Below are 144,179 nucleotides of genomic sequence, written 5' to 3'. Positions count from 1 at the left end.
GTATCATACGCTTGGTGCGCCTACTCGTAATGAGCGCGCATTTCACGTGTACCTGATTTACGGCGTGTAGTGCATAAGCACTTAACACAGCGTTCAGTTTAGTTATGCCCATGTTGTGTTACCCAGTACATATATTAAACGCTCAAAATGCAGACTCCTGGGCGCCATGTTAGTGCGTGGGGGAGGGGTACAGCATTGAGACTGGAGCACAAGTGTTGCTATCCCCAACAGTCCTGGTTCAGTCTCCAGCTTCTTATTGAACTTTGATCATATTAATAGTTTGATACGTGGTCATTCCTTTCTCTGTTTCATGAATGTGCCACTGTTTTGCGATAAAGATGTTTATGGATTGTCATTTCGACCCCTATGCACCTAGATACACTGTAATGGCCAATTAGGCGGGTTATTGGGAGTACTTCAATGCACGGTATACACAGGGCTTTGCGCAAGGATGGATATGCAAAACACTTAACGGATAAACCTCCGGATCACTGATATGACTAGGATTTTTTTCACATGTCCGTCGCGCCACTTTCAAGTGATTCACAGTATCTCTTCAGCATTTAGCTTCCACCCAGATGTTGCAAATGTAATGTGGGGGAGTCAGAAGTTTTGTATGAAAATAAAAATGATAGATAATTGAGTCAAAGTTAAAATATTTCCAAGCAGAAAGGCTGAGAGCTTCATACATGTGCTTTGTGATGCTGTGTGGATCAAATTCTTAAATCACTACTCTTATGATTTAACTTCATGTGAAATTACATAACACATTAGGCTACAGTTTGAGGTTTTGAGGGGGGAAAGGTTAAGAGTTACAGCTTCTAATAGTAGTGTAAACAAAACCTCTGGAGGCCACAATACAGGTCATAATAGTCTTAACTGATATGTGAAGTCGGATGTACTCATTGCTAAGGTAATGGCCACTTAAAGCAGTGCAAAACTTTTATAAGCTTAATTAACAGATGATACTTCTATTATAATTTCATTTGTCTTAACAAACGTACAACATTCATTTGTCATATGTGAGGATGTTTTCTCTGGCTCACGCTTATTTATATATTTATACATTTATACAGACAAGTATTTTTCACTATACTGTGGCATCTTATAAAACTGTTATTAACCAAATATGATTAATTCTACTTAATAATGAGAATCAGTGATTCTGGCCTTGAAGTGAAGTTGCTGACATTCTCTTTGTGTCTCCTTTATGTTTGCAGAACCCTGTGCACATCTGCCTCTCCACTGCATATCCACTTTTTGGATATGTAGGCATCCTGATTCATTCTGTGAATAAAAGCTGCATGACCAGTATGAAGTCACTCTAGTGTCAAAGTGCTTACAGTGCAGGTAGTCTTCATAAAATCTACTGCAGTGAAGGCACTTTCAGCACTATTCTGATTATGTTGACTAAAGGATCTGGCTTATTTGCAGGCATGACCTGTTTTTATGCCAGTCCTGGACAGACTGAATCCAAATACACATCTGGCAGGTCCTCCTGCTGTGAGCTTCGGCGCCCTGCTGATTCTGAGTGAAGCAACCGTGTCTGGAGCAGGTCCCCTCTTACAAAACATGCTTGACATTTGTGAGGCGTCATGCAACTTGTTACTATGAATAATGGTATTCAGTATTCAGCAATGTATGACATCTGTAAAACCTACTGTGTTCGTGTAGTTTTGTAGTTTGTAGTAGTACCACCATGCAGACCAAATTATGTATAGTAATATTTTGCCATCACTGAAATCCTCTCTTGTGGCAATTTTTAAAATTTGTTTTCAGGTAAACTTGTTTGTTCCTCTAGTTCTTATGCTAAGGTGCATCTAGTGCAGATAGTGAAGTAGACTAGCACCTACTGCCCTAAGTGCTCCTTCTGGCATAAGGTGCTGGAACTCTCATCTGCTGTGTGTGTTTGGGGGATCTTTATCTGTGTACGTATCTACACATTTTTAATTGTAGCAGTTCTCTGTTAGTTTTGCATAGTTGCGCTGCAAGAAGAAATAAGTTGTGCAAATCTATGCAAAACTGATGGTGACCTGTGTTTCCATCTGGGATCTTTTTTTTCCCCTCCATGGAGGTTTCCACGACTGCTCTAAATGAAAGTAAAGACAGGTTTCAGTAGTATTAAAGTGCTTATAGTGCAGGTAGTTTTATGAAATTCTACTGCAGTGTGAGCACTTAAAGTACTTCTAGACACGTGTCTCTTCTTGGGGAAAGTTCCTGCGGTATCTCTTGCACATGGGTCTCTGGTTAGTTTTGCTGGTTTGCTTTCAGCTTTTCATTGGACTGCTGTGCAAATCCATGCAAAACTGACCATAGAACTGAAATGAATCTATCAGAAGTGATCCCTTTCTGTGCAGGTTGGGAGAGGTAGCAATGCTCTGCACTTGTGCGGTATTGCACTTGTCCCGGCCTGTTGAGGACATTGGGAATTGATCTGCACCATTCTCCAGTTGAAGGATACCTTTTATATTGGACCTTTTGTCACCCTGTTGTCGTCACCATCTCAATCTTGTTTGGTTTGCAGATATCTTTACTGTATGTAGGATGCTTGATCTTTGCTATAGTGAAGGCATTTCACTATCTGACAGCTGAATATAACAAATGTTTTCTTTAATGTGACAACAGTGTATAAATTGTTCATGGTTCTATTTGATTATTATTTTTGAAAATAAAATATTCCCATTGCCTCACTGAAGTACTTTTTGTTTTCTCACTAGATACATAACCAAACGATTACCAGGTTAAAGGTTGAAGAACACTTACCAAAAACACTTACCAAATGTGCTTTACTATGAAGAAGTGTATTGAATGGTATTCACTCTTAGTGTATGTTTGTTTCTTGATATTTAAAAAAAAGTTTGAAATTGGATGTAAAACCACACACTGAAGTTTACACCATTAGTTCACTTACCCACAATTTCATCTTCAAATTATAATCTCAAAATCACAATTTAATATGATTATTTTGTAGCCATATTCTCTTGTCATTCTATGCCACACCTCATTACTACTATGTTAATCGAGGGCTCAAGTTGGCATTTAAAAGCCTTTTAAACATTTTGTAGAGTGCATGGTTGGTTGAGCTGAAATGCATGGTGGCAGAAATTATGGAAACACCTGTCAGTACATCTTTTGTCACAGCCCTCATTTGCATACATTGAGATAATTTTTACATTGTCCTTGAAGGAAAACGTTTTTGGAATCAAGTCAGCACAGATGCCCTACATAATTTATAAAGGTCCTAAACTTCAAAACACAAGTGAACATAATGTTACAAGCTGTGTAAGAGTAAAATGTAGTTTTCAAACTGAAAGAAATATAGCAAGAATAAGAATTTCTTGGTCTAACATTTGTTCAACACTAATCCACACTAATAATGAACATTTAAGTTAATGAACAACTTTAGGAGCTACAAGAGACAGAGATGTAGCTATAAGTTGGTGTTACACTTTGTTTTACTATAAGACTTATAGTGTCTTGAGTTATGACAAGCTCCAATGGTATGTTTTTACATTTTGGTAGTGTGGACACATTTCCAGTTCATGAGAATTATTTCTTTAAAGTGCCGATCCACAGTCTCTCCAGCAGAGGGAGGTATCTGTATACTTAATAAAGTGTCTACTTATTTCAGGTTAAGTGGCCAATTTACTGTGTTGGGGATGAAATATTAGTAGTACAAATTGAATGAAGCAACGTGCAATTTTAACTAGTCCACCTTAAGACTCAATGTCATATCAAGGATGTTAGCTTTCTGCTTTGAGTATGTGACTGTACGAGATTTTTCAAATTTTGTAACCTTTCATCAGGACAATATTCTCAGTGGATGGTTTTTTTTAATATAATTTTTTATATAATTGTAAACCTATGTTAATTGGAAGGATGGTTTCTATTAGGCTACTCTTCACCTAAATGCCACCATCACAAACAGGCAGTATGTGTGTTACAGATATTAAAAAATTGATTGCTTCACCCATCCAATGCATTCCACACGCATGCACACAAACATACCTCTGCAGTGAGCAGAGTTTTCATTATTTGCCATTGTATGGTAGGCTGCCAGAGAGAGCCATTCACTCGAGTGTTCACCTTTCATTATCATGTCCCCTTTACTTGACAGACATGATAAATGGGAAGCATCCAGAGAGGACATGAACTCAAAGATGCATTTCTGCTTGTCGGCCCATGCTGATTGCTCTAGCAACCTCTATTTACTTTGATGCCTTGAAAATCTTATGCCTTTATTAGACATTGAATGCTGCACGATTGGGGGTTGTCAGGTAGATGGCAGCTGGTGTTTTCAAGTTGTTGCGCCAATGTGGCCTAAACTGTGTCAGGGATCACCTACTACTGCAGTCTAGTTAGTTTCAAATTTAGAATATTTAAATAAAAAAGCTGAACAGACCACTAATAGTAGACACTTTTAATTCATTTTGAAAATAAATGTAAAAAACTAAACTAGTTTATATGCTAGGAGGAAGCTCCGGGGATGGAAATATCAGCCTTTCTGACAACTGTCAGATGGCCATGTCTTTGTTCCAGACTGAATTCTAATAACGGCTAAATGTTTTTCACACAAGCATTATTCCTTCCCAGAAGATGAATCCTAATGACTTTGTTGATCTCCTGACTTCTCTTTTATTGTTTGTCTAGAATAGATGACGCCAATGGCATCCCCATCAGCAGTGGCTGTAGGCTACTTGATGTGCAGTGTTAATTAGCCAGAGAGTTAGTGCCATGTGAGCATGCTAACACGCTAAAACAAGATGGTGAACATTATGTCCCTGCTCAACTTCAGCATGTTAGCACTGTCACTGTAAGCATGACATCATGTTCACACTCCACTGTGCAGCCTCTGCTACTTGCATGGTTGTAGAATGTCAGTCTTGTTCCATCGAGTACAGTTTAATAAAAGAAATGTTCTATAAAAAAATAATTAACTGCAGTCATTTCAATAAATACACAGTGAATTGTAAAACTGTCCAATATTAGTGACAAACGGTCTTATTTAATTATCTTTGTCAGCCATATTAGAGTAGAAATCAAGAGCAAGTGCTGCACAAAAAGTGAATTATTCTGAACAGATGAAAACGACACACTGAGGATATTAAATATTTCAACATGTTGTTTAGGACATATCATCATATTAAGTTTGCGATGAGATGGTGAGAGGAGAATATCTGTTGCTGAGCTATTAGTTGTAGCCATGGGAAATGAACGCCTGTCTTTGCAGATGCAAATTGTCTAAAGTCGTTCAAAGGCGGTCTCTAATTAAGACGCAATCCTCTCAGCAAGAAAGTGCTCTTCACTAGATGTGTTGGGCTTTCTACCTTTCTGCTTGATTATGTTGTTCATCTCATGGACCCAGTCTTTCCTAATTTGTATTCAGAGTTCAATCTCCCTCTCTCTCCCCATCCTTGGATAGAAATAATTTTACCAGCCCCTTAACCTGTTACTTAAGGCTTATGCAAAACTGACTCTTTTTTTTAAAATTATTATTATTGTGAACAGTTATTGCCCTCAGTCACTGTTCCTCGGTTTAGTGGAGATCATGGGACATAACAAAAGACTGTTAATTCATTATTTGGATGCATTATACACTATTTTCCATAGCAAACCAAAATCAAACATGAAAAAAAAAAATCAATATGCCAGGTTCCCTGAGGATCCCACTGATGGGAGTCTGTTTGTGCATGCTTAAATTAGTTGAGATCCGTGGTGCAATTATTGTTGTGAATTTGTCAAGGATTACAGGGAAAGAGAGTGTATGAGGATGAGTCATTCTTCTTGGAGGTTGGCTGTTGTTGGTTTCATCAACATTTAATAGCGCCCAATTGTCTGCAGATGGCCTCAGACACTTAATCAACACAAGTCCTTAACACAGACTCTTGTCCTGATGGTAATTACCCAAACCCCAATTGGGTCTGTCGATACCTACAGAGTAATATGTGACACTCACGATGGTAATATAAATTTCTTCTTAAGAGTATTAAGCCAAGAGACCTCTGTACTTTTAACATCAGGCTGAGACTGAAGTCAGAGAAACCTGGTTTGCTCCTCTCTGTGCTTGTAAGGCTAATTGAATATTCAGATGGGACCTTGTGTGTGTTGATGTTATGTCTTAGGGGATTGTTTAATTCTGCTAACAGACACAAAAAAGCCCGTGTCAGCCGTGCTGCTGAGGCTGCAGTTCACTGCTGGCATTCGCTCTGATGGGGGTCTGTTCCTTCAGCTGACCTCTGTGAGTTAACCTTGGCTCTGTCTCCGGGATCCTGCCCGACCGGTGAATGAACTCTAGCTTTAGGTATGCATATGGCACACCGCAGCTGTCAATTTATGCTGATGCACTTTTGAATTAGCCATGAAAAACAATTAATTTTCTGAGCAGGTTGATCAGGAGTTTTCACAAGGAGCTTAATCACAATCTTTTGTGGAGGAGCACTTGCTGACTGTGTGGCTTGTGAAGCGATACATGGGCAGAATTCAAAGAATGTCCACTTGAGATTAGGAAACAATCTCTTGCCTGCTTGATATACTGTACACACACTTTATCTGTCAGCTAGTAATAATTCTATCAGTAGCTCTAACTTCCTAACTCTTGCCAGTAGAGATTTACACATCCTTCAAAATAAGAGCTTTTATGAATTGCACTAGACAAGGTTGAGATCATTAGCGACAGCAGCGTCACATATCACACATACTAAACAGTTCTAACTGCTTTTAGATATTTCATGAGCTCAGGCAATATGCATGGTTTAATGTATATTAAGATTTACAAACCAGACAAATGTTTTCATGAATGCCACCATTATGTTTGATACACGATTCATGTTTTGGACAAGAAATACAGTGTCATTTCTCTTAGCACATGAATGTGTGATTAAAGAGTCGCTTGTAACATACGGATAGATATTCAAAAAACGTCCTTGTAAAATATAGGCCAGTTTGGGAATGACAGTGAAAAGCTGCAGTCTCGAGTACAGAGCCCCAAAGGCACTGTGTGCAAGACAGAGTACTGCTGTGGTTATATATTGGGCTACTAAATCACAGAAAATGTCTTTAACCACACTACCTCACAGCTACCAATCTGTGTCCTATTTTTCACTAACCCTCTCTGTCACCTGTCTCTCATTCCCTGTCCAAAGGGAGTCAAAGTTCCCCTTGGCTTGGAAACCTCTCCAATCTTTTTTCATCTGCTCAACTAATTTCCAGTGGGCCGGTCAGTACAGACAGAGGACTCAGCAGTGCAGATGTTGAAGCATCGGCTGTTCTGCAGTTTTTTAGGCCTTGCAGCCTTAGAGACAATTTCAGGGTTGTTAACTGAAGAGGTAGTGGTATCTACTCTCTACAGTGTTTTACTATATTTGTGATTGTGTAGCTTTCTTATGCAGTATTTTGTCATCCACATCCAGTGATACTGTTAAGGATATTCCTGTACCATAGCTGTTTCTTCTGAGGCTTTTCTATCAAAACTACAGCAAATATGTTTCAAGATATATTTTTAAAGTTTAGAGTTGTTGGGTGGTAATTAAATTGACTATTATCTCCACACAGAACAAATGGTGGTGAAACATCTGTGAGTATTCAATCAGCATTATGTGGTGTGAACAATCCAAAACATACCATCTGGGCCTGGGACTGTGGCACTACGATACTGACTTCCCACATTTGTATTTTTCCAATGATTTTTGTAGAATATCTCAGCAAAACCATAGTCTGAGTTTCTCTGTTCATTGTTTTGCTACCTGTGCCTGTATGTGTCAAAGTCAAATGTAACTATGCTGCTAAATCAATAAAAGATCATGACATTATTTTAGTTTTATTGTCCCAAATGGGCAATGGTCATGTGTTTGAAAGGCAATGACAAATATTCAACACATTGTGACTATGGAAGACTTGTTGGATTCAACTTGTTCAAATTTTGACTTTGATATGAAACCAACATTAGAATATACTCCATAGCTGGTTTGTCAACAGTCCCAGGTTCCACAGCCATTTATGTGATATTGAGTTGTACAAAAAAGGCCTTGCTCCCTCACTCTCAGAGTGTTAACCTGCAGTGCGTGGAACTAACGTCAGAAATGGTCACACAACATGTTTACACTATTCTTCCAACAGACTGGGTTTTGTGGATTACTAGGCAACACAAAACAGGAAGTGGGCTGTTTCCAGAACAAATACAGCAAATGCTTTCAGAAGGTTTCTAAATGGCAGATGGTGGATCAAGCGAAAGCTAATGCAAAAATCTTCCCGGTGTATTTCCTCCTGAAAAAAAAGAATGATTACTTGGAGGTTAAGATCCAAAACTGAAAGTAAATAGATTTGGTAAATGTAGTCTTGAATTTGATAAACTAGCACGACAATGAGATGGAGGCATTCTTCCTCCTCCATCACTGTCTCACATTTATAGCTGAAACTTAAGCTTTGTTAAAGCAGTTTCTTTTTTCTGTTTACTGAAAAGCATATTCACTCTTACAAGAATAGTAGAGGTTAACACATCCTCAAACACAGTGTCTCACTGTTCCTCTGCTCTTTGTCCTCAGTCACACCCCAAGCAATGGCCAACAATATTAAAACGGTGGATGAATTACAAAATATGTGCTGCTGTGGCATTGTCTGCAACACAAAAAGCAAGCTTTAAGAGGAAATGTGTGTTTATTTCTCAGCAGACAGATTGCAGCTAAGTCATTTCAGCCCACTCTTATGTTTAGTAATGGCAACATGAAACATAGGCTTAGCCTTATCTCACTTAAGGCATTTCACTCCTAGAGTTATGTTCAGTCGAGGAGAGGCAAAGCTTTCTTTTCTGTTCTGAGAATAACTCATATCCCTCAAAAGACCCATTCTTCCTTTATATGTCCTCCTCTTGAGGAAAAACTTGCTTGGAATTAAATCTTTTTAAGTTTTGCATTCACTAATGATAATCATGTTAACATTATAGGAATGTAAACCGGTCAACTCTCTGAATGCCCCACTGATTTTGCTGCCTGTGGTGATAATTAAATTGGGAAAATTTTAGCTGCTCTTAGAGGTCAGTATGCTGAGCACTGCACAATGAGGACTTGGGAGAGAGTTGTGAAGGCAGGTCATCCGAGGCAACACTCATTAACATAAGTTTTTGTCATGCCATTGTCAGTCTGGGGAACTTGTGATTGGTTGCCTAAGCAACTTACAGGTTTCACACCATGCATCATGAATGTTACTTCCACACCATCAAGGACATACTTAAAAAAAAAAAAAGCGTGTTATTCCTAAGCATAATAATAAATACTTGAGAGCTTTTGGACGCATGTGCCCTGATCTTAAAACCATCTGCGCACAGATGTTATCTCATCACCTCACACTTTCCTTTGCCTGCACACAACAGACATTCGCCGAAAATGAGACCTTGTGACAGGGAGTTTATTGACAGCTCAAATTACACATTGATTACCTCTGAGGAACCCAACCGAGAGGAGAGAGATACAAGCCTCTTAGCAGCATCTCATTAATTAATAAATTGTCTCAAAGGGGAAAAGAAGAGGTCTTGTAACACTGCATCTACAGTTGTGGGCTGTGTGGGTGAGAAACAGAACACTTACCACAGCCCTCAGCCTGTTTGTCAGTTGCAATTAGGTAACATTTTTATAATAGGATATTACTGAACCCATTTTTAGACTTCTGCTGCACTGCTTATAAATGTAAATTCATGCATCTCATGTAGTGAAAGGCAATAATTGACACCATTTTCGTGTACTTTGCCTCTTGAAATAAACTAAAATTGTCACTCATGTGGAGGCACACAGCGGTTCAGTCGTTAAGCACTGACACCTTCGAGCAAGTATAGGATCGGATGTGGATGTCATATTCTCTGTCTGTATTTACTTCGGTTTCTTCCCACAAAGGCATACATCGTGATAGACTAGTGACCCCCTTCCCCCGTAACTTCTACATACAGAGACATTTTTTCAATGATCCCCCTGTTTGACTTGCAGTGAAAAGGCTACATTTACAGTCCCACTGTGGCCAATGAATCATATAATTTTGTAATCACAGAGTGATTCTCCTCTGAGCTGCTATTAGATTACTATGTCTCCTAATTACTCAGTCTGAATTTGCATAATATTTCAGCTCTATCCTCTGAAAGTTTGCAACGTAAAGCTGAAAGCAATTATCTGTCACCGACTTCAGTCAGGAGAATTGATGGTCTGACCCCACTTGTCTGAAAATCACGCTTGACACTCGTACTCCTGCAGGCAATGTCAAACGAGACAGCTGGGGCTAATTCTGGATGACACACGTCAGCGAGTGCTGCTAAAGATGTACCATTTGTCAGAAATAAACTAATATTTCCTCTCAGCAACAGCTCTCTGTTTCTCTGTGTTTCATAATTGCTGCGAGGCAGCTCTGAATGTATACTAGACTCGGAAGATCTCCTGTGGTACACACACACAAAGCTGTGATACTGACATGCCCTTTGTCAACTATGGAGGCAGTTTTTCTCTTAATATGCCCTTAAAAGTTCTCAAAAAGTCTGTTTGGGATTTACCAGTACTTTAGTTAAATTCTGTAAGGACTTGAGTGACTTGCCCACCTGAGCGACAGTCATCATCACAGTACATTGAAGACTACAGTAGAGCTTGTCATAGCATGCCTCAACACCACAGTCCTGCACTCCTGCTTTTCTTTTAAAAAATATGGTATACCCTCAAGTGGAGTCCACCCCTTAATTGCACATTAGTGTAGACATTTGAACTGCTTTGTGCATGCATTCCATTACAAAAGAAGAGGGGATGTCAAAGAAGAATTTCAACTATAGAGATGTGTGGGATTACATGAAAACAAGAGGCTTGAGAATTTATTGATAAATTAGTGGGTGGTTTGCACTCCAGGAATATCTAAACCTGCGTAAGTGCATCTATAGCATTTCGTTTCAGGGTGACTGGGTTTCTCATTTGAAAACAAATATTTCATTACATCAAAGGAGTTTTTTTCACCTGAAGTTAATAGCTGCTCATTCAACAGATGAAGATCATTTTAGTGTAAATTCAGCTATTTTTAAAAGCTGTACACAATAATGCAATCCATCTGAAGGTTATAACATCTCTTAGGAGTCCTATCTGTTCTTCCGCAAATGAGGATCTTAACCTCCATCGTCCCAGTACGCGTAATACTGGCGTTGAATTAATGAGGTGTGACAGTGTCATCTCAGTATTGGAGCGTGGACTGAGCAAGTTCACATCATCTCCCTGTAGCTGAGCAAAGGGCTCAGAGAAACCAGGTTAGTTTGCAAATGAACACAGAGGTATGCTTTTAGCTTTGGATGGATAAATGTTGTGTTAGCTGTGTAACTGCCCCCTCTGGTTACACACAAGCCTTGGGTTGAGCATGCTGGTTCATTAGTCAGGGTTGTTACAGTTATGAACACATTGTTGGATTGTTCAGTCTCAGTCAAAGGGATTCATTCACAGCTGCCCAGCATCTGTATTTTGATTGGTTGGTCTGCAGACATATTCTTTTTGTTTGGCTTTTAGCTGTATTCAGATTTGTTGATGCAAATATCTACAAATCAACAAAATAGAACAATGTTAGACCAATCAATACAAACATAGTTCCAAATCAAACAATGGGAAAACAATTATGATACAGCGGTAAGAACCAACCAATCAAGCAGCTGGGGAACCAATTAATCGGAATATGCCAACAAATCAACCAATCAGAAAAAAGCAAGAAGTCCACAAACCAGAATTCCCCAACTCACCAGAATGAGGATGCCAACCAACTATTCAGAAAATGTCTACAAAGCAACTAACTAATAATAGCACAGCTACAAACCCAGCGGATCCATTCTCATGAACACAATATCCCACTGTGATGGGATTTCTTCAAAAACTGGACTAGTTATAATATCTTATTTATCTTATATTAATTAGCTGAAATGCCATGTTTGGAATACAATATCCAATTTCTGTAAGCCAAGGCTTATTTAAAGTTTGAAGATTTTTTTGGTAATTTGCTTTTAATTAAACAACAATGTTCCTGCTTTTAATATATTAAATATAAGCACTTTATTCAATTTAATACGTATGTTCATCTTAGTATTAAGTATTCACAAAGGATCCTCTGTGAAATGTGTACATGTTTTAGTGAGAGTGGAAAAATATATAATTATATAAACTTAAAACATTTCTCTCAGTGGCCACTGTGCCAACCAAACACTGCAGTGCTGAGCTTTTATGTTCTCACCAATGGGCAGTGTTTGCAGGTGAAGCAATAAGACCATAGGGAGCTTGGCTTTCAGCTCTGTCACAAAACTACATATTATGCTGAAAAATCACATATTTTCTTATCAGCCACTCAACAAGCTTTCTTCACAACCTCAGGTTAAGGATATGATAGGTAAGGTTGTCCATGCCCTTGCCACCACCTCATCACCTTTAATAGATGCTGATAAACCTCAAACTCTACAATGGGCATGATATTGGTAGAAATTTCCATCAAGATGTACATGGCTTCTTCATTAGATGTCTGCTCTGATCCATTGATTCTCTTCTTCAATTAGCTGGTTTACTGGCTGTCTTATTTATTTCAATTACAGGCCACTGTAAAGTGCCAGAAATCTGTCGATTGCTGATGCAATATCTTGGCTACAGACAGTCAATTAATGTACCATTTACTTTTTAATTCCATTATCTTCTTGCCCTTGAGTCACATCATTTTCGTCTTTGATTGTGCCAGCATTGATTTCACCTGCAGTGTGGAATGATTCAGCCCTTTTCCCTGCCAGTTGTGTCCATTTACAACTAAATTACAAAGGCGTGGTTGCAAATGGATGAGACAAAACTGCCCTTGACTTTTTTAAATGAGTAATACCACAGTAACTTGACCAAGTGGTTTAGTTGCCTAACCTACTGACTTTGTACATAGTCATAGGCCATTAGTGTTGCTGATCATTTCTGCTGTGCATTTGCTCTGAACAACATAACATTGCTGCCAACACTTGCAAGAACTTTTTAAACGCCTCTTTCCAATTATTGTTGGGCTCAGCCTGGTGTATGCTCTAACTTATATAATCATTAAGCCTACACTGTATTTACAGAAACTCACATTTTAGCTGGCATGAGTTCAAAATGTAGAGATGTGTTGACAATGAACAATGTGCAAATATGTTGGGGATGAAAAAATCTGATTAACAACTTGCTGCTCCGTGTCGCAGCCTGAGCAAGTTTGGGACTTTCAAATAAAGAATCATCCTATTAAATTCACTTTCTATGAAGACAAAGAAATATTTCTTGCACTTACAGTCTAATTAAAGTTTTGGGCGATACATAAGCTCAGAACATCAAGGCTGATAACGTTTCAAACTTGTCAAATGTATCAAGGATTCCTTTAGGTTTTCCCCCCACATCCAACATTCAGTCATTCAAAGGGTTTTTCATTTTCGTTGCAAGCAGTTTGATGTTTGAAATTGAATGTATTCCTGATGAGGGAAGCTGGGAATTGGCTGGCTGTCAGATCAGCACTATTATCTGCCTTTTAGGTTTGAAGCAAATTAGACTCAGGGTCCCCAAGGTGCCTGGACCCTTGCATACTGGTGGTGTTGAATTCTCAGAGCGTGTCACTTCCTTGATGGAAATTCACTTTAATCAGAAGAAGATTCACATCCCCTGTGGACTTGTTCACAGCTTCTGATTTGTTTTCAGGGCGTGTCAGATAACACATTTTTACCCATAACCACGAAATGTTCAAGTGTTAATTGCCCTATGACATTTTTGGCCATGATGCAGGTGCACATGAAATCAATTATTATTTAGCTGATACGCCCTACCTCATCATATGATAGGCCCATGAGTGATGCTTTGATGTTCCAACATGTACCAAGATTATAAGATTATGTCTGCGAAGTAAAAAAAAAAAAAAAAAGATTTAAAAAAAAATCATGTAAAGTAAAGGTAATTGATAACAGTCTGGGTTTGACTGCATTTGAAAATAATTGAGCACAATTATTGGTCTACAGTAAAACTAATTTAACGTGAGGAACACCATAGACAGTTAATTCAATCCAAACTGATTAGTGGAATAATGAGCATTGAAACAGTTTTCTTTCTTTCTCTTTGTGCTTATTGAGAGGTATACCAAAACAGTTTGGTGCAGCCTAAGTGGCCATTGTTAAGGTCCATAAAGGGAGATATATTTCTGATATTTCTTCCAGAGGATCGAGAGAGGCTGTTGGCACAGTGAGGCCCTAGTGGGAGGGCTTTGAAAATGTAAACACATTTTATAAGTCAAATTTACTCTGGTACTGAAGCATATGCTTTAATTTGATGTGATAATGAAATCAGACTTGGCCATGCAGTCATGCTTGTACTACGCACAAAGGTATTTTGAGCTTGATGCTAATGACAGCATTTCAACCACATCCATGAAGCTATCACGCTCGCAGTGATAATGCTAAAATGTTAATGTTGAGCAGATGTTCTCCTTACCATGATCACATCTCAGGTGAGCATCTTAGCATGCAAACTAACTAAACACAAAGCAGACCTAAGCTGAGGCTGATGGGAATTACATTGTTTTGCAAGTAGTCATGAACTTAAATATTGAACAAACTGACAGACAAACTTAACAAGCTGTCGAAATATTTCACTCAAATTGTCAGTCCTGCAGTGGTGCCAGAAGTGAAGCCAGGGAATCGCCAGATGCAGCCGGACTTGCCCTCTGGTTATCATGTTAGTGCCTCAGCTAGCTGTTGAGATATTTAAGTCCAGACCAAAGTTGTGGTCCAGCTGACCTACCAACATGACCACCCCAAGAGCAATGCCACTAGCTTAAATATAAAAACTATACAACATTGTCAAAAGAAGAAAAAAACAACAACTTTGGAATGTGTTTGTTCAGATGATTTAGTTTCAATTTCAGGAGTTGTGGAGTCTCCCCAGGGGGTTGAGTATTGTTCTGAAAGAAGTAGCTGGTTCAATTTCCTACAATGCCTGTGGGAGGCTGACCTTGGTTGTTGCACTGCCTTAGTGTAAAATTCCCTAATTTAAGTGGAGTTAAGTGATTTTTGTTTTGAAATCTGTCTCTTGGACTTTGGTGGCAACAATGAACCCCAATCCCTTTAGCACACTCAAACACACACCCACGTGACAACATGCATAAATACATCTTTTCTCTTTTGCAAAAACATGCATGTGCACACAACGTGTTGGACATTTCCATAACAGCACAATTTGGATCTAGGTGCTTCTTCTATGCTCCCATTCATCTTGTCTTATCTGTGGTTATAAGCCATCAGGTGTGTTGTGTCTCACTGATTCCCACAGGTAATTTGACTTGCAATATATTTTCGGAGCATCTTCCAGGCGCCCGAATAGTCCAAATCATTATGGCTTCTGGCAGATACAGAGCTAGCAAAGGATTAAAGCAGAGAGGAGCCAAGGAGTGTCAGGATTTGGTTTGTTTGTCCCAGCTGTGTTGTTTACAACCCCCCGTGCTATAGTCAGCTCAGCCTGACACAACAGACCGCAGACAGCAGAGAGGCGTCGAACTCCAGGAGCTTTATCTCCCCTCAAACTCATCTGTAGGCGCCGTGTGTCCACCACTGGAGAGTGATTGACCACTAACGTTAGATTGAAATTGATTGCATAAGGGCTATAACAATGAAAGGCTGTTGATATGCTGGCAGGGGCATTGGAGGAGTGTCAAAGGATGGGATACTGCTGTCACTAGAACAACTGGGTTCTATATTAACGCATTGTCTCATAGTCAGATTTCTAAGAACCGAGTAGGCCTTTGATCCAAGAGATACTGTGTCTCTAATTGGGTTCTATTGATCCATCCTGCTCCTGTTCATGATGGCAAAGTCTTGATGAATGTCAGTCTGCTGCATTGAATGAAATGCTGAAGTAACCAGCCAAATGTTGCTTCAAACCCTGTCGGGTTGTACCACGTTCTAGAAGTTTAGAGAGAGACTGAGTGGAAGAAAAGACATCCATACCAATCTGCTTTAAAATTTAGATGCAAGTTTTTAGATCATTTTAAACCAGTTTAAGATTCAATGTTGTCGCATCTAAACCCCAATGACCGGGAAATATTATTATTATTAGCTAATTGCACTGGATGTAAAGTTAAATTGAATTTAAAGTGAATATTTAAAAAAAGGCTGTATATACACAAACATTTACCCAGACTGTATTTTATTGATCTGCCCATATTGATCACCAAAAACACTGTTATACTGATATCAGTGAGCAAATTCTGCTGTGGTGGCTTGTTGTTTAAGGTCTTTTAAAGCCCATACATTTTGGGGGGGATGCCACAACGGCTAATAACAATGTTAAACTGTTTTATGCAAGTATGCATAAATACAATAGCACAACCAAAATCATAACTTTTATCTGCACTTCGAGAGTATTTTTCCTTTAACAGATACAGTTCTTACCATTCTAAGTATGAATGAGGGATAAACCAAATTTTGCCCCGAAGCCTATAGAGTTGATGTTGCATTGATCATTTTGACATTCGTATGCGTTACATAACCATCACTTTAGATATGTTACATGGCATTCATTCCAGTTGCTCTGAGCGACTGACATTAACTAATTTGTCAGCTCGGTGCATTCTTTAAAAATTCATCTGACATTTTGAACAAGCATTGCAGCAGTGTACAAATGCATTGCATGTTTTGGATCATTTATGAAAGTTTCCTGGATCCATTCCATTGACGTTGACACAGGCTTTATCTAAGAGTATCTGCCACTGATTCATTACGCTGCATTAGCTGCCCTGGGAGGAGGAAAGGGACAAAGCTTGAAGGATTGTGCTGCATATTAAATCCGTCTTGCATCAGCAGAATGGGGGAAAAAACATGAAGATCCAAATGCAGATATAAAATAGCAACTCGCTGCTTGAAAACAAATTTAACTCACATGCAATCCCAGGAAATGGAGTGTGGCATAAATTGCAGGAGGCAATATGGAAGTTAAGAAAAAAAAATAGGTTAATGTAATGCCAGTCACTGTATGAATAGGTGATTTCATTGATGGATTTGTGTTGCTCTGTTGTCTCCAGTATTTGGAAACACCTGCTTGTGTCCTTCTGCAGTCTCTGGATGATTCAAAGCATAATCCAAAGTAAAGTATGACAAAGATAATTAGAGTAATTAAGGATAATTTAGTTATTTACATCATCATTCAATCTAATTGTGGATTTAGTGGGCAGTCTTCTGATATTTGCAAAACCTACAGCATCATAATTGACACTTTTCGATTATAGCCAGCTAAGTATTTGTACTTGTATCAAACCGCAGCCCGTAAACTCCACCACCATAAAAGAGTCCAGACTAGAGTGGAGCTGCCAAGGCCGTCAGATTAAATATACATCATCCAAATGGTCAGGTTTAATGATACCACACTTATCTTTATGTGCTAATCTACCCAGCTTTATTGCTTTACCCGGGCTGTTTGCTGGTGTTTGCAGGTTGTGTCAGATGGAATTCCTCCCCTCATGATAGTCCACAACTGCAATCCAATGTTACCAAAATGCTAATTAATTTTCAGTGGACTCATAGGAAGAAAAGAGTTTGGGCTTTACTTTGTTCAAGACTACTCTGTAAATGGAATTGCGTAAGTATGCTGTTCTCAAATGGTTTCACTTTTGCTTTGACATTTGACAACTATTGCATATTTGGGTTTGGTTTGATGGTCAAAAAAGGATTATGCAAATAGATGAAATGGAGCAAACTCATATAGCATCCTGATAAATAGAAAATAATCAAATGTTAAAACATAGTATATAGCACATGTTCACACAACCAAATAGACACATATATGCGCTATAAATACACACAACACAACAAACCAAATATAGAAACAACCTTCAAATAGCACACACAACGACTAAAGTGTTTTCAGGGGACACAAGGTAGTACTGAACCCACCTGGGACACGATTGATATCCAGTGCATTGGGACCTTTTAAATTAGTGAGGTTGGGTACCATTGAAAATTACCATCATGAGCCTATAGCCGTAGCCTTTTGCTTATCATTAGCCATCTTATTCAAATATGTCTAACTTCTAACAACACTGACAAGTAGCTGACTATAGAAGGTGCTAAATAGTGAGTGTGTTCCAGGCAGGTTCACTGTTTTTTTGTTTTTTTTGTTCCCTGGAGACACATCCCCACATTTTCTGTGTGTATTTCAGCACATGTGCTGTCAAACTGATGAAGATGCTTAATTTGCTTTTTCTATTTGCATGTGTTTCATAATTTGCTTTATATTGACTTTTCTCGGCCACTGTAGTTTGAATGGTGCGGGATAACGCTCCAGTTGACTGTAGCAGAAATGGGATTTATCATGGAGAAAATTTGTTTTGTTGTTTGCTGTATTTGCATACTTTAACTGTTGATCATTCTTCATTATGTAATGGATTCATTTCTCATAGTCAGTCCAAGACGTGCCCCAAAGACATGTTTGTTTCGAGTGCAATGAACAATTGCTGAGATGATGAAGAATGAGTAATGAAAATATATTCAGTCTTCCCTTGCCCCAGGCTTGTGTAGAATGTGTGGGACCTCTCTGGCCATACTTTACAAAAGCTTCATGGTGAACCACATGGAGAGAGCAGTGCTAATACTGTCAGAGACACAGATTTTTTATCACACAGTGCCTTTTATCATACCTGCCTTTGTACCATTTGTACCTGAAAGATGTTATATTCACAAATGTGACATTTAATTAATGTCATGAGGAGTCTGAATATAACTGACTCCATGAGAAGAAATCAAACAGTGCACAACTGCCATGTATCTGCATATATAACTAATTCTGTATGCCCTTCCTTATATCTTTACATAACAAATACTTCTAAAGTATTGTGTGATTGGAATGTTAATATAGAACTATTGCAAGCTCTTGGAAAGCAGTTTGATTCCAGTCATGAAAGTAATGATGAGATATAGAAAAGATGGATGAATCTTCATGGCTAATTAAATCATATATCTTTATGGTATTGGTTATAACTGCTTAGGATGTTTCTTTCAGTAAGTATTTGATAATCCATAAATGAGAACTGGCGCTTTCATGAGTGATGATGACATTGGGTGATTTCATTAGCAGTGTGTGCACAATGCTAATAGCATTGTGCACACACATAATCATGCTTTACACTAATTCCTGGGCTCTTTAGGTGCTGGGCTGTGTAGGTTTTGTGCCTTTTTTCTTTACTTTCCTTACATAATTATGATTAAAGGTTCATATTAACCATCAATGAAGACTGGCTCCCATAATTAGTGTACTTGTAAAGAGCAGAGGTAATAAGTTTCATCTTTGTACAGCCTGTCTGTAAAATATCTATATAATATAATATTATACACATTGGGGGAAGTATGTGTGCCAATACAACAATATGCCTTATTTTCATATTAGTATTTTTAACAGTTTCACTATTTAAAAATTTTAACAGAATGACATGATGATTTTTCTCCCCAAAAACAGATGTGTGTGTTATTGTGTTATTGAGAATAATGATTACATGTTTGTTCCATGTTGATCTTTTAACTGTTTAAACTCATTTTATTCATTTGACATTTAGAACTGCAACTGCGGTTTTATTATGACAGTGGGATTTGTGAGCCATGCTTTCTTAAGCTTCAAGTGCATGCAACTCAAGGTGGAATGGTCTCAGGTGGAGGTCCACACAAAAGCAATTAACAAAAGCTCTGCAAGTGATTTAATAAAACCTAGTGAACCTCGCCTGGAGTGCAGGCTCTGGGGTGGTGCACGAAGTCAAGGGTTTGGTCACCCCATATAGCTAAAGAAGTGACTGATTATTTGTATTGCTAACTCAGCACCAGAGAAGCCCATGTTTGTTTATTCTTCTCCCGATGGTTCTTCTGCCGCCCAGCTTGTTTCACTGGCAGTGGATTAAGAGTCGCTGTCCCTCTGAGCATCTGTTCAATGCAGCAGGAAATGTTATGTCTCCCCACAGCTGCAGACTACTCATGCAAACCTGTGGGGTTTCACATCTCAGAGAAATGTGAATGAGGACACAGTTACTGTATATATACATACATATACGCATTGATGCAGACTATTCCTCTAAGGCTGGATTTCAATATTAGAATGCCACAAAAAAACACACCTAAAAAATAGATATCAAATAGACTGGAGGATTTTTTAAGAGTCCAATAGAAAAAAAAAAGACAAAGAGTGAAACTTTTTTATATGCACTTATTTCCCACTTTCTAAGCGTTCAAATACTCCCAGTGAGGGGTGAAGTGGTTTGGCTGTTTGAGATGTTCACTGCATAAAATAGTTGAAAGAAAAATGATTTGGTATCTGACTGTTTAGGGGCTCTAAGTCTGAAATAGGTTGGTTTGTGATGGGTTCCTTCCACTTGAGGTGCTTCATAGTAGAAAAAAAAAGTAGACACTTATTTAAAAATCATATTTTAATATTTCTGTTAAAAAGAATTATTATGTTTAGTTATTAATAATTATTGTTTATGAATACAGATGTTCATGGCTTAGTTTTCGCTTTTATCACTTATAAATTGTCCCTGTGACGTGGAATATCTCCAGAGATACATTATCTCTTTATCTTAAAGGACAATTCCAGGCGAATTCAACTCAGGGGTGTATTTTCCTATCATTTTAGGTCTAAAAGAAGGAATCTGAAGATTTTCAGTTTAATCGCTCCTGTTTTGTGGTAGTTGCGTCTGTCCCCGCATCGCCACGGCAGCAATGAATGGGAGTGGATGTAAGTTCCGCTGTTTAGGCTGTTTACAGCCCTCAAAGCCGCAATTTTTTTTCCACAGACAGCGTCAGATGGCTACTCAAACATGCACCGAGAAGTTTATTTACTTCAAGCAAGCCGACATGTTTGTAAAACTAGATCTAATTCAAAGTCTCCCGGAGTCTCGCGCGAGCCCGAAGTTGCAGTGTTGGTGTATTCAGGCGCAGTCGGAGCTACCGTTTGTGTCATAAACACAGGAATATCAACTCTTGACTTGCTTGAAGTGTACATTTTTTTCCACAGACAGCGTCAGGTGGCTACTCAAACGTGCGCCGAGAAGTTTTTTTTACTTGAAGCAAGTAAAGAGTTGATATTCCTGTGTTTATGACAAACGGTAGCTTTTCCCACTGCTCCTGAACACACCGAGCACGGCAACTGGGTCTCGCGCGAGACTCCGGGAGACTCCGGGAGACTTTGAATTAGATCGACTTTTACAAACATGTCGGCTTGCTTGAAGTAAATGAACTTCTCGGTGCATGTTTGAGTAGCCATCTGACGCTATTTGTATTGCGGCTTTGAGGGCTGTAAACAGCCTAAACAGCGGAACTTACATCCACTCCCATTCATTGCTGCCGTGGCGATGCGGGGACAGACGCAACTACCGCAAAACAGGAGCGATTAAACTGAAAATCTTCAGATTCCTTCTTTTAGACCTAAAATGATAGGAAAATACACCCCTGAGTTGAATTCTCCTGGAATTGTCCTTTAAGAGAGACCTTGCAAGAAAGGAACTATTTTCCAATTTAAAAACTAACCTATTTTTCATGAAACACTTCTGACAGAGGTGTTAGTATGGATTTCAGGAGTATATTTTGATAACTATTCCAAAGCAGTTTTCCAAAAGGCAGTTTTGTTGAGTTCTGAACTGACACTGGAGTGGACACTGAAGTTATCTACTCATATGATCAAGTAATACAACTGGCTGCACAGTAGAAATAGGAAAAAGCATTTCACAGAGAGTGACTCTGAAGATGAGGTTTGTCCTTCATTTCTTGCTGAGGACAATTTAAATTACAGTGATGAGCACTACATGATTTCACATCCAAAATAAAAAAGTAGCTGATTGAATAAATGGTAGATAGGACCGACCCTGAATAATAGTCAGGCTATCACCAAAATGAACAATAGATGTCTATTCAAGTGAATGCCAGTGCAATACAGTGATAAACTGACAAATGTCTGGACATACTTAAGTAGACTAATGCTGTATTACAAACTAATCACAACAAACCATGTGTTTTTCCTCTACGAAACCATCACTGCACATGTTCTGTTCTTCCTTGAATAGCTGGAACACATCATCTTCAAGTTTACGTAAAAATAATAAGTAATTGCCACAGGATTAAAGCCCAGTAGCACCATGAAGTGAAGATTACATGAAATTAAAAATTGAAACAGAAAGCCTGACATTGAAATGTAATGTGAAGTGGAAGCCTTTAGCCATTCATCACACAATGCACAAACTAGAATAACCCACTCACGGTTTTATGACTCCGCCATTCAAACTAGTTCCAGATGTTTATCCAGTGTGGAAATTGTTTCAATGAGAAGTCTTGGCCACAAAGGGTCTTGTGAGGTCACACCGATTTGACCACCACTGTCCACCGAAATCTAATAAGTCAAGTCCAAGTGAACGTTTGTTCCAAGTTTGAAGAAACCCGAGGTCTTCAGAAGGCCATAGCCACATTTGTAAGGTCAATGTAACCCTCAGTCCAAGTCGACATTTGTGCCAAATTCTAAGGGACTCCCTTGTGGTTCCCAGGATTTTATGTTCACATGGCCAAAATCATGTTTTGTGAAACCGTGAGAGTACTGACCTTTGACTTTTAGCCACTAGAATCCATTCTGTCAGTTTGTTGAGTGCAAGTAAAATCTTTTCTTTTTCATTCTTTTTTTTTTTTTACCAGATTTGATGAGGATCCTTCAAGGCGTTATACACCCACCCACTACCCTACCCAGGCAGCCCTTAACTTTGACCACACTAAATCTAGCCTTGAATCGAGGTCAATGTTGGTGTCAGATTTGAAGTAGTTCTGAAACATATCATTTATATAATTAATAAATAATTGATCTCAAATCGTGTTTAAATGTTGTGTCCATAGACAGACGAATCCAGGACAATATGCCTCTGTCTCTGGCTGTCACTGGTACAGACACATAAGTTTACTAATTAGACTTTCCCATTAGTAAACATCTTCATTGGACTAATACTTTGATCTGATTACTGCTGCTGATAATTTATGTTATTATCTGTACTTCTCGCTCTGGTGGGAAATGGTTGTTTACTTCCATCATGACCATCAATCAAACTATGTCTGTAATTCTGAATAGCAATGGCAAAGATTACACATGGGGAAAAACCTGCAAAGGCAAATTAGAGGAATTGTAAGAGTCATATTAAGATGTGTTTAGTGAGCAAACATGTTGAGGCACTCCTTTAGTTTTTACGTTTTATGTACTGTAACAACTTTCAGTCAGAGTTAATCATTTGATGGAAGTTGCTTCTTTGTTCTGAGTAAGCATTTTCATTTGTTTTACCCTCTTATTTTATTCTATTTTATTTTATTTTACATTGGAGTTATCTTACATACGTTGTTTGATGTAAATGACAATCCGATTGTGCAGATTTAATGTAAGTTTTTGTTGACTTGTCTTGTCTTTTTCATGTTGTGATTATAGATGTATGTTTAAATGTACTGGTTTTAAATGTGGACCCCAGGAAGACTAGCGGTGCTCTAGAGCGCAGCTAATGGAGATCCGAACAAATAAAACCATGCCATGACACTTACTGTAACAGTAGTTGTAATGTGGATTACCAGACAGAGAGGGTTGCCACTATAGGACTCTGTAATACATGAAGTCTCTGTAGTTGAGATATGAAAAGGCTTAATCCACCAGGGAGAGAAACACTGTGACTGACAGTGGCTAAATTGAAAGTAGAAAACAGACACAATATGGCTTGTCTCCTTGGAATACTGCTTTACCTGCACACAGTAATAATTAGATTAGAGTGTCAGTATCAGTGACAAGATAGCCTACATATTATAAGCAATCACAACCAATAAGAATTTAAAAAAATCTTTGTAAATATTACAAATTTGACCCACTGACCAAACACAAATATATACGGAGAGCATGTAGTGCCAGCTACACATCGAGAACCTTACAACAACTGGGACACTTACATTAGATGTGCTCGTGAAGGTGGTTGCTTTGTTATCTGAGTCACGGAAAACAAACACCAACTGTCCACACTGTACACGGTGCCAGATCAATGTAGGATGTGTGTCAGTTATCTGTTTTGTGTTTTATTAAATCAGATCTGAGAGCATATTTATTAGACCTTCTGGCCGGCAGGGGAAACTGAGCCGTCATTTGCTCTGATGATGAGACTGACGCTGTCTTCAAAGGAATAAAATAAAGCAATTAAATGTTTCTTCTTTTCTTTTAACACAACTTTAACAAAGCCTACTGTAGTTTGAAACTGCAGGGGATTTCTATATGACACAATAGGACACAGAATACTGACAATAATACACATTTTAGGGTTGTAAAATGACTCTTTGAGACAATACCCTGAACAGACACTACACTGTCTTGTGCCACAGGTGCATTAAAGGAGATTCATGCTGCTGCTTGAACCTTAGATTCAAGAGTAATATCAGATTGTGGAGTAGGGTTCACTGCTTCACTCCAACAAAGATAATTAAAGGATCACAGGGATGTACCGCCTTCTACAGTACATGTGTTGAGGATTTGCTGAAAATATACTGTGCATGTCTATTGAGGCAGGAGCCATGAGTAAACTACTCCCCAAGCACAATGGCAGAGATATCAGGTCAGACACGTTCTGCACTTGCCACAGGTATAACATGAGTTACGTACAAGCCTATGCTTCACATTCTTTCTTGTTTATTATATTCACGGACACAGTGTCAAACCACAATAGGACTTTTGAGTTGCTCTGTTATGCGAAGATGACTCTGGTTTCATTAGATCACAGCATCAGCTCTGGGTCCAATTCTGACACCTTGCTCGCTGCTTAGAATAAACATGAATCTTCTCATCCATATGAGGGGTGCACAGCTGCCCCAAGAACAGACATTCAGTATATAGGGGTGAAATCTAAGCCCATTAGGATGCCAGTCAGGGACAACATGACTCATATTCAAATATTTAGTTGTTTCCTTGTTTCTGTTTTCATGAAGGGCAGAAATGAGGTCATCTGGGTTTGACAGGTTATCAGCATTCTCTATATCAAAAGTCATTTTTCTACCCCAAAATAGAAAAAGCCTCTGAGATTTTCTGAGAAGAGACCCCTCATCTGTTTCTCCACTTCAGACTTCCATCAACACTTCACTTAGCTGTCCGTCCTCTTAGCTGACATACATTATTTTACTCTTCTCGTCTAGCATGCACTAAACATGAACATTATCTACACAGTATGGTCAAAACTAACTGAGTGGGCTAATGATAAACAGAACACACTAAGTCAGTTCACAGACCTGTAGAATAACAAAATAACTGAACTCAACTATTCACAATCTATTTAGCATTTGACAGGTTGAAACAGACACTGCATAAAATATAATCAAATGTATCCATGTCAAAATCTCCCACACAAGCTCACATAAAACAAGGTACATGCAAACAAGGTTTAAGGATTTGATCTCTGAAAGACTGATAATCAGCTGACTCCTGAGCATCAAACAGTTCGCTGTCTCAGCTTAAGTACAAGTTGGACTGTGTGAAGACAGTCACACCACCACTCGTTTTAACTAGATCACTACGAAAACAAGCATGTGGCTGATGGCCAAAACGACGATATTCCAAACACGAGCAGCCAAAGTGAAAGTCTCAGAGGTGCTTGGTTTCCCTCTGAGATATAGTGAATTTTTCACTTGTCTCAGGGGATCTCAGTGCTGTGCTACTGCCTTTCCACATTAGAGGAAACCAGATGAGGTGATTCGTGTACCTGGTAGAAGGATGTGGAGCTCTCCAGGGTGCTGATCGCATTGCTGTCAATGGCAAATGAACTGTCTCCGCCGGCACTCAGTCCGGTTTTTACCAGGGGTAATGGCACCATGCCAGCAGGAAGTTACAAGGCAACGGCCACGCTGCTGGTTCATCAGTGAACTGGCCGGTTGATGTGGTTGTGTGTGTTCTGTCTCCTGATTTGAGCTGTTCTCCTATTAGTGTAGGCTATGCACCTGGTAATGTGTTCATTGCGAGTACAGTTAGTGTGACAGCTCAGCTCAACTCATTTTCTGTCCAAGCTATGTGTGTTGCCTTCTGCACTGTTAGTGAGACAGTTTCCAAAGTTATAGCTTAGTCACCTTGATGGTGACAGTGTTTACCGTTTTCCCAAGTAGCATTTGTGGTTTTGCCAAGATAATAAAACTCGTTTTTTTTACCACATCCGCAGTCTCCCGCCTTTTAACTGCACTTGAGTTTGTGGCCGACTATTTTTCACACCTTTAGAGGAGTACTGGATAGGACCAGCTGGAAGGAGACCCCAAGATAAACTGAGAACACACAGGAGGGACTACACATCGAGCTGGTCTGGATGTGCCAGGGAATTCCAAAAGAGCTGCAGTAAATTGCTTGAGAAAAGAAAAGGAGAATATTGCTTTACAAGTGGCACACAGGCAACAATAAGGACAGCTCATATTCCTGCACACACATACACATACATAAAGACACCAACCCTGCAGTACTTTATAGTCTAGTTAGGTAACTTAACAGCTATCTTTGCTGAGAATTCCCCATGAAATTAATTTTTCATTGTATTAAAATTTTCCATTTGGATGAAATGAAACTGTCCCCTGAGTTTCAAAGTTGGATACATTAATTAAGTGTGACATGTCCAGGTCAAAAAGTCTCACTACAAAAGTGAGCAGAGAATCCGTGAAGGGAGCTGCTGAGGCCATCATCTTTTAATTCAATGGTATATTTCAGAGACTGCATTTGAACTCCAGGTTATATTAACAATAAAGTTTGAGCTGTTTAGTGATTTTTTGTGTGTGTGCACCATGCACATGTGAGGTTTAACTTGGTATAAGATTCATGTTTTCTCAGTCTCTTGACATCACTATTGCACACCAATGGCTGACAAGTTGTTACCACCAATGATGGACACAGAACCTGTCAGAGAAACCTTGAACCTACATGAACATAATACATTCATAATGGACTAATTACTTTTTTTTCCAAGGTAATCCAGTGTGACCTCATTAAAGGAGATTCTTTCACCACACAAAAAGGAGAGCCTGCCCCCGCTCCCCCTCTCTAAACCTGAACGACATCTAATCCACAATCTTCCGCTGCAGCACCACCCTCTAAAGCAAGCCAATGTCACTTTAAAGCACCTTTCAAAATGTGGTATCCCATACCAATAGGGTTCTTGCACAGTGATGGCAGCCATGTTAATCCACTGTTGATCTACCCAAGGATCAAGCTGTTCCAAAATCAATAAAGCCATGAAAGCTTGCCTTCTGGTCTTCGTCACATCCTTTAACATCCTCTAGTTAAAATAATCTGATATTGTTCTACTGGTGTTTCACTCAATACACTATCTGAAGGCTGTAAAATCAACATCACATCATCATATGGCCCAAATATCAAAGATTGGAAGGTATTTTAACCACTTTTCACATTAGACAAACATCCTCTGAAAACAACTGGAATACAACCACAATAAGTATTTTACTGTAACAAGGACATTGACATGCATTAAAGACAACATCCTCAGCATGGCCTGTTGCCACCAACATGAGGCAGATATGGCTGAACTGAACGCCAAAACCAATAGGCTGAGAAAGTCAATTCTGCACAGCGCTGTGAGGTTTTACACTTAGGCTGTCTAAACATAATCTGGTTTTTATTTATTTATTTTTTGTATAGCCTGCTGTAGGCTACTGATTGATTGCTAGTTGCCTTGCCCGCTGTTGAAATTTCTTGAAACAGTAAAGTGTAAAATTCTCTAAATTTCTTTAGTTAGTAGTCTTTATTATTAGTAGGGTTAGTTATTATTAGTCTTTATTATATAGTCTTTATCATTAGTAGGCCTAGTAGTCTTTAGTCTTTATTAGGCTACTGCAAGCATGAATTATTAAATAAAATAAAATCCAATCAAAAATCCCCAGTATATTCAAAGAAACTAACTACCAGTATGTACAGAATGTTTAAGATGTGTACCAATTGAGCAGTTTGAGCTTTGCAAAAAAAAAATTCACACTCCCATATTGATATAATAGATTTTCTGTGACTCACTTACCTCCATTTCATTTCCGGTGATAGGTGCCGACCCGTCCGACCCCCACACCCCCCACCACCACCGCGGAAATGGATGAGGCTGGATTCCACTCCATATTTTGTGTTCCGCTTTGCCTTGCCAGTGCATCTGATCTGAACACAGCGCGCTCCCCTCCACACAGCATTTCCACTCCAACACAGCGACCGGGGGCTTCGTCTGCTCTGCGAAGTTGAGTCAACACGCCGGGGAGAACGCGCTGCCTGGATTCATGAGGCACCTCCATACTCGCAGTCCTCTTTTCTGCGGGCGCCGGGGGACTTTTCACCATTCTCGGCTGCACCAGAGCCCCGTTTAGCTTTGGGAAATGTGTTGGTAGACACTAAGAGTTTAGTTGCAACCATTAAACACCCACTCACTAAGTAGCCTACCTGCGGACCTGCTGCAGGGGGAGTTTTGCCAGCAAGCGGGATATCTAGCCTGCTGCAGAGAACCTCAAACAATAAAGGATCTAAACAGAAGTGAACAATGCTCAGACTAGAGACCATCATTTGCACTTTTTCCGTGCTGTCGGTCGCAGCAAGAGCAGATTTTAAAGCGCGGAACTGCAGCGAGGTGAGGGAAGCTTGTATCGGGAGAGGCTTCAGCTTCGCACATGTTCCTCTTCAGGAGATCCCAGGTAAGGTTGGACACGGAGCGACCTGTCTGTGTGTGTGTCTGTCTGTCTGTTAGGCTCACCCTACATTGTTAAACACAGCACCATTTCAATTAACAAAAGCATTTGATAGTTAGCTAATGTTTAAATCCGGATTTTAAAGTTGGAAAAAAAAATCTCAGACACATCACACTGCATCTCATTTAGGCTATGATGCAAAGTAGACGAGATCTGCAGGGAATCCTGCAGGGAAATGCATGCCACTATAAAACAGCACTTCAACCACCTGTCACTCACTAAGTTCCTGCAAGTCTCACTGAACAAAGTTGTTTTTGTTTTTTTTAGTAGGACTACCACAAGCTATCCAAAATAATCCTAATTGACCAAATATAGGCAGGTGAGCAACAGCTGGAACAGCCTCGTGCACTCTGCAGCCTGCACCAGTGAAAAGTGACAGCTAGGCCTCCCTGCGATTTAAAACCCCTTGAACACACAGCACTAAGACTTAACGCGAGGTTTTAATGATTGTATATTCGTGCTGAGATAACAGTATCCTGTAACATCAGCCAGCATCACTACTAATTATGAAAAGAAAAAGAGCCCCCCCAGACAGCTGTGGTTAGATGTGTCCAGTAGAGGTCTCCCACAGTGTTAACCAAGCAGAGATAATGAATGGTCAACTCTGCAGATTAACTCAGATTCCTGCGGAAATGAGGTGATGAGGTGATGTGGAACTGCTGCCTCTTGTACTGCTTCAGTACTTGTGTAGTCCATTACCACCAGTCACTCATTCTGCATAATTTCAGCCACTACCAGAGACGTTCTATCCAGGCAATTACCCCATGGAGTGAATGACACATTTAGACCTGTTTGCATTTGGGTCCTGTGACAGTAAAAATGGACAGATAATGCAATACATGTTTAAAACCTATTGATTCCCACAACTTAGAAACTTAAAAGCACCAGTTTTTATTTTTCATAAATATACTTTTCTAAATCTATTTTATACATAATTGATTGATTTCTTGCTGTTCATATTCATATATAAAAATAATTCCTAAAAATGCCCGTTAATTAGGCTATACCAATGAACAAATTCTCTAAAGGGTACATCTGAATACAGTAAGTCTGCTTCCGAAAAGAAGAAATTATGGATAGGTGTCTTTCTTTCTTTCTTTCTTTCTTTCTTTCTTTCTTTCTTTCTTTTCTTTTCTTTTCTTTTTTTTTTGCCCCACATTCTCCCAGCTGAGTTATCTCTGCAGGTTGTCATTGTTATGCTCCGGGGCCGGTGATTTTTTCTATAAGGCAGAAAATCTGGCGCAATTAAAAGACTGCATATTTGATAACTGGCAGCGATGAGTTGAATAACAAACTGATTAAATCCTTTGGATCCAGGTCCCTGACATCACAACTAATCTCCCAAATGAGTGAAAAATTCAATCTCTCTCATCTCCGATTGATGTCACCCTGAATAAACGCCTTTTGATCTGGCCTTTGAATGAGTCATAACCTTACATGTCTGCTGAAGAGACAACGCATTATCAACACCTCAGCAAATTCAGACAGTGATGGGCACGTCCTTCCTGCTTCCGACTTGTTCCCTTTCACTCCCTTTCACTTTTCCAGCTAAACCAAAGCTTGACTTAAATAAGAAGGGAAATTCCTGTTTTATGTAAGGATTGAAACAGGTATCAAATGTTTTTCAAGAACAGAAATACAGTAGCTGACCTGTTCTTTACGTCGTTCATCTTCTCTGTGGTTAATTGTCATATAATTTGACTGGTGACACTTTAGCTGACTTGAGTTCATTGTAATTGCTTGTTTTTTTTTCCATAAATCAGACAATTATACTCTGTATAAAGTACACCGAAGTACACAACTGTAGAAGAATGTCTGTTTGGTTAAAGGCTCTTTAGAGGAAACATGAATACCAAGCATTGCAGTGCTTTGAGATGTGAGGCTTTTACCTAACAACATAAAAAACGCATGCACACATTTGTGTGACTCAATAATTGTGTTTTTCATGTCGCAAAGTTGTAATATTAGCTGTTTTTTTGTGGCATTGACACCCTGGGGAGTGTGCTCTGTGACGGTGTTAGTTTGGAGTTAATATTCCAGCACTTGTGCATTAGTTTGGTCATTGTGGGACTCTGACTGTGGAGCAGCTCTTAAAGCTTCCCCTATACCCTATTCTGTTTGTTTTATACTCTATTAACTCACAGACGACTTGAGAGAAATACCAACCTTCATTTTGCCAGTACACCTATATAAATGGTGCCTTCACTGCCTCTCTATACCGTACACTTATGTTAAATGACAGCTCTTTGCTGTCAGATCTCTTGAAATCAGTGTTATGTGATAGACGGAGCCTTTTACATCAAATTGCATATTGACAGATGGATGCGTGAGCTCATGTTAATGATAGGTTGCCATTACAAGCCATGTTATGCATCAAAGTAGAGAGAAAATGAAACATTTCATATATCATACTGTACATGTGCCACTTTTTTAACCTCACATTAGACTCTGGATATATTTTTTGTCACACCGATGTTAATGAAAACTATTCGTTTTCATTGTGCATTAGTTTGGTCAAACTATTAGTTTTCATTTAGAAGCTTTTTGGAAATGATGTACTCATATTAGCCAAATGTATTATATTTGTAATGACTGGACCAGTACAAATAAAGACACAAGAGAAGCCATTTGCAGCTGTATGTTTTTATAGAGTTAAAATGAAAATCCTAAACTCAGAAAAAAATGTTTTTATATATACTATAGGCTATATATTTTCACTGTTGTGTTTGGTCAAACAGAAGGAAGCAGGTCAGGTGGAATGACAAGTGGAGTCCAAGTGTTATTGACAGAAATGCTGTTATGATCCAGAGCCTAAAGGCTCAGTTGGTGCAGTAATTTCACAAGACCTAGGCGATGCTGAGTAGGCTGGAGGCCGTCAGCAGCAACATGGTGGGGGCATTTTAAACCATGGGTGCATGAACTTTCAGATTGCTCTAAAGGTCTTTCAAGTGTTTACACGTCTAAAAAGAATGCCCAGAGCATCTCCCTCTCCTCAGCATATTTGATTTTCTGTTTAATTTGACTGTTAACAAATAACAAGTACATGACTTTAGTTGTAAAAAAACAATTTTCAGATTGTCCTCTTTATTCTTCTTTGCTCTGATTAAAGATCAAACCTGCTTTGAGTCTTGAACATACTGTCTCAGTTTCCCCTTCACCCAACGTGTGAGACGCAGTGGGAAGATATGGAAAGTGAGTCATCCAGCATACTGCTGGATTCAATGGAACTTCTTAGCATGTCATATTCTGTCATGCGGTCATTTGACAACCAGCTCTGTTTACTCCCAGCCAGGAGATGGAGATGGGACAGAAATAACGCTGCTGATATTTTATGTGATCCTTGGCTGCCTGCACAACGAGGCAAATGAGCTCTGCTGAAGCGTGTAATGTGCACAGGTTCTCTACTGTCATGTAATGGGATGGAGAGGATTAAAAAGGGGCTAAATGGGAGTGCCTGCAGAGGGAATGGCCAGGTGACTTTGTTAGCCCCTGCAGCATCCGTCAGTATTGCTGTGATGTATTGTCAGATTAATGTGACCTTCCTGTCAGTCACGCATATAGAGCCAGATCTGGGTGTGAAGTCCTGAGAAGGACCACAGTGTTTTGGTGGAGTTTATGGTGTTTTTGCAGGGTTTCTTTTTTTAATTTCACCCTGCTAACATCATTATATTTATGATGGAATTTGCAGATAATTGGACTTTTGGTTTTGGCAGTTGTTGTGCGAGCTTGTATATAGCACCAGCATTTGAGGCTGCGTTCTGCTATATAATGCATTGTGAAAGTGTCCTACTGAGAAGCAGAGGGGGATGCTATCAGGGAAGAAGAATCCAAACAATCATCATTTTTCCCACAGCAGAGGGGATTTCTCAAATGCTGCCTCCATCCCTGTGTCATCAATCATGCTCATGAATGCCAAAATGGCCTCATGATGGCCTCTCTCTGCGGGTGTTCCCTTCCGAGAGCTGCAGGAAACATTTTGTCCTGCAAGTGTCTCAGGGTTGGAGAGCGTTGGAAGCAGAACAACACAACTCTCAAAGCATGTCAAAAAGCTGTAGGGGAATGTTTGATCATTTTCCTTATTGTGTTTTTCTTTTCTATTTTTCTATTTTTATTTACGGGTTTCAATTGAAATTGATTTGATACAACTGGCTTTACCTCTGAATAAAGGTATTTTTGACACTGCAGCAGCAGCAGCAGAGTATCAAGTACAGTAAACCTGTACGATTTGATTCAACCATACACAATGGCCCTTTGAATTAGCTGAATGGAGACAGCGTAAACCTCTGACAAGCAATATGAATATCACAGTATCTGAAAATCTTACAGACTAATTTGAAATTGTTTGCTGGTGTTTCATTGAAATCTTATCAAACCACATCCACATAGTCCTGATGAGGCAGATTAGCTGAGCTTTTTTTTTTTGGTGTAAAGTGGAGAATTATCTCTCTTAACTTTGATTATCGCTTAATTAGTCATGAATATTTAATGATACAAAGAAATATGAAACCAAGTGTTCAGGGGCTTTATGCTAGAGCTGAACGATTAGTTGTTTAATTGATTGGCCAATTTTGATAAATCCTTTAATTTTTTCAGTCATTTTTTTGTACAAAAATTGTGAGACCAAAGACTTTTTGATAAATCAAAACTAGGAAAAATAATTTAATTATTCTCAACCCCATTTCAAAGTCATTTTAAGTTTTAGATGTGTGCTTTTTGTTGCCTGCAGTTTTTGTGGCTGTGTTACAGTTGAACTCTTCATACCCAATGGGACATGTGTACTGATATAAATAATCTTCAAGTTACTCTGTTTTATGTACATGCAGTTTCTATACTTTACTTAGGTGTTGCATCAGTAGCTGCTGTGTCTGTCACAGTTAGAGAGACAATATTTCCCCAGTACAGTTTAATTTGTGCATTTGCAGTACTGACATTGAACGCCCCCATGTTTGTCTCCATACAGCCACGCAACATTTCTGGCTAAATTATTTTATTCTACAACTCTGGAACTTGCAGTTTATGTAACAATGCTCCTCTGCAGCTCCCCAAAGGAAGATATCCTCAGCTGTGAATTTTGATGTGTTTGAGTTTGTTTAGGAAAGGAGGGAAAGTCATGTCTTCAGGGTTACTGTTTTTTTTTTGTTTTTTTTAACACCAAAAAGTACTTTCTGGATAATATTTCCAAACCCTAATCCTGTCTGTGACCCAAGCCTTCTGTTTATTTTGTTTGTGGCCTTCAGCAGGGTTTATGTCCAACTTTCTGTTGCTCATAACTCTGGTTGCTGAAATTTTAATACGGCCTACACATTTTTAAACCAGGAGGGATTTTAGTTGGCGGTTGGGCAGTTGATAACAATTCTCCATTTTTGTGTATCTAACTTATAGTTCAAATTATGTGAAATCATTACTCAGATATTTTCAGTTGCGTTTTACTTGTACCAACAAAGCTTATTTCTTTTTTTTCTGCAAACAGTAATTTCTGAATACATTGAGAATGGAGACAGAAACACATGAAAGAAACGCTGGGTTATTGAAGCTTGGCCAAATACTATCAGGCTGAAGTGCCATGTTTATCTCTTGATAAGCAGCAGTTGTCACATAGGTTTCTGGAGGAATAGTGGTGCGAACACAGCCATGGAGAATTAATGCTTGTCATTTGAGATAAATCTAGTGTGAAAATCAAGCAAATGGATTGAAGTTGTTCTCCTGAGACGGTGTGGCAATAGCTGTTTAATGGTTTAAGAATCATTTGAAATGTGAGGGATTGTGCGCTTCTGTTGTCAACAAGAGATTGAATGGATGCTATTTTGATCTATTACTTCCTGTCAACAACTGCCCAATTAAACTCTAACCTGGAGCCACTGAGAATTTAAAAAGTTGGCATAAACACATTTAAACCAAGCATTGATCCTATACACTGGAGACAGCTGAGGCCGTCGGTTGTTTTTGAGATCGTCTGTCCTTAATATCTCCACAATGCCTCGAGGGAATTTCTTCAAATTTTAAAGGAAAAAGGGGTCTTCAAATTTTAAATAAACACTTTATCTCGGGGGATGAACTTATTAGAATTTGGTGGTCAAAGGTCATTTTGACCTCACCAAACATGTTTTCACACACTAATAAGGACAACAGTTGGCATCAGTGTCGATTGGGATAAAATGATGAGGTGATGACAGTTTATACCCAAGAGGTAAAAGTCATCCTCATTGTGACATCATTTTGTTCTGTAAAAAGCACTAATTCAACCATGACTGTGACCACATTTCACAATTGGTAGGATATTGAGTCTGTGACCCTGATCTTCATACCCACACTGCAATACTGGTGGTTTTATTGTTCCTTTGTGTTACTGGCAGTGAGGTTGTGTGTGTGAAGCATCCACCTTTTCACTCTATACTATATGTGTCTGGACAGGCTTGGATGGAAACTGCAACTTGACTGGTTGCCAGAGGCAACAAGAGACAACCATGAGGAGATAGTTGAAGTCCTTTATTTCCTGATTTATTATAAACGTATAGAAGCTTGTTCTTCAAATTGTTTTAGATCTTATCATATAGTAATCTCTCTTAATTTAATTCCATTGATATGATGAAGTTCTCTTTTCATACAATGAAGTCTAGAATTAAAGGGACAATGAGGAGTTTTGGAAAAGCAAAGTGTTTTCACACTACATTTATGAGCCTCCGCACGCACCGTAAAATTCTTTGACCGGCGCAAGACAGACTCATGTTTTCATTCATCAAGAATTAAAGTCAGAGGTTCAAAGAGGTTCAGATACCGTCGTAGTCCCGACCATAAACAGCGATTCGGCGGTGTTATTCTCATGACTCGCCGGGCAGCGTCCGCGAAACCGAAAGTAAGGAAACGCTGGTCGGCTCGAGCAGCATTTCCGCCACCACTAATAATAACAAAATAACGATAGAGACAAAACGATATATTTATCAAAAATGGGCCCATTAACAAGTGTGAGTAACGTAGATTCATCCACATTAATATGAGACTTTTGTATTGTCGCAGAATCTTTCGTTCTGCCGATGGAGAAGCTCCTCGTTGTCCCTTTAAATGTTTCTCAAACTGAAATGGAAGGAAGATGTATGTGTAAGATTATGATAACGATGAAGTTCCTGTTGAGACATTTTTGGTACATGTGTCTCATGTGATTCATGACTATCTCATCTGATGTGTTTTTTTTAAGAATTGTTTACAGTTTCCGGTAAGATGACAAAATTTTGCTGTCTATTTTGAAGCTGTCCGCGGTAACCACCCTCTGGATCAATGTGTTGTTTTATCATTGACATGAGAATCAAATTCTGGCTTTTGGCTGTGACGTATAGCTGGTACTTTTCCCCCAACACCTCATCTGCCTGTCAAAACCTAGCCATCATGAAATACAGCCCCTTCGAATGCCTCGTTGCTGTCGTTGGATCTATCTTTAGCCACGCGTCTGCCACTCCTGTCTTGTTGACGTCTGACTAGACCTGATGTGCAACTGGAGAGGATGTTTGCCTTTACACTGCTCCTGAGGACGGTTCAGTGCGGTGCGTCGTGCCGTGGGGAGCGCCACGCTGTGTAGTCGAGTTGTGTCCTCCTCTTCGTGGTCAGGCAGACTAGAGGCCATTTGCTCTATAACAAGCCATCAGAGCTAATAATGGCAGGGGTTTGGTAAACTAAGCTGTAAATGCTGACTGAAAGGTAATGATCAGTGCGGCTCTCAGGCTCCTGTAGGTCTCCAAACAGCCACCAGCTGTTACCTGTGGTGTAGTCCTCTGCCATGCTCCACTTAGCAAGGTGAAGCAGAAGAGAGTGGCTTGCCTGCTCAGGTCTAATTCTCAGGGGCTTGTAGGCATGCTGCCCACGTGGATCGAATATCCACACTGGTCTTCTTGTGCCTACACTAGGCTTTTTAGTACATACTTCTCAATAAATATCAAAGGCAGACATACAGTGCTGCATATGCTGATTATGCTGTGCCTGACATTCCTAAATGTGCTGCACATGGTGTTACGGAAATCCATGCATTAATCTTTGCCGTAATGATATTGGTGCACCTTGCAGAAGCACATGAATATTCCATAGCTATTACCCTCGAGGTCAAACATATTGTACTTTTTGGTTGTATATTTATCTTCTTGACAAATATTTATACAAGAATAAATCTAGTATTTGTGTGTATTTGCTGCATGTTCATAGGATGTAATACACAGTCGAAAGAGAGATATTTTCTTTTCAATGATTCATGTGAAGTTTTGAGAAGATAGGCTCTGGCAAATTGTGACATGCATTTTTTCTCCTAAGGTGACATATTAAAATCATGTGCTGTATCTGTCCAAAACTAAAACTAAATCGGTTCACAATCGTTTATATAGTGAAGAAAAGGGGCAGATCCTCACACTGGACAATCTGTAGGTGGGTAATAAAAACACTCTGATCTGTTACTAAAATTGGAAATAATTAATCTATCCAGCCCAAGAGGATTGCAAACACTTTTAACTTGCATGGTCATCATCTCATCCAGAATTTTTGCCTTTGAACCAAGCAGATTAGGCATCGGCTGCAGCCTCAGAGACAGATCTGTGTGTAAATGTCACAGTCAAGCCCAGTATTGGGAATGATCAGCATGAAAAGTAAATATATTGTCTAGCAAACCTATTTCTCCACAACAATTTCTTCAAAGCCTCTTGAAAATGGTTCTTCTGCAGTGACAGAGGGCAGTTATGCATTTATATTTTTCATTTAACGAGTTTTTTATATAGTACACTTAAAATATTCCAATATGAAACACCATACAGTTGAGTCAACACTTGGCTGTTTTATCGCGCACACAGCCTTGCACATGGCATGTTGCAGTGGAATATCTTGACATATTCAAAAAAAAAAAAAAATACTGATACATTTGCTAGGAGTATAAAACTGTTCCAACATCTTTATTCCTGTCCTTTTTCCCTTCACGCTGACTCTCCTGAGGATGAAGAATACCATCATACCATTGTACTGCGCTGCTTTTATTGTAGACTGTTTTATGTCAGTGAGATTTCATTTCCTCTTGAACCTGTCCTCATTCACCCAAGGACATACACTCCTCTCTATCAGCATCATTTAAAACATGAGCAAGCCTTTCATTATGACTTCTGACATGACCCAAAATGTGATAGGAATAATGTCATTCAGTTTTGATTGATGCAAGTTCTAACTTGAGTGAGAAACTTGGCGATTCTGTACACAAAACCCTCTTGAGACATTATTAAAAGTGCAAAGGAAAGACTGTGTGGAATACTGGTGATTTATAAATCTATGCTAATGCTCATATGCATTGAATTTCATTCTCGTGTACTATCGTTTCTGGGGATATGATCAGACTTTTATCAGAGTCTGATTATCCACCAGTGAGGGGGCAGGTGTTTAAGTGTGCTCAGCCTCAGTCTATGTGCATTAAATATCTTGCATGTCTGAAAGCATTTGACATGAAGCGAATGTGATCAGCTGTGGATAGACCTGCAAGTTACAGCAACCCCTGGCTAACCTCTTGATTTATTATTGACAAGAAAGTGGAACAAGTGAGCGAACTTAGTTCGTATAGGTCAGCTATAATGAGCCCCTATCATGTGGAGACGTGATGCTCATGGATCCAGAAAATAACATTTATATCCATCCACTTAGCTGACTAATGCATGAAGTGATATATAAATGTATTTGTTCCCTTAGTTAAAGTTAGCCTGTTGATGTCAGAGACATAAAAATTAGCCAGGACTACTGTTAGGCATGCAGGAGTGTATGCAGCTTTGTGTTAAAATCCCCGTATTCATTCATGTGGTGTGGCTACAACAACCTCAGTTAACCTCAGCTTAAATCAAATTAGCTCAGATGTGGAAACAGCAAAATTGAATTAAACTGCTGAACTCCACTTGTCTCCATGTGGGTTTACCTGTTCTGAGAACGTTCTTCGATCAAGTGAGTCCTTGCTGGATCCTTGGCCTTGCATGATACATCCTAAATCATGCAGATGATTGAAGACAATGACAGTTATATAATGACATGCATGTTTGCAAATGATTGTCTGAATCCCCAGTAAATAAGGACATTTTCAGAGTTTGGCTGCTCTTAGAAGATGGCAAATAAAACTGAAGAGAAAAGAACGGACTGATACTTAAATCCACTATATTTAGAATATTCTCTAAAGAGAGAATGAGTGTGTTACTGAATTGGGATGCGAGCTCTGTTTAAACCCAGACTAAAATTTGTTTGATTGATTATTAATGACTAAAATAATGTTGCACTGCCCAGAGTTTTTGTACACTAAGAACCAAAAATATGACAGAATTGGAAAAAATCCAAATAAAACATGTAGGCTCTCAATCTCGGAGCCAACAGCTTCTTACAAGCCATCAAAATAAAGACTACTTTACATCTGTCTTTTAAGGATGAAGTGTGACAAGGAAAAAGGAGACTTCACTGGCGTTGGGAGCGTTGATCTCATTAGGACAGAGTGCAGCTTCAAGTGTGAATGCATAAAAAGTTTGTCAGTGGGAGCCACGGGACGCAGCAGATGGCAGAGCACATATGCTGTGGGTCTCTTTGGCCAGGTACACTGATGAATGCTTCTGAGAGTTGGCCTACCTTCGCTGCTATACACGGGAACTCGGACACTTTATTCTCTAAGCTGTCTCGCTCATTAAGTTGCGGCCCATTACTCTGCAAACACCATACATATTTTTATATAAACTCAAATAAATAATAGAAAAAAACCTTGTCCTTGAGTGAGCACGGACCATCCCTTTTAAAAGAGACATCAAAGAGTTGACTATTTGGCAATTTCATCTTCCCTATAGTCATCAATTTGTCTCATTTCACTTTATACCTTTACATCAATGGTAGATAGTGTACACAGTTGAATTGTGGGACTTGTAGCGGTTAAGCTGATCTGTAAGAGTACAGTCATGTGTAAAAAAATGAAATTTTAACAAATGTGCTAATCAAGCTGAAGTACAAGGCAAGTACCAAAATCTGTGCTTCTTAAACCATCTGCTTAAAGCTTTGTCTAAAAGTTAGTCAATCCTGAGAATGCCCAACTTTACAGCAGAAATGAAAAGTTTACAGTCTGATGTGTAAATGTAAAACTGTTCTCTCTACAGCTGATATCCTCCTTTACTGAGAACTGTATAGACGGTGAATATTTATATAGTTCACTTGTTTAAAATTCTGCACAATTGAGGGCATGCTGTTACAAGTGACAGGTGTGTGAATGTAAGCCTGCCACAAGCCGACACGCCCCTTGATTTTGTCGGTTTTTGTATTGGTTTGACTAATTGGAGAGAGTAAGATTTCAACAGCAGTGCTTCAAACCGCACTCAAGAATTCTATTTGTCATCATGGAGGTTACATTAGTCTTTATACAGTCTGGTGTTCAAATGAAAGGACTTAATGATGCTTAAAGACAGGGAAGGGGTACCAATGCTTAGAAATAAAGGGCACCATAAACATCTCATGTATTTGCAGTTCAAGGCACGCTGAATGTAAGTATATCTCAGCAAGAACACGGTTGCACAGAGCTGCTAATGTAAGAGCTCCATTAGCAGAGATAATAACCTGGTTGATCTGATTGGCACTTCATTTGATTACAAACATGAAGTAATTGCAATTTATTAGTATATACAGTATATTTATAGGTAGGAATAAATTACTGAGTGCATGCATGAACCTGTCATTAAAAGTCAACGTTTCAACATTTTCCTCTGAGTTGGAGCAGGGTTAATGGTAGCAGCATAACAATTGTGTGTATTGAATATGAATTGCTGCTATTTGTTGTTGTTGTTATATTAATGTGTTAATGTGAGTAATATCTGCTGCCTTTTGTGCATGTTAAACATGATCTGGGGCTCAACACAAAGTGTTATTATGTACCATCCTGTTGAAGATATCAGCCCTGCACAAATGGAGGACAAGGACCAGGAGAGAACAATGAGGTTAGGTTGGGACAAGTCCCTTTGTCTCACCCTCACAGTCCTGTTAATACTGAATGACTCAGCGTAAGCCTTGCTTTGATATGAGGCTATTAGTGAGAAATAATTCCCCGTCAGCTCCTAAAGTGTGGCTTTCTCAGGATCACAGACAGCTTGAGGTGGAAATCATACTTAGTACCATACCAAACCAAAAGCAAACAAAAACCCCATCTGCATAAGACTTGGCTCAGTGCAGGCCCAGAGAAACAAGGAGGACTATCCCAAAGCTGCACTGAGACGTTTACTTGAAGAAGACTTTTGTTTTCGCAAGTGTTTCCAAAAAACCCTCTGCAAGTCTCGTGGGTCTCTGCACTCACATTGTTGTGTTTTTTTTTTGTCAGAAAGACGGGACGTGGGGTTGATAGAAAAGCTGACGAGTGCTTGAAATGGTGGTAAACTTCATCATGGTGAAGTACTGTGATATTGTGGGGGGAAAATGTGGATGAGGAGATGTGATGGATCTCTGCATGCCTTTGTGTGTGTGTGAATGTGCCACAGGGACAGACAAACATCACTTAGACAATGCCAACAAACGCTACAATGTCTCACCTATGCGTAAAGGTGTAGCTATAACAGTAGAATAGGTGTTGTAATTGAATACTTAGCAAATACAGTGCCAATCTGCAGTTTATTTTGGGAAACTTGCTGAGTTCCATAGAAATGATAAAAATGGAGCTGTATTCAGCCAATAATGTCTGGCTGCAGACTTGAGGTCACCACCAACTCCCATCTCCAACTGCTCGCAGCACCGCAGAATTTTTTTATCCCCTTCCTAAAGCTGTGAACCAGCAGCACAAATGTACATTGTTTTCATTATAGAAGAACAGAGTTAGTGCTCAAAGGTGTGACCTATGACTTGTAGCTACTTTTTTTTATTGATAGGAACAACCTGGGCACATGAATCAATGGCAGAGAACTGGGTTATGCTGCAGATCAGGTCTGTGAACTACCTGATCTGTTATATTCTTTGATTCGTTTGGGGTGATATACCTAGATAATTGCAGTGAGAAGGAAAAAAAGATCATTAAATGAGTCACTGTGGGAGATCAACTGTTAGAGAAACAACAGGGTGGTGAACTGTGGTGCTGGAAAAGTGAAGAAGCAGCAGAAGTATCCAACAGTTCCTCCATTTTATACCACCATACAGGGTCGCTTGTCCCTATCCTCGGCCACGCCATGTCGTCTTGGTAGCAGTAACAAAAACACATGGTTAAGGTTGTGGAATGGTCACGGCTTGGTTTAGTTTAGGCACAAAAACAACTTGGTTATGTTTTATGGTTTGGGTTGAAATAAGTACTCAAGTTTTGAAGATCTTTGTCGTTATGGTTACAACAATACACATGTGGTTCAGGCTGTGGGATGGTCATAGATAGAGTCGCGGTGTCTTCTGTCATGTCATGTGTTTTTTTTTGAGCTGCCAACCACCTCGGCCGCCGTCTAACAGGGATTTGTTGCTACATCACCTGACTTCCTACAACTCCTACGCCCGTTAGAGGTCGCCCAACAATAAAACATAACTATGGGTTGTAAAGGCTGCACCACAGACGACCTACGGTTAACCTGCCTTTATTTTTTATTTTTTTTCTACAGACACTCTCAAAGTAGCATAAACAGTAAAAAGCATAAGATCAAAGAAATGAGAAGTGACAATTAGTTAAAGTGAATGTGATGATAGGAGCTGAGGTTTCAAATGTGTATAAATTGTATGCACTTTGAGAAAGTGAAGTGAAAGTGTAACTGGTATAAAGAGTTGAAGTAGCATATTATGCATTTTTGGCATAGTGAATGACCCAGGTTGCTTCTTGTGTGATGTACTGTACACTGGTCAAAATTTTTTCTTTACTATAAGAAGTTGACCCATTCTATCCAAATACATACGGCATCTATAGAAAATGTTTTATTATTATTTTATAGGAGCAGTATGCAACATCAGGCGATGACTGTAGCAAATGAAAAACTAACAAACTCTGTGTTTTTCTTTACTGTAGAATAATGATCTGGTCCACACTCTCTCACTGTCTGTTGCTCATGTGTGTCCTGTAGTCTCCAGTCGAGAGGTTATATCTATGAGCGTGCAGTCCTGTTTTAACCTTGGTTAGAAAGGTCGTGGCACTTTGCTGAGTGGTGAAGTCCCTTGAAAGCTCCTTCTCATACGTTGATGTACAACAGGCTTATTTTTAAGTGATGTTTTGCTCTGTTGAGACTGCTGGAGCACACAGTAGGGTCGTCGTGTCAAGATGGATTTTTTTTTCTCTTCTTGACATTTGATGAAAAGGCGTGCACTCAAAATTTGTAGCCTCGGGGACTTCCCAGCAACATGTCTCATACTCAGGCCACTTAAGTTTTGTTTTTGAATAAATATCTCACCTGCTTTTAAGTTGGGATAAGCCTGAAGAGTGATGCTGGGATTGTGAGCATCATGTGACATATTTAACAAAACATTTGTCCACCTGAATGCTCCAGTGACATATTTAAACAGAAATCCCCTTTCCCTAGATGATCAAAGCTTATTTTGAGCAGAGATTATACTGTGACTAGCTACATGTTTATCATATTTTCACAGCGTCTGTTCCGTCCTCCTATTTTCTCACAATGTTCTTGATTCATCAAAACCATGAAAGTACAATTTTCTTGGGAAATAAATAAATATATAATATTATAAATACATTGAAAATACATTTAAAGATTTAGCAGTGTGACCATGATTAGGTCTCGGAAAGCTGTTTATGCATGTGTAATATGTGCAGTGTCTATTAAATAGATTTTGCCATCAGGAGGTTCAGGGCTACTAACACCCATTTTATTGAAAAAAGCAAACAAACAAAAAAAAACAAAGCAGTTGTAGTATTTATCTTAAACAAACTCACACAGTGAAAATGCAGAATCCTTTCAAATTACACATTTAAATTCTATGTAAATATAATAAGTTATTTTGATGGAAAATAAGCACCCACAGTGAAAATAATGAAACATTTCAAAATGCCCTACCTTGTACAGATGATGTGTTGTTGGAATAGAGCTTTCTTTACCACCCTTTGCATACAAACACAGGCAAAGATGTTCCCTCACCACAAGCCATTTTTATAGAGTTCATCTGTCTGTTGAAAAGTAAGATTTATGTTCGGTTTAAGGAGAGAAATAGATTTTAACTGCACAGTTTTTGTTTTACACACCCCTCTGTTGCTTTGTAGCCAGCAAATAAAGCCTCGTTTACCATGCATACATGCATCGCTATACTCTCAGAACACCACATGAAATTATGGGCACTGTGCACAGTTTTTCTACTGTGTTTTGTCAGCCAATATTAAGCTTAATAAAGTGCCAGTATAAATCAGCTAGTCCTGATTTATATTGAAAAAATGTCCTGCTAAATAAAGAGTTTGAAGATAAAACTTCATTTCCAATGAAATACAATAACAGCTCAATACAATGTTATCTTTAATATGGAAGTTCATTCTAAATCTGGGGAGTGTGTGACTCATAATCTCAAGTCAAAGTTCATTTTCGGTGCTTTCAGCCATCAGCGATTGGAAGTGGCTCAGGTATTACAGCAACTTGCTATCACATGGCCTACTTAACTTCCATTTGCTGACACTAACAGCTCTGGAAGTTTTGAATGTGTTTAGTTGATATTACTTGTCACACACTGTAGTCACCACTCTGCTGTGTCACCTGATCCGCTTTCATCTTCAAGCACCAGGTAACACGTTCTTCTTTTTTTTTTTTAAGTCGTCAACAGAGCAACAGACTGCAGTTGTGAATTTGGAATCTCTTAATAGGTGAGAGCATAGTCATAACAAATGCATTTAATATGCATGCCAGCCTCATTAAACAAGCACATATGTGTAAAGCACTTTTCACATTATTATATCTGTAATGAAACTGACAATTTTACCTCACCAACGTGTGTAATTTTGCAGTATCCATGGGCAGCCGTAATTGGTGAAAATTACTCAATCAGAAATAGAAAGAACGCAATTTCCCCCTGTCTCTTCCTGTAGACCACTATTCAGTGGAAAGTTGGTCTGGATGTAAACCTGAAGTTTGTTTATGACCTATACATTAAATTCTAAATGTTGAAGTCTCATTCCTTGTCTATAGCCTACCTCATGATGTCTTTTTTTTCTTCTTTACACCAATGTGCAAAAATGCTCATATCATGTTGTTGCTCACTCTATGGTGCTCACTTAGTAAAATCCATTTCTTCTATTGCTGTGCAATCTGCTGCAGCATGCAGTGAGACTTTTACAGCTCCCATCTGCATGCAGCTGCTTTCCTGATTGAAAGCTCTTGGCCACTGTGGATAATGTAGATACAAACCTGCATTTTTTAAAAAGTTTTTTATTTACTGAAATCTTACTTGATTATGCTTTGTGGAGAAAGACAGAAATCACTGGCAGTGAAAATCAGTGAATCCATTTACTGTATGATGGAGTTTACTTAGAGGCAATGCACTAATGCTAGTTGTAAAGGTAACTTCAACTCAGTGCATAGCTGACTTACATTTGAAGTCTTCACTATGAGTCGACAGTCATCATGATGTGGCAGTCATTATAACCACGCCATTGTGTTTCCATTTCATTTCCTGTTGCTCTCACCCTCCCACAGTGATATTAGGTTTTAGACTGTGAAATGAGTCTGCATTATGTGGGAACAATGGAAAGACACAGATGTACTGTAGAACTTGTCATTCTAAAATTCATGACACTTTCCCAGTCATGAATTACGTAATGTGCAGAAGAATATTTTAAAGGAATGTGTCTCCTGTTTCCTTATGAATTAGATAGCACCTTGCCCAAGCCATTCCCGCTCTGTCAAATTCTGAAATTAGGAATTTATTTCTGTAGAAAACTGCTGTGAAAGTGCACAGCTGGTTCCACGTGGGTTAATGGCCATTGACAAGGCTTTCAGTTTGGGCTCCTGACACATGTTATTGGATTTGTGAGCAAAAGTTATGACAAAGCAAGGGTAACTATAATTAATTGGCATGGGTTTTTGTGCACTGCAACTCTATCTCTAAAAATAGGTACCATTGACACCCTGATGTAGCTCAAATATCACATTGCTGTTGATCATCATTACCGGCTCTTTTTTCGTGCCAATTTACAATTTTCGACAGTTTGAGATCAAAACTCTCTAAAAACTGCAATATGTCTATGATAACAAAATGCAAAATGCAAAAGCATAAATGTAAAAATTGATTAATTAACGCATTAATGTCTGATTAGCTTTCTTAAGTCCATTTGGCTGGAGTGAGCAATACAACCAAACGCTACACTGAGGCAGTGCAGCCATGGCAGTTGGTAAATTGGCTGGGAGGTCTTCTCAGCAATGGTTTAATATGAGCAGTCTTAAAGACTTCACATCCACAGGAGAGAAATCTATTCATGACGGAGAGCAGAGAAGAACAGACCAAATCTAAGCTATTTTTATTGGGATAATATCAAGGGGAGGGTGTTGCAAGTGACACAGTTTTCCATGGTGGTATTGGCCTGAAACAATTCAACAAAACCAAAGAGGGTCAAGAGAGGTCTACTGCAGAGATGGGAGAAGTGATATTTGCCCAAGCAGTTTTTTTTCACAAGTCACTGCAGCATGGGGAGGATGAGATAAAGGTGCGGGAGTGTATTGATTGTGGGTGCTGACTGAGTATATAAGTATTTGTGTGACCTGTAGCTAACCCAAAATCATGCAGTTTGGTATGCTAGCTATGCTAGCCCTTGCATATAATGCTGGGTTAAACAATTGATGGGTTTTGGGACATATTACCTGTCACCTTAACACCTCGTCCTCGTTCCATAGCTATGCAGATGATACAGCAAAGCGCTCCATTAGACTGCATTTTTCAAGACCATCTGTTATTCATGATCAGTTGAAAACTACACATGTTTTTGACATGATTCAATTATCAAATTCTATAAATGTATCACATACAGTACTGATGCTCATATATTGATACAGTTCATTGATTTCTGTACTGTTCAGCTTTGTTAGTTTTTTTTCTCTGACCAATTAGAGGAAATCACCCAGTGTGTATTTTCTGTATATGGCCAAATAACCATTTAGTTCAACTTGGATTTTGGTTTTGCTTTGTTTTTCCAATGTTCTCCAGCCTGCAGCCATCCCTGGCTCCCTACACTCCTCACATAACTGGATGAATGGATGTGGCTTGAAAATGTCATAACATGTAAAGAAAGTTGGCCAGTTGGGTTTTATCAACTATACTGAGTATTTCCAAAGTGGATCAGTTTTTTTCTTTTAGAAACACAGAGAAAGAGATACATGCTTTTATATCGTCTCGCCTCTATCATTGCCTTTTTTGCTTGTCTTAACAGTCGCGCTATGAAGCTGCTCCAGATTGTTCAAAATTCAGCAGCTAGACTGTTGACCAAAACAAAGCATTTGTCTTTCCACACATCACACCAAAGTTGGCTCCATTGCACTGACATTGAGTTTCCTTGCAAATTCATTAAAAAAAAAAAACTAAATCCCACGACACCACAGTATATAAATAGCAAATAACCAAAAACCTTATTGGGTGGCCTTCCTGTTTGGGTTTTGGCAAATAGTCCCACAATTCAAGTGAAAAACAAAGGTCCTCTGCTCTTTTATCTTTAATTTGTATTTGATTTTCTGATGCAGAAGTCTAAATCTGGATTATTATGTTTTCATTATATCACTGAGTAAGTTTAAGCATCATTTTTGGCATATTTTTGGAAATGTTATTATTTTATACTGATGTGGTGTGAACACACAACCTTTTTTACTTTTCTTATTTTCAGGTGAACATCTTCGTGTATGTCCTCAGGGAAACACGTGTTGCACGCAGGAAATGGAGGACAAATTTGGTCAACAGAGTAAACAGGACTTTGAGAATCTTGTTGATGAAGTGAGTCATGAATTGCGAAGCACCTTTGTTTCCAGACATCAAAGATTTGATGGTAAGTTTTAAGTCTTTTTTTCCATAACTTGAGCTCTGTGCCGATCAATGCTCATACTTTGCTTCCCTTTTTTATTCTATTGTGTTACTGGCCAGTCACAGCAGAGCAAATTTCTACAAAAAGGAAAATCAAAGAATGTGTAAATTTGAAAAGATTTGCTGTTTGTGAGTTTGTACCTGGCTTCCCTCAAGAGGAGATGAGATGTGAATTTCTCATTAATATGCCTTGAAGTGGACAAGCCTCTTGTTGGATTAGACAAACATGGCCTCTTGCACAGCAGTTTGACAGATTGAACAGCAGTTCAGAGCCAAACTCTGCATTATTAAGGTTGTTTGGTGGTCTTGTGCTGTGTGTGTGATCTTGTCCTGGACCCATAGTGACTGTCTTGCTATGGGAGCGGATGCACTCATTACTGAACCAGGCTCACTCCACCTCTCTGTTTCTCCCTCTTGGTATCCTTTCTCTGTGGAGTCAGCTCCTTGTAGTTACAGTTTAATGAGAAATAATAATCCCTCTAGCTCTTGAGATTAGACTGTGTGGGGAGCAGCAGTTTATCAGTGTGGGACAATGGTGAAGGGTGGTGGAGGTGAAAATTGTCAAGCACAGTCACCTGTCAGTATTGTCAACCAGTTTATTAGGAATGCAGGATATAACCCTTTAATGAGTTATCACTCAAAAACCTTTTAAAGATGACTGTTTGAATTCTCTTTGTCTCCAGGTGAATGGCAGGGCAGAACTGAACTCTTCACCATAGTGGTTTCTTTTCTAAAATTCATTTGCATAATTTAAGGCTTAAAGTATCTTACTAATGACACACATATTACAAAATGCTAATTATTATTGTTACGACTATTATCCCATCCTATTCTGTATGTACAACACACATATAACAATCATGTTTTATATAACAAACACTTTTCTTATTTCAGAGAGTAATTGTGAAGAAAAAGCAAAGCTGTCTGCAACCATCAAACTTCAGCAACCTTTGCTAAAATAATCGGTAATACATCAGTGCCAGAATAAGCAAACATTATTTATTAATGCACTGCAGAACAGTAACAAGGTTTCTTGTGGGAAAAAGAAATGAGACATGTTTTGAAACCACAAAATATTAAGTTATGAAATTTAGAAAAAGCTGAAGGAAACAAGAGAGTTAAATGTTTAAAGAGCTTTTAAAAAGTGTGCTGAGACGTTTGCTTGAAGCTGAAGAGCAATAACTGAAAAAAGCTAAATCACAATAAGATGATACTGTATGCTCAACATGCTGCTATCTACAAGTACTGTAGCATATTGGCTGATGCAAGTTTGTATTTGATAACAAAAACTGAGGAAGCTAGTTTAGTCCACATTATATTGATCTCATTCAGCATGATTGTTGCCTGTGGCATGATTCGTATTCAGTAGCCCTCAAACAAGCCTCTTGTTTTAATGTAGGAACATGTGTACAAAAACAACACATAACCAAGTGAATTTTGAGTGTTATTAGCAAATCAAACATCTTCCAACTGCACTTTTGTCACCATGTCTCTGCTCTTTGCTGTAAATCTGTTTGCCACCTCCGTTATTTATGGTACTGAAATTGCAAAACAACAATCTCTGAAAACGGAGGAGTCTAGGGCGATGAATCTTCAATTGTCTCTGAATTCAAAATTGATATTGAGTTGTAATTGCGCCACCAGTGCAGAGCTGAGGCGACTGAACCGATGGCACTCAACAGCTGCCTGTGTTCAGGGCAATCACATGTGCTCAAACAACAGAAGGTAATCAGACAAGAAAAAAACAAAAGTGCCAATATTGATATTATGCAACACAGTTAACATGTTTTTACAGATGTCTCACTTCAATCAAGGGTCACTGTTTTTTCCTTCTTGAGTGGCTGTAGTTCAACAGTGAACCTCACTATCTTTGATTTCATGGTCTTCTATTTTAATGTTTATCATATGCGATAGTCAAGTGTGTCTCCCTATGGCTCCACCCCATTTATGTTCAGTTTTTTGGAGATGTTTCCATTCAGTAGGTTGCCAGTGTTAATAATGCGTGTTAAGATGTGTTTATGGCTTGGCAGCCGGATCTGCCAGCGACTCTTACACCTTTTCATCATTTAGTACTTGTTGTATGATCTGTTAACATCATAGATAAATTAGAATATAATATGTCAGCATGAATTTTACTTCTCCCCATGGATCTCAGGATTGAACAATAATACTGGCTGGTTGATTATTTATTTAACCTTAGTCCAAAAGTAGGAGGTCAGAGCTTAGATTTTCATATTGGGCTATCTAAATACATCCTCTGTTACACCTAAATAATGTTTGAGTGATTAATAGCACAATTTAATACCCAGCAGTCAATGTCTTGCCTTTCCGTGCTTGTGCTTTTCAAACTATTCAACATATTATATGAAACAAATGCTATTGAGTTACAGTATGCAACTCTCGGATGATTGCACATTGCCCAGAAACTCAATGTCACGATGCCTGCGTGATGTCTGTCTGATTTTTTCCAGGAATATAGACTTCTTTAGCCTGCATGTGATTCCTGGAAGCGTGCATAAATAAATAAGTGTTATTTTGATCAGCTGCTGTCAGGATAGTGAATGTCATAAGGGAGGACTCCAGTGAGGGAGGAAATGAGGTTTGTCCAGCAGCACTTAGATGCATGACTCCAGGCTCCCCGGTTCCTCTTGGGGTTTGCTGCCACTCTCCATAATTTCATCAGGGTCAAAGCAGAAGCTATATGCAGGTTTCAGCTCCACACAACCTCTGCCTTCTGGAGACTGTGTGTCTGCCGAGGGTGTTGACTGACCACCCGCTCTGGAAATATGACATATCGATTGCTAGATTTGAATTTCACCCTTATCTTTATTTGTCACTAATTGAATTTGAGTGTTTGAGCTTGTGTGGTTGTTTAGTGAGCTGAGAATTAACAAACCACAGCCATGAGGAAAGTGTGCATTCTAGTTCTTAGGTATTATTTAATTCATTTAATCTGTATTTTTTCTTTTACTTTTTCATATCCCAATTTACCAAAAATAATTGCATTGGTCTTAATACAGAGCCAGAACACATAGCTAAACATCCAAACAATACAGTGCTGTTAGTTCATTTAGATGCTCTTTACTGTCTATTTAGCACCTGGCTCTGTTGTCCCACCTACACACAGTCAGTGTATGTGTATATTTTCTTCTCTTTATGCAGAGTTTGTGATGAGTGTTACTGTAGCTGACAGTATCTGGCCAGCCCACGCATACCTGACACCACAGCCTATGTGTCACAGTGAGAGGGCACAGTCTCGACTATGCCAAGACCATGTGAGCAAGAAATACAAGAATATCCACAACAGCCGAGCTCCAGAGTACAGCTGTATAAATCCAAGACAGAAACAGCATCATCTGCTAAATCAATGCCAAACATGCTGCCACGTTTGCTGTAATTTAAATGTGCAGATTTACATCAATGGCAACTCTGAATATTGTCATTGTTTTCACATGTCAAACCACAGACAATGGTGTTTTGTAACATTTAGACAACACACTGGTTGGCACAGAGAATTATTTTCTATCTTGCTTATTAAAGACTGAATCAGGAATCTTAATTGCTAATCAATGACTGGCCCTTCTGACCGTGAACACCATGTTGCTGGGTGGCCATACAGAATATTAATGTGGTCCACCCTCGACAATTGATCTTTATTTCAAGGCTTGCACACTGTTGTAATTGTTGGAAGGTTGTAGAATACTTTCTTGCACATTTAGTACAAGAATATAAAAGGTGAATTATCTCCTCCCTCATCAGCCATTGTTCGAGGTGCCCTTGAGCACTGCACTTAACCCAGAATTACCACAAGGAAGCTGCCAACCGTAGATGGCTGTACCACGCTGGCCAGCTACCAGGTGTGGATGTGTTGTGTAGATGAATGTGAGGCTGCACGGTGCTGAAAAGGGCATGCTTGTTCAGCAAAACCATTACATTACCATTACATTCTTTAGTTAAGAAGTCCGATCAAACCATCCAGTTAGAGTGTGTACGGTTCAGGTAGAAATTCCACAGTATGCATCTCTGCGTGCTGTAGGGACTTCTTCGCAGCAAGGTTTCTGACCGACAAGCTCTGATTTTGGATATACAGAAGATTTCACTAAATTTTTCAAACTCTGTCTTAAGTTTTGGAAACTTGGCAGGATTTTGTTCGAGGACAGAATGTCAAGTCTCAGTTAACACTTAGGATATTCCTGTAGGAAACAGACCTTTATTAAAACCAGCCCTTCTAATTTCCAATTCCCTCTATTGGCATAATTGGTCATGTTTTGAGGATAAACTCAAGAGGCCTCATGTTGATCTGCTCCCATTTGCCCCATTAAAGTTGCTGCATTAATATTTTTATACAAATTCAACTTTAATGCCCTCAAGCGCTTCTTTGCTGAGGAACCCTCCATTTCTTATTGTGAACCACATTGCAACAACAGGGGACAGAGCAAAGTGGATCAGAAAAAGAAAGAATCAAACACAGTACTTTTATATGAGTCATCCAGGACTAATAATTATACCTACCTGCGATATACGTCATAAGATACCTTGTATATAATTTCTTGAAACTTTGAATTGACTACCTGGTTCTGAATTCTATTTGGGGAAATACATTAATTAGTTAATGATACAATTAGTTGTATATTGTTGCAACACAGCTTGTGGTTTGAGGAAATGGAAATCAACAATAAAGCCAGCTAGTAGTAGTAGCGAGAAGGATAAGTAAATGAAGGTACAATTAATCACCATTGTTAAAAGCAAATAAATAAATACATGAAAACACACAGAAAACACAGGAAGCAGCACCACTGTCACTAATGAGCCTACCAGACATGTGAATTGCAAGTCAGCAGGCCAAGTTCCCAATAAAGGAAGCAAGTACCTGACAAATGAAGTTACAGTCTTCACAATGAAGATAAGGACTGAAAACTGTATGATGGAAAGTTGTAACTCTGACTGTCTTACTGGGCCTTTAAAACTCAGTTTCCAGAGTGGCCACAGCTGCGGACTGGCAGGAACATCAGCCATGGCAATAAGTGACTCCTCCCATCAGGTCCAACCAATCCCAAAGCAGGGCCCACGCAGCCTGTTTGGCATACAAACAACAGGGTTAAGCACACGTTGGGGTGCCGACTGTGGCTGTAACAATATCTATATCTGGACTCACCAACAACCATATCCTTTTTAGCTGTAATTTTACATTGAAAGCCTCTGCTTTTAACTGTCACTTTGTGACTCACAATAGGCAAGTCACAGCAATTAACACCAGTAATGGAAAAGTCAGCATGTCATATATTTTACAGCTGAAGAGCACTCAAAGTAGCCCTCTATAAACTAGCACTTGAGATTGTCAGTGACAATCAGAGACACAACTGATGACACACATACATGTGGAATTCAAAATGTTCCTTTTGGCAGCAAAATGGCCAGTTTCATGCAGAGACATGAGACGTCAAAGAGACTGCAAACCTTCCCACTGCACTTTATATTATGCTGTTACAATAATCACAAAGTGAGACATTGGCGCTCTCTTTGACTGGCTGTGGTCCTGTAGGAGAAGACACTGACTGCTGGAGACGAGGCTGTTTACTCTGCTGCACAAATCATGTCACAGTTGCAGTTGACACAGGGTACCTGCACTAATGAATTACGCATAGATCCGACGATGTGTGGCTTGCAGGGATGTGTTTTACAAAGGAGACATCTGAGAAATTACCAGATTTCATTAACTCTCTTTCGTGTATTTGGCTCTTTTCACACCTTTCATTTGTGTGTCGCCCTGAAATCAAATGCTGCACATCAAGGGATATTGATATAGTGAAATTCCTGTCTTGTCCTGGTTTTATATAAGGATTAATACATATAAACCAGTTCCATTCAACTTTGAGTTGTTTCACAATATTTCAGCAAGAAGTGCTCACAAATTTTTCCCAACTGTTTGTGGGTTTTCTGTATAAAATTATTCAATTCTGTGCGAATTTTACAACCCAAGGTGAAACACATTCTCTTCTCCACCCCAGCAATACTTTCACTCAACAATCTGTAGTGGTCCACAAGCACTTTCTGGGCCAGAGTTTACCTCCAGATTGTGGATTGCCCCCATGAAGTTTCACCAAATGATCTCCACTTGCCTTTTTTCATCGTCTAAAGCTAAAGATTTAAAGTAGGAGCAGTTTGTTTAAAGGTTGCTGAAATAGAGATTGCTGACATCTCTGACATCCAGGAGAGCATCCATCAGTGGGTTTCTGTGAGAGCAAGCAGCTGTGGAAGCAGAGAGACACAGGCTTTCTCCTCATCATGGAGAGAAGGGCACTGTGTAACCCTCCCTCACACAGCAATGTGTGGAAGGTGAGGAATAGGAGCCAAACTGAGCTTTATCGGCTAAATGTAATGAACTCTCTGCAAGTAGGATGCATTAGAATCACTCCTGTCCAGCGTTTCAGCATTGTTAGGCTCTGTTTGCAGCTCTTGCAGTCTTTTGACACACATCTTAATTACTAAAGGTTTAATGTTAAGCTTGCCTGTTCATTCTTAGCCTCTGACATTTCACTAAATTTACCATTGTAGAATATGATCCCTTTCATGAATTTTTAATAATAAGATTAAGATGTTTTTTGAACAAAATATTGTAGTCACTGAGGTCATCCATATTGTAATGATTAATTATAATCATTCCAGCTTGAAACTCCATCAACCATACTGTCTGTATTAGCAATACCTTTTGCCATTGGTTATATCTGATTAATATCTTATGGACAGCTCGCCCTTTTTTTAAAAACAAAATCTGCCTTTTTAAATTAAATTAGTTTTAAAGCTTTCATTAATCAGTGTGCATATCACTCAACACCACTGACTATTTTCACCACCAAAAATTAATCACTGAAGCACAAATCATGCTCTGAACTTTGAATATTTAAGTAACTTCACTCTGTAGTCTTTCATTCACCGCGTAGTCTAGAGAATGCTCAGAAATAACCATACCTTGGCCAACACCACAAGTCCACAAGTGAGCACTAATGACCACTTCAAATCCATTACAGTTTTGTCAGGGCCATTCTGATGAGTGCATGTAATGTGCATGGCTCAGTGGTGCCAGATGAATGTCTCTCAGTAGATATAGTATATCATGTGACCTATGTGCCGTGTATGAACTGCTTCACAGCTGCTTTACACATGGTAATTCTGACAGCCGTGGTAATTATGAAAGGATCAAAGGAGGAAATTGGGTGGTGAGTGAAAAGCCGAGGGATGGATGGATGGATGGATATTTGTTTCCTACAGTGAAAACAATAGTCAGTGTTGTCTCTTTTATCTGTGACTCTTCTTTAATGTTGGCTGTTGTGATTGTAACAACAACAACCCCCAAACCTTAAGGAAGTATTTATTTTAACCAAAGTCAAACCAACGCTTACCTAACCATGTAGCTTATTGGTTTATATGCTTAGACCCAACCACACAATGGCGGTCCACCTTATCATTGTCATCGTGACAATAAACATCAGGCACACTTGCTAGTAGTGGTACATATTGGTATTGGTTGTTTCTGTTATTTGGTTTAGGACTGGTTGTTCATATTGTAGGCTGCAGTTATTGTAAAACAAAGATCTGCATTGTCTCTATAGTCCACAACTGTAATGTCCAAGAAAGAAAAAAAAACAGTAGTAATAAGTAATGTGGTTTGGTGTATTAATAACTAACATGGTTTTACAGGGTCCCACCCACACAGCTCATTATTTTTAATTATCCCTACCTTTTTAATGTCTTATCGCTAGCTTTGTCCACAACAGTCTCTTCATTCCCCACTATCCCATACCACAAAGGAACTAAAGACTTTAATAGTGCATTGATCAATATTTTTTTTCATACCATAAATGAATGAAAAGACCGTGTAGCGTAAAAGGTGTCGCTCTTGGTGACTAATCCACAGGGATTTATCTAAAAGAACCAGATTTACCATCAGGAGTTTGCATAGACCAAACCATAACTAAATGGTATTTAAAAGCAAATATTGGGTGAATGGTCAAATATTAACCAGATGCATGAGATTATATGAATGTTGTGTTTACAGGTCTTTCCAAGACCTTGAGGTGGCCAAAACATCAATTAATCCTGCTGCAAAGCTGTGGTTTGGGTTTACAGTATAAACCACAATCATTTAGGAATATAGAAGACTTTCTAAAATCTCCACTGTCCTGTATAAGATTGGAGTTTTCTCTGACTAGTCTTGAAATATTTTACTTTGCAGTTTTGAAGCCTATTTAAATTTTAATCTCGGTCCCTGAAAGCCAGCACTATCATTGTGAATAGCAGATGGTCAGAAATGTTATCATCTCATTTTCTGGTGAGCCATAGAAGTCATGAGGCAAACACAGTGCCTAAAAGGAGAAAGCTGCAAACCCTACAGACAAACTATTGTGGAATCATCATAATACTGAAGGATAATTTATTACACTTCATCTGACAGCCTTATGTTTCCAGCATATGGAGCAACACTGCAGTCAGAATCTGTATAAAGGAAATGATTCACCAGAATATATCAAGGTACATTCATGTATTTTGGGGTTTCAAGGTAAGATATGGACAATACAGACCCCATGCACTGCAAACAGAGGACTTATTGCTTTCAAAAAAATATGAGGATGGCTCCGACTGCAGTGTGAAAAGTCTTTTAGTGCAGATTTGACAAAAAGCTGTATCTTCAAAATGAAGTCAACATCAGACGCTCTAATGGATTCGCTATTTTTGTAAATTTGGATTGTTGTTACATTTGTTGTGTCAATTGCAATCAAGAGGACTAGATGCATTGAATGTAATTGTGCTGTATTTCTATTTCAATCAAATCAATTGAAGGGGGGTGGGCTCCTATTGCATCTTATTAAGGCACATGTATGTATTCCACCTACAGAATTATCTACGTATGTTATCTGTATGTACCTACTGTATGTGAAAATCAGACCATGAGTAACACTTCTTCATTTCTTCTTTACCCAGAGTTCTTCCTGGAGCTGCTGGAGAACACCGAGCGGTCTCTGAATGAGATGTTTGTGAGGACTTACGGCAAGCCTTACATGCAGAACTCGGAGGTCTTTGAGAATCTGTTTGCCGAGCTGAAGCGCTATTACACAGGAGGGAATGTTAACCTGGAGGAAATGCTTAATGACTTTTGGTCGCGGCTACTGGAGCGCATGTTCACGCTGCTCAACTCGCAGTATGTCATCACTGAGGACTATCTGGAGTGTATCAGTAAGTACACTGACCAACTCAAGCCCTTTGGAGACGTGCCCAGGAAGCTCAAGGCTCAGGTTACCCGGGCATTCATCGCTGCACGCACATTCGTCCAAGGACTCTCTGTTGGCCGGGAGGTGGCCCAAAGAGTGTCTAAGGTAAAAGTTCAACTGCATTATATAAAACACCCGTTCAACTGCTTGTTTCTCTCAGTTGCAAACCTACAAGTGTATTTTTATTTCACTGATGGGAAAATAACAGTGCTTGACTTCAGCTGAAATTAAGACTTACTCTGTATCCTACATATACTTTAACAGGCCTAAGGTCTTTTCTGGTCTTTCTGCTGAGAGCACACAGATTCCCCCCTGTTTTTTTTCTCACACGAACAAATTCCTGCCAGATACCTCTCTGACTAATGTGGGGCTCTCTTGCTGTATGTCTTCGGGAAGTTTAAGCTCAAGGCTGCTTGTTGAGATGCTGTCGAGAAATGCCCAGACAATGAAAAAGGAAGAATGAAATCTCCATCACTGTTTATTTCTCTCTTGCCTAATATTTGCTCACCTGGTATATAGAAGCCATTATTAATGTTGTAGCCTTAGTAATAAGTTTGTTGCGATGTAACATTAACACAGCTTCTGCAGTATATCATGCTGTTCTGGGAGTGGGTGTAGTTTTGATCATACACACACTAAGATTTAAGAGAAGCAAATGGCTAAGGCTTAAATTTAGTCACACTCAACAACTGGCCTTCTTGAGAAGCCTTGAGAAGCTCTACACTGAAAATGAAAAAAAAGAAAAAAAAATTCCTTTACTACTGTATTGATATCAGTTAGATTGGATAATCAACACTATTCTACATATTTATGGGCCTGCTCTTAAGTGTAGACACAGACGCCAGTGAAAATATAGTAACTCTCAGTCATCAGAGACAAAGCGCTAAGGTGTAAGTCCCAGTGCACTTGTTGAACTTTAAACACGTTCCTGTGACAGCCTGCATCAGCTCCCCCCTCACCAGTAGTAAGTGAGGCTCATTTAGAAGCAGCCGCAGAGGATGTGTTGTTAGTATGCGTTTACTGAGTTACACTCCGCGTTTATTACAAGCAGGCATGTCCCAGCTTCACCCCTTGACATTTCGGGGGGACCTGAGATCCAGGTCATGTGTCTGGGACTGCAGCCCTTTGATCCCCAGGGTATAAACTCATCATGAGGGATTGGGTGTAAGCATAATGGAATAAGACACCCTGCTAGAGGTGTCTCTTGCACAGTGCCTTCAAGATGTGTCGTCCAAGCTTATTGCTCCTCGGATATATTGAATTAAAGCAGATGATGCAGTACTTTATTTCTTTTCATGGCTTAAGAGACAAAACACAAAACCCAGCGGAGCTTTGAGGGAGCGGAAACTCGTGTCTGAAGCGTGCGTGGCACAAACACGGCTCAAACTCTTTCCAGATCATTACCCAAACAGTGCATCTGCCTCTGTTTATCTGAAGTGATTAAAGTCTTCTAATTATTGGTTTGGTTGTTGACACATTTAAACATTTAAATCCTCATATGGGTAACATAAAAAATAATACATCTATTAATCAATGTGAACTCACTATAATAATATACCAATAAGTAGGCAATATGTCAAATTAATGCAAAGAGATGAGTTAATATGTACATACACTTATGTGTTTCTACTGGTTAATAGCATTTGATATTACGAGAGTGTGGAGGTTTGACATGACTATCATTATTATTCTAAAATTCCAAAATATTGCTACTGGTGTGATGATTGTTGTCATATATTTGTTTTTTACAAATTAGATGAATATTACAAAACTACTCACAATCTATTTGTCTAAGGTGGGTTTTTGTAATTGTCATCTCATACTTACTCAATTCATTTTCAGTTAGATCATTTCTGCTGTTGTTCTTTCTCCTGCAAATAAGTTTCTAAAGAAACCTTGTTTTCACATAATTTTAGTATTAACTTTAAAAACTAGATTTCTGGTGGTGAAGCTGAAGATCTGTGATTTTCAGCTTCATTAAAATTGACATAATCCATAATCAGCTACTTGTTGTGCGACACATGGCGCCGCTTTACCGCAGTGACAGTATATTTGGCAGTAGATAAATCGTATGAACTTATCTAGGCAGCACAGACAATACTGCAGATGGCATGGTCATGTGACCACAGGCAGAGATTCCCAGGTTGAAGAATAGTCATGTCTCACCAGAAAAACTACACATTTCCTGTCAGTACACTGTACCACAAAACTCGACTGCTCTGTTCTTGGGGCTGCTGAGTATTCCAGGTCCCTGATGGTCCCGGCGTGTCAGCGCCCTCTACTTTTAACATGGAGGGGGCCACGACACCCAATAGCCCCTGTGGATTAACATCTTTGCCAGGCCGTCTAATACAGAGTTATGTCTAGGAAAGGGCCCAAAGTTTTGTTGCAGACAATGCAGCCCCTGAGCCAAGTTCTACAGACATCACAGAGCCACCAAGGAAACCTCAGAGCCTGATTCTGCCGCCACTACTGTAGCTGTGAAGCCGCGGCCAAGACAGAAGACGCAGCGGAGTCAAACTCTCTTAGACCTGGGGTGCTTTTTTCAAAATTTTCTCATCGTCTTTCAGATTGTAGACCATAGCTTTAATATGCAAAAAAATGTAACCAAATTTAAATTGAAAAAAATATAGTAGCATAAAAACAGTATACGGTAGTAACCACAGCTTAATTACAAGATTCTGAAATCTGTAACAATTGTGATTGAACAGACTTTTGCTATTTAAGCCTAGCTCTTATTTTGGCAACTGTAACCCTGACAATCTGTGAACAATACTTGTGTAACCAGGCCGTATTTATTATTTTCAGTCTCGGTCTATAACCTCCATGCCACCTGTGTCCCCCCCTCAGGAATTGTTCTTGAGTTTATTCATTTGTTTTTCGTCTTGTGCCTCCCCCATAGTGGAATAAAATCCCAACACATGCAGATGTCATGTCTACAGAGGAGATGCAGAACAACTAAAGCCTGATTAAATAATGTTCAGAGAGAGTTAATTATCAACTTTGATTGCTTAGCAACAGTGCTACAACAAAGCTGTTGTTCTGCTTTGGTACATACAGTAACTAGACTGTAACTCTAGATTTTTTTCAACACTGCTGAGTACTGTATATAAGGGTTAATATATAATACAAGTTTTCTGATTTTAAATTAAGAGTGAACTTGTATTAATTCAGTGGTATAATTATATTGATCATAAAATTATTCTGATCATGTCAGTGTTTTTAATCATTTGCTAGTAGGTAAAGCCCTTGTTGCAGAACATAACTAAGCTTTTGGGAATGGTTTAATGGCACTTATTTCACATCGACTGTGTTACTAGTACATATCCTGTACTGTATATACATGCAGCTGAGATGAGAGGCAAAGGTAAAGGAGCTGTCTCAAAGGCAAAGAGAAGAAATGACTTCATCACTCCAAAAAGTCAGCGGTTACAAAAAGATTTCCAAGACATTTCAAGTTGCAAGAAATATGGTTGGCAGAATCACACACAAGTTTAAAACCTCATGGTACAGCAAGATGTGGAAGAAAGAGTCACATTTTTCAAGAGAGAATCAGACAGTTGAACAACAGCTAAGAAAAGAAGTCCAATTACTGCCAAAGACTTGCAGGAGGACATGATGAAGGCAATAGCAAAAGTAGTCCGTCAGTATCAGACTCTATGAGGAAGACAAACAAGTACTTCATACCCAGAAACTTGTCTTGTTGCATTCTTGACCAAAAAGCACATAAAAGCTCCACTTGAATACGGAAGAAAAAGAGAGATCCAAGAGTCTGTTTTTATGGAGTGATGAGGCGAAACTGTAGCTGTGTGGACCCATGGGTCAGTAGTACATCTGGAATCAAAAGGCAAACGGCAAAAAGAACATCTCAACAGTCAAGCACAGACGGCGGTGCGACCTGTTGATTTTTCTACTGCAGGAACTTGTTAACCTGACTATGAAGAAGGATGTGCTGCCTTTGTCTATTATATAATTGAAGCTTGACGTACAGTAGGCCATGTCTAAGATGCAAAATTTGGATCAGGGATAGTTTCTCGAAAGTCCTTGACTGGCCATCTCAGTCTCTTCCTTGAAATCCCATAAAAAATATTTGGTGGGAAGAAAGTGACAGCACAGGAACCTGGGAATATGAGTGAACCAGTTTAAAGCTTTTGCACATGGGCTAAAATCCTTAAAGAGAGGTGTCAGGAGTTTGTGAGAAATTATCAGAGACATTTATGGGATGTCATGAAGGTCGAGGGACACTCAACAAAGTATTCTAATAACAATAATTTTGCTAATGGGCCTTTTTTGGAGACTGTCCTCTGTCTAAAAAGGACAGCCCCACAGGTCATCTGTGCAAGTCACATATTATGACCCACAGTTAATGTATTATTATTAGGCAACCTCTATTATGTCTGGCGCAAGGAAGGAAATCTGATGGAGTTTATAGGGCATTAAGTTCTGTTACTTTAAATCCTCTAACAGGAGACCACAGTTGTCAATGTTGTTTGGCAATTATCACTGTAACCATGTTGATGGAAGGTCTTCTAACATTGACAAAGTACTTATTTAAAAGCACACCACATTTTTTCTGTCAAATAAAGACAAATCCTTTACTCCCTTAAATGTCATTTTCAAGCATCTAGGCAACTGCCCTGTCTGGAGGACTTGTTGCAAAATCAAATTTACCATTTGTACTATTAGTAAGCTGAACATTGCATTCGCTAAAATCACTCAAATGCATTATTAAAATATCCTTGACAGTTTCACAAGGTCTTAGTTGCTATGTTTTTATAAAATTTATATCACTAGAATGTCTTGCAGGTCAAGGGGGAGGAATAACTTTGATTCAGACTGTACAGTAACACAGCTTTCGTCTGGAAGACTAAAAAATACTTTCCTCACCCTGCAGTTACAACAAGACTTGATTTTTTTTTCAAACCCCATCAGTGTATCTTAATTTTTTGTCTAGCTTATCGTGTGCAAGATATAAGGAAATAAAATATGTTAGGAATTCCTCCTCCTGACAGTCGTAATATTGCTTTTATTTAGCACAGCCTCTTGTCTAAGTCCACTCATCCTCAATACTTGCTATTAGAAATCATCAGTACAACAGTTACTTAAAATGTTTTTTTGTTTTTTTTTAAGGAAATTAGACATTAATAAGTGCCTCCATGGCATGTCTAAGTGTAGTATTAGGACGATTTAAAGCATGAAAGATGCTTAATAAGATGCTTGTTGGTGCTTCGTGGAACACAGAAAAAAAATCCATTAGCTGTGACCCAGGAGCTTTCATTTCAAACATCTTGACAGGGCATCAGAGTGCAAGCATTTGAGTGCAGGGAGTAAGAATGTTGAGTGCTGCGTGCTCTTCAGAAATCATGTAATAAAATCAGTTTTAGTAGGTCATGCAGTCAAGTTTGTATTTGCTATCTCAAATACCACTATACTAGCTTACACAAGGCAAAACACTGATAAGATTCTGCACCTTGGATATAATACAGCAGAACAGCTGATGCAGCGAGTGGTCAGGTTTGTCCAGTAGTCTGTTCTGTGGGTACTTTTTCAGTGCCTCCTGAATTAAGGCGTAAAAATAAATACTGTTTATTAAAGTGGCCAACAATCTACTCAAGTCACACCAGATGTCACTTTTATTAACAGTAAACAAGCTAAAATCACAATTATGTCTAAAAGACTTTTTCATCTTCCAACACTGATTCATCCACTATAACTGAGTTTTTTTTTTCAAGCAAAGAACCCGAATAAACTGGATACTAATTAGCACCCTTCATTTGAGTGTGCCACAGTGGTTCCCATTAGGCTGCAAATCCTAATTCAAAAAGGCAAAACTATATCTACACATTGTACATTAGTCTCCCACTCCCTAAAATGAGTCTGTCTCTGTAGAAAAATACTGAAAAGCATCATGTTCGGCAAATTAAGAGCCAGCTTTTGGATTAAGAAAAACACCACTGAAACAATCAATTAATGCTACAGTTGATTGCCGAACTTAATAATTATGCACTGTAATTGTTTTTCACCCCTTTCAAATGCATTATGAATTTAATTGTGGATAATGGATTAATTTAACTTCCACCCACTAAGATAATCTTCAAGTGGCTCTGACCTGCAAAAAAAAAGGGAAAAAAGAACAACATTTAGATATGCCTCCAGTTGTATTTATGATTTTATGTGAACTGAGATACTGTAATGAGATGGAGATATCTAAAGATATCTTGAGATGCCAGTCTTAATTAATTCAGAATCAGAATCATTTTCTGGCCATTTACTGTATACAGTCACACCTGTAATTATGTGCTTTGAATGCCTGTGATGGGTGTTTTAGATTTTTTTTTCTTTTTAAACAGTCTCTGTTTTAAAGGGATAGTTCACCCTAGAATGATATTTCGCTCATTATCTACTCACCCTCATGTTGACTAAGGGCTGGAAGAATTCTCAGAGTCCACCGTCCCTTCTCTGAGTTACAGGGGGTCTTGGCGTAGCAGTGCATGTCCATATAACGGTTGCAAAGGGACACCAGAGCTCTTCGTAAAAAAACACACACAAAAAAACATCCAAATACCTCCATGATGCTCGTATGTAATGTCCGTCTTGTGCTGAAGCCCCAAATTGCGTAATTGTCCCGAAAAAAATTAAATAAGTCCACATTCCAAGCATGTTTGTAGCGGAAGCTTCTCGAAGCTCCTCTTCCTGGTCCGTCCAAATCTCGCGTGATTTGCGCCGGCGTCAGTGCGGTCACTGCGAATCACGCGAGATTTGGACGGACCAGGAAGAGGAGCTTCGAGAAGCTTCCGCTACAAACAAGCTTAAAATATAGACTTATTTAATTTTTTTCGGGACAATTACGCAATTTGGGGCTTCAGCACAAGACGGACATTACATACGAGCATCATGGAGGTATTTGGATGTTTTTTTGTGTGTGTTTTTTTACGAAGAGCTCTGGTGTCCCTTTGCAACCGTTATATGGACATGCACTGCTACGCCAAGACCCCCTGTAACTCAGAGAAGGGACGGTGGACTCTGAGAATTCTTCCAGCCCTTAGTCAACATGAGGGTGAGTAGATAATGAGCGAAATATCATTCTAGGGTGAACTATCCCTTTAAGTTTTGAGATTTAAGTGGTCAGCAAATTTAGAACCCAAAGTTGGTATGAGGAGAAGGTGAACAAAGCTGCCTCTTACAGCTCCCTTCTGCTCCACTACCATTAAGAGACAACAATGAAATTATATATCCATACCAATAGATTCAGTGTGCAGCTATTGAAGGCCTATTGTCTGCAACTGATAGCCTATTAGTTATACTATGCACTCTGTCATACCAGTCTTGGTTGGGGGGGGGGGGGGTTAGCCATGAAAACACATATTTGTGCTGTTCTATTCTACTGCAAGCAGTTGCTTTTTAGTTGATATCTCAATGACTACAGGTTCCGTTATCTGCCATCTTCACATCTCCATCCATTTTGTTTGTGAAATTGGGTTAAGATGCTCATCAGCCAATTTTGTCTGAAGAGTCGGCGAATAAATGTTTGTTCTGTTTAATGTTGGCAATTCAATGCAGGACAAGTGATCTGGCAAACACACACACACACACACTCTCTTCTCTCTGAATTTGCACGCTAACCAAAGTTCTTTTTTCTTACCAAATAACACAGTGACTGTAATCTGCTAAAACTTTACTAGGGTGCATTTAGGCAAAGTAAGATGAATAAAACAGAAGTTAAATACAAGTGACAGAATATGATTATAATAATCATGGCTTTCATGGGTGCTGTCCAGATGCTAATGTCATACTCCCTGTGTCCCTGCAGGTAAGCAGCACTCCAGCATGCATGCGAGCATTGACAAAGATGATGTACTGCCCTTTTTGTCAGGGCATGCCTGCAGTTAAACCCTGTAAGAACTACTGCCTGAATGTCATGAAGGGCTGCCTGGCCAATCAAGCTGACCTGGATCCAGAGTGGAACCAGTACATTGGTAAGTCTTCTATATGTTTTTTTCTCTTTATATCTATGACTGTGTGTTTGCTTCTCATGAATGTGATGGGTAAGGAACACAGTAGGTTACATCACATTAACACTCACAACAATTAGACACTTACATTCAGTTTTTTTTTCACCTTCAGCATAACCTTACCAATTCTTTTATCTATGGCTTTACACTTGCTTGCTGCAGACTGTGTTGGTGTTGGATGGTGTTGATTTGGTGTGATTGGTAATAGCTACAAGACTTAGTAAACATTTGGGTGCTAATGTTTTATGGACGTAAAGACAGGCCATGATTTTGATTTTTTATATTTAATGTTTCAAATACACGTTCTGAATTTATGTGGTTTGAAATTTCCTCCCTGTAATTTCCATAAATTCAAAATTAAGTATTTTTAATACATTTTATTTATTGTCAGATTATTTTGGCCTTTTCTGCTTCCACAGTGTTTAGTGTTTCCTCTGGCCTACACAAGTTGTAACTCTTTTTTTTTCCAAACTTCAACTTAAAGCTGCCCTGTGGAGTTCTGCTCATTACGAGCCATCAACCGTGTTTTTTTTCGAGTAGGCTACTGCAACAGTCAGCCTGCGCCGTTCGATGACGTTAACCCCCCCCCCTTCCCTCCCTCCCTCCCCGAACGGTAAGTGCAGGTAACCAGGCAACCAGGTGACTGGCGAAGTAGGAAGAGAAAAAAAGGTTGTGGTCATTCAGCTTTGGCATTTATTTAGGGGTGTGACCTTATACATGTGTAAACGTTTACACGGAATTAAACTGTAAACGTTTAGTAAAAAAAAAAAAAAAAATCCCTAAACGATATCTAGGCCTACACGCAATTTATTTTCATATTTTTATACATAGGCCTACATTTTGGGGGGGGGGGGCTGGGTGAAAAGTAGTCCCGCACACTGTCTTAATTTAGAGAAAACTATGATTTAATAAAAATGATGCTGTGACGCGCTTCCCTCCTCCAAAATGTGTGTAAGTGCATTTTTTCTTTCTAAGCAAATATAGCCTCCCTAAACACAAACAAATAACCTTAAACGGATTGAAAGGGGTGTCTCGGGACATTGAAGACGGCCGAGGACTGACGAGACGCCTCTGTATTGCTCCTGCCCGGTCTGTCCTCCTCTCATCCGCACTTCAGCACCTGTCCTGGGCTGCACCGTGTCGGCTCGGTTCGGCTCGGCTCGGTCCTCGTTTTAAATGACTTTACTCCTTTTAAAAGTAGTGTAAACAATTTACTGTTCTGATCACTCATACGCGTGTATAGTTAGGCTATACGGTGCATTATTACTAGTTATAGCTACTTCAAAAGTAAAGGAGGGTGGAGCGAGCCAAGCTGTAGCCCAGGACAGGTGCTGAAGTGTGGGAGAGGAGGGAGAGACTGGGCTCCGCGGGGCTCTTGCAACTTGCGGCGGATCAGAGAGGGTGGAGGACCGACATGACAGGGGGTCTTGGTCTCCTGGTACCTGTGCGGTCCAGGACCGCGGAGGTCAGCGAGAGGGGGGGTACGGTGGTCGACTCTGAACGCGCTCACCGGGCGGATCTCTCCAGTTACGGTGCGGTGCGTGTCGGGGGGGAGGGGGGCGGGACGAATCCGCCGTCGGGTCTCCTCCGCTCCGGTGGCTGCAGTGTGCTTCCACCGGCTGCATATCAGACTAGACAAAAATAAGATAACATGTTCTTCTTCTCTTATGTTTACCAGCGCTCTAAACCCTACGTCAAATCCGAACGTGTTGCGTTGCATGCGTAATTCCCTGTGCGACAGCGCGGGAAAGTCGCTCCTCAGAGGCAATTGCGCTCCTGGGTAAACCAGGGACTGTTGTGTGGTGGAGATGCGTTCAATGATCATCCTAATACGTCGTTTGGCAGTGGCTGCAATGTAACGGACATTGTTTTATATGTATAAACTCCACAGGCCAGCTTTAAGTGTTAGCTAATGTCAAAATGTTACCTTTTTTACTATGCAGGATAATATAATTTTTTTTTGTTTTTTTAAGAATATTTTTTGGGGCATTTTCACCTTTATTGGATAGTTTAGTATAGAGAGACAGGAAATGGGAAGGCAGAGAGAGGGGGAATGACATGCAGTAAAGGGCCGCCCATTGCGGGATTCGAACTGGGGCCAACTGCAGCGAGGAATGTAGCCTCTGTATATGGGGCGCCTGCTCTACCAACTTTGCCACACGACGCCCCTGGGTAACATAAATTTGTGTCTTTCATTTGACTTTCTATTTTAAGAGAGGTTACAACTCAGGTTGTGTTGTCACATTTTTACAAAATCAGTTTCATTGACACATGTTGGGCCCCCAGATAAGAAGGTGCTTTATTTGTTGTTGCTCCATCAACATTTTCCTGCATGAAAAGGTTTTATTCATGGGATTCTAGTCTCCTGCTGGGCTAAATGGGGAGTCCTAATAGGGCAGAAGTGCACAGCGGGGAGCGTCAAGTTTTGTGAAGCAAAGTTCAATGGGAACTTGTTCAGCTCAGAGACAAAGAATACAAACATGAATGTAATATTTATATATTTATGTAATGTTTCATCGAATGCGTTACACAGATGATTCCTGCTGTCAGTTAGATAGGCTCATCGTGTAGGACTGAACTAGAGCAGTGACAGTGAAAATGTGATGGGGCTGCTGTTAGAAATAGAAGAAGGAGCTGTAGCTGTTCAAAGCTTTGTGGCATTTTTATATTTCAAATTGCCTTCTTTTCTCTTCCCGTAAAGGACTGAAATATTTGTGATGACTAATTTTGCACTCTGAGGTGTATTTACAAATGTAACCAGTCAAATGTGTAGCATTTCATTATGGGGCTGTGTTTGAATGATGTCATGTTTCTGCTTTTCAAGCTTTTTATGTGTCATTTAATGGAGTTTAGGGTTAGGGGTTAGTCAGTTTACAAATAAGGTGCACACAAATGACACACGAAAAGCAAAAAAACAAACAAACAAAATTACAAAAACAAGGATAACATGCTAAATGACTTGGAAAAAATTGCCGTTATATTCATCCTCCATTTGGTGGGACCTGGCTGAAATATGATAAGGGGCAGCCAGCTAACTCCACCCATCGTATAAATCCAGAGCTGACCGTTAACATGAGTAATTTCAGGGTCATGAGGTTTGCATTTTCTATTTAAATTTGTATTCTCAACAATGCTGGTGAGATTTCTCCAGATTGTTGCTCTCAAGTCAACACGTCTTCAATCCTTACCACAAGTACCTGTTTACACTGGCAGCTCATTGAGTGCAACATACAGTATGCGACACGTTGCCCTTGTCTTGCCTCAAAGTCTTTCCTATATTCAACTCCCTTTTTAGCTCCCATTGGGCCTGCTTGATGTTCAGCCCTTCTCATAAGTCCCTTGTCGTCATTGGCACTTGTCCATTTTATGCTGGGCATGTAGTGTACATCAGGCTTGTGTAAGCTTGACCTTGATAGAGCTGCGCAAAGTTTTGTGCCAGTCTTTGTTAGAACCACTGGGAGTATATGGACCAGCGAACCAAAACAATGAGCAGCTCAAAGAAGGTGAAAGCTGCAAAGAGCTTCAGGGTGGAGTGTTGATTCTCAGTGGGATCTGCAGCACTACCAACGCTTTTTTTTACACTTTTAGTTTTTTGATTCATTGTTTTCAGCAAAACTATCTTTTTATGGGGCTTTAAAGATACAATTGATTAACGTAGACAATAGTACTAAGAACTTTTATCAGCAGTGGTCTCAACAGAGATGTGTGTATATAAAAAAAGAGCTGCATACTGGAAAATAGGGGGTTTACTGTATTGTACACATACGAAATCCTTCTGTGAGTGGTTTGTTAATAATTTAATGGTGAGGGGTAGTGTTGCTTATTTAGCAAAACAATAGAAAACAACCAGTTACGGGATATAAGGATACATGCTGTTGAACCAAAGCATTATTCATGGTGGCCTGAACGGCTCTATGTGTTCAACAGGAGCAGGGCAGAGCAGCTGCAGTGCGGCAGGAGAAACGACAAGACTGACAGATGCGGGCTTGTGTCATGTCAGGGGAACTTTTCCCTAAAAGCCAGAGTGTAGTGCAGTGTAAACCCACATTACTGAACTCAACAAACCCTTACAATCTGAAAGACCTCATATGCAAATTCCAGTATGCTCTCTTGTATTTATTTATTTTATTTTTTAAAACTCTTTTGTATACTCTGGGGTCAGTCGATCTGTCTTCCAGTGCATCATGGTATTCTCAGACAAAGTAAAGCACCACACACAAGTGGAAATAAAAGCAAAACACTATCTCTGAGCTGAACACAGCAAAAGCATTGACTGCTGCAGATCCCAAGGGACGCACAAGACATCTGTGGTCCGGATGGACATCTGATAGCATTTAAGCATGCTCTGGAAGTTTGGTAAATGTACTTTGTGGTTAGACATCCCTGCAGTTTAAACCTAACTGACACTACGCACAAAGGAAGGACCAGCTGCTTGATTCAGGTTTAGCTTTACAGCCAACTCTATATCCCTCAACGTTTTATGAAATAATAACTTTGATTTATGAGGAGGATGTAAGTGACAAATTAAGTCATTTGTACAACCTCATCACAAAACATTACATTCGTATTATTCCTCGAGTCGCTTCATCTTTCCTGACACCAAAGGGCACGTTGGAAATTTGTGTTGTTATTTGTCGCCTCACAGTATGGGATGCCTGATAGTTGTTTATTATATTAATTATGTTAAGTCAAACTAATTCAGCCAGAAAATGATAAAACTGCATGTTAGTTACAGTCCTGCCTCTGATGAAAGTTAAAGGGCCCATATTATGAAAAATCCACTTTATACAGGTTTTGTAGCAGTTATATGTGTTCCTGTGGCCTTTCTATGACGCCTGAAGGTGAAAAAAGTATGTCCGCTTCTTTAATTGATTGCTTCACTTTTTTGAGATCATGTGACCAAATGAGTGTGACAGAAATGCTTCTGATCCTGACGTCCAGAGCAGCTAACTCCACCTCGCGATACTTCCTTATACTCCCCCTGGGCCAGTCCCAAAAAAATGTGAGCTCTCGCTGAGATTTTTCCGGAAACAGCGACAGTCAAGCAGCCCATGTGTGATGTCTTCTCCGGTCGCACCTCAGTTTCACTTGTTTTTTATTTATTCACACAGAACTTCCTGATGGCTGTAGGAGTCTCTCCATGTTTCTCCTGCGCCAGTAAAAAGCGAACATTTACGTCTTTTCAGACAAGACGATAGTCTCATAAACTACGCTATTCGATTTTTTTTTAATTGCATTGTTTTTTTTGCCGTTATAAAACACACACACGGTGCTACAGCTGAGCAGCATTGGCAGCTAGATCTTCCAATGTTGAACCATTTTTTATACAAAGTGGCTGAAGAGAGAGGAACATCAGAGGCTCCTCTGAGCAGGTGAACCGGCTGGAGACCGCAGCAACGTACAGTACTTTTTTTTGTGCGGTGCGCGATGCGAGGTCGACTTAAAACCAAGAAAAAAAACCTATGCAGTTGTGCTATTGCTGTAGCCTCTGATGTTTCTAAAACCCACTAATGTTCAAAATTGGTTGCTAAGAAACACCTGTCAGCACGTACATTGAGCAGTCAACAAAGTAAGGACTGTAACCAAGCTGTAACAGCATGTCTGTTAATTACATTTTCAACAGGCTGAGCAGCATATTAATCTTACCAGTCTGCAAGTTTGTCTGTATATATTGCAATATTAATTTCCATCCATCTGTTTTCAAAGCCACTTGTCCTATGCAAGCATGAGTCCCCATTTCTTTCTTTGGACTGCATGAGAAAACCCACGCAGCAAACTGAAACACTGTCTGTCTCTGCTAATGCATTACAATACATTGTATTGTCTGCTTGCTGATTTAGCCCAGCCCCTTGTCTTTCAGTCAACATGTCCCTCATTAACACAGAATCAAATTTTGGACATGACTTCACTTAAATTTAATAATTTAACATTTCTGCCATTAATCCTGGAGCAATGTTCATTCTGTCTTTATCAGAATTCTTGTCAATAGGATTATTGTTCTTGGGTGTAGATTAAATGCCAGTTCTATATCTTTTGGCGCTGACATTTCATGCTCATTATAGGATGAAAGATTTTCAATTAGCTTAAGGTCTAACCACGAATAGGTATTGACTTTGCTCTTTGTGTTAAATTGTCAGCGACTGCTCTTTTATGTTACGGACAGACAGACAGATTAGCGTAATGTGGAATGTCATATGCATGAGCAGTATAATATAATATAAATCATACGGTATAAATTGATTGTTCTATCTCCGATGTGGTAGGCAGTCATCTTGCCTTTATTCGCATATAACGGTCAAATAAACCGCTTCATACCAGCCCTCTGAGAAGGATAAGATTTGCCCTGAGACACACTGGGGGAAAAAAGAGTCCCTCAGAGCCGACACAGACTCGGGGCTAAGATATTCATCTTGATTCCTGTGGCATCCATTCAGACCAGCATCATATACCTGCTCCACTGACCAGAGGAGACAAGATATTGGGGAGGGGGAAAACTAATCCAACCAAAGAGCAAGAAATCCTTTAAACCTGGAAGCTGTGCCCCCGATAGCAATGATTTTTCCCTACAACACCTTCTCTCTGCACGGCTCCACTTGGAGGAAATAACACCCTCTGATTAAATAGATTCCAACTTGTGACAGAACTTGAACTAAAAAAAAAGAAAAATCACGCACCAGTTCACTTTAACCAAGTCCTCACCTTCATTTATCCATTATATAAGTGTGAAACGAAAAGGGACTGTCAGACTGCTGTGGCAGTGCCAGAGGCAAACTGAAACAGATGTGTGTATACTGTATGAAGAGCAGCTGTACTGCTATATATTCCCCAGAAATGTGAAACATTTCAAAATGTCTCTGGATTTATTTGCCAGTTGTCTATTTTCTGTTCTGAACTTCCACAGTAGAAAAATAATAATGGTTTAAGAATCTCATTTTTTCTTGGTTGTTTTTTTCTGTTGTTCCACTTTCTCAGCAATTAATTATTTGTTGTCGAAGCCAGTGTACAATAAATGATGGAAAAACTGCCATCCTTAATCGCATCACTCCTCTGCATTTATATTCATATGGTATGCATATGCATCTCACAGAGGAGATCATGTAAGTTTGCCTTACCAACAACCTCAGATCAAAAGGCATTGTCCGCATTCTAGACAAGCAAATATACTATGACCATTATTTGGGAAGGTTCTGTTCATAGTAATAGCTTTAGTGTTACAAGTTGTTTTAGTACAAATATGTTCATGTAGCTGCTATAATGAGCATAACATGAACATCAGCTATAATCTGTATTTCTTCCGTAATGTTAGACTGAAACAAATCCAAAATAAATCATACACTAGATTAAATGGGCTCTGTTGAATAGCCAGTCTCTAATCCATTCTCTCCCACTGGAGAACAAATCCTTACTGACCTCTCCCTGTTCTGCTCCAAATCACAAGACTTGCCCAGCGCATTAATGCTGGAAACAGATTCTAACTATATAAATGGGACCACTTTATAATAGGTACACACTATTAAGCATTAGTTGAGCATTAAATACTGAATTCATCATTTATAACACATGAATACTCATTAGTATGTAGTTTATTAAAGCCCCTGTATGGAGCTTTTAACTAGATACGCAAAAGTCTCTGGTTTCTGCTGATGTGTCTCTGTTACCTACAACAGCAAATGAGCCCATCAATGTGAAGATACGCTATTTCTAAGTAGTCTAATTCTATACCTCTGGAAGGCATGGTCGGGTCGGACTACTGACGGAATGATACGAACAGATACATTACGCTGCTAAAAAAAAAAAAAAAAAAAAAGCAAGTCCCGTCTTCTTTCCGACGTTTCCAAAACAAATCTACACGCGCCGGCCTGACAAACGTCTTCATGACAGTGGGAAATGCAGTCTTCATTCTGCCGCTTTCGTCCACAGGGGCCGCCAAAATCAACACTAAATGAAAAGTCTGTACAGGGGCTTTTACACAGTTAATACTCATCATTGATAAGGACCAACTGTATTTATAAACTACATACTAATGAGTATTCATGCATTATAAATGAAGAATTCAGTATTAATTAATGCTTAACTAATTCTTAATAGTGTGTACTTATGAATATGTATAATATGGATCTTGAAGGCAATTTGGTACAATAAGAATTGCATTTTGATTTTTTTTTTTCCTACACTGCACATCCTTTAAAAAACGCATTATAAAATGCCATGTGCAATTTGATCACTTTAAGAGCGGGATTTCTGCTGATGAACAGCTGTCAGTTTGTTCACTGCACCTGAGAACTCCACACTGAACACAATCAAGGACCCACACGTCAAATCCTCTGGGATATATGGAGCATTACGCTCTCCGCATAAATCACCGGGTATCTGTTTAAAGATGATCACTCTGACAGTGTTTACTTGTCTTCGCGTTGTTTAAAAACAACTCCTCTGGTTGGTTGTTCTTTTTGTTGAGGAATGTTCTGAAGCAGGCTGTTTTTAACCATTTTTGATGTTATTTATCAAGCTGTCTGCATAAATTGATGTCTTCCTCCTCTCAGGTCATTTGAATATCAGTCACATGCTGTGGTGATGAATATTGTCCTCTGCAGTTTGCACCCCATATCTCATTATCATTATTTCTTTGTGTTGACATGTTGACACCTGTGATGGAACTTCTTCCTCCTGCACTTCCACTGTATTCACACTGAGACTTTGCCACTTGCGTAAAGTACCGGTAGTTTTTAAAAGTGAACTCGTTGAGTGTGCCGCAGTTTTCTTGCAATCTTGTTGGGTTGGTGTTTACAGGCTGTTACTGTTCTCTCTGGAGAGATGTGCCACCGCACTGGAAGTGATCTGCATCGATTCTATCTGCTCATTTCTTTTTAATTAGGTGATTTGTTTCACTTGGTAATTGGAGCCAGCCACAACCTCACTGTTTATGAAAATTCAAGCCAGCAACATATCATTTCCTTTGTGAAAAATCCCTCATGAATAAAATATTGACTGGAGATTTTTTTTCCCTCACATGGTGTGAGTGGACAAGCCATGGCTGAAAGTCAGACCACACAAAGACCAAAATACATTCTGCTAATACAGATGCTTTGAGTTTTGAATTTTGTGTTTTTCAGCATGGATTCATACATTAGCTTAGCTCACTCACATTTTATGTTTTATCATAATTAAAGCCATGTAAAATTCCTTTTATACCCCGACAGGGTGATGTAGGTTAACATGCGCTCAGCAGCCTGTCTGAATGGGCCAGAACAAATCATCCAGCCTCATCAAGAAGAGAGTCAAATGTCATTCAGAAAATACTTCAGTCGAGAGGCGTTTCTATTAAGGATACAGTAGGAGTTTAAGTCAGTGTTATTAATGTTTAAAATAGATTTAATCGACTCTGCAGCTGATCTGACAAAGGAAGAGAGAGACAGAGAGCACATGAGTGGGCGAGTGAAGGAGAGCGAGTGTATCGGAAGAGAACCAGCGTATCTCTATTTGGCACTTATGTAATGTAATTGCGTATGGAACTGCAGTTGCAGACTTCAGTCGCTGTGAAAGGTGAGAGCTGCAGATTAACCTGTGACAGCAGTCGCCTATGAGGTAATCAGTTCTGGAGGAAGTAGTCTGATCCTTTACTTAAGTAAAATCGGCTATAAGTGAAAGTCCTGTATATTATAGGATTAGATAATTACGTATTACAAATATCCCAACTGGAAGTAGCACTTTAAGTTTCCAGTAAATTTATCATTTCAAGTCCAGTTTGAGAAGTTTAATATTTAACAAAACTTTATCCTTCATATTTCATTCTGTATTCTGTAAATTTTTAGCTAGAGAGAGAGAAAATATGAAAATGAAAATATTTCCTCTCTGTAGCAGAGAGAAAATATGAAATGTGAAATGATAATAATACCATTCTAAACAAAGGTGCAAAGTGCTTCACAGAAAAATCAAAACAGATAAAAGAGCAGGACAAAGAGTCTGAGCTAAATAAAAAAAAAGGCTATCATCTATTAGGCTACGTGGTATGAAATATAGTCTTGTTGTGCACAGTACACTGGTGTCAATGGGTTATAGTAAAACATAATAGACAATGACAAACAAGGACAGTTATGTATTATAGTTTACAGCATTTGTGCAGATTCTGAAAACATGAGCTTTTCTTGAACCTATACTGCACTGTTGATTAATGTCTTTGGTTGTCATGGAGAGTCTGGTGTAAATGACTTTTGTCTGGCATACTGTCTACACTTTTCTTGATGAACCTTAAAGCGTTGATGGTTTACCATAATGACCTCTAAGAAAAAGGAGGGTGTTAAAGCTGATTTTCTTTTTTCAATAATGAATTAGCCTACATTGTAAAATCAGAGCAGTGGATTGAAAATTGAATTAAAACTTAAATTCTCACGTGTACCCACAAGTCTTTATGTTAAAGAGGAACTAAGCAGGATTTTTCCCATGGCTGTGCTACATTATAACCTTAATTAAAAAGCTCCGGAGTAATTGTGATAGTTAACTATGACTTGTGACTTGTTACGAGTGAGAATGGAGGCTCTCCATCATCCACCTGCCATCTCATGGCTGAAAACCAACCTTAAAGGGAGGTAGACACACGCACATCCATGTTACCAGGTGCTGAGTCCAAATCATGATCAAGAAGAGAGAAAAAGACTTGCAACACTGTAACTGCTCCCAATAAATGTATTTAATTTATTATTTATTGAATCATAATAAAGCGGACAACGCCGTCCCGGTGTCCCAGCTCTTGTCTCTGCGGCACCGCGACACCGCGACACAAACATGCCCTGTAACCCCTAATCTTTTGTTTATGACAGTTAAGACTACACAGATATACACATCGTAACATCATATATGTTGTCCACCGCTCCATTAATTGATTTTTCACTGGCTTTGTTAAAAACAAATGCACATGGCCGAGATGAGGGTTAGAAAAACAGCAGAAAAGCGACCAGACTTGCATACTGTAGTCTTTAAGTGAGCATGTCAACTTCACAGACATCTATATAAGGCATACATTTCTATTGAATAAGACTTTTCAAGTGATCAGCCATCACTGTCTTCACATTAAATGGTGCCCAATTTATAACGTAATGTCAAAAGAAAATCAGCAACTCAGTGGCGTCTTCTGTTCTGTTCGTGTTTTTCCATGCTGTGAGAGGTCTTACTTTCTATCCAGAGGATGATTTAGAACAGCGATGGTTAGAACAGTGCTGCCTAAAAGCCATTTTATCCCCACCTCTGGAGCTAAATGGATTTCTAATGGTTGTTTGCACTGTCTAATCTCTGTGGCCTGTTTCACCACCCATGGGCAAAAGGTTAAGTAAATTCGAAGCAGCACTGTAAAAGAAAAAAATATCCCCTTTTTTAGCACTCAACATATTGTTTGTCAGTATTGCATAAAAAGTCAGACTGTTTATGAAAGTAAATTGTTGTTAAACGTCCTAATTTCTTTGAACTTGTGCAAAACTCATCCACACTATTTCAAAGTTTAAAGTTAGCTGTTGTCGCATACTGTATCTAAGGAAAGAAACTTCACCAGAAAGATTTACAACGTTGCACTTCGTAGCAAACAGTAAACCACTCAATCATGTGTCCTTTTGAAAAAAAGCAGTGACGGTGGACTGATGATTTGATAAGTTTTCGTCTTCAGCATGATGACATTTACTGTCACCAACAACCTCTACAGATTTTATTATAGTTGGACAGATCGCTGTACCATTGGTAGTGTTTTGTGAGCGACGTTGAGATTTTAATTTACATCTCCGCAGGGAATTACAGATTTCCCAAATTGAGTGATTATTATTTTATGTTCTGAATGTTTTTTGTGTTCAACACTCTGACTTGTTCAGACTTGTTGAAGATCTTCATACTGACCATTGTAATTTTTTTTTTTTTTTTTCAGATTTTGTGTCTCCTTATAATATATAAACATATTCAGTGAATGCGAACATTTTCAGTGAGTGTCGAACTGAACTAAACAAATCAGTTTACCAATGATGAACGTGAGCAGCATTCATACTGGTGAAATTGAGCTCCTCTCACGTTTCATGACAGTTTTGTGGCATGCCACATGACAACTTGATAGGCACGGCCCAGCATCAACAGTATGCTGCTGCAGTATCGACAGTACAGACACATCCACCACCGCTGACGACAGATTGTTTGAGCGTTTAAAGCGGTTTTATGAACAAACAAGTGAAGACAGGCAGAAAAAAACATGTTTTTATGCAAATTGTGCCCACCAGGTATTTCCATATACAAAATACCTCAGCTTCACCTCATTTTGTTTTTCACTTTAAGCAAAATATATTCTCAACCTCAACATTGCTCTTCAGTTTAGGGGTGGTGATGATTTGGGGTCGGTGATGGATAGTAAAATCAGGCTCTATTGAAAAAGAATAGCAGCCTATTTATTATTAAAAAAAATAAATAAATAAACAGAAAACGCAAATGTCAACCTTTTCAGTTTTAGAGCTGTGAACTTAGTTCAAATTAAAAAAAAAAAAAAAAAAACTAAACTATGAACTGAAACTGAACCATGAACATGAACTAGTTCATTTTCATCTGTGTAAACTGAACTTTGAACCAACTAGTGAACAATGCAACACTGCTTCTGCCTCATTTCTCAGTGAAAAAGCACACAAAGATGCTTTTGTACAATATAACCAAACTATTGGCAACTTTTCACATCAAGGTCACTGAATTATTAAGATGATTCAGCTTCTGCAGTGAAGACTGCGCCTTAAACCATTTTAACAAAATCAACATTTGAGTGTTGTTTTTGTCTTGCTCTGTTTGATCTGACTCTTGGAATAAGGAAAATGTGTTTCTCTCAATAGTGTTAAAATGTGTTGTCATTGACAAAAACAAAACAATTTACCTTGAAATAAGTTTCAAACGGTGGTTGAGGTTTACTGATCTTGCATAAGATTATATTGAATAATGAAAATAATGTTTTATTGGCTTTTTCCTCAGTACATTTGAAATGTAGAAGTGCAAGTCATTTTCCCATATATTGCCGACATTGTTGAAAAAGTGGATACACCAGTGGCCATGAGTGCATTTATCACATTGTCGACACATTGCTATCTTGAGGCAGCAGAAAGCAAGCGAACAATTGACCAATGAAAAAGACTTTTGAGGTCAATGGCACAATATTTCAGTGTTTTTAAGGCTCATTCAAGATGCAAATACGCTCTGCACATGCTTTGTTGTTATCACCTGCGGACTAAATTTTTCCTACCACCATTTCATATTTTACCAGAAACTGCTCATAGTATAACATAAAAGATTACCAATTCTGTGATTACTGCTGTTGCTTCACTATTTATGTACGGTGCACTGATTTGTTCGGCCCTTTCTTGCCACCCTTAGTGCACAGAGTTCACTGGCCAGTCCTCATACGTAATGAACTCACCACAAATAGAACCTTATAGGAAACATAGGAATGCACCAAGGTGCAAACAAGTCCATTTTGAACCATGTGCCTGGAGCAGCAACAGTTTTTTTCATCCATTGAAATAACAAAAGTGGATATGGACCCGCCCTAAGTGCACTAGAATCGTACACTTAACACCATGCACTTTGGGTTGTTAAAATAGAGCCATGAGTCACTGATGCTCCCATCTGAGAGAAAACAAATAACTTGAGACCTGCGGGGCTGAGGAACTATATACTTTCCAACAGAAGTTATTACAGGCACATTATAGACCCTGCCTGTATTAGCCAGTTACATCATCTGTCCTAAGAAGTCAAACGAACATTGTGGAATACACTGTGCTCACTGACAAGGCAGCAGCGGGTGAACATTGTGCCCTCACTCTGTTTAATGTGCGAGAGCATCTGTAGCGACAACATTAATTTCCATTTTGTTTTAGACTTTCTTTGCTTGCCTAATCACTCACAGTTACATGAAGATGTGGTTGAGCAGATCTAATTACAGATTCTCTTCCCACCTGTGCAATTACGAATTTGTAGAAAGAGAGAAATTTCTGTGAAGGGAGAGAAAGAGAGAAATGTTTCTCTGTGGTGTGTTTGTGAGCAAGACCTATCATTGTCTTTGCTCGGAGCTGTTCGGCTCTTGAGCCCGTTCACGTCACATCTGAGCGCTGCGGTGGTGATATGCTTCATAACATGTGGCTTTTCAGAAGTGCAAACAAGGACGCCGACTGCAGTGGGTGGGTGGTGGTGATGAGGGGTGGTGGTTTGTGTCTTCAAATTCCATGACATCCCCAACTCCATTAGTAACACGATCTGCTCATGAATGGCTCATTATTGGATTATGCTGCTTAGTTTCATTAGCAGTGCAGCGCAGTATCAGTGTTGCTCCAGTTCGGCTCCTGCATTATGCTTACTGTTTAGTGTGCTGTTTTCTCCTCCATTACAACTTTGTACATGAATAATGGGAAAAGAATGATGTTGTTTCATGCTTTCATTTTTGAATAAGAACAGAAGCCTTACAGCCATGTTTTGGTCCAATCCATAGATGTGGAGATATTTAACAAGATATGTAAAACACATAAAATATTGACAGAAAATGGTCACTTGATAAATGGGGAAATGGAAAAAGGAAAAAATAATTCATCCTCTAAAAATCTTGAATATGAGATATGAATGTCTGATGTGAAGATCTGTTTAATTAGTGGCAAAACTGCCACACTAGGAGATAAAGGAAAAGTCAATTTACCATGTTTCCATCCACTTGATGATCGAATTATCTGAAGACTGGAAAAAAATATAAATGTGAATAATGCTGGTTCAAGTGCGTTTCCATCTAAGACCTTTAAAATCGGATAAAAAGCCAATAATGACATGTGCTGTTTTGCGATCATATTGGTGTATCGAAACATTTTCTTGCAGTTTAAGGTGTTTCCATTCATTTTTGTACTAAATCGTAAAATAGAAGGACATCCATCCTTCACCTTTAACCGATTATCCGAGGTCGGGCTGCGCACAGGCCAAGCTGCTGGAGTCGTTGCCTGGAAACCACTGAGCCATACGCATGCCAGCCAAGTTAAATTGGTAAATAGGCTGTTGCACAAGTTATAGGCTATAGGCTGGTGCTTATAATGCCACATGCCTGTCATCAGAAGACAGTGGCGTGTAAGCACCTTTTGATGCAGATGCACTGCATGTTAAATAGCCTACTACAGACACCGGAGGAGACTGCCACCAGTGGTTTGTGAACGGCAGCAGTTCTGTGAGATTGTGACACTTCACATGAAGCCAGTCTATCGCCTGAACACCTGCATCTTTCTTTGTTTACTCCCACCGTGTTGTTGAACAGCCGGGAATACGTAGCGGAATTGACATAAAACGTGATCACAACTCACATTTATCTGGCAAAGAACTGTTTCCATCCGCCTTTGTCGCATTAACTTTGTATCGATTAAGAGAAAATCCGATGATAGATAGATTTATACTTTAATGTCCCCCTGGGTGGAAATTCGGCCTGGAGTCAATGCCGCCAGACCCATCAACCACATACACATATACACATAAAACCACCATAGAGAGCACACAATAAGAATTATAAAAAACACATTAAGATCCTAAAAAATTTAGTGCTATTTTAAGCTCCTATTCAGAACACCAACTGATAGAGGCACAAAGGAGTTCTTGTGTCGGTTTAATATCGACCGCTGGGCTCTGTATCGCCTGCCGGATGGTAACACCTCATACTCTGAGTGTAGAATATTGGATGGGTCCTCCAGGATTCTCTTCACCTGTTATAGTACACACCTTTCGAACAGAGATACCGACCGTATTGACTTTTTATCGATATTCATGACATTTAATCGAATGTTACTGTTTCCATAAGGCAATTTTAATTTGATATTACTTAATAGGAATAAAAACGTGTGGATGGAAAAACATGGTTATAGTTATTTAGATTCATCATCTAGGTACAATGAATGCTTACAAAATATAACAGCCATCCATCAAATAGATTTTTAGATATTTCACTGTGGAATCAATTGGGCAACATACAGATTTCCATCCAATGGTGAGACTATACAGTCCTTCTGAAAGCAGGTTTTTCAACAGTCAAGTACATGTTGCAGGAGAGCCCTTGTTGTGTGTCGTTATAGACAACGTGCCCTTTGCCATCCTTGTATCAGCAGAGGTTACTTTTGATATCCAGTATTTTACTTCTCTACTGTCCCTAAAAGTCAGTGAAGGTTGACAAAGATGATCACCACATTCACCAGCTCCTCTGTGGTAGCCTTGCAGAAAAATAAAAGACACATGCAGTATAATGTAAAAAAAAAAAAAAAAAGTCTGTGTCTGTGTACATACAGTATATTTAAGGACTTTTTTCTTTCTGACCGCTGCAAAGTGTGACCACCAAATGACAACACACATTTTTTCCCTTTCCATTTTCACACCATTTCATATAGCACCATTAGTTGGTTGACTGACCCACAGATGAGCTATGCTTTACAGAATCCAAATTACACTAGAGCCATTTTTCATCCTGTGGAGTTCTTCACAGGCAAAGAGCCATAGATGGGCTTGTTCACTTTCCTTATTTGTCCTTGTCTGCTGGAGGCTTGCCGCTGGCTGACATAGCCTGAATTTAAGTGGACATCAATCTCGATAAAGAGGCAGAGCCCAGAGCAATATTACCTCCACAGATTTTTTTTTTCTTTTTTTTTTTTTAGCGTTTAGCAAGACAGCACAAATAAGCATGTTTCACACAACAAACTGAAATATTAACCTCCAATGTGAAACAAAATAGTTGGTTCACGATGTGGCTGTGTAGCATGAGTGTCTTTTAGTTTAACATCTCTGTATCCAGTAAGGCACAATCGCAGTTGTTTTTTAGAAACCTCAGCTAAGAATAGGACAAGATGCGTGTATTTGCATGGCTGTGTCGTGATGATAACAAGATTTCCTCAGGCTGGCCACAGGCCTATCTCAGCACTGCAAAAGTGATGCAGGGAAAATTTGGCTCAGAGTGGCAGCCAGGCCACTGCGGACTGGACTTCATGCACTCTTCATAAATGAGAGTCATTAATTCTCCATGTAGGTAGAATTTTTCAAATGCAGCACAGCAGCCCACTCTTCCTCTGGGAAAAAGCCATAGCCTGGCCCGACTCAACCCAATCATCACCACTTCTCATTCCCCCGCTCTCGTCTTTCTCTCTTCTGTCTCCTCTTTTGTCTCTGCCTGCTCTCCCACAGTTAGGTATGAAGAAGACAAAGTTCCCAGCTCCCTCTGTTTGTCAAGCCCATCTGATAAGTTGCAGATAAGTCGCCATTGTTGGGGAAGATTGCCATCGCTTCTGATGCTGGAGGCTCTCTTCTTTTCTCTTATTATGAAATATGAGTTGTTCCCACTTGGCTCCCTTGACCTAAATATTCAGTATTTGCACTTGACAGTTTTTAAGCTTTTGCTTGAATTTTGATTTTTTTTTTTTTTTTTATGTGTGTTTGTCATAAAATAAGCAGACGTACCTGAGGCAGCTGAATGAATTTACATCATAATCAGATTAAACAGCACGCAACGCAGTTAAATTATTTTCAAGAACTACAAAACTGAAAGAAAAGATCCAGCCTTAATTGAAGTTTGGTGTCAAGAAACCTGACAAGTGATCTGCACCGATGTTAACAGACAAACTTAATTTTTTATTTGATTTCTCTGCTGATGCGGGTGTCATCTACTCTTCCATCACAGAGATGCAATTGGAGTGCTACTGTAGAAAAGCCATTTGGCACTGAGATACAGTAGACTGTATATTAAAATCTCAGCCAGCATCACAGGCTATTTGCAATCCACAGTGTAAACAAACACAAGAGCTCTTCAAAGGCTCAGACTTTGACATAATTGGAAAGGAAATGGAGCCAGAGCTGAGCTAATGTTTCCCGGCTCTTTTCCTCTGCCATCACTGATCTGAGGTCCCAGTAGAATGAAAAGCTGGACAGGTCTGCTATCAAAGAACTGCACTGTTATTTATTTGGTTTTTTCACACATACAGTACTTGTCTCCTATTTCCTCTGTAAATCTTTGGCCACCCGAGTGTCAGATTGCTTCTCATGACGACTCCTTCTTCGCGTGTATGTTATTTACACCGTTTCAGTCACTGTCCTTCATTCTCCTCTCTGTCTTCACAAATTATACCATTGTCTTTGCGACGGGTGGGGTCATGGGAGCGGCAAGCCAAATTCAATATTGTTTCAAAGAGCAACAAGCTATCGCTACATTTCACTGCAGATTGCTTGAACAGTTAAAGGCACGAGCATATGAGTTGTCATTGTTTCTGTAGTCTCTAAATGACAGGATGACCTTATTTAGTAAAGGGGTAATTGCAGAGTGAGTATGACAGCCTGCTGCTGAGGTCGGATCCTGGGAGGTCTGTGGATGGAGAAAACTCTCCTGACAGACTGTCTAAGTACCATCTCCAGGTCTGGAAGTTGAACAGTTATGAGTTAGTGGTTTGTTGATGTCCACCCCCACCCCCCACCCCACCCACCCCAATTCAAATGCAGGACTGATTACAAAGGCTTTGGCATGCAGACATGTTATATACAGTAGACCCTGTGGGGTTCGGAGCTCTTTAGCTCTGTTTCATGGCACTAATTAACCCACTCAGTGTAGCCTCTAAATGTTTGCCCGATTAAAATCTGCACCGTCACAATTGTAAATACATATTAATTGGGTAATTTGAATGCAATGCAACTTTTTTTTTTTTTTTTAACAATCTGAGGTGTTAATTGAAAGTGATGAAAACAAATCCACTCTGTGGATATGATAATAGAAAGTGTCTTGTGTTCAACAAGGCTTTCTGGCTTGTGTCCACACAGTGATATTAATGAGCCATTGACCTTTTAGTATTCATTGCCCACAGCCAAGCGAATGTAAATAAGTGCTTGGCTTTCAAAAGTTCTATTGAATCTGTGACTCATCAGCGCTATTTGTTGCGTGCAGCTAGCGTTAAAAAAAAAAAAAATCCTTGACTTGATTAAATTGATCTACATAAAAATTTAATTTGCCCCAAGAAAGATCCATGCTTCATAAGTTTGTGTTGCTGGACTGATGATGCAAAGGCGGCGGTAATTGACAAAACTGTCAAGTAATCAGAAGCCAAGACACAATAGTTTGTTGTTTAAATGACCTCCAGTGAAAGGTTGCATAAAAATGATAAGTATTTTTATTATGGTTTGTATTAATTGAGTAATTGTTTGTCCTTTTTGATTATCAGAACATTGTGATGTCTTCAGGGTTCTTTATGTTATCCAACCAAGAGTGCAAAGCAGGGGTGGAGCCAGACTTGGTAAACATTCAACACTTAGCCCACACAAAAATGAAACCATCACATATTTTGCATAACGCCCAAAGGCTGAGCAAGTTCAATCAAGGGGGACTTAATTTGTGTTAACAAATTAGGTTTATTGGAAAACAAAAGAGGAAAATGGAGGATGTGAGAGTCTTTGCAGATTAGACTTCACTGTGATGCCACAATGTGTGATGTGATATGTGAAATGGGGATGTGGCTGTGCAACATATCGGTGAGTGGTGTACAGGTGTTGGTAGGGTGGCAGTCAGACAGATCTGATTGGTCGCTGGCCAATTCTATTAGACAGACTGAGAGGAAATGACACCAAATTGAAGTTATATAATAAACTTTGTAAAAGTTTGAGGATTTTAACCTTTTCCCCTAATACAAACAAATAGAATTCTGTAATACGCTATAGAAACACTTTTTTGTGCAATCAACAACATTTTTCTCTTCGTCTTTTGTTCTCACTTTCTATGCAAGCTGACAGAGCCTGACACACTGTAACTTGAGAAAACAGTAAGAAATGCAACAAGACAAGGTCAAAACCTATGGCCACACACTTACTGTTTCCTTTTTCCTACTCGTTTTGATACACAATATTTTATGCAGTTGAATCCCCAATAAAGCTGTTGCTTGTTTTCGCTTCTGTTTCTGTTGTCAGAAATGGTGACTGAAACGTGTCCCATTAAGTCTACATGTTAACTTCCATAGCCATTTCCCAGCTGTTGCTCTGCTAAAATCCTGATCTTATAACATCTGACAAAATCTCTAACACACAGTTGTCAACACCACTTGTTCACACCAAATCATCTCTAAAGAGCAACAACCACATGGGAAGCACTTGGGCTTCCAACCAGCAGTGTAACCACTTCGACAACTTATGCATAGCATTTTGGAAGGCCTTCAAATCCAGAAATACCAACATACTGTATAGAGATAGAGATATAGACATAGACATCGCAAATGTACAAAAAATAATTTAGCTGTGACACATTTCAGTGAGTGAATGGGTGAATGAATGAATAAATAACATAGGCATAAGCGCAATCTTGTTTTGCTTGTTTTTCTGACTGTGTGTTCCACTTTCCAAGTGAATATCGAAATGTGTAATCAGGATAGTTAATGTGGTTTCCCCATTTACTTGTGTTTTCTTAGGTTGCAGTGCACTGTGTTCTCTCCAGTGTTACTAATATTGGATGCTGCCACATCAGACATGACAGGAATGCATCACTGAGCATTTGAAGGGGACCACATAGTACATCTTACTAAAAATATTGACTGAAAATGGAGATGGTCAGTCGCATTCCAATCCAATTTTCCAAATAGATTAAAATCACTGCGTGGAGTGCTTTAAAAGAACGTTCAAGGTTACTTCTGTATGTGAGTGCTTGACCATTTAGATACCAGGAAAAGCTGTTTCTTCAACTGAATGTGTATCTGTTTGCACCTCCTCCACCCGACATCACCCCACCTTTTTTTTTTTTTTTTTTTCCCACCACTGTTATGACAGATGCCATGCTGCTGGTGGCGCAGAGGCTGGGGGGACCTTTCAACATTGAATCTGTCATGGAGCCTATTGATGTCAAGATTTCAGAGGCCATCATGAATATGCAAGATAACAGTGCCCAGGTCTCCTACAGGGTATGTCAATTAGTTTTATTCCCCAGAGAACTAAAGTAACACCTCAGACAGATTGTTGAAGTCCAACTTCGCACACACCGAAGCGCAAGTGAGTGGGGAGCTGGCTGTAAGTCATACTGCGCTGTGTCTAAGGTGTGTAGTACAACACATTCTAATTATGTCCAAGTTTAGGTCTTGTATTTGAATTATATGTTTTAGTTTGGTCAGAAAATCTTAGTTCAACTAACAGTAGTTAATGTGTTTCCTGTGTTTTACTGCATTTTTTCTTTGCCCACAAAATTGTAGTCAGAAAGAAAAAAAAATGTAGGGTGGTTGTGAAGATTTTTTTCTGCCCACACAGTTTTGAATGCCAGTTTTCATTCAAAGCTAAATGCACTGTTGGCTTTCCCATGCAGCAGATGCAGTTTTGTTTATGGTTTAAGTATATGTGGTGTTTTCCCAAAAGCCTGTAAAAACTTAACTCTATCATCTGAAATAGCATTGGTCACAGCTCCTAGTTGAATCACCTATCAACATGGTTACCTCAACTTGACGTAGAGTAACTGTCACCCCGGTAATTCAGGGCGAATGCTTCACAAGACCTTAACAAAACAGCATGTTTTCCCTATTTTCCGCATCCAAAGTAATTTAAAGCCCTGACAATTGGGTGCCCATGTTTTTGTAATTGCAGGTTTTTCAAGGCTGTGGCCAGCCAAAACCCGCAGGAATGACTAGGTCTGCCCGTGGTGTTTCGGATGTGTTCAACGCCCGCTTCAGGCCGTACAGCCCAGAGGAGCGGCCTACCACTGCAGCTGGCACAAGCCTAGACAGACTGGTAAGGAGACAGAGCCAAATGCTGCTATTTTCAGGCAAGACACTGCTTGAGTGTAAACATCATTTGTCTTTCTGACTTGACACTGTTGATTAAAGCGGGTGATTTGCCATCCTAAGCCCCTGGAGCCGGAAATTAATTCTTTGTACTTGTCCTCCATTCAGGCCCCTTTATTGATTTGTGTTTGTTAACGAATCAACAGTGTTACCCCAAGAGGGCAGTGGAAGGTGCGGTGCACTGCATTCAGCCCCCTTCTCATCTCTGTTTGCTTGGACAACAGAAAAGAAGGGGATGAAAGAAGATAGATGGATAGATTTTGCGAGGCTGACCGTATCAATTGTTTGCTGTAAAGCACACCTTTATTTTCTATCAGATTAGTTGTATGTTTGCTGGATTGGATCGTGATACATGGATTTCCATCTCAAACAACCTTGAAACCTAAAATGCTGCATCAGGCTAAAGGTTAACATGGAGCTGACAGTCCAATTCAGCTGAGAGACAGTTCTCATCACGGATTACCTTTGCAGCCACACTGCCCTTCCTTTCTCCCCTCTAGCCCTTTTCAAAGTGAATCTTTTCAAATTGTGTCTCAGTTATATTGGTATTTAGAGCTAGTCATACCAGAAAACACAGAAACACAAATACTTTTTTTCATTACCGACCCTTGAAATGATTAAATCAGTTTAGTAGTATGGCATTCTCTCCCACAGTGCTTAAAACAGGCTTAATGTCTTACTGCTTTCTGTCAGGTTAATAATAGGTTATTTAGTTAATGAATACATAATTAGCAAAGCAGCATTTTTCCCCCATCTGGTCTTTTGGAATCCCACAACAATAAATGAGTTATTTGTTTTATTCAATACTAATTATGTTTTTGCACAATCTAATTGGTTCTCCACACATTTTGATGCCTTATATACAGCAGTTGCCTTTTAAGCTTTGTGTGTCCATCAATGATTTCTTCCACCTACACTGAATTAATTAAGACTTTCTGTTTCCCTGCTTTTATGCTGCAAACCAGAGGATTGTTTGGAATGCGATGCAACACAGTGTAAGGTTTTAAGATTTTATACTCATTTATACTCATATATTTTTGTGTCCTTGCACTATTGTCTGGTGGTGCTGTTTAATGTATTATGGCTGGAAGTGAAAATGCCCATGTGGATGGAGGATCGTATTCCAAGCATTACAGAGGCTTACAGTAAACAAGCATTGCGACCTGTTAATCCCAGTGGTATGCGTGAGCAAGTGTCAGTTCTAGTCTCATTTTCATCTCACATGGGATTCAGTGTCACATACTATCTGCTCCTTGCCACGAAGGAGCACTTTTCCATTTATTTATCTGCAGGAACTGTTCACTGGTCGATAATGGCCACTGTGGTGTATTATGGCATTGGAGTATCAGTTATTAAATGTGGAATTTTACAGCGGAGGTGCTAACTCCAAAGGGATTGTTGAACACATGCCACAGTGTCGTCGGCGAGTTAGGATTTCTCCCTGGAGATCTAACATAAACCCTCTTCAACCACCATATCTATTCCAGACACAGTCCAGTCCAGGACCCTCAATGCCATAGTTAATAGAGTCAACTCCTCGAGGAAACCAAGCAATCAGCTAGTGACCTGTGCCGTCAGAGGGTAGAACTGTGAAGAGATGGTGGGAAGGGTATTGGAGGCAGGATTTGCTCTAATAGTACAGTCATGTGGGGGCTCCAGACTGTTCATGAATAACAGAAGCAATTAGCATGCTTAGAGACTCCTACAAAATGAAGCTTGGTGACAGGCGCTTCCGTTCGATGGACGATAACTAGACTGGTGTACCTGAGTAGAAAATTTCCTTATCAACATCCAAGTTCAGGGTTCAGATATCTTTATTGTCCCTCGAGGGGAGATTTGCTGTACAGTAGCGGGCACGCACACACACAACATACGCGAAGACATTGGACATTAATCACAGCACTAGTGGCAAACAACCGAATAAAAAAGATGTATCTGTTACTTAAAGGTGTCAAACCGTCGGAGTGGTAGCTGTAATAAAGTTTTGCTGTGCAGTGTCGTCAAGTTTTAGTGTTAAGTGTGCTGAAGGAATCCATGCTGATTTGATCAGACCCCTGCAAGCTGCGAATTGTGAGATTTGTGAAAGGTGTTTAGGAAGAAAAATAACATGTTTTGCTTGTCTCTTGCACGGTCAGGCTCATATCCATCACTTCATAAGGTTCCACCTAAAACTGAAAAATGTAGAAATTTCAGGAAGCATTTTAATGCTTTTTGGAATATGACAACAAAATGTATATCAAAATAACACCAGATATCTGAATTAAGTTATTTTGTGGCTTCTTGAGGAAACCAAAACTGCCTGCAAACTCAACACTATAAGTAGTGTGACATCTGCCTCGTCTGGTGGAAATAAAGCATTGATCTGCAAGGATATCTCTGTATTATCAAGTCATTGTGGCAATGCATCCACTTTTAACTGAATACAGATGTAGTTCATAACAACTTGATTCTTGCCCTCCACTGGCAAGAGTCAAGTTGTTATGACCTACATGTGTTGTCAAACAACAGCTATGTTTTCATAATAACAAGGTTGTAGCAGAGCCAGGTCAGGTTTCTATAGAGACTGACCCTTACTGAGCCTACCTTAAGTTGTTACTTTATGATAAAAGGATTAACACAGGGATGTACTGGAGGTTGTGTGGTTATTGGTTAAGCACACAACTGCAGTATTTCCCTGGCTGTTTGATTCCAGTTGTGAACCTTTAAATAACATCATCTCCTTTTCCTGTGTCCTGCCTCTTTTATAATGATGAATTATAGAAATATGAAGAGGTGATCACTGCTGGGAAAGTTTAACAAGCAAAGGACAAAACAATGAATATTTAATTTGTGTAAAATTACATGAGGGAAAAAGACTGGATTTCTTTTTCATCATCACATTCTGATCCTGTTACCTTTTAATAACCTTTACTGTATAGATTTTGGTAAGCACTTGTTCCACTGTGGCCTGATACAATTTAAAGGTCCCATTATATAAAGTAAGAGTTCCCTGTTATTTTTATAAAGCAGGTATTGGTCTTATATAGGCAAGGCAATTTTATTTGTATAGCCCATTTTTAGAAACAGTTTGTCTCAAAGGGTTTTACATGGCATCATAACAACATCCTCTGCCCTTAGACCCTCACACCAACTGAGGAAAAACTCCCGGAAACCCTTTTACCCTTTTAAACAGGGAAAAAATTGAGAAACCTCAGGGCACACAGAGAAATGCATACAGCCCATATTCAGAAACTTTTTCTTGAAATGAGCAATGACACTTCTGTAACTTTGTGATGTCACAAACAATAAAGCAGTCCAGCCCACCTGGACCCACCATCTAGCCAAGTTGCTAAGGCTAAGAGCCTCTCTTCCGATTGGCTCAACAATTGTTGCTAGAGCTCTTGAGAGAAGCTTGAGAAAGGAGATGTAAAACTACACGAGACGGTTTTGGGTACATGAAACCAGTGTACTGTATGAAAACAGTGTAAAATTTGATATGTGACCTTTAAAGATTTAATTCCAACAATCATCCTGCATCATTCACTTCTGCTTGTAAAAAGATGGTTTGAATACTGTTAAAGCTTCTATTGTCTGAAGAATGAAAACTGACTATGCACTGAATGTTTATGTAGTTGTGGATTATACAGTGAATAAAACAGCCGCAGTAAGATGGCAAAAGTTGCCCAGCAAGCCCTGAATTATCTCGGTTGAGGTCATGTGTTCCAAATATCAAACACATCTGCTGTGTCCTGCAGCTTATCGCAAGCTGTCAAACATCTAACAGTAGGCAAAGGCGTGGCAAGGACACACAGAAAACTGCCCTAAAAATGCATGTGTGCCCTTGTCACAACCTTACATTTGTACATTTGTAACTTTAAAAAATTTGCATAAATTTCTGTCAAGGTGGTGCAGTTGACATCAGAAAAAAATTGTGAATTTTATGCTATCCTCAATCTTGAAGATTATTGTTGTGTCAGTACTGACCACTGAGGTCACTAGACCACATACAGTAAGATAATCCTATTACAGGAAATTTCCATGATGCACACATACAAAGAAAAAGAAAACAGCATTTGGATTTGTTATAGATGTTGTACAAAGACTCAGGAACCAAATTAAATGAGTCAGGGTTTATTACATATTAGACTCACACCACGTGAAGCATGCAGGACATGGTCTTCACCATACGCTGTATTTCTTTTCACTATCGGGACACATGCTGTTATTTGTTTGACATATAAATGATAGACTTGTAGCAATAGGTGTCACTTGTGTTTCAAACTTACTTTTGTTGCCCTGTGGTTTCTTAGAGCTAAGACAAGCCAAGTGGTCAGTGGGAGGATGCCAACCTAATGTGGTAACCGATTTATGAAAAGAAGCTAATCAGCCATTGTTTTTGAACCTGGTTCTTGCCTCGTCCCTTCTTCATGGTACTGTCTCAGTAGGTTGCTGGTAATCTTTTCGAACTGGTTTTAGTCTTTATTTCTCAGGTGTGTATAAGGAATGAAAACGAAAAAACAGTAACACAGTGCCTGTGGTTTTACCTGAAGCTTCCTGTCGTAACTGAAACTGTTCCCTGTTATTTATTTTTCATATCTCTGTGCTGTACATTAGGAATATTTGTAAAGGTGCCAGTCTTGTCTTGCGGCTGCCTTGTGCCATCATTAATGTGACAGCATTTATGTGTTTATCCTCCAGCAGGGACATGACTGAGTTCCTTGTGAGAACACATCTTTGTTGTCCCACACATATCCTGGTTTACATTCTGGCACAGGATAATTACCCGTGACAGTGACACTGCTCAGCCTTGTGAAAGTTGACAACAGTTAAAAGTGTCCTTTGATAAGAACTTCTTGTCTGGATTTACCGCTGGGTTGGTGAGTCAAAGAATGAGCAAGGGATGGCAGGGAGTGCCTGCATTCATTTCTTCTGTTGCCTATAGAGGAGCCTGGAGGAGCGGGCCCACCTCCAGCTCAATGAGCCATGACTGTTTAATTGCCTGACATTCTGTCAGAGCACACACCCTCAAAGCTCTGAGAGAAATGGAGATTTTAAAGTCCAAAGAGGGGATAAAGGCACAACAGACTGTCAGGCTCAGAGGCACATTAAAGATAAGAGGTGGTGCTTTTAATTTGACATTTGTAACAAGTTTTGTGCAGTTCAATTTAGAGGAGTTTTATTGACCCTTTTTGTCGCCCTCCTGTAATACATGGCTCATATTTTATCTGTATGGCACTATAAACAATGAGAGCCAGACACAAACAAGACTATACAGTAGCAAGACCCTGTAGGGAGCAATATTTGTCCAGACTTAACCCTCTGATCCATGACTTTGTGTCGGTTAGCAGTAACAGTTTGGAATACTTATAACGAATCAATCAGATGTATCAGATACTTTTAATTAAAATCATTAAGGCATCATTAGCAACTTGAAGGTTATTCACGTACACACTTCTAGGACTATTAACATAACCACTGGCTTTCTCTACCAACCTTGATGAATTCAGAAAGCTCCTCACAAAAAAGGCAAGGTCAGTTCATCTAAATTTGATTTAGACTGAATCTCACACTTTCCAATTACAGGACATAGTTCATCGTCCTGCAACTTTCTAAAACAAAACACCAGAAAAGAGACAAAAGGGGAGAAAATGAAGTTTTATTATTGATTAAGCTCAATGGCTCTTGTTTGCATTTTCTCCCATCTAATTTTCACCTCTTTCTTGAAATCTGAAATCAGCCATGACATTTTTGATTCTCTGTGCACAGAATATTGAATAACGCACATCAAATGGAAAAGCTATAATTGCAAACAAATTACAGCTCCGCTTTCATGTGTGCAAACATAATTCACTCCCGACTCTCCCCTCTCACTGTCTCTCTGGCTGTCACACCCTCGGTTTTTTTTACTGTTGGATAAAGTAAACAGTTCCTAAAACCAAAGTCAACAATCAACAGTGGCTATCCAGGATGTATTTATGCATACAACCCCAAGGTTAGACTAAACTTGCATCAGCAATTCCAGACCCTTGCTAGAAACAGAAAAAAAAAAAAAAACCTTCACAAAATATTGTGGAAAATGCTCATCAGGCAAACTGCCGCACACTTTTTGAAAACACTCACAGTGGTTTCTAACCTTGGGTCACAAGATAAATATGAGGGATTGCATGTGGATTAACTAGATAAACAAAAAACTGTGTGTTTATTTTCCAACCTTGGTTAACCTTTTTTTTCTTTTTTCAGTTTCTTTTTGTTTTGGTGAAACACTGCAAACCCCAACTTTTCAGACCTCTGATATTTATTCAAAAAAAAAAATGACCAGGAATTTTTTTGCTGAAAGACACTCTTGGCACTTGGAATAATAATTCCTCTGACATATTCTTTTTTTTCCCATGAGAAATTTGGTTACTTTAAATCTTAAATTTATATCTACCACAAAAAAAACTTAATATCAAAACCTGTTGCGTGCCGTCACCAGATCCTACTCATTTGCACGTATTAGCTTAAAGCTGCAGTATGGAACTTTTGTCTCCCCCCTCTGGCAGTGAGAGTAATTACACAAGCAGATTTTTTTATATAGGCTATATATAATAATACATTATTTAGTTAGAGTAAATGTACTTTAACAGTCACTGATCTGGCGGCATGGTGGATTGATGCTTAGAATTGCTGCTTCGTAGCAATAAGGTTTTCCAAGTCTCAGTTTTCCCCATGTTTGTGATTTTGTTCTTCTGTAGGTACTCTAGTTTCCTGCCACTACAGCACACAGTTCAATAAACTGCTCTGCCAAAATGCTACTGAGAGACTGTCGATGTTATAGCTTTGTAACAGGCCAGTGATCTGCCAAGGTTCTCCCCTTGCTTTTAGCAAGTGCATTGTCTTCCATGTCTTAGGAGTGATGGAGCTTTGGCATGTGGGGGAAACTTGAATTCTCTTCTCACATTCATGTAAGGATGAATTATTCTTTCAAACTGTTTGAACAACTTACAATATAAAGGGAATCCATACAGTGTGAATGATATCAGCCAATTAAAATTGGTTAGCTAAACTGTAACTTTAAGGCAAATGTTAGAAATTAACTCTTGATCCGTAGATACATGCGTGACATAATCTTAATCATAAACTGAAAACCGTTAAGTATATCGGACAACATAATAAGGTACTGCAACTAGATTTACCCACAGGGCCAGCAGAATGCACAGGAGCCCAGATCTGGGCGCCTGTGGCCCGGGGGTAGAGAGGGTTATCCACTAATTAAAGGGTTTGAGGTTTGATCCCTCGTTCCTTCAGTCAGAATCTCTGTACTTAACCCCAAAGTGCCCCCGATGTATCACTGGTGTATGTATATGGTAGAAAAATGCATTGAATGTGTAGGGAATGTGTGTGCTATAAGAATGTGTGAGTGTGCCTGGTGTAAAAAGGCACTTTGAGTGACTGTTCAGACCAAAAAAATCTCTCTCTCCGTTGCCCATGAAGTTGGAATAATTTTGTTTTCAGACACATTCCTCTTTTTGTTCCTGTTATAAAGGTTAGCTGTGGTTAAATTTTCATAGTAATATGTTTAGAAATGATTCATCAATAGAGTTTTGAGATAGATATGCACTTTATCTATCAAGAATAAATCACATTGTCACAATTCTTTCTTTTTCTTTTTTATTTCTTCTCATTTCATGAGAAGAGGCAAAAAGAAAATACTGTATATATAAATATATTATATACACACACACAAACACACACATGCTGTAAGTAAGCTATATATAAATGCAGTCCATTCATCATTTGTGGACATAAATGGAGTTGGTAGATGAAGAAATTGTATAGTCCACTTTAGTGGTGTCTGAAAGTTGTTTCGCAGGATTCTCACAGGAAGGAATATTGGAAATATAACATTTACAATTAAAAGAAAAAATAATATGTAAACCTCGCTGTTTTTTTCACCTGTCATAAGGTGGATCCAAGTCTTAATAAGTGAGGTGAGACGCCCCCAATCCCCCACCACAATTCAAACCCCATTTGGAATAACATAACATTAGGTACACTGAAAAACCTTTTTTCTCTCTTTTTTGCCATGTCCACTTGGAAACACTGAGTGAAACATCCATGTGTGGTTTCTGAAGTCAGTTGTCAGGAAAAAGGCACAACCACTCCTTTCCCAAAATTTTGACCCTGGCATTATGTGTCTGCAGCCTATGAACATGTCAAGCCACTAAAACATTCTTGTTTTGGATACAGCTTAATGGAAGTAAAGTGGGCCTATCCACAGCTCTTTTCTCTGAGTTGTTGTACGTATTGACTCTGGCCCATGGCATGCAATTATGGAGATTCCGCAGATTCTAACATAACTCCTACTTTTCCAAAGACCACACAAAAATAAATAGACAAGAATTATACATGTGGCGTGATGCTTCAGGGTATTGTTTGGCATATACCTTTAACTGTTCTATGCTACTTAAACATTTCTGGTGTGACTAGCCTTATATGCAACCCAGAAGAAACATTATTTATTATTATCACAGAAACAGCACAGACCTCTGAATGTTCAAATCATGATCACTTCCCTTTTCAAACTTACCACCTGTGCATTAGTCACCAGACAGGCTGCTTGTGGTTTTTGCCATTTGTTAAACAACAACAACAAAAAAGAAAAACGTAGAAAGCTCACCAAAGCAGACATGAGGCAACATTTTCTCAGTTTACCACAACGTTAACTGTTGGCCAGGTCCATTTTAAGCATGATGTTGTCATGTGATTACACGTCTACACAGAGATATCCTCCGTTTTACGTTGGACAGGAACCTGAAGACGCTGGTATATGTGCATCTGTATGGCATGTTCCGACCCACACCACAGTGACGCTACTGTATGTTTTCCTTTTTAAGGGTTAACAGATAGATCGACAACATGTAGAAGCATTATTTACTTTGTTTACTGCTTGGGTGGAGCTGAGATGGAATAGGGTTACCAAGAATACCAGGAATTGAGCGCCTGGGTCTGGGATTTCTCTGTAAGATCTGTTCCTGTATCCTGGGAAAATACCCGTGGAAACCCAGAATTTCTGGCATTTAGCACATTTTTATCCATGTGGTACAAAAACGCAGCAACAAATGTTCTGTGGTTCTCAGTCTGACAGTGATATAATTTCAAACATAACATCTATATCTGTCTGTCTGTCTATCTATCTGTCTACAGTATCTATCTATCTAGAAAGTGCAGAAACGCAATGAGACTCAATGTGTTTATATATATTTCTAATTGAAGACAAAATGAAACTGTAGGTTTCATATGGGAAAGTAAAATCAAGCAAGTTTGTATGTATGACTGCGTAATAATATATGACTACACTATTTATTTGTATGCTAACAGTACTGTATGTAGTGAAAAACAACCATACTGTATAACAATGTCCACAGTTCTCCTACAGCCAGTATAAGGATTTCTGCAATGATGGCTCCCTTGTGTGATTCTAACAGAGGGCAAGTTTACAATGCATAGCCACCTCCCAGTTCCCCCTCATAATGTGCACCGTTATTGTGAGTAGCCACCTGTCTGTTGTTAGTGGCTTTATAGCTTTTAGTGTTTATATATAGTTTATAGTGACTGCATCACTAAAAAAGTGATTTCTGAAGACAACTTAGTGTTTTTGGCTCCAGCACTGCAAGCGGCCGTTTAAAGCCTTTCAGCTACAGTGAATGCCTGTACAGTAGGTTGGTTTCAGTGATGTTGCCAGTTGCTTCAGTTATTTCTTCAGCTGGTACACTAGTTTGTGGAAGAACAGTAAAAACTGATTTCAGTGGTCTTGTTTGTTTCCTACAGTATACAGCTGTCTTGGTGTCCTTTTCTTTATGTTGGCTGATGTTGGTTGTGTCATCTGTTTATTATAGTATTCCGGAACAACTTGTGCATAGTTTTTTTTTTCTTGTCAGCAACTCTTTCATTATTTCATTTTTTGACATACAGTAGTCCCCAAGAGACTGTTTAGCACAATAAAAGCAGCCATAGTAGAAAGTGTAGAGAAGGAGGGGAAAAACTTGAATGGTTGTCAGTGGAGGAGTTGATCTGAGAGATGGTCTGTTATCATAATGGTTGGTGAACTGAATGTAATCTTCCAATTAATTTCATGACATTTTTTTATCGCAATATATATGTAATGATAATATACTTAACTAAATTTTGTGAAAATGAACAAAAATGTTTACTATTACCACTGTTGAACTATCACTGATAAGCTAAGGCAGCAGTATGTATGTGAACCTTCTACTTTCAAGACTCTGCATGATTAATGTTGTCATTAAGCGATTTGAACCTAGAGATCTGTTTGGTCTGATAATGACTGCACTACATCAATAAAATCAGTCTTATTTTAAAGATAATGTAGAAATTACTATTTACATCAAATCATCTTCTTCAGACCTGCATTAAGTGTCAATCCTGATCCTCAAAAGCTTTTTTTTTTCTTGAAGGCATAGCTAGTCCAACTACGATACACAGACACGTCTGTGTGCGCCATGTTCTGTAATGATCTGTATGCAAAGCAGAGCACGGGTATGTAGGCAGTGATGAAAGCATGCACAGTGTCATGTGCATGTCTGCATTTAAAATTTAGATGTGGAGAAGTGTTCGTTTTTAGTGCCTATACAGCTCGCTTGGCATGGAAGTGGCAGTTTTTTTTTATATTGTTCACTTTGAGAAAGACTGCTATTGCAAGTTTTTTTCAAAATAAAACACTTACTTGTGTTCTCAGTCACTGGTTAGATTCCCCGACAGTGTAGCTCTGCACGGGGGAGGCACAACTCAGAGAGGTAACATACTTCTGTTAACTACCCAGTTCACCAAGAGAACTGTCTACCTTGAAAGAACGACAGCACAGGTCATGTGTACGCATGCAACATACTTAATTTCTGTTGTCTGGAAACCTTTTAGATGAAGCAATTATGACAGGAGTTACGTGACAGCATATGAAGAGACAAAATCCACGTCGGGAGAAGGAGGTTGGGTTTGATAGATGGGTCGACAAAATACAATTACAAATTAATGCTGATCATTTCCAGTATACGACTGTGAATCTGTAAACAATCTGTGTTTCTTTTATTCATGACCACTCTGCTGCTTGCGTGTTCCGTTGGTTCATATCCAGATGCATGCACAAGTATGGTCATTTAGGTTGAAGGAATTGTTGGAATAGATGTTTCCTTGGGGAAGGTCCAAGGTTCAAGGCCTCTTCAGTCCTACTTCTGTGAGTGGAGTACCATGCTTTCCTTGAAATGAGCATTCACCATTATTCTATCTAAAGAAGGCATGATTGTGTGGCTGTGTAAACATGTGGTGCTATACAGTCACTGCTGTGCACACTTTTCTTAATGGACCCCTAAGATCTTCAGGATCTGTTCCAGTGCACATGATACAAACAAAAAGCAGACACGCTTTTGCCTGTCGGCGTGGTTCGTTCTGATTCTAAGTATACATGTAAGAAGCCTCATCTTTTGAAAGGAAGGAAATGTGTATGTAAATGAATGGGAGGCAGAGCCCCTCTTCATCACACATCCATCACTTTGTGTCAGGAGGTACAGCATAATTAAATAATGCGCCTGACGAACATGCACAGAGGCAAATCCCATAGAGACACATCTCAATCAGGCTATCAGAGAATTGGGGTTACAGCTATACAGCACGCCAAAGCTCCATGACCTTGGTCCTGTAGTGAGATAAAGACATCAAATCAAAAGGTGCAACAACCATAGAATACTTATCTTCCTCCACTGTTGTCAGTCACAACGCGACTAATGTTGTCAAGGAGATACAGGAGGCGGAGTAAGAGAACAGGGCTTTACTGCTAACTGGGTTGGAAACAGCTCACAGGCTTAAAGTGGCAATCTTGATGATTTCAGCCATGGTCAACATCTTTGGTTACTGGTGGGAAGAAGCAAATGTGAATTAATATTACAGGACATAGGCTTGTCGATTTAGTGAAGTAGTCAGGCAGTAATTGGCTTTTTTCCATTATTCTGTGGGCATCCGTGAGTGAAAGAAGTTGGTTACCTGGCTGTAAAGTTGGAGATGTGCAGCCTGTCGCCTGCAGCTGCTCTAATCTAACAGCTCTGTGCCTGCTCCTTCTTGTTCCATTACTCCCTGCAATATTTCAAACTGATCCACTGTCAAAAAAATGTCTTGTTTCGTATGAACTACGGCAGGAAGTCCCAAGCTCACTCTCAAACAGATTGGACTTCCTGTGATTCTTTCTTTATATAAGTCAACTGGTGTTTACCGCTTAAATGTGTTTAATGTATAGTTGCACCAGTAGCAAAGGTTTGGTCTTCATCAGCAGCTACTTATATACAACATTTTTTTATAAAGGAAAGTCGCCACAAACAGATATTGCAATATTTTCATCAGTGGGCCATACTGGCTCAATTACTATTGTTTCACCTCATCAATTAATTAACACTGGCTTAACAGAAATGTCTTTAAGGCAAGTAATTGTCTTCTCTCTATTATACAAGAAGGAGAAGTAAAAATGACAAGAATTCACCAGTTTGATTAACTCTCTGAGAAAATCTCAGAATAATTGCAGTGCATTTACATGTGTGTGTCTATGTGGTGTAAAACAAAAGGTACCACTTCCAAAACCATTCTTGATACATTTGACATCTTTCAAAAAAGTTGAGTTCAAGACAGTTCAAAATTAACTTCAAAAAGAACAAGTTGAGTCTGTAAAGAAACAGTGTGTTATCAAAAGAAATGCATTTAAGAGAACTCTGATTTCTGCACCTATGGTGAACAATAAGACATAAAACCAATCCAGAAGTACATGCAGAGTAATCTTTAAGCAGCTCTTAACTAATCACATGATTGATCGCATGTGAACTCCTATATGGATTATTTCTTATCTGATCAGCTTTCTTTGTGATTTAAATTAATTCAACTAAGATGAATTTATATATAGACGCAATGAAAATAGACACAAAACCAAAATGAAAAGTCTGCAGAGGTACAACAGAGAAACAAACACAAAGAAAATTTGAAAAAAATCTAAAAACTTGTCAAAACCAGCTTACAAAAAAGCAGCAATTGCAACCTGCAAGATAAAAAATAACCATATTCCGGTTTATACTGCATGTACTGTATTGCACAGGTTGTCCTGACCAGAGTAGTACAGGGGAAAAAATATGAATTCAAAGGTCAAATAATCTGTTCTGAGTATCTCAGCGCTGCGTTCTCGCCTCTTTTGCTGTTCTGCCGTTAGATAAATATGTGCCCTGCCCCTGAGTTAGCTGCAGCTACTGGTTCACAAAGTCATATCGTGTTGACCTCAGCCCCGCTCAGAGTGAAAAGGCTGCTACAATTAACACATCACAAATTCTGTCCATATGTTATGTCTATAATATGCTGTAAAAGTCATTCAAAGACAGTACAAGGAGTCAACTGTGGTCAGTTATGTACTGTACAGTCATCTGATGATCCTGCTGCTTTGTTGCTGTACATTGTTACACTGCAACGGATATAGATACAGTTGTGTTTGAAAGTTTGTCAAACCTTTAGTTTATCATTTTAGTAAAGTATTCTAATTGTTAGATTGCAAAACAATTATAATGTAAAATCATAATATTATCATAATTCATTATTTATGAGTAATTTTAATTTACTGAATAAATGTAACAGATTTTCACACAGTGAAGATAAAGCCACTGAAATGAGACAAATATTTTTAGAACTGACCTTTAATTCAATGAGGAAGCATGTCATGTATGTGAACCTTTACTTTCAGTATGTGGTGTGTGCAGCACATATCGGCTTTTAGGAATTTCATCCCATTCCTCTGTAGTGAACAGTGTCAACCCAGGAATGCTGTTGTCTTTTACTGACGTGACTTTCAATTGGATGAAGGACACAACTTTAAATTCTAAAACATCAACTGTATTTTCCTTTAACCAGTCTTACAGTACAGGTGGAAGGATTCATGTTTTCATGGTGGTTATCTTGCTGCTTGACCCACCCTCAATTGAGACTCAGTTCACAGACAAATGTCTTGGCATTTTCCTTCAGCATTCACTGGTACAGTGTATTTCAGAATTCTTAGCCCAGATGCAGAAAAACCAGCCCGAACCATGAATCTCCCACCACCATGTTTCAGAGATTGGATAAGGGACTTGTGCTGGAATGCACTGTTTTCCCTGTTCTAAACATAACGCTTCTCATTTAAACCAAAATGTTCTATCTTGGTCTCATCCGTCCACAAAACATGTTCCCAGTGGCCCTCTGGCCCGTCCTCGTGGTGAGCAAACTGCAGTGTTCTTTTCAGAGAGCAGTGGCTTTCTCCTTGCAACCCTGCATCTCACACCATTGTAATTCAGTGTTTCCCTGATGGCAGACTCATGAACATTAACAGAAGCCAGTGTGAGTGTTAGAGGCCTCTACTTGCTTAGAAGTTGCCCCAGGGTTCCTCACTCCTCTTGGAGTGATCTTTGGTCAACCAATCCCGGAGACGTTAACAATGATCTTGTATTTTATCCACTCATAAACAGTGTTTCTCACTGTGGATTGGTGGAGTTCAAACCTTTTCCGCCCCTAAAAGCATCAACCCCTTTCAGTAATCTCATGATACACTTCACAAATGAGTATTGTGAAAATGTGCCTAGATCCCTGTTATTTCAAAAACATGGCGCCACTGACACCTAGTTATCATCTCATTGATACTGTAGAAAACACCTAATGTTATCTTCCAATTAACTGCTATCCACATGCATTTGCCACTCACAGGTATGTGATATGAATATTTTTTTTCAACAAATAAATTATCAGGTTTAACTTTTTTGTGAGTTTTTTGTTTAATTAACACTTCAACTCTTTTTGGAACTCATGTGAAATCTGATGGTTGGAGCATACCAAGGCCACAAAAGAAATCTTCATTAATAGGTTTAACCACTCCACAGTTTGATTAAAGATCATTTTGATAAGTTAATTAAGTGATTCATATGATCAGTCTAATTTCAATGGTAACATTGGCTCACTGGCCATGACAGGGCTTATCTAAGTGACAATCAAATACAAATAGACAGACATGCACACTGAGTTTATTGGTGACTCTACTAAAGTGCCCATAGGTGTGAATGTGAGCATGACTGCTTGTCAACCCTGATGTGGCGATCTGCCCCACCCTCACCCAGTGTCAGCTCAATGACCCTCGGATGAGCTGGATATCTTAAATTAAGAATTGTGAAGAGTTTACAAACTTTACAGTAACATTTCAGTTAATAATTATTAAGTACAGCAAGTTCCCAAAGCCCTCAATTGTTTTTTTCCTGTGAGATTTTTATAGTCGCACCCACCATTTTTCATCTGCGCTAAACTTCATTGGCATGTGCTACTTAAGTGTTAATTTATTTTAACACTCTGATGGATGTTTTTGCAGAGAGTGAGGGGTGTCAGCAATGCATTATTAAAGATCTTCTATTATAAGACTCAGGGTGACATGTAATTTCTCTTTTGGTTCAAAGTTAAACATTTCTAACAACTCGGAGCGATGCAGAGTTAAAGGCTTGAAGACATTTTGACAGTTTCAGAGCAGTGCTTTAATCAAGTCAGTTTAGATCTGTTGAATTAGTATAGTATTTAAACTGGTTCTAATGTTACATCTAATGACCCATTTACACCTAGTATTTTTAATGTCACAAGAAATGCATGAATGTGGATTTCTTATGGATCTTACAAAATGCATGTACTGTATGTCAACAGGAGTTGCAGATATATGAAAGCTGTAGCTGTTGTAGCTTTTGTGGGTGTCTTTACAGTTGTGAATACATGTGAAGAATTCATAAAACATTGTTAATTAAATGAGGACAAACAGAGAGGGGGAGGTGAGGAGAGAATTTGCACATGCTATGGTGGAAAAAAAATATTATTCGCTGTGATGAAATGGTCAGGGTTTTTATCTGGTTTTCATACAATTATGACAACCATAACAATAACCACCTCAACTTGTGAATTTTATTTAATTTTTTATTTTTTGTTTGTTTTTTTTTATTTCTCAGACACCAAGTCAACCAAGCAGCCACAGTGCTAATACCACAGTCACTCCATACGTCGTCCCTTCTTTCACAGCGACTAATGCTGGTGCCATAAAGGCTCTGCTACTTTTCATATCTGTCAATGCATTAATGAGGCACATTGGCCCCATTACACTCTAGGCTGCTTGCCTCTCAGGGGAACAAGGGCAGCAGGGAGAGCCCATGCCTGCCGATGATTGCTCTGTTCTCCACAGAGCATAGCTTCCCTTTAATCATCTCCCTTTTTCAAACTTCTCCTGTCGTAGCCTTGGGCGAAATCACGAGCGCAAACTCACCACTGTTTCATCAATATTCTGTCATTTTTCCCCAACACGGGGTCATTGTGTGATAAATTTTGCTCGCCACGATAAACCATATTGCCTAACTATGTAGTTGCTGTGGGACTGAGTAAATGGTTTGAGGCAATATTATGTAAAACGGGCCATTGAATATGACCCACTGTGTTCCACGTAAATACAACAAGAGCTCCAGCGAAATGCACCAATTTGTCACTTCTAAGATAAAAGACTTGATCATATTGTGTCAAATATGGACAAAAATCCAATCTTTACGAGGCCAGGTTGAGTTCTAGCAGCAATTCTCTACCATTTGTGAGGAATAAAGTGTCACAAATATCCCTAAAATCAAAACTGATTGAAAATAAATGTCTCTTTTTTAATATACCAGAGATAAAATGCACATTAAATATACTATATACAGTAAATATATATAAATTACTCAAGTAAGTGATCAAACCTGATGATGTCTGGTTGAAGACACCAAAGTTGCTGGCTTGTATCTCCTCTAACGACACAGTTTCTGCTATTTTTGGAACCGTTTTCCCATTTTTGTGTTGTTTTCTTCAAGGTACACAGAGATTCACAGTCACATTAAATTAAAGGCATGATGAATTATTTCTCCTACAACAGTTATGAAGACTATAAGTTGAAAATAAAGTTATGCCTCCAGGGCGTCACAGACGGAACAGAGCGATTTAACTTTCTCTCACTGAAGTGTGGTATCAAAGCTGAATTTGACAACACAGACAGTATGGCAGCAAACCAGGTATAATGTATTGTGCAATTACATCCACACACTGCGGTGTACTTTTTTTAAGGAAGCAGTTTCAAATCTTTAACAATGTGCCGCACTGATAAGTGATAAATATGCATTATTTTTGTTTATTGCCTCAATGGTACATTCTCCCCAGTTTCTGTCACTTACACTATTAAGATGGATCTCACAGCATTTCCACTACACTGTGTGAAAACCCAGGCTGCAAAATCAAAACAAATGCAAAATAATAGCCAGTTTTGAATAGCAATGGATTTTCACTTTATGTCAAGTATCTATTCCCAGACACCGGCATAATAACAATCCCACGGTGTTGTCACTGACAGTGCTGTCACCGGGAGATGTAAGAGAGATTTACACGCTGGCCCGGCTGAGGCTTTGTCGAGATGTCGGTGTAAAAATGATGCTGTAATATTCTCCTGTGGCAGATTTATCGCAAGGACATAATCAGTTGTAATCAAGGGAAATAAGGAGGGTGGCTTGGGCTGAGAGTTGAGGAAAAGTGCAATGTCCAAGGAAAATGCTTAAAAAGAGGGTTTTATCATGAGCGAATGGCATGAAGCCCGGCAGTGGAGGACACAAACCAGCGCTGCGCTGTCATATCAAACCTCGTTTAGTTTGCAAGTGGTTTGTGTGCTGTTTTCTAACCGCGATTTGCTTTTCCATTTCCATCTGTGTGAGCACTGCAAGACAAACAGCTGAGGGACGTCTTTCCAGTCTCATCTATTGTGAAATCACAGAGGGGAAACATATTTGCTTTTGCCCTCTGTTGATGGATATTGATTGGACGAAGACAGCCCCCCCATCTATATGCGCTCTTGTAGTTACCTGCTCTAAGCAATACGGCCAGTCACCTTTTGCCCAGTTTCCAGACAAGGGCAGAGCAGACAAAGTGGAGGCAACTGCCACTCAAAACATTATCACAGAGGACATTTGCTCTGTATGCTTCGGGCTGGCCAATATTATTTCTACACTACTGATTTTTTTAATATGCTAAAAGTGCTTCAGAGCCAGATGGCAGGTCTTGGTTGAGAGAATCTGCTGTTTATGGATAGACCTGAACCAGTGAGGAGGGCTTTATGACGTGTTAGACACCAAGATTAAATAGCCATGTCCGGGGACATACACCCACAGGGCCTCAGCCCCCTCTGATACTCGACACTGTAGCAGTTGATCTGTTGGCTAGGTTACCGACACACTGCCCCCCACCACCCCCACCCCCAGACTTAGACAGGAGGGTGTATTAGTGTTTGAGGACTGGCTCAGTCAACAATATAACTCCAACAAGAATGTGATGAAGGGGCAGAATTATTCTTACTTCGGCCATCCTGCTTGTGAGAAACTATTCCGACTTGTCCCCGAAGTGGTCACTGGTCAGGGAGAGACTGAAGGCAGGGCCAAGGTCTCGGCATGAGCAGAAGTGACTCACTGACCTCTGTAATTGAGATGCAGGAAGAATACTGCATTCGTATCAAATGAAAAACTATTTTAACGCAGACAGGAGGAGCAGTTGCCAGGGAAAATAAGTTGATCGAGGAGTTGTCTGCTCCTTGTGGTTTGGTGGCAAGACCTGCTGCCGGGTCTATGATTAGATCGAGCATGCACTAGTTTAGCTCAGACTCGCACCAGAGGGATACGCTCCGTGTCAGAGGAGTGATCACATCCCAAGATAGGTGTGTGAAAAATGATAATTGTTAAGTTAACAAGATAGAGGTGTTTTAACTGTTGGGGACAGAATGCCCAATAAGCTGTTTTTATTGCTCGCGCGAGGGAGAGAAAGGGAGATTTAGCAGCTGACAGAACAGCCAGGGGAGACACTGAACACTGTAGCTCAGCATTGGCAGCGCTGTGAGCATGATTTGTGTGTGCTTTAGAGAGAAAAAGTTAAAGAGATAGTCTAGCCACTACTCCCTTTTTATATATTTTTTATTGAAAGGCAGATAGCACGTCCAGGCATTATCCCACAGCCAGATAAGAGCTGAGGCCCCTGACATTGTGCCGTTGCCAAGAGTGTGACTACAGCTTCAAAGCCAGTGACACGTCAGCTTTTGATCTGAGAATAGGCAAGGGCATCTGAAAACCACTGGTCAAAGTACAGATCACTCACATTTGTATGCTGAGCCGAAAGGTGGCACGCAGCTGCCACCCTGCCTCTGTGCATGCAGGGGAAAGAAAAAAAAAAGAAAAAAGGAACCCCTGACCTGTCTCAGCTCCATTCAAACAGAAACAAGGCAGGATGATAAATATTGTAAGAAATACTCTGAGTGTCTGTAAACACGCAGATTTGAAGCGTGATAAATGACATTAGCTTGGCAACTCATGCTGCTGTTTTTGGAAATATTTATTTCCTGCAAACATCACACTTCATGTTTGTTCGTTGAAGCATGGCAGTTACCTTAAACTGTGAGTAAACAGTGCGTTGTATACCCAGCATGTTTGGTTAGATTTCATTTTCATCGTGGCAAGCTAAGCTATGTGAGCTGTAATACATTACAGGCTACTTACAGTCCTGTTTACTGCTGAATTAATCTCCTGCATTGTGGTTTAGTGCTGTTTGGTAAACTTCCTGTTTTTCTGCTACTGAGGAAACAAGCAAAGAGGCGTGGAAGGAGAAAAAAGAACATTTGATTAAATATCAAATTAAATTCATATTTATGGAACATTTAAAGTGGCGTAAACATCAGCAGCAGCTACAATCACAGCCTACAATTCATTTCATTTTGGTTCTCAGGACATATAAAATGAGGATATAGTGAAAAGGTGGAAGAGGACAGCTGTAGGAGCAGTCCAGGCATACACTGTGTATCGCGGTGGAAAGAGAGAGCGGCCGCAGGCTTTATTCACAAAGCTCCTCAGAATAGGACTCCGGTCTAGGAAACCTTCACTTTCATTTAGGACGAAGGAAAAGACCAAAATGGAGATGAGACGAGAGTCATAGGGAGGAGGCAAAAAGACAGGGAGAGGGAGAAACACAATGAAGTAATATATGGTTCTTGACAGGAAGCTCAGAGACAGAGGGCAAAAGAGGAAAAAGTATGGCAAAGAAGAGAGCAGGAGAAGCTGCACCTCACTGCGGCTTCTCCTCTTCAAGGTTTAAAGTGATGCTTATTCATGAATAACTTTATATCTGCTTGTTTAAGCCCAAACTCAACCATCGCTAAATCAAAACAACCTGTGATAGTTTTTGTTACTGTCATCACATCCCAAACCAACAATGAATTGACTCAACTAACAAGTGGTGTTTTATGTAGCCAAAGCCTGACAAAGCTTATTCTTTTGTTTAAAAAAAACACAACACACACACACACACACTACTCAGACACACTGTTACATTGGGTGACAGCCTCTTCATTACAATAAACCTGTTCAGTGTAGTTTATTTTGAGTAAATTCCACATACACCACCATGCTGCTGTAAATACTAATTAGAGAACCAAATGTACCTAACACATACGCCGTTTACTCCTGTTTGTGCCCAGATGTTTCAACCATCTGAAAAAAAATCAGCTTTATAACATGAAAGGCATTTATAAAGTTTGGCATCTGCACTTCTTTTTCCCAAAGGTGTGTTGAATATATTGTAGAAAGAGTGAGACAATTAAATAAAAAAGTTTTTTTTTTTTTAAAAACACCACTGAAACCTTTTTTTAAAACTCTACAACTGGACAGAACTAAATCAAAGGCGACTGTATTTTCTCTTTCATAATGAATACTAATAGAAAAAAAAACCTTTCTAAGTGTCCTACAAACCTGCATGACTGAGGACCTTCACAGTCGGTAATGTGAAGCAGAATAATCCATTATAGTCCTTTCTTAAGCATCCCCGGGCACACGTTTTTCACAGAAGTGTACGGAACATTATAGACAGCATGCCTTGAAGAAACATAGAATATAGATGATGTGATGCATAAAACAGAATGGGAGCAAGGCCATGTATGGCTGTGTCAGATGAGCCTTCATCGCTGAGACCTTGGCAAAGTAGAAAACATTAAATTCTTCTGTTCTTACTTTCAGTACAAACCAATATGTGACACAAAATTTAACTTTGATGCCACAAAAAAATGATAATACTGTTACAATGTCAAAATAATTACCACGTAATTACTTTGTAATTAGCTAAACAGAGAGTGGAGTTTGAAGAAAAAAGAAATCGGGCTTTATTAAAGAAACACTAACACATGTGTTATGTCAAGTTGGGGTGAGGGTAGAATTATCTAATGATCTAATTAAATCCAAAGCCTCCTTTTTCTTCATTGCTTCAAGTCATTTTATTTATCTAGTAATAAACACTATACATGCTAAATAAACATTTAATAAAACACTGTTATCTTTCAAATGAAAGTTTTTTTTTAATCTGTCTGGATGCTCCTCTACATAAGAAGACTTGAAGTGAATTTTTTTGGCTTCCTGACAAAATATATTTTTCAATCTATTCACTGAGCTTATAAATGGTTCATTAAGTTGAAGAAATTTTGTTTTATCATCTCATGAGGGAACACTGAATCTTTTAGTCTATCTCAACAATTAAAGATCACCAAATCTAGAAATATGTGGTTTTTACTGGGGCAAAGATGAGCACTGTCAAGTGTGTGTGTGTGTGTGTGTGTGTGTGTGTGTGTGTGTGTGTGTGTGTGTGTGTGTGTGTGTGTGGTGTGTGTGTGTGTGTGTGTGTGTGTGTGTGTGTGTGTGTGTGTGGTGTGTGTGTGTGGTGTGTGTGTGTGTGTGTGTGTGTGTGTGTGTGTGGCAGTATGTCAGCGTGATTGGAGAGAAAGAAAACAAAATGTGTATTTTCCCTGCGTGTGAGCATGTTGTTGAGGTCCTGTGAAGGAAGAGTGATAATATAGATGAAACTGGTTTGCACATCCAGTGAGTAAACGCCTCTGTAATTGGCCTTGTTAGCCCTTATTATTGAACCATAGGTATCATATACGCTAATGTTACCTTTGCTGTCGCCAGGAAACAGAGAAACTGCCATGCATCATAATGTGTCATCTGTTAATATGTCAGTGGAAACAAATTACACAATATAATATCTGTGAGGTTCACATCAGGATATGTGGATACTTCAATGTGAGACGAAGTGTTATTGTTTGTGATCCTCATGGTGAGTTTTTAGAAAATCAACCTTGACAGTAACGGGCAGTTGTTTATAATGTTCAGCTTCTACTCACATACACTCACACACACAAATACACGCTAATCTCTGCTTCTTTGTATACCACCATTCCATCACCATCCTGGAGTGATACTGTAACATGCTTTTCCTGTTTGTCCTTGCAACTTATACCTGTTTCCCGTCACATGTGCTCATTCAACATGGGACCATGGAGATTCATGTAAAAAATGGAAACGTCATTAAACAATTATTTTCCATCTGAAATCTATTTCCCACCTTCATTTCCCTCCCAGTTGCTTTCATCTCGTCATTTCCCAACGTCATAGTGCCATCTAGTGTGCACTGCAGCTGCTTGCATGCCAGGGCAGCTTGTTGCAGTCATATTATTTATTCATGGGCAATGCGCAATGAAGTGAGACTTTTTTTTCCCAGAGGCACATTTATTATTGTGTGAAAGGGCCTTTCAACGTTTCCTCTTCTTTTGAAACTTAGCTCCTTTAAGCATCAGACATTTGAGGTATTTTAGGTTCATGGAGGACTTTTTATTTTATTCCCAGGGGAGGTCTTTTAGCGTTCTGTGTCTCAGTGGGGAGTTTTATACAACTGCCAAGACTATTTGTTTGTTCTGCTTGGTTGGAAAAAAAAACATTCCACATTAGTTCACTCTTTATGGAAATATTGCTTCATCCAGCTGTATTTCTTATTATGGAATATTTATGTGCTAAAATAATGCAGAAACTATCTTAAGATATGTGAAATATGGCATTGCCATGTTTATTGGATGTGCTCATTCAATATCTATCTTATGAAAATGTGAGTTTGTCAGCAGTGTAATTCACCTATTTGCACAGACCTGGTTTTGCTGGCACATCCCGAGAAAAACTGTGAATCTCTCACTAAACTTAATGTGCGAGGTTTAGTCAAACATTGCCAGTCAATCTCTTGCATTGAGTGCAGCCTTGACCCTCTGGGCAGTATCAGAGCTGCTGAAGTGCTTTGGCATCAGTGTGACAGGATTAACACATCAAAAGCAGTGTCGGGGCCTACAGCAGCGTCACACAGTCAGTACAGCACCTTTCATGTTCTGCTCAGGTTCACTACAATTTCACGTAAGCCAACAGCAAGTCAGACGGAAAAAGATAATGGGCCAACCTGCTGCTATCAGGCTTTCCCTCAGCTTCAGTGAAATATGTCAAATTCTGTGTGTTTGATGAAAGATTGGAGTTCAACAGGCTCAAGTCAGGAAAGCGATATCTGACTGTGTCACATGGCTGGGATGCAAAGGATCATTTAAGTCTGACATTCAAGCTGAAATTATTGCTGCAAGCCTGCGTGGTCTCACTTTTCATGATGCAAACCTTCAATAGTCACCATGAAAGGAAAATTAAATCCAAATCATTTTTATTTTTTTTATTTTTTTTCAGAAGTCGGGGGTTGAGATGTCTCAGGAATCCCTTTAAGATAAGATAAGATAAAAAATGTGGGCGGGACAGGTTTATAATGAATTTACAAATGAGCTGCATCATGACAAACAGGTGTTAAAGAAGAGTAAAGCTCAGTGAGGACATGCGACTAAATGCATTTTAAACCATACAGTTTTTTAAATGCTTTTACAAGGATATATGGTAATGACTGATTTTCTTGTACGGCCTTGGGGTCTACAGGAACTTATCAACTTATAAAAGCATTGGTTATAGCTTTTTCTGGCTGAGGAACAATAATGTCGTACAAAACAAACTTCAAATTTTCACACATCTGCATTCAGTTCATATTTTACCATGTTTTTTTTTTCTTCTTTTCAGCTATGTTAACTTTGAGACTTCTTTACTGGAACAAGTTGACTTGTTTACATAAGGGTTTAGTTTTTGTTGTTTCCTTTGTTTCACCCCTCTAACAACCTCTGTCTTTGCTAAGGTGGTTGACATAAAAGAGAAGCTGAAGCTGTCCAAGAAATTTTGGTCCAACCTGCCCGAGGCAATGTGTGTGGAGGACAGAGTGACCGCTGGAAATGCCAGTGATGAGGAGTGCTGGAATGGACACACCAAGGGCAGGTAAGGGGCGCCAGGGCCCGGGGCTCTAACACAGGCCAGGACAAAAGGTTATTTAGAATTCCAAAGTCTGCTCAACTTGCCTAATCAGTCTAATCCTAGAATTAAGGACCAGATTATTTACTTTCACTGTTTTAAACCCACTCTAAACTCAGAGCCTGCTGCCTGGCATACTTTGACTAATTCATCAAGAAGAATGGAAATGGGATAAGGCCCCTAAACACCCAAGATGAATCATTACAGTCCATGAATGCACTTTTTTAAATGTAGGCTCATCTTCATTGGCACTATTTACAGTTTGTTGGTTTTGTTTTGTTTTTAATCTGAAATATAATACTAGCATGGTCTTTCAGTTTCCTCTATTCTCATTTTCCATTCAAATGTTTGCATAAAAACTCCAAATGCCCTCAGCAGTCACACTTACGTGATGTGCACTACTTTTATGGCAAATGTGCAATGAAATACATGCTGAATACAGCATTCATATTTTACATTCTTTGAAGAAGCCATAGAACTAAAAGTTGTGAAATTTGTGAGTGACCATTTCAAAAAGTAGAATGTGATGTCAAATGTTGTCTTTCTGAGGTATACGACTATACACAGCGACCTGAGCTAAACAAAACACTGTTGTGTCAGACGATTTGTGGAGTGCCCTCACGTGATATCCCACAGCTTATTTATCAGCAAGAATGCAGGCAGCTGACTTGTTTTCCCTGGAGAAATCACTCACATGTATGTCAGAATGTTACCCGACATGATTAGGTCAGATGTTCAGTTTACCAGCGCTGCTTTGTCCTCAAAGAGCAATTGTCTAGTGCTGCATGAGAATGAGACTCGCATCTCAACACAGCCAAATGTTTGTGTATTCAGTCCACTCTTAATCTCCATGTGGTCTTTCTTCTTAAACATATGAGTTTGGATATAGGCTGATATGTGAAGGGATATAGGTTTCCTTTTTGTCCCTACTGCAATGTTTGTTAAATAGTGGATAGTATTTTTACTGTTGTCTGGAGACCGCTTATTTCCACAGAATGTTTATCTGATTTCTGCACTTCCACCTTGACGCTTAATAAAACTCTGGCCATGATGAGATGTTGTTTGATGGTCAATAAGTATTAAGGGAAAATAAGGTTACTTTGATTTGGACTTTGCACTTCAGTAACGGAAATTCATTGCACATCAGACAGCTCGGATAATAGTTGCCTAGTGTGGTGGTGAACGAAGACTAATGAGAAATTGCTTTTGTTTCCTTTTTAACAAGCACCTTGTCAAAACTAATAATGCCACTTTATGCATTTAATTTTGTTCTGTTATTTTGTTTTTTGATAAAAAGATACTTCCCTGAAGTCCAAAAGGATGGACTGACCAACCAGGTGAATAACCCTGAGGTGGGCGTGGACATCACCCGCCCAGACACTTTCATCCGCCAGCAGATCATGGCTCTGAGGGTGATGACCAACAAGCTGAGAAATGCCTACAACGGCAATGATATCTACTTTCAAGACTCAAGTAAGCCATTGCCATGCAGACACATGTGACAACATTGGAGTGTTGTGTTGTTTTTTTCTTTAGGCAGGAAATGTATTTTTAGACCGGCCATCTCTGCCCAGCTCGGTCAAGTTCAAGCTCCAGCTTGTCAGTATCAATAAAGACACAAGACACAATGGAGCAGATAAACAACAAGTGCAGTCTGCAGTAACAAAAAAACAAAAACAAACAATGCCAACAATAGTCTTTATCGAGGTGTGTGAAACAAGTTGGAGCTGAAGAGAAGTGTTTTTACATACAACAAAATTGAATTACATTAAGACAGACATGTTTTTTGTTTTTGTTTGTTCAATCTCTATTAAAAGTATTTAATGTATTAAGCACATTGTGTAGCAATATTAACATTAATTTGTTGTCTGGTCACCACCACCTCTTGAAAGAAACAGCAGGCTGAATGCTCCACTATGTGTTTTTTTTAGTAACTTTGTCTGTCCTCTATTTTGTGAGGCCCACCAGATAAAATGCTGGTTGTAAAACCAAAACAATGAGCTAAAAGGTGCTAAAATGCTTCATAGAGCTAAAGGGAATGGTAGACTCTGATCTTTATTATCCACAGTTTTATCTAGACTCAAAATTACACATCCGTTGGATTATGCCTATAGAATCTTTACATTTAATGCGACAAAACTTACTGCAGCTTTAATGTGACAGTTTAGGTTTGTAAAATATGGTTGAATTGTTGACTTATGCCACTCTGCTATGTCAGTGATGTGCTCAGCCTGGCGTGTGTTTTGTCATGGCGTTGCAGGCGATGAAGGCAGTGGCTCAGGCAGTGGCAGCGGCTGCACAGAGGACTGCCCCACAGACATGGACGCCGCTGCTCCCGAAGTCCCAGTGGTGGAAGCCGACCGAAGCGGGCCTGTGGGTGACTCTGCCCCGCTCCACACACCCTCTGTAGCCCTGCCAACCATGCTAGCCCTCTCAGCCCTGGCACTCCACCGACAATGGAGATAATGCTGGAGGAATGGGCCAAACATGGACAGCAGGGTTTGTTTGTTTTGTTTTTTTCCTTTTTTTTTTCTTTTGCAGTTTTTGTATTCAGGCAGATTGGAGCTACAGTCAAGCAGACAGTATTCAGGCTGCCAGCCTTGAGGCTAGAGGAGTCTGCTCTGAAAAAGAGAGCAGTCATGCATCATGATTTCCCACTTTCCCAAAGATCGTGCAGTGCCATCCTTAGACTTGATATTTTACGGCATCACTTCACCATCTAACGCTGATGCCGACCCAACTCAACAAACTCTGCTTCAGAGATTGGAAAAAAAAAGTATTTCTTGCACATATGGCAGGTATTAATGTAGGTAATGTGGAAAAATATAACACGCACTTTGATTGTTTTGATTTTTTTAAATGCAAAAATTGTTTGTGTGTTGAAAAGTGTTGAGAATGTGGTTATTTGATTGCACCTAAAAGAGGCACAATAAGTTTCATATATGTTTAATATTATATTTTAGAACAAAAACAAATGATAATGTTTTAAAATGACATGAATTTCAGGAACATGTAATTTTCATCTAAAGTTTAATTGAACCTTTGTTCCACTGTAATTCACTCATGTGCCAATTATCGATTTTTGAAAGAAAATTCATCAAAAATGTCACGTTTTCATGCTTTTTTTTTTTTTTTTTTTTAGATCAAATGCAGCCACTAAATTGTGTTACTTCATCTAATGTGTTACAATAATTTCAGTGGAATTTCTTGGGATTTGGTAAGATTGTCGGTTCACTTTATCATGTGTTGGTCATGGATCTGCTCTGCTCTTAGCTATCTATGAACCTGTTCAACAGCTGCCTTGTGCTAAAACTCACATTATGTTAAAAGGGATACGACTGACATTTTTATGTACTCATTTGCCTTGCGACAAATTTATTATCTGCAAAATGTTCTCATATAATTGTTGGTTTCTCGGGCTCAGCTTCAAGAGTAGACAGCCTAGACATAATTATTGTGGAGCACTTATTATAGTACAGAGGCGACATACAGTATGACGCCATCAGTGACATGCTGGTTCTGTAGTGTTGTGGTGTGCGTAATATCAATCATTCATGTCAGAGTGGGTTGGACAAATTCTAATCCGCTCTTATATGTAATGATTGGTTAATAATGTATTTCTGCTTTTTATGTCTCCATTAAGTAACTGCTTGCACAGTGTGTTTCCATCTAACCACTGTAAAGCTTCAGTGACTTCAGTATTGAGCTACTCAATAAGGAGCTACAGCCTTCAAAAGGAAGCCTTATAAAAGAAGTGCAACATAATAATAGAAAATCTCGACTTTGTCATGTGTGCTTTGTATAAATGGACATTGCACATCAATTCAATACAGAATTACCATCACTGAAGGAGGTCTTGTGCGGCTGTAATCTTTGTATTAATTTACAGTAATTGGGGCCTATGAAAGTTTTTCTGCTGCATCCTCAAAATGCTGCAAGTTTTTTCCAGAAGAAGTGTTTGACAAATGCATATGTGATTTAATAGCCAAAGCTTATTCTGTAACTGCTGTAACAATTAAGATAAAATAGTCATTAAAATGTGCATTGTAGCAACAAAAGTAAAATACTTTCAGACAGTATTAAAAAGTCAAGTTGTAAATCACAAAATTAAAAAAAAAGAAGAAGATTGCTGCAGTTATGTAAAAGGTGAGGGAATTATTAAGAGAGGAAGTAGCAAACAGCACACAGTGGGCACTGGAAATGCAAAGAAAGGGTCCCTAAATTTATCTGCAAAGCTTGAATGGTTATGTCTGCAGCACAGACAGGCTTGAGGCCGACCACAGTCACCTGTGAAATGAGAATCTGTGGAGACTGGACAGGGCTGAATGCTCCAGTGAAGCTCCTCAGTAGAGCATACTTACAGAGAATGTGAGAGGCCTGGCACTGCTGAGGGGGCGGACAAAACCAGACTGTATGTACATCCACTGTTCTCTGAGAGCCCGTCAGCTCCATAACCACCAGGCCAGCTAAGCTTACATATCCACAGAATTAGCCTGTGTTATACCCTTCGCAGTATATCAATGAATATTTGTTGAGCTTTTCTTTGTCGCATTTAAGTCAGCGTTTGCATCCACATTGCAAGAACAAAAAAATATATATATAAAGAAAATCTGTCAAATGTGTCATTCAAAAGGATTCTTTATTATGAATATAGACCTTACAGGATGCCCTTTTTATGTTTTGTATCATTGAACTTTTAATGGTAATATTTTTGCAATAAAATATTGAAAACAGTTGTCTGGTCAGACAAATTATCTGAAAAATAGAATTAGCTGGAAATGCTACAAGTCAACATTTTTTTTACAATCAATGCATTGCTGTATGAATTCGAATCCCGTTGAGGTGATGTCTGTCTGGAGTTTGAATATCATTTCAACTGAGAGAGGTTAAAGAACTAGATGAGCAAAAATGCCTTACTGTTTTTCATGCAATTAAGATGATTGCATTTGTGTTTTGTTACTGTTCTTGAGAATAAATATTTATTAAAAACATTCCAATAGATTTTTATTCATGGCGACTGATGAGCGGAAATTGTCAAAGGCTCGTATTGTGGAAAGAAAGTGCTGAAAATGAGGTCACACTTTGGTAAACTGACTGAAAAGATTGTACACCAGTTAAATTATGAGGACATTTATTTTGATTGGCTTCACTTGAAACTTTTTTTTTCAGGTGATAGTACAATTCTCATTATTGTTCATGTGACATTAGTCTTAAAATCTAAAAGGTACAGGTTTTTAATTCATTTGCACGATTAGTATGTTCCTCTCTCTCTGTCACACTGTGGATTCTCTGCTCCATCTCTCCTAGGTGGGTGTGAGTACTGAAGTGCATTTCAGAACAACAGGTGAAATCTAGGCCTCCTCTGTGTACTTTCTATTTGTGAAGTCTGCTTTTATCAGAGGTTCAAAGCCACTGTTTCTTCGCTGACGCAGGTAGAGCACAAAGATAAGGAGAAGCACCAAGAGACCAATGAAGACTCCCCCCAGAGTGGAGCCTAGCACAAACACAGTGGGCCCTCCGTCTGCCTCTGTAAAGATGAAGCACAGGTGGAGATAAACATGGAAACCCTTTTTTTCCAGCAGCAAAACAACATTTAAATATCATCCATTATGTTAATAGTATGGTCAAATGTTTTTTCCTATATAACAAGGAGAGATATGGTAGATTTTGTGACCAGTACCAGCTCTTGGGTTTTGTAAAAAAATTCCATTGTCAATTACAAAACACAACAATGGAAGGAGTTTCCATAAGTGCCTACTCTTGAGCTAAAAAACAAAATTGCAAAAGCGGAATGACAAAACCTTTTTATGCTTTCATCTAATGCATTTGCAGCCCTTGAGTCCCTGGTGCATAGAATCTATTATCTTGTATATATTGTAAAAAAAAAAAAGAAAAGAAAAGAAAAAAAGAAAGAATTTCATTGGGAGAATTACTGGCTGCCATCACTTGTGTTTATTAGTTAGCTTTATAGGTCTTGGTAGGTGGGTTTCCTTACCCTAGGGCAGAGCCAGGCTAACACTAAGCTAAGCTAATATAAGCTAATTGTCGCCATTCAGATATTATCCCAATAACAAACTGTTCGTAATGCTCAAAATGTCAAACTATTCCTTTAAAGTTGTTCTTTTAACAATTGCTTACCATCCAGGGCAATGGAGTAGGAATATCCCAGCTGATCAGATGGAATGTAAAGCTCCTCATTAGTGATCGGAGGGAAAAAGGGAACCATGTTGTAGTCCCTGTTGTGGCCAATGGGAGCCATCTCATCTGGGTATGTGGCATTGGATGGACCAAACCTCCTCATCCACTCATCGAAAATAGCATCAGTGAAAGTGTGGAGCACCTGCAAGGTAAACCACCAACAAATACCACAGGGATTCTGTTAATGCCGACTCTACAACATCGTTCAAGCAGCACAAACCACTGAAATTAGACTCTGACCAGAAAGATGGGGTCGTTGGCTGCGGAGTGGGACAAAGAGCTGGTTCCATTGAGCAAGGAGTGGACGAGGTTATGAAGGTTGTTTACTGATTCATCCAGTTCTCCATCTGGCTTTTCATACCCCTCAAGAGCATTTCTGTGAGTTTCAAAACAAGTTTTGTCAATCAACTGTTAAAACTTCACCTAAATCTAACATTGAAGCTGTATCTGCATCTAAGAATTATGATTATTGATGCTAATCAGTAAGAAACTTACCTAAAACTGAAGGAGGAGTTGGTGAAGTAGGGAGGGCTGTCAAAGTCCCTAATCCCAAGACAGCTTCTGACATCATTCATGGTCGGCAGAGACATGTTACTTTGCTCCATTATCCCTCTCTGAATGAGACCCTCGCTAGTGCCGTTACAAAGTGTCACCAGGCGATTGTAGTCATCCAAACTGAGAGGGAAAACAATTCAGGCATTAACATGTGTTTCATCATAATCCAGCCAGTTATTTTGTTCTCTCCCTCACGTTACTGCTTTTAATAGTTTGTGCAGACCTGTTACACACTATCCCCCATCTGGAGAATCTGGACTGGTTACTGATGAGCGAGGGGTTGTCAGGGTTTCGGGCGCCCAGCAGAGAGTCAGTGCAGACGTCACAGTCACTCTGCCCTGTGGCAAAGTTCCAGTAAGGGATCGCAAAGTTCTCATTGCCGCTTAGTCTCTGAAGGGGACACACATATTTTATTGGTATTAAAAATAGAATAGAACTCTTTATTTTGATTGGACACATGGGTTCATTCAAGAATTCCAAGTATCATGCAGTATATTGGATTTTAAGTTGACTGTGTCCTTATTGGAAGGACTTGGTAAAGGTCGCTGCCAGTATAAATAACATTTCTCTTGCATTTCTCTTGGGCAGGTTATCTGCTCCTCAAGGCAGCATAAACTCCAGATATCAGACCAAGACCATATATGTATATATATATATATATATATATATATATATATATATATATATATATATATATATATATATATATATATATATATATATATATATATATATATATATATAGTCGAACAGAGGATTTGAAAACTAGCTGCAAAACCATGTATTATATACAAACTGACAATATAATGAAAAGATGATGGAGATGATACATACCTGCAGCTCCCTCTCCAAAGTCATTAGGTGATACCTGTGCCAGGTAATGAATGCTGGGCCTTTATGTGAGAAGTCAATGGCTTTGAATGGACGACCTGGACCTGCGGGGAAGTAATGTGTTTGTAATGTTGATGTCAAATTAACATTATTGCTTTTTGATTCATGAGAAAACAAATGACTTCTCATTTGACAACATTAGCAGTACAGTGCTGTGTAAACAAAGTTAAAATTGATATATTCAAATATAATAAACTGAGAATTAGCAGAAATTTTTCAGATGAAAGTAAACTTTTATGAATTTGAGTAGGCCTCAAATTTGTAGCTTTGCATAATATAGTTAGAGAAAAAGGTACTCATATAATTTTATCTAGACACATCTGGACCATTTTTAAAGTTTGGCCCAGTCCGATGCTCATCAGCGCTAATTTGAAGAAATTAGGAATTTACAATTAACACATTCTTATTTTATATTCCCCTTGTATCTTTTGTTATCTACCCATGAAACTGATTCAGCCATATGTTATAAAATAATGTGTGCGCTTTTTTTTTTAAGAAACATGACCATGCTTATTTACCAAGGAGAGTGTCTCGGACTGAGTAGTAATGTTGCCACACAAAGAAGTCATAGATGGAGATGTTGGCAAACTGAGGCTCTGTTCCATTTGGTCCCAGGAGTCCCAACCAGTGCTGGGTGGCAATAACATAGTCAGGGTGGATGGTGGTCTTGGACAGCTCCAGGACATTCAGGAACTCCTCCAGCTCTACAGGGGTCAGGGAGTGGATGTTCTTCCGCACCACAGGGGCTTTCCTCTGGTCACAGTTTGGTCCAGTCCAGCCAAATTTACACTGGCCGCAGTCAAAACCTGCAAAGTTACCTGTGACACAGAGGAGCAAACTAAATATCAAATCACAGGCAATTTTAAAGTTAATGTGCCTCTCCTCTAGCTGTTCACTGATTTCGTATCTTAATAAAAATCTACAGCACTCACCAACACATCTGCAAGTCTGGTTGAAGAATTTGGTCGGCCACCTCTCTCTGTCATCAACATTTCTCAGTCTGTACGGTCCTCCCCAGGGTTTGTCGTCGACTCGAACGGCAGAGCAGATTCCTCTCCCGGACAGAGAGCCACACACATTGGCAGCATCTGGGCCCAGAGCAGGGCAGCACTGCTTGGACAGGACGCCCTCCACCGTGCAGCACACTCGAGGAAACTGAGCTTCTGCGGGCTCAGGCCAGAGGAGTAAACAAAGAAGACCAAACCCCAGAGCATTCATCATATTTCACCTGTCGGTTTCCTCCTGGTGACTAATCAGTTTGCAGATCAATCTTGAGCAGCTCTACAGTCAATTAGTTTCCCCAGAGGAGCGTAGAATCTCACTCTGCCACGGTCCCCCGTTGTGTATCTTCAAATTAGATCCAGTGATAGTTTCAACATCAGTGGAAACAACACTTAGACCCAGATCATGTTGTGTTCCAGTTGGTTACATGCACATTAAGGCAGTCTGTAATTTCTCTTCTTGCTTTTGTAGAGCTGAAGGGGGGATTAGACCATCGGTCTTGTGATGATCACCTGACAACAGAGCTGTGAGCTGGACTACAATCTGGACGCCTGCCTGCTTGTACTGCCCAAGGGGACTGTAGCAAGTGTGGTACAGCTGCTCAGTCCCAAAAGACTGAATTGTGTATTAATTTGAGTATGAAATAAAACACATCCCTCAAAAAGATAAGGAAAACAAGCAAATGTGTTGTATTTGCTTCATGCAGTGCAGATTATAGTGCAAACATTTACTCAAATATGAAAAAGAATAAGTTTCAATGTGTGGGGAATATAATAACATCTAAATAATGAGAAAACTGAAACAGAATCATCAATTGGTTTGTTGAGTCACTCTGATCTATAGCATAACACTTGACCTCAGGGCTGGGTAGACACTGTAAAACTGATATGTAAACTTTGATTAACCACTTAAATCCAGGCAGACGCTCCAGTCCATAGAAACCTTCTGGAGCCTGTTTCTTGGGATGGGTCACTATGAGCTTCCTGTGGCAACTGTTCAGCTGACACACTTTGCTGTGCATGTGAGGTTAGAAAAGAGCAGCTGTTGTAATATCAGGCCTCAACGTTCTGGCTAAAAACATTGTGTTCTTATCAGCCCCATAATGCAGCTGAGCTATTTGCTTGCAATGCCACAATGTAGAAACATACTGTTCCACTTTGTTGGAAGTTGGAAAAGGTGAAACTAATTTTATTTCTTGTGAAGAAGGTTCATGCTTTTGCAGGGGGATTTTTTCCCCTGGGGCCAATGAGGTCTTATTTTGACCAATAATATTATATCATAATTTATTTGTTGATTAAATTTTGTGTGATTAAGTCCTGGTGCAACTTAACCAATGTTGTATAAATACTGTATATATGTATTTGAGTAAAAAGTAAAAGTTTTTATCTCTATTTTATCTGAAATATTTTAACCAGTTAACGCACGCTGTACCTCCCACGGTACGGCTCCAGAAGGTGGCGCTAGCATCAATTACTCCCGAGCATTTTTAACAGCAGCCCTTAAGCATATATATTCATGTTATACATTGTTAGAAAGCTTAGATCGCCCCGATCAATTCAAGACCACCCATGATTTTTTTGGTTGCTCACAGCCCTAACAGGATTAGCAGTTAGGTCGGCTAGCCGCTAAGCTAACGTATGATGCGTACATACCTTTCAAGTCTTCCCTTTATCCACAGCTGATCTACAGCGACCATCTTATGACACAAGACCGTTTGTACAGCTTGCCAAGTACCCATGCTTGTGAAATATGAAATCTGTTTCCTTCTAACCAAAGTATTTTCCTCAATATGTCCATGTGTTTAGTCCAATGCGTAACGTAATACACGCGGATCAAAACAAAAACCGGCCCCGTTACCGCATTTTACGAGTTGCACGGCGATCTGTGACTACATGTGACTGAATGTTTACATCCGTGAGGTCTTCCTGCTTCTAACGACACCACTCAGTAGCCAATCGGTGGCGAGGATGGGCCGGGACATGTCTCGAAAGCCAATGAGGACACGTGATGATGAGACTGACAATGTGACTTTGATTGACAGCTGCTTGAGCCAATAGAAATTGTCCGTGAAATGAAGCAGATAACCTTTTAGCCAATAGTCTGAGGTTTTCAACGGTGTATGACACTACGCCATCACGTTTGGTTGCTGATAAACAAACCCCCGTGTATCCGACGTGCGTGCCACCCGCTCCGCGGCATAGAAATACACAATGCAGATAGGCATATAGTTCTATAATCCACTGCTTTTAGGGGTGCGCCCTCTACTGCGCGCCAGGAGTTTAGCGGTTGTATTTTTTTTGTTTCTTTTGGTCTTTTGACTTGAAATTTGGACTGCAGGAAGCCAAGACCTGTGGCTGTGGCCTAATTGTGTCTATAGCCTGCTGAGAGGTCCCTGAATGTCTGTACCCATGTCATTCTATAGGCAAACCTATGGGCGGGGAAACAATTTAATCATTCTAACCTTTGCCATTTTTGTCAGTAAAGTCACAGAATCAAAAAAAACACCTTAACAGTAATCCTGAGAGTGTTACCTTTACAATGATACCAGGCACATCTCTGAATCTTAAACTATGTGGGATCTGTGCTGCTCACAACTTGGGCATGGCGTTATGGCAAAAAACATGAAAAATAGGGGCGTGCATTAAGAGGTTAAAGTACGGAAATACACGCCTCCCTGCTAAAGTACAGGTGTGAGTACACTTAGTTTCCATCACTGTCAATTTAGTTTCAAACTCTAGTGTAACTTACAATCTAGTCTGCATTATACCACTTTGCTTTTCAGTGTCACCTTTGTGAAAGTTTCACAGCAGTTAAAGCAGACATGATTAGTAGTAATTTAAAAAAAGTTTGGTCCTTTGAGAACAGAGAGCGATTAGTCCTCCCAAAAGAGCCTGAACAACAGAAATGCCCCAGAGGCAGAGGAGCCCTCCTGTGTTAACGATGGATCATGAGGCCAACAGCATCAAAGACTTGATTGATGCTGAGGCTGAATGACTGGACGAATGACTGGATTTCCTGTGACCCGTTGTCTCAATCATCACTGGCAGCAACTGAGGTTAGAGAATGAATTTAAGGCGGTATCAATGTAAGACGGGTCATTTTATATTTGGTTTTATTTTGTAATTTTTGCAGGCCTTATGAACTTCCTTTGTGACAATAAAGTTGAGCTTGACTCTAACTGCAGCCACACAGTCAGGAGGAGAAATCAAGAGGTTTTTTTTCCCACACATTTACACTTGAGCATCCACGGGGCTGCACTTGTGACTGGAAACAAGACAATCACTGGCTGTTGTTGTCTGTTCTCCTCAGACGTCATTACAGATGATGACTATACCAACCATGTACTTATCATCTCTTCCCCATTTAGATATAGAAATAAAAACCCATACAGCCAAACGTTTCTAAAGCTGCCTTTGTTCTGAGGCAGGAACTCTACTGCCGTCAGAAACCATTCACCATTAGAGAACCCCTTGATGTTTAGATTCGTCTTTCTGACCCACACTCCTGACACATTCCAGTGGCCTGGCATGTGACTGCTGACCGTTAAGCACATGTAGTATTCACGGTTAGAGGAGTCTGTATTCCCCCCACTCTAATGAGAATGCTTTTAAGTGTTTCCCAGAGTTACAGTAGGAAATAAAACTGTAAAAATATCATCCTAAATTATCAGACAGCATGCTGGATGCTACATATCACAGGATGAAACCTGAATATGAAATACCAGCATTATGTTCAAGACCAAAATAATCAATAATCAGTCAGGGGTGTGGAAGTGATTACATCCCAGAGAAAGTGACAGATTTTAAATCAGTGTAAGTCCAACCTGAGGTGGTAAAGTATCAGATAAACAGGAGTCTTGACTGGACTTGAAGCAGACATAAACATGGCCCCTATGAGAAAATCCATGTGTGACCACTGAGTCCTTTACACAACAGGGCCTGTTAGGTTCACTGCACTCAACAGGATTAGCAGAATTCCTGGAAGTCAAATGGAATGTCCTATAGAAAGTATTTCACATTTATTTCAGTAAATAAGTTTGCAACAATTTAAGTACGCAAGAGAAAGAGAGAGAGCAAGAACAACAACTTGGTGCCGATCCTGAATGTAACTGCTAATTTCATTGTTGTTCTCTGTAGTCACGGCTTGTCATGTGAGGCGTAATTTGCCATTTTGCATGCAAAGAACTTAATCCATTTCGCAACAGCACGTAAACTCAAATGAAATCAAAGACGAGATCAAAATCAAGTAAAAAACAGACCTACTTACAGACGACAGAGAGAAAAAATACAAGAACATATACAAAGAGCGCTTTCAGCATGAGCTCACACATGCAGTACAGTTAGGTATTTCATGTTTGTTCAATATTTTTGACGCTTTATGATTCTACAGTACTTTTCCCAGCTACACTGGAATGAACTATGAAGCTGTCGAACTGGCTGAAATGTAAACACAAACATCAGTATCTTGTTGAATTCTCTCAACAACATTATGCTTTCTTTTTATTATCTCTCAGCTATGACTCTGTCATTTGTAATACCTCCTAAAAACAGCCATTCACTCTCAACTGAATGCAGGAATGTGTAAATAAACCAAATCCATTATTCCTACTGAAACACAGGATGGTGCCAGAGAGCCATGGAGGTATAAGCAAGTGTGTATACTGCCACGGAAGACATTGCGTATGAGACTGGAAAATATGTCTAATAAAAAAATATTATATCTTTCCATTTAAAAATGTTTTATCTGAAACCTCCTTGAGATCTGTTTCAGAAAATCCCACTCTCATAATAAGATCATAGCCAATATATTTCTGCTGTATTAAAAGGAGATGCTGTGGTGACACCATGGAAATATATTTATTGTACAAAGAAGGGAGAAGTGGCAAGAATGAATTACAATTTGCATATCACTTAGTGGTGACAAAGCTTATTCCTTTTATTCACTGTTATTTCTTTTCATACGTTCCTCTTCTCAGGCTCAACATAAGGATGTGCATAATGGTCCGTAATGCATCTTTGAAGCAGGACAAATGAATCCATTCTGTAAATAGTCTTTCAACACAGGTGGGGGGTGATATTATCCACTTGTTACCATGTGGATGGGGAAATGCATCCACTATCTTGTCAGCGTTGTGAATATTGCACTTAACAACACCTAACCCACTATGCATAAGTTTGATTAGAAGATGAACTGGACAAACAATAGAGGGCCTTTTAAATTTTTAATTCAATCCACTTCAGTTGCATTTATAGAGAATAGTGCTCTAATGTAGAAACAGGTGAAAAGCAACCAATTTAAAAGTTTATGCCTGTTTATGTTTTGTAGTTTATTAATGAAATGTAATGACACGAGCCACTTGACAATCCCAGCTGGGCTTTCTTATGGGTTTTCTCTTCCATATTCACAGCAGTCTTAAAAAAGAAAACCTCTAAGTATTCTTATTCTTAATACAAATATGCTTAAACACTGCAGAAGACTGGGCACAGGACGTGTAAACCTCACTATGGTTCAGTTATTTCTCAACATAAATACAAAAATGAATGACCATAAACCAAAACTAGTAGGTTGGATGAAAATGAAAACAAACTTATCAATTATCAAATTAACAGCGCCCCAAAGTTCATTAAAAGGTCAAATGATCACCTGTAAATATTATGTCTCACACCTACATCAGAACAAATCCATCAATTTCATTAACGCACCTCTAATCAATACTTGTAATTATTCAAATATTGAGATAATATTTAAACTTTTTTTTTTAAGTCTGATGCAAAAATAGTACAAGTCCACATCCCTCTCCTCTGTTATTATGTTAGAAAATGTCATTTTCACTTGATTAACCTCACAAGCAATACTGAATTACCAACCAGTATATTCACATATATCTTTTGACTGTCTTGTTTATTTGTTTCTATTATTTATCCTGCTATGATACTGATGTTTGTAGTTGTGGCAACTGTTAAACCTTAACTTTTTATCCATTTTGCACATGAAGAAGCTGCAAATGCAAACAAAAAAAACATTGTAGTATTTCTCCTTGACAGTGTATAGAAGTCTGAGAGACAGAGTGATACTGTATAAGGTGGATGCAGTGTGTGTAGACAGTAGCAGGGGGGCAGTGTTGCTGTTCCTGGTAGCCTCACTTCAGTGGTATGACTGGCCTTTACAGTTTGCATTTCCTTCAGGATGCTCCAACCAAATATGCCATGAAATAGTGTAGGATTGGACATCTTTGTACTTTAACTGTCACCATTTCAAATCTCAACCATGCCAAGCAGTGACTGACAGTATATACAGTGGACTGGGTGGTATGCAGTCTTGTGAAATGAGTAGCCTGTATAGAGTTTTAATCCTCTTTAAGACTCCTATCCATCTCCAAATTAATATCTAGGGGCCACATATCCCTCTGCACTAGTTTGTACTCGTATAACCCACTTCTCTAGCAAACTGATGAAATTATTCACTGGAAAATAAGATTAATAGTTATGCTGCGAAACACGCTTCAGGTCAATTATTTAGGAGATTCCAGTGATATACTCATTACACTATAAAGCCAATTCAGGGACAAGCAGCATGAAGAACTGTGTTGTAGATTAATCACCATTAAAGGTCAACATGCATTCAAATTGCTGAAGATGCTATCCATTTTCATCAGTATGAAGTGCACAGTATATGTGAAACCTATAATGCTCATTACATGCATTTAAATGGGTCTGTCCTAATTACTAATCAGTCTCTTGTACCATTAGAGATGGAAATTAGAAATACAAAACAGACCCCTGGGCATCGTTCACTCAGAATATATTAGAGTTTCCTTTTATAATAGTGTTGGCATTTTGAAAATGAAAAGAAAAAAACCTACAACTCTCGAGACTTTGTCAAATATTGTGATATTTCACAGGCAGGGTTTTACTTTTTATGACTTAAACTAAAACCTCTGGAAGTGTGTACCACTAAAGGACAATTGTTTGTGAATAAAACAAAGCAGTGTGATACATTTTTGTTCGGCTGGCTTCTAAAAAACAAAACTATACTGTTTATTTTGCTATGCCCCAATCAGAATATTGGCTAGACCCTTCAGTGATTCTTTCTTCAGTGATTCCCGCCCACCTCTCTGGCAGCTTACCGATTTACATTTGAGCATAATGCAAGCATTAGAGGAGGCACAAGGCAGCCCTGATAAGTTACAAAGTGCTCCAGGGGTAAACCTCGTAAGAGAGGGTTTGGAGTTATTTACAGCGTTCAAATCCTTCAAAAATTCATGTCTGGAGGATGAGATTGGTTTTGCAGTTGATGCTTTGCACACAAAGCAAACACAATACATATGGAGGGTGTTTAGCTGTAAATGACCAGATGACATTAATTCTAATTGACTGATCTCATCCCATGCTTAGGACCAGCGTGTGTGATACTGCTCAGGACACAAGGGTCCTGTCAAGGCACAGTGTTAGACACAAAGCAGCAAAACAGAAACACTAAGACTGGCTTTATAAATGTGGAACACAGGAGACTAAAAATGATTTTTTAAATGCAATTTAATTTTCAATGAAGCAATACTTAAGTTGTATGGCATTTTCTATTCAAAGATATGTTTTGATTGTGCAGTTCTCATAATAAGAGTGTTCAAAAATTGCAAAGCCATTACAAAGGAGGTTAAAGGCAATGGAATTCCTTCTTATCAGAAATGCTTTCTGTACAGTTGTTCCATTTGAAATGCATTTAATTGCAAATAGAAAAGAAGAGAGAGAAAGCCAACAATGCAAGGGGCTGAAGCATTTTTCTCGTCCGCTTTGAGTGAGCGTATTCAAATCTAAGCGGGCAGACAATGAAGGAAAGGAATCGTGCTCTGAATAGCCTCTCTCTCTCCTTTTCATTCCCAGGCCAATCCACAGCCGTCTTCTTCTCTGCTGTTAGGGGCGGGCTTTCCACACGCAAGCTCAAACTTCCTCGCCACTGTAGAACAACACATCCACCTGATAGCACAGGAAACAGCAGACATGTAAGCACTATTCATCATGTCACTGTGAGGGACCCGCTGTGTGGGAGGCTGGAGCCCTCTGTAAATACTGTCTATGACAATCTTTGTGACATACTTGGGAGTCCGTGTTGTGCCTGCACACGGCTATTCAGCCACTTGTTTGACAAGGATGATGCTCCTTACTTGAGTCAGGCTTTGTCAGGCCCTTCCTCTAAAGCCACGGCCAAGTCTTGACCCGGGATCCCTCTCCCCACTTATTCCAATGAGGGGAGGAGTATCTGGGGATCATGGGGCACAACGTGCCTGAAGCCTGTGCCATTGTTGGGACAAGCTGGGGGAGAGCACCCCCAGCAGATATGCTGACAGTCTCATGGGAGCAAGAGAAGAAGTTGAAGCAAGAAAGTGCACCCTTCAAACTTTCCAGTGCAGTGCTAGGAATTCTATTTCTTCTCAACAAAGATTTATACATATTTATACAAGCCCAAATACTGATAGGAAGGTGGTAGAAAAAAATCTTGGAATTGCAGAGGTAAACTATATGTAAATGCCATAAAGTAATAGACTTGTAGTGCAAATCACACCATTTTATCTTTAATTTTGCTTTCGTACCCTCCCCACTCCCCCCCCCCATCCTCTTTCCTCTGGCTTAAAGGTGCATCAGAGATATGCATTTAAGCATATTCAGAACACGGGGCGTGAAATTAAATGTGTGGCAGAGTGAGAAAAATATACAGACGCTGGAGATGCCTTAAAAATAGTCATTTATGCAGATGGAGAGGAGTGAAATCATTTGCAATGGGATGACCCTCTCTCCAAGCATTTCTCCCCTCACTGTTCTTCCCTAATCTTGCACTGTATCTTCATTTTTCATTGAACTCGCCAGTTTGCTGCTAAGCAGCCTTGTAGATAAGGCAAAGTGCTAAAAGGAGACGACAGAAGGAGCTCAGTGGGCCCGTTTCTATTGCACTTTCACCCAAGGCAATGGGCAGAATTTAACGGATTCCTTCCAACATATGTTTTTGCCAGATAAGTAAACAGTGTGTGTCGGAAATGAAAAAAAAGCATTTGCAATTTAATGACATTACAGCTCCCAGCTTAGCCCGCCGTGCTGCGAGGCGAGGAGCAGAGAAAGGGGAGAGCGGAAGAATGGAACCGGGTGTCATCAATGTTTTTTTTTCTTTTCCCTTGCAAGAAGCAGCACTGAATTCTTCTTATTCTTTTCAAACCCCTTTCCTTCTCCATCCCTTCCTGCTATTTTGTTCTCTTGCCCATAGTTTCCTCGCCTTTGTCGGAATGAAATTATCTATTATTTTATTCAGAAAACTTGCCATCCCCTGCCATTCTACCCTCTCCTAACATCTGATTCTTTCAGATTTTCTGAGCTAAAAACACATCTTCCCTGGCCATGGTGCTCTCACACACTCTCTCTCTCTCTCCCTCTCTTACACTCTCTGTCTCTCACCCCTCATTCCCCCAACCCCCCCACCCTTTAGCATCCTTTGTCTGGCTTCATCAAAGTGCAATAGATGCTTGGCACAATAAAGAAGAGCAAGCCTCTATTTTTGTCATAACATTCAGACCTAATGTGAGGACCAGTAGTAGGTGATGAGATGGAGAGAGAATCACCTCAGAGTCTATATTTCAGAGGCAGTAAACGATCCATCCATCCTATGTGAAACTCAGTGATTTTCCTCTTTTCTCCCTGGCGGCTGTCAGGCAGCTGCCTTATTATAGAAGGCTAATTGTGCAGGAAAGCAGATTATGAGAGTGGTAGGATGTACTCCTTGACCATGTGCTAATGTGATGACAAGTTTGGGGACCCTCTAAGCAAAAGGCGTCGCACGCCAGGGCACTTTTGGCACTGGCTATAATCTGCCTTTGGTATTAACTCAGCAAACCGGCTTGTTTGAGTATGGATCAATCGCTCGCTCATTATTTTTACAAGAAAGCTTTATATTCAAGGCGCTTTCCTGGTGTTGATCTCTCATTAACCATGCTATGTAAATGCACTGCCAATCCCTGTGTAAGGGATACGTCACCCCAGGGCCCAGGCTTGCAGAAGCATGTTAAGGGGGGAAGAAGGGGCAGGAAATTTGGGTCAGTTGCCTTCGCCAAAAGTTGAATTTCAGGTTCTGCTTAAAGCCCCCTGCTCAGCTTTTCTCTTTTAATGTGTTTTTGTTTGGTGATGTTATGTTTTAAATGTCAGCCCTGGAGCTGTCCAGCAATTTAGGAGACAAAAAAAAAAAAAGCCCCGTCTTAGTATTGCTTCCAAGTGTTCATGTTACCTCTGTAATCACTGCTGGCTGCAACATTACACACACTCCATTCACCCACGGTCTTTTATCACCTCTGAGTGTATTGACTGTACAGGTAAAAGGTTAGATAGGGTCAGACAGAGCTGATAATATTACAGGACAAACAGAAACGCCTGATTCTAGGAGTTGAGTGGCGATATGGTGTGTTATTAGCTACCTGCCACTAAACCAACTCATTTCACCGAGCAGAAGGGACCTGACATGTGACACTGGGTCTTGAATCAGCTGTGAACTGAATTAGCTGTCAAGATGCATTGTACATCAAATTAAGAGGGGAAATATTGCAACTTGTTTACTCATTTCTTACATACACATATACAAACATCCAACAATTCGTCGGTGCTCAGACATCTGTTTGCCTGACAAGAGCTCACGAGGCATGTGTGTATGTGAAATAGAGGATCCTGCCATATTTGGCTTCACTGTGCGCTGGCATGGTGAATGACGCAACAGGAAAGTGAACCTGACAGCACCAGGCATCGGCTTGGCATTTCCTTTGCGCCCTACATACATAAATCTCTTATTATTGCTCTGTGTTAGCGATGTATATTTTTACACCTGTCTGCACTAATATCAAAGTGTAGAGGTTTGCTTTTAGAAATTCAACTTCATTTGTGTCTCCTGTAAGAGTTTGTATGGGTGCCATCGCTCTGAGGAGGGAAAAATAAAATAAAAAAACATAAAAAAATAAAAAAAAACATGGTGCTATTCCCAGGTTTCACTCTGCTTTTGAAAAGGACTGTCAAAGGGCACTGTTCACACTTGACCCATTTTATTTTTTCCCACACAAACAACTTCAATGTGTTTTGAATTAACACGTTGAAAGTTCTGCACTTTTCCATGGATATGTCATAGACAGTTCAATGTAATACGCTTCTGTTCTTTATTTGTGCCACACTTATAATTGCTATTGGTAACTAAGACCGCTATTTACTTTGCAGGAGAGGGGGCTGAATAAAACCATGTCTCTTACATGTGGAATGATTAAAAATATTTAGAGACGAGCACCTGTCAGTGGCTCAGAGGAGAGAGCGCGAGAGGGAGAGAGAAAGAGACAGATGTCTCTGTGTCTGCAGGTACTTCAGCAGCTTCTAGCCTTGTAACATTTTTGTTAGCAGCGCAGTGAGAGCGAAGGCCAGACTTTTGATTGCTTTGGCAGTCTCACATCCTTTTATAGATCCCCTTTCTTCCTACACACAAGCAAACAAATCAAGTATAAATACTATGTTCAAAAGCCATTACCTTCAATGTAACCCTATTTGTGGTAACAAAGAAGATGGAAAATTTCAGCCAACACAATGTGACTAGGCGCAGCGTGATGATGTGGCTAAAGTGCATGGGATGTCTGAAGGACCCCTGCATGTGATATCTGGTAGGACCATTAATAATAGATTTGTTCTGAGTACCTTCACATTACTTCCCAATTAAGGTATGAAGTCATGCTCCTTCATCAGTATAACTAATGGGACATTTCATGAAGCAGCCATGTTTTTGAGATTAAAGACGTGTTTTGCAAGTGTTGGATTTTCTGCTGAATATGATAAGGTTCTCGCACAAATTATTGCTTTGCTGTCATCCAGGTACATACATCCCGGTTCTTTATATTGTCATTACTAAGGCATCTATATGGTTGTTCCAGAGCATTACACCATGGCTGCAGAACAGAACAGCGTGTGTGTGGATGAGCAGGGGGGTGGGAGGGTGGGTGGTAGGTGTGTGTGTTTTTTTTGGAGGGGGGGGTGGGGGTCAGGGGGGCGCTATAATAAATGAAATAAAATCTGACAGCTACAGACATGAGATAAGTGTCAGCTCTATTAAACAAACACTTCTACACCTGACATTTTAAAACTTAATAACATTACAGCTATGTAAAAACCACCTCTTTTTTGCGGTTTGTACTTTAACAGAAAAGTAGTGCAAGCTGAATGACAAGCCGTCCTCCACTGATAGAGACAAAATCCAAGTTCCCGTCCACTGAATTCATTCTGCGGGATTCCAACATTTGAGCGTGCGCAAAGATTAGTTATGGAGTGACATATCATTTGGCAATGATCTATTTTGCCACTGTTAATTACAACAAGTCTGCAGAATCTGACTGCTAAACCTCGATATCACAATGCAGGGTGTGAATCCCAAATCAAGCTTTTGCACACCATAATCCTGTTAAAATGTAATAAATAATCCCTGTGAATTAATGTTGGCAATATTTCATTTTAATAAGTTCTTGTAAAATGGAGAGAGAGGGAGAGAGGGCGAGAGAGTGAGGGGGAAATTGATGGCATTACAGCTCACTCACTTCAAGTGTGATTGTGAGTGTGCATGAGGAAATCATTCCTTCTCATTAAAGGTGCAATCTTCGAGCCCCCCAGATCTTTGTTGTAATAACTGGAGAAAATAATCTCTTTTATTGATAGGCACATGTAGCAGAGAGTATGCCAGCTGACAGGTACTTATCTTTTGCCTCTGTCCTGTGTTATAGAAAGATATAATTCTTTGTGACTGCTCCTCGGGGCATCAGCTCTTCAACTTCATTATTTCTACTTATGATAGATATATTTTTTTCCTTGAAAACCTGAGAATTAATACGAGAGCCAGCAATCTCTGCCAGCGGTCATTTGGAAATGGAACAAAAAATGTCATGTCAGTTTAAAGAACATTTTTTAAGGCTGCTCGCTGACATTATTCTAATTTATTGATGGATTCATAGAATAATCCTATGCCTCATGTTTTAGGTTATTAACTTAATGATTTCAGTGACTACCTGGCAGCTATAGGATCCTTTTTGAAAATATCTAATCTTGTCATCCCACAACATCTCCACTTGAAGTTTCTGTATTTATACTGTTCTCAAATTGTATATTTCCCAAACCAGCCTTTGTAATGTCTGAGCATGGCTTGTGAAGTAATAATCCAAAATAATACTGTGAATATAAAGTTATTAGTGCAGTGAGTTCCTTTAGACAGCAGTGGGAGCTTTAGAGTTAGACAGCCTGGCTCAGAGCACTGAGGAGTGGGTTTCTCACTGTGCAGCTTCCCCTCTGTTTCAACACAACCGACATCCTCAGGTTGATGTCCAGGACAGATGTCAGTGCACTCAGCTGCTCTGAAGGACTTCATAGTGTTTGGAGATTAAAGGTTAAAATCTATCTTTTATTTATTTATTTATTTTTAATTGCGATGGTTGTGAACATGTTTTTTTTTTTTTTAGTTACTTCACATCAGTGACTTGATGTGAAAACGTATTTCTTGTAATCTGTTGGCATTGGTTTTATTTCCTCTTTTTTTTTTTTTGCTCACCCATAAATCCCATCGCTTTGTGTGTAAAAAAAAAAAAAAAAAAAAGAACAACTAAAAACTGAAGAAAAAAAATCAATCACTTTTTGCTTCAACTATTTTATTTCTTTCTTTTTTTTCCTGACCTTGTGTGTGTGTAAGAGTATTGATTTAGTAAACCTTCACCTTAACTGAGGTGCCACAATTCTGGAAAAAAAAAAAAAGGAAATTGCCAAAAATCATACCAACACGAAGAACAGGAATTGTTTTATGTTTTATAGAGTTGAGTTTTATATACTTGGAAGAAATACAGATTTCATGTGTTTGCCAAAATTCATAACAGATACTGTATATTTAGAGAAGACCCCTCACTCCATCTGTTTGAGATCCAAAATAAAACTTATTTGTAATTTTTTTTTCAATGGGCATTTGTGGCAAGTAGTGTCCAAAAGCAGTTCTCTGAAATTGGGAAAATTCATAAAGAATTAAACGAGTATTATGTACTGTATGTTATTTAAGATTTAAGCAGCTAAAAGGGGGCTTTGGATGCCAAAAGGGTTAAGAAATCTGTTGTATAAGCAAAATGACGTATTCTCATATCAGCAATGTGGAGATGTATCAGTGTAGACATTTCACCAGGTTTCAGCCAGGCTGTAAAATGTAACGACATCCTCTTCTTTTGATATAAAAAGTGCTTTAACATGTTGGCATACACTGATGAATAACAGTGGGTTTATGATATTGTTGTTGGAATGCCAGACAATCTGGTGAGTGCAGAGCACTGGTCTCACCTGAAAAACTCATGATTTACCTCAACTACCCCGGCCCCCCCACCCACCAACCCCCCAACCCATCACCTCCACCCACCTGCCCCCAACCTAATTCAAGCGTTCCCTCTCTGAACTCCAGCAGGGGTCCATCCACTTATTGCATTATGTACTATTAAACAAACTTGGACTTCTTAAAAGCAGAGTCAGACTTCAGAGGCTGTGTGGCATGTTTATAGGGATGGACTGTACAGTACACAGAGATTTCTCATTTCTCTTGGTGACCTTGGGCACAGTGACATGTATGGTTTTGAGGCTTTGATTTGCCACGTTCAGGTGTTGCGGAAAAGGTGCAATGCAAGATAATTTGGGCATTTTTTCCCTCCTGGGAGCATAGAGAAGTAAGAAATACAACACTTCATACTCTGGAGATTACAGGTAATATGGCACACAGCCTTCATAAACATTCTTGACCCAACCTGATCATACAGATATTGCTTCAGGAGAGACTTTTCACACTTTGATTTGCCTAAAATGAGATGGAGAAGTCAGTGATCAGACTCTTTGAGGTTCCTCACAGAGAAGCCAGCACAGGCTGTATATCTCCCAGCGTTGGACACAGCACACACATGCTATGACAACCAGGTGAGCAAGAGGCAGACTCCTGCAAACAAATAAGAGGAAAATATCCTCAAAGAGATGATATTGATGTATAATTCATGTCAGAAAAAATACTAAAACGATCCATCTCGAGCCATTGAAGCCAGGTGATAATCCACATGCTTGTGGGGCAGCCCGGGGCGAATTAGGGATGAGGAAACCATTGTACATCCCTCTAAGGTCAACATGGTTGAACCGGTGATACATATGTATGTTAATTTGCCTAATCTCACTTCTACAAATGTCTTACAGGCACATAACGGGTTTAACACTAAGACATAATGATATCAGGGCATCAGATGGGGGGAGCTTAGGAAAACATAAGGCTTTGAATCTTATGTAGACACCATTATATCGACTGTCAGTTATAGCGCCAACAAAACAGAAAAGTAAGCATTATTTTTAATTTCTTTTAAAAAAAATAACCAATTCCTATTTTATTTAGTTATTTGCTAGCAATAATATTTTTTTTAATATTCAGGAAATTGTTTGAATCATTTCTTAGAATGTGAATCACTGTCATATATTTTATTACTTTGTATATATTGTATTATTTTACCAACATGAATACATTCTAAATAGTTAACGGTAATTGTTTACAGAACTTTACGGCCTTTTTTATTCCTGAACTAAAGCAGCATCAGTGTGTCTGTGCGTAATATTAATAAAGAGGCTGTCATTGCAGGAGGAGCAGGCTTTATCTCGCATGCACGCTCACTAAATCTATTTTTTCCACCAATAACACTCTCCCAATACCTGCTGCAGGACTCCTGCTGCACCTTAACTATCTTTTAAATGCACGTGTTCAATTGCATTGAAGTCTTCATTTAATCCAAACAACCACTTGAGTTTATTCACTGTTTTTCTTTTCAAGTGCTCCTCATAGTTCAGCACCTTCACAGCTTTTTACATCAGGGACAGATGCTTATCACACACACATACACATACACACACGCACACCAACTATTCAGACACATAAGTCTGACTTTCATTAGAGTCAATGTGTAGTAGGAGAATATTTAGATTAATGGGCCAGTGTGTTCATTCATATCTTAATCAACTTACTCCATGATTATGTTATTGATCTTATTTTATGGGCTTTTGATAAAAGTCAGGAAAGGTGGAGGCAAATGCTGAAACCCAGAGACATGACTTCTTCTTTGGGGGATTTATTTGATTTTGTTTTAAAAAGAAACACTATTTTACAAAAATTACAAAATTATTTCACCTTTAAAACGTATCTATGGCAATCAGATTTATTATTATTATTATCATCATTATTATTCCCCCTGGTGCTCTGAGGGTCCTGGAATCAAGAGTGGAAAAAACATTTTATAAGAAAGTTTTCTCCCACTTATTTCCATAGTTGCATCTCCACCTTTCCCCCATTCAGCTCCCGTCTAAGACAGAAAAAAAACATAGGCTATCTATTCAAAAGGCATTTAGTCCATTTCTTTCTTGGCCGGTAAACCTATTCATCAATTGTTCTGGCTTGTAGATTGCATTCTAATGCTAATCTAGCGTGTTAAATATCTTTTTGTTCCCCTTTCACCGTTTTGTCATTCAGTTTATCCAGTTTTGGCCACCCATTTTATTTATTTATGCGCCTGCTTCTATTCATGCGCTCATGTATTTTTTATTATGTTGTTTCACTGTCATGCAGTGTCAACTCACTCTATTCAATGTGGGCTACTTGAAGGGCTTGGAGGGACAAAGCGTGTACACATTGCAGTGCTATTCACTCCGGCCAGCTGGATCGGCTGAAAAAAACCTTGTGAAAAGAAATCCTCCACAATGGACACAGAAGAAGTGCACAATGCTAACAGTTTTCCAAATACCACTGATTGCTTTCATCACAATGAGGGAAAGCAGCCGCTTTTGCTGAGCTCCACTTCAACAAACAACACTCTCACAAAACCTCCCAACCCACGTTTTGTTCCCAGACAAAACCTCCTCGACCATCTAAACGCTCCCAGAGTTGAAAAAAAGTTCTTTCAGCTTTCTTCCCCATTTTCCTCAAGAAAAAAAATATAATAAAAAGGCCAAAGAAAGAGAAAGAAATAGCCACAGAACTTGTAATGCAAGTTCTTTCACAGACTTGACGACCTTCTCTGTGTTTTGATCAGACAGCAACAGGATTTGACCTTTATATCATAAAAATCAATTTGATTTTCTCTCGCTCTTGTTTGTTTACACCACACATTGTTCAAATCTATTCCAATTTTCTTGGCATAACAAAAAGATTAACAGTAATCATATAAAAAACGAAACAAATTCAATCAAAAATACTGTCCTGAAAGTGAGGGTCACAGATAACCAATAAATTATTTTGTTTAATAATAATAATATAAGAATATTTTCAGTATGGTGGTTTAAATGCCACCAGTTCTGACTGATCATTTTTTCCAGGCTGTAAATAAAACACAAGGTCACTTGCGCGTCATTTTCGGGGGGGCAAGAAGGAAGTTCCGTGGAGAGAAGTGATCGGGGAGGGGGTCACAATAGAGAACATAGTGGTGAAAGGGTTTAATTAACCGTGACGGAGATAATTATCCCTGGACTGTCCAAATTAGTTTTGCATAATCGCTCTGATCCTTATGAATTAATCTCTCAGTGTAATCTAGGAGGGGCAGCCCGCTTGAATAACCTACATTACACCTCAGAGATCTAATAGGGATTGCAACCATATAATACACGTATTTACACACACACACACACACACACACACGCACACACACTTGAGCACAGTTTACATTAGGACACATACACACTCTTCTAAGGATTTTTTAAGGCTCCCACTTTTTTTTGAATTAGGCTATATTAAATGTACTTTTTTTCTTTCCAGACTTTGAAGCGCACACACTCAGCTCAGGTTGTTTTAAAGCCTCAAAGACGAGCTTGTTCTGCAGCTTGCTCTCTCTCTCCCTCCCTCTCTCTCTCTCCTGTGTCCCTGGGAAAAGAAAGCTCAGAGTTTTATCTTCCTTTCTATTCACGATTAAAATTGTGATAAATAAGGTTTTGGCTCTTGATTACAATGGGCTGATTTAGATATCCCCCCCTTCACTCCAGTATAAAGCCATTGAAAGCGCGGACAAAAGCGGCCTTTGGAGGATACCTTACACTTTACCTGGACTGAGGAGGCAGGAGCAGGAAAAAGAAAAGATAACAATCTTGTTCATCTCATCAAGAACTACAGCCGCTGATTCCCTTCCGTGTTTTTTTTAATCCGAATACGCTTTATTGTAGTCCTTTTTGCTCAACAAGTGAACAGTAGCAATAGGTTGAAGTACATAACGGAGGTTAAAGAAAACACAAAAAACATACAAATTCCATAAGAGTTAGTTAAAAACTTTTTTTTTCTGCTGCACATGATACGAGGAGTGGGGGTGTGGTGGTGATGGGGGGGTTGAGGGATCAAGAAAATGATGAAATCCTTGAATAAACTTCCATTTGCATTAAAATTTGAACTTTTTTTCTTTACTGATTAGGAAAAAAAAGGTCTGTTGCAATGCACTGAAATTGAAAATAAATTACATCCTCTACGTTTCATGTGCAAATATTACAGAACTAGTCTTGTCCTTTTTAAAATTGTCCTGGGGGAGTCACCATAGATTCCACTAAACAATAAATATTACAGACATCTATAAAACGGTTTAAAAACTCAAAATATAGTACACCGGATTTCTAGTGAAATACAGTAGGTTTCCTGGCCCTATCTCAAACACTAAGCCTATAACGGCAAATAAACTAGAGTCATTTTTATCTGTACACATTTACAGTCATTCAAGAGAGAGAGGGGAGAGGTGGGGGTGGGGGCAGTAGTAGAGGTGGTGGTAGGGGGAGTGGGGTTGAGGGTGGAGGGGTGTTGTGACAATCCTCCCTGATCCATGAATTAGAACCCAACAACATGTTAGACCTATCTGAAAGGAAATGCTCCTGTGATCTGAATGTGGCCATTGTCTGCCGCCATTGATTCCAACAGGTTAGTCAAGCAGGTGCAACTTGCAAAAAAAAAGAAAAAAAGAAGAAGAACAAGAAAGAAAGAAGGAAAAAAGATAGGAATCGAACAGGGTACCTTTAAAAATTAGTTTTCACAAACTGTTCTGATACCCTTTTCTTCTAAAATGTGTGCATGTCTGTGTGCCATCCTTGAGTCCTTTTTCCTCTGCGCTGAGAGGAGGTGATGGCTGGGTAATAATAGATTAGAGAGTTCTCTAAATAAGCAGTACCTTAGATAAAGGCATTAATCAATATACATACACATGTGATATCTGAGACGACGAGCACTTCATCACATGTACAAGTTTGTGCATGCATAATAAAACTCTTGCATGAATAGCTTTTTTTTTGTCTTGTTTTCACATTTCATTTTCTTAGAAGTCCAAAAAAAAAGTGGGCCTATCATAACGCCGCAGCGTATGCAGGGTACGGTTCAAGTTGAGGTTTCCCCATCCCGGGCAGCAGAATGTAGGCTAAGGGCGGCTGGAGTCCTGCTGAGGGCCAGCCCGTACAGTTACAAGGGATCATGTAGCCTGGGTTTCCAGGGGACGGATGTGAGTGAGTGTGGGTGTGCGTCCCGCCACCGACACCGCCAGTCCCGGTGAAAGCGGCGCCTCCCGGCGGGTAGCCCAACGGAGACGCGTACGAAAACGAAGGTGGGGAAAGCTCGGTCATCTTGGATCCCAGGTCGAAAAAGGAATAGGGGTTCGTGGCCATGGACGGGTTGAAGAAAACCCTCGCCGCCGCGGCCGCCGCAGCCGCTGCCGCCTTATCAGGGTTCCCAATGATGGAGTCGGAAAGTGCTCCAGTGGAAAGCCCGCTAACTTTGAGTGCGTCGTGCTCCCCGAGATTGTAGGGCACCGGGAAAGAAAACTTATCTTTTTTCATCAGAGTCTTGGGCTTCCGCCTCGGTCTGTATTTATAGTCTGGGTGTTCCTTCATGTGCATCGCTCGCAGTCGCTTAGCTTCGTCGATGAATGGCCTTTTCTCAGACTCGGTGAGAAGTTTCCACTCCGCTCCCAGCCTCTTGCTGATCTCGGAGTTGTGCATTTTTGGGTTCTCCTGAGCCATTTTTCTGCGCTGGGCTCTGGACCAAACCATGAAAGCATTCATCGGGCGTTTGACGTGATCCATTGGTTTTGACATATTTGGCACAAACGCACTCTGGATGGGGAAAGAAAACGCATTTTTTTAAGAAGGGGGAGACTAAACACATCTAAAAACAACTCAAAATCACGAACAAGACAGATTTTTTTTTAAAAAAAAGTTTAAACACTCATTTAAATCCAAGCCTGCACCCACAACAACTACAGCTCATGCTTTGCCTACTTACTTTAGAATTCAGTTCTTCATCCCAACGTGGATTATCTTCTCGGAAAATAAAAGTACAAGTGGCTGCGTCCTTGTGAGAGCTCAACTTGTGTTCCTCTGCTTCATGGTGGCATCCATCAGTGATACGCCTTCAGCAAGCCGGAGAAAGAGAGAGAGAGGGAGAGAAAGAGAGAGAGAGAGAGGGTGGAGGAAGGAAAAAAACACGCCGGGCTCGTCTGTCGTCTGAGACTGTCAACCACCACTCAGCAGCAGCAGCATCTGCGCAAGTGGATGAAAACTCCCGCTTGCCCCATGTGAAATACAGGACCGTGTGGCAGGTAGTGAAAGTGCCGCTGGCGCATGCGCAGCAGCGCTAAACACGCATCCGAGAGCGCTGAGCGTTTTTTTTTTTTTTTTTAAATGCCACCTTGAGTTTGAAGGGGAAACGCTTCTCGTAGCCTTTTATATATGTGTTTTTTTTATTGTGTGTTATAGTGTTTTTAGCGGTGAGAGTGGTGACCTCGACTTGGCGATGGGCCCCATTAGTTTCACGTTGTGTGTAATATTCATTCTGATGAGCAAGTTGTGAGTGTTTAGTTATGTGTGTATAGTCATTAACTTCCGCACTGAGGCAACGGATGCACCTGGAACGCGCGAGGATGGATGGATGGATGGAGGGATGGAGGGATGGATGGCAGCAGCATGTTTGACCCCTCTGATCGTGTTAGACTTTGGTGGAGGTGTGCATGCAGCAGACAGTTGCATTATTGTTCAGAATGAGTGTGAAAACTGAGCAATCACTTTTTCTTTCTTCCCTTCTTCTTTTTCTTTTTTTTTTTTACTATTTAAAAAAACAGACAGAAGCTCTTCCCCCACCACAAACATTTGTCATTACACGCCTAATCGCCCCCTCCTCTCTGTTTCATTTGTTTAATTGACAATCGAAGCAGCTTGAATCTGCTGGTGTCACTCCTCTCTCACCTTTCATGTCAGTCGCGTCTCCCTTTGCGCGCGACCCTGCCCCTTCCCCTTCCCCATGGGTGGCGACTGCTGCCATTGAAAAGTAAGTGTTGTTAAGACGACAAGAAAAGGTAAATGAATGTCTTCTTTAATTTTCTGATATTGTGGCATTTGTCGTAAATACGCAAATGCTGAGGAGGGTCTGAAGTGTTTCTAATCGCGCCTGGTGAAATTAATTACTTTCCTGAAATCCCCCCTTTTCACTTTCACTTCAAAGGACTTTCCCAAGGGCAGCGAATCGACAACTGAAATTAGGTTGTCGAATATTCAACTAAGCAATTACAGTTATCTGCAGGACTTGTTGAGTAAATTGTAGGTTTAAGTGGTTTGTTCTCGCACCTTCCCCGTTGTACATAATTATATATGTACAAAAAAAAGGGGGGAAATGGAGCAGGGGCTGTATCGAACAATATTATAAATGACGAATTAGGCTGTGGGTCGATATGAATGGGTGTCAAATTCAATTCATGTTCTGTTGCACTTTTCAACGGTTTAGTCTAATCAAAGGTTTACAGCGTATACACAATATATAATGTGGAATGGTATTATTATTATTATTACTATTATTATTATTATTATTATTATTATTATTTGCAGGTATTGGAGAAATAATAAAACCCACTTTGAATAGGGTGAAAGTGGAGTGATGACACTGTCCTATCCCAAATGGATGTGCATTTTATGAGGGACAGCGTCTTTATTGAGCCTATCTGATTGTGTTTAAATGTTGTGTTCACAGGGATTAAGGTTGTTTTATTGACTGAGCGGTGGCTCTTTTGTTTCAGGTGGGAAAATCTGACAAGGTGAGGATGATTCGCGTCATACAGTATGTATATATATATATATATATATATATATATATATATATATATATATATATATATATATATATAAAGGACCAGATGAGACCAAAAAAAAAAAAAAAAAAAACCTGCAGCCTGAGCTCAGTCGCAGCATCTCTTAACACCGTGCGCCCCAGTTTTTTTTTTTTCCATTCTCTCTTTTTTTTGTCGGCTTGTCATTCACCTCGATAACATTCCGGCAATGAAGCGCTCCACTCACTCCGCAGGAGCATCCTCCTCTCATGACACAAACGGGTTATAAAAAAAGAAGAAAAACAGAAAGAGTAAAAAAAAAAAATTGCTATGAATTATATGAATAAGTTGCGGTGGAAAGTTCTTATCAGGAGTTGACAGTCATAGAGGTGTGCAGCTCAGTGTGCACGCTCTTCACCTGGCCTCTTTAGAGATTTCCTAATTTGTCATTACACCACCCTGCAATATGAAGCCATTGTATTAGTTATTAGTGTTTTTATTAGCTGAATACTGTCTGTCAATGTAAAGCAACACCTGCCCTCACTGACTTGTGTGTGTGTGTGTGTTTTTTTTCTTCTTTCTTTTCAGTGACATGTGTTTGTAGGATTTTAGATGGAGCCTGGGCCTAGTTGTGAGCCTGCATTAACAGGAGCAGGTGCAGCCATGCAGTATGTTCTCTACTCATCATAATGTCAAGATTTGTTGTATCTATTCCACAAAACAGCTTATTATTTTTTGCAGACTGAGAAAACATTAATTTATTCAATTTGGTAATTTAATTGAGATCAGATTTGAGGACAAAAAAAACACTGACAACACTCCAGTCTGTGTTTTTTTTTTTCTTCCTCCTTTTTTTTTTTTTTTTTTTTTTTACTTCTGCCTGGGTTCTGGAAATAACACTTAAATAATTCAAGATGAGTTAGTGAGAGTGGGAGAATTACCTGCCGATAAAGCCCGGGTCCAGCCTCTGAGACGGAGCCAGCACTCCCACCTCACAGCACACTGACGATAAGACTGAATAGAAAAATATCATGCAAATAGAAGGCAGACAGCAGCAACAACAAGCCCATGGGGACATTTTCCTACCCGGAGAGATCGCACACAGTTCACTCCAAAGTGCTAAAGCCATCACTCTGAAATAGGAGCCCCCGGAGGTGCAAGAATCTTCATGATAGCACCAAACAGTTTATTCTGCTCAACACTCCACATAACTCTGGGATAAAGCAAAAAGCAAATTATAGAGAGACTTGATGAGGATCCCTGGATAATCCCAGTTTGCATAAAAACCCTCATCTATAAAGAATACTGTAGTGATGTGTACTTTTACCTCCCCTTTCTTTTCAAGGTGTTCGCTGTTATTCTCCCACTGGAGGAGCAGGGAGGGGAATCAAGGCTTAAAATAAATTGATTTCAAGGGAACACAAGTTGACCTCTCGCTATCAGATGGCTCTTGTTCGACTGGTGAAGAAGAAGAAAAAAAAAAGTGAGCAGGGTAAACAACAATATCTTCTGTTTGCCACTTCAAACCCCACAGAGTGCAGAGAGTATTTACTGCCACATGAAAGTTTGCTCATTATCGAGGAGGTCTGAAGAAAGGAGGAGGAGGGAGGGGTCCCTGATTGTGTACCTGGTGTGGTTTTTCTTTCAGCTTGTCTGATCACAGCTCTGCCTGGATCACCCCCCCCACACACACACACCACCACCACCACCACCCATCCACCCCCCACCACCTTCTTTCAGCTCAGCTGCTTCTCACGCAGGCCAGGGCCAAGGCAGAAAGCAGGAAAAAGGTAGTTCTCTCATTTTCATCTGATGATGTTTTTTTTTTTTCATTAATCCCTACATGCTTCTGCCAAATGCTCCACTTTTTACAGCTGATTTTCTGATTAAGGATTTATTCTGCAGATAAGCGGCACAAACGTGGACCAAAACGTTTCATTAATTTAGCTAAAAACACATTTCAAAGCATGACTGATATTATAATGCTGCAGATTTAAGTGGGGAGGAATATAATATAGTTTCAAACGTAATTACTTTATATTTTCAGTTAACTCCTTTCATCATGTTGCTTATTTTATTTTTATTTTTTCTCCACAAATCAGTAGATGAATTACATTCCAATTGCAGAAGATTTAAGCAGAGGTATTCATATCAAATACAAGGAAACAAAATAAAAAAAAATAAAAACTGCAAATACATTTCCCAGCAAAGCAAACATGTAACACACACGGAGGAACAAAAGTCTCCACTGCCTGATGTATGTGGAGAGTATTGAAAGTCAATTTGTCACCATCACACGCCATTAGCT

The 144,179-nt window shown here is 39.4% G+C and overlaps 3 protein-coding genes across 4 annotated transcripts; 1 reads left to right on the top strand and 2 right to left on the bottom strand.

Moving 5' to 3' along the window:
* The first annotated feature begins 28,077 nt into the window (after positions 1-28,077).
* On the top strand, positions 28,078-115,819 carry LOC146965068 (glypican-6-like). 2 transcript variants are annotated; one of them, XM_085765766.1, is made up of 10 exons: positions 28,078-28,702; positions 47,532-47,690; positions 56,705-57,096; positions 64,802-64,967; positions 85,800-85,930; positions 86,601-86,744; positions 87,763-87,792; positions 110,918-111,054; positions 112,385-112,560; positions 113,348-115,275. In XM_085765766.1, the coding sequence occupies exons 1-10, from the start codon at positions 28,552-28,554 to the stop codon at positions 113,551-113,553; spliced, it is 1,692 nt and encodes a 563-aa protein (XP_085621892.1). In that variant the 5' UTR covers positions 28,078-28,551; the 3' UTR covers positions 113,554-115,275. The 2 variants fall into 2 exon arrangements, with proteins under 2 accessions (XP_085621892.1, XP_085621893.1); XM_085765767.1 differs by lacking the exon at positions 87,763-87,792 and having other exon boundaries at positions 113,348-115,819.
* dct (dopachrome tautomerase) lies at positions 115,701-120,180 on the bottom strand. Its single transcript, XM_085765768.1, has 8 exons — positions 119,664-120,180; positions 119,250-119,549; positions 118,675-118,775; positions 118,064-118,230; positions 117,781-117,960; positions 117,526-117,661; positions 117,226-117,427; positions 115,701-116,614 (listed from the first exon to the last, which is right to left on the bottom strand). The coding sequence occupies exons 1-8, from the start codon at positions 119,950-119,952 to the stop codon at positions 116,439-116,441; spliced, it is 1,551 nt and encodes a 516-aa protein (XP_085621894.1). The 5' UTR covers positions 119,953-120,180; the 3' UTR covers positions 115,701-116,438.
* Positions 120,181-137,941: 17,761 nt separating this feature from the next.
* Positions 137,942-140,332, bottom strand: sox21b (SRY-box transcription factor 21b). The gene is given in 4 exon segments (XM_085765265.1): positions 137,942-139,277; positions 139,279-139,322; positions 139,325-139,889; positions 140,059-140,332. Coding segments are annotated over 3 exon segments (741 nt in total). The 5' UTR covers positions 139,872-139,889; positions 140,059-140,332; the 3' UTR covers positions 137,942-139,127.
* Positions 140,333-144,179: the final 3,847 nt, after the last annotated feature.

The sequence above is a fragment of the Trachurus japonicus genome, chromosome 21 (assembly GCF_045865225.1).
Source record: "Trachurus japonicus isolate A0001 chromosome 21, Traja_1.0".
NCBI lineage: Eukaryota > Metazoa > Chordata > Actinopteri > Carangiformes > Carangidae > Trachurus > Trachurus japonicus.
The sequence above is the reverse complement of the archived record's forward strand: the minus strand, read 5'-3'. Positions and strand labels throughout refer to the sequence as shown.

Coding starts and splice junctions, on each gene's coding strand:
- LOC146965068 (XM_085765766.1), top strand. CDS start 28,552: ATGCTCAGACTAGAGACCATCATTTGCACTTTTTCCGTGCTGTCGGTC. Junction 28,703..47,531: donor TCCTCTTCAGGAGATCCCAG/GTAAGGTTGGAC, acceptor TCTTATTTTCAG/GTGAACATCTTCGTGTATGT. Junction 87,793..110,917: donor GGAATGCGATGCAACACAGT/GTAAGGTTTTAA, acceptor GTCTTTGCTAAG/GTGGTTGACATAAAAGAGAA.
- dct (XM_085765768.1), bottom strand. CDS start 119,952: ATGATGAATGCTCTGGGGTTTGGTCTTCTTTGTTTACTCCTCTGGCCT. Junction 118,776..119,249: donor AGTCCGAGACACTCTCCTTG/GTAAATAAGCAT, acceptor ACTTCCCCGCAG/GTCCAGGTCGTCCATTCAAA. Junction 117,961..118,063: donor TGGGGGATAGTGTGTAACAG/GTCTGCACAAAC, acceptor TTTCCCTCTCAG/TTTGGATGACTACAATCGCC.